The 144179-nt window shown below is 36.4% G+C and overlaps 6 protein-coding genes and 2 long non-coding RNA genes across 8 annotated transcripts in view; 1 reads left to right on the top strand and 7 right to left on the bottom strand.

The window, feature by feature from the left end:
• Positions 1-9168: 9168 nt before the first annotated feature.
• Positions 9169-11095, bottom strand: LOC149788669 (uncharacterized). The gene has a single exon (XM_089973539.1). The coding sequence runs from the start codon at positions 10967-10969 to the stop codon at positions 9488-9490; it is 1482 nt and encodes a 493-aa protein (XP_089829665.1). The 5' UTR covers positions 10970-11095; the 3' UTR covers positions 9169-9487.
• A 37603-nt stretch (positions 11096-48698) lies between these two features.
• On the top strand, positions 48699-63993 carry LOC149788668 (uncharacterized). The gene is made up of 5 exons (XR_016424191.1): positions 48699-48773; positions 51165-51279; positions 52009-52063; positions 62339-62512; positions 63864-63993. It is a non-coding gene; the product is annotated as an uncharacterized LOC149788668 (long non-coding RNA).
• A 3172-nt stretch (positions 63994-67165) lies between these two features.
• On the bottom strand, positions 67166-70704 carry LOC149788667 (uncharacterized). The gene has a single exon (XM_089974743.1). The coding sequence runs from the start codon at positions 70548-70550 to the stop codon at positions 68589-68591; it is 1962 nt and encodes a 653-aa protein (XP_089830869.1). The 5' UTR covers positions 70551-70704; the 3' UTR covers positions 67166-68588.
• Positions 70705-73742: 3038 nt separating this feature from the next.
• On the bottom strand, positions 73743-75979 carry LOC149788666 (uncharacterized). The gene has a single exon (XM_089975747.1). The coding sequence runs from the start codon at positions 75866-75868 to the stop codon at positions 73907-73909; it is 1962 nt and encodes a 653-aa protein (XP_089831873.1). The 5' UTR covers positions 75869-75979; the 3' UTR covers positions 73743-73906.
• Positions 75980-82266: 6287 nt separating this feature from the next.
• Positions 82267-108195, bottom strand: LOC149788665 (uncharacterized). The gene is made up of 4 exons (XM_089973538.1): positions 106625-108195; positions 106189-106388; positions 87148-87227; positions 82267-82428 (listed from the first exon to the last, which is right to left on the bottom strand). The coding sequence occupies exons 1-4, from the start codon at positions 107815-107817 to the stop codon at positions 82282-82284; spliced, it is 1620 nt and encodes a 539-aa protein (XP_089829664.1). The 5' UTR covers positions 107818-108195; the 3' UTR covers positions 82267-82281.
• Positions 108196-114801: 6606 nt separating this feature from the next.
• LOC149788664 (uncharacterized) lies at positions 114802-116984 on the bottom strand. Its single transcript, XM_089975745.1, has one exon. The coding sequence runs from the start codon at positions 116858-116860 to the stop codon at positions 114899-114901; it is 1962 nt and encodes a 653-aa protein (XP_089831871.1). The 5' UTR covers positions 116861-116984; the 3' UTR covers positions 114802-114898.
• A 1816-nt stretch (positions 116985-118800) lies between these two features.
• Positions 118801-119580, bottom strand: LOC149788663 (uncharacterized). Its single transcript, XM_089973537.1, has 2 exons — positions 119505-119580; positions 118801-119369 (listed from the first exon to the last, which is right to left on the bottom strand). Exons 1-2 carry the CDS (start codon positions 119578-119580, stop codon positions 118801-118803), a joined length of 645 nt encoding a protein of 214 aa, XP_089829663.1.
• A 24206-nt stretch (positions 119581-143786) lies between these two features.
• The window catches only part of LOC149788662 (uncharacterized), a 12967-nt gene continuing 12574 nt past the window's right edge, over positions 143787-144179 (bottom strand). The window contains exon 4 of the long non-coding RNA XR_016424190.1: positions 143787-144179. This exon is cut by the window's right edge and continues 4536 nt beyond it. This is a non-coding gene — a long non-coding RNA (uncharacterized LOC149788662).

The raw sequence follows: 144179 nt of genomic DNA, 5'->3' as shown, positions 1-144179 counted from the left end.
GATTTCTATTAAGTATGCCAATGCAAAAATGATAATCTTTCTGGGATGTTCTTCAGAAAGCTACCTATATCTGTCACATTTGTGAATTAATTTGAGTCAAATTTATATTGATCAAAACCTTTTTCCATGAAAAAAAATTAAAACTTTTTTCTAAGATATTGAATGGAAAGGAATTACTATTTTAATACTGCAGTAAAATAAAAATAAAGCAAAAATATTTAATTTTTTCATTTATGGAATTTATGTTATGCTAATGAAAGGTGTTTCAAAATTATTTAGCTATTTTAAAATAGTTTAAAAATTTAATTGTAAGGTATATAAACATGCCAGACCACTTCAGTGTCCTAAGTGGTTAAAACGTCTGTATGGTATGCGGATTTAAACCCCAACCAAGTGATAGCAAAGTCTTTGAAAATGGTATTAGCAGCTGCCTCACTTGGTGCTTAGCATTAAGAGATTAGTGTTAGGACTGGTAAGCCTGGTGCCAGGATAATGTGACTGGGTGGGACATCATGCCACATGTATATTATGACATGATGCCTAGGGCTAGTCATCTTGTTGAACTGTCACACTGCAGACACCAAAGTGATATGACTGAATGTTTTTTAAAGCTATGTTAAAAATCCAAATCAGACACATACATACACATACATAAACATATCAGTTCATATGTATGAGACATGTAATGTTATCATGACAATATTAATTAAAACCATATTGGATGTGTATATAATGATGAAACAATAATAAAAACAAATGCAAGTTAATTTGCATGTCATCAGTTATAAAAAATAATTTTATTTTTACAATCAACATATAACAAATGTGGAAAATTGACCCACACTAGTTTGGGCCCTCTGGATATAAAGTATTCAGTCTAAATATCAATCATTCGATCTGAATATCAGTTATTCAAACTGAATATCAATTATTCAATTTGAATATCAGTTATGCAAACTGAATATCAATTATTCAATCTGAATATCCGTTATTTAATCTGAATATCAATTATTAAGTCTGAATCTTAATTATACAATATAAATATCAGTTATTCAATCTGAATATCAATTATTCAATCTGAATCTTAATTATACAATATAAATATCAGTTATTCAATCTGAATATCAGTTATTCAATATGAATATCTATTATTCAGTCTCAATATCAGTTATTCAATCTGAATCAATTATTTAAGCTGAATATTAATTATTCAATCTGAATGTAATTTATTCAGTCTGCATTGAATTATATGGTTGCATCAGTCTGTGTGGTGTGCGCCAAGGCAGCTTTATATAATATGCCTAGTGATGCAATAGCTTATTTTGTGTGTATGTGCTATAAAACAATAAAATTCCAAGCCAATCAATGGCAAATATTTCGGTCGTTTTTGTTACAGGTGTGCCCCTCATAGATGGAGACACTGTCAGACTTTCAAAGCCGATATGACTGTCTCGTGCCCTGGACATAATCCTGAATGGCATGCCAGTTAGGGCAAAAGAACTCGAAATGAGACTAACCAACGGAGTTGTTGCTACAGGAACATGTTGACAGATATTTACAATGCAATAAAACACGTTTGTACCAAAGTTGTTGGGACAACACAATGCCCTCTCTGGCCTTGGGGATGTAGAAGGGGCTTGAGTAATTGAGTCAAGAGCCATGGAGGCTCACTGGCTATTCTACAATACTCACTATACGCTTCTGTGATTCATGACCCTGTACTGGTTTTGGGATGTACATCAATTGCCTTGGGTCTAAATAACCTATCTGTATTTCTACAACTCCTTATATCCATTTTATTTATGTTTGAGTATATACAGCTCCTTATTTTCCTATTCAATGATTTTGGCATCTCCACAAAGCCTTTGATCCCTATTGCTGTAATCATGTCGTAGTTGTTACCCATACCCAACATTCACATGTTCACAATGGCCATTCTAATTTTCAGGATGGCAAGTTTTCTACATAAATATCCTTTATTTAACAGTCATCTGCCTTGCATTTTGAGTAGCAATGTGTTTTCTAATAAAACAATGGTTTCTACCTGCCTTTAGCGGTCAGTAGAGTGTATATCCATTCACTATTTGTTCCACACAAACTGATGTTTTGCTTCATGAGAAAGGCATTGTTTAGAAAAGGAATTATCGTGTAAATTGATGTGCCAACAGTTCTTATATTGCTTATTCAACTAACTCCAGACATGTTGACACTGTAACTCAAAAGCATCAATATGTGAATTTCTAAAACAAGGTAGTTTTATCAACTGACTAATGCAGATATTGTTTTTATAATGTGAACAAACTAAGATGGGTGTATATATTTTAGTCGGTTTGATTTCATTCTAGCATGGATTAAGGTGAGCAAGGTAAAGTAATCATGTGGGGACTATAAATCTGAGAGAGAACAATATATACCTGTAATTATGATTTTTTTTACACAGATCAAATAAATACATCTTGATAATAAAATAATAATAGTAATGACTGATATCTGATAAATGGTATTTGTCCAGAAATAAGTTTTAATGGTCAAACTGCATATAGCAGTCACCTATGTGCAACAGCCAGTTCTACCATTTCCTCAGGAGTGATCGCTATTGACATGTATTCATATCGGTGTCTCCATTATCTTTATGTCCCAATAAAGATACCATATCCAGGTCTATGCAATTCTTTATATATTTATGTACTAAAAATCACACATCAAGATTTTATGCACAATTTATACATTTCTTGCACTTGTTTTCCACTAATTAGTTTACATTATGCTCAATGTATTAATCAGATATACATGCCAGATTAACCCAAATAGGGTCTGACGTATGAAAACAATTTCTACTTTGGTATACATGAAATCGAAAGTCAAATGCTATATTTCAGAGTTATATCCCTTGGCCTAACAAAATCTGTTCATATAAATTTCTGTCTTGCTTACTTTTACCTTTTCGCTATATATATATATCTTGTCTGCAAAGGTTTGTCCCTTATGACTGTAATTAAGAATTAAATTTATTTCCTTCTTTCAGCTGTCCTTACAAAATATGCAGTGATCGCAACTCTAATGACAGACTATGTCTGGTCATATCTGAGTTTCATCAAATTGTGGGGATTCTATGAATGAATTTGCATAGATATAAAAATGTTTTTATTGCTCAGCTGTAGGAGTGTATAGGTGAAGTTCCAGTTTTCAACAAAAAAAAAATACAATTGTTTCATTTCCAGAAAGTTTACTTGTTTATGTGTTCACATTAGTTGTAGCCATGATACCCATTGGTTTCCCAGATAATTATTATACTGTATGAAATATTCCATTTTTGGCTTGTGCTATTTTATTTTAGTTGTCCCTTTTTAATCACAGCTCTAGGACAGTCCCTTCAGCTGGCACAATAGAGAGTTAAATTTCCACAGCAGTGTATGAATGTAGATAGTAGATAGGAGGTCGGCCTACTATTCAGCCTTTGCTGCAGAGTCATAGGATGCAGCTCAGCAATATGAATTTAAAAATGGCATGAAAGTGATCCAAGATGAAGCTGTGCCAGGTATTGTATCAAATTTCTAAGAATCCAATGTTGTCTGCAGTTGTTTGTAAACTTTATGATATACATTTTTAAGGTATATAAATATTAATAAATAAAAGTAATTAAGATTTTTAACTTATTGCTCTGTACTAGAATTTGTAAAGTTTTAAATCCTCACTAAAATAATAATAATAACGTATGAGAATAATGATGGATACAAAAATATAAATTACAAATAGTACAGTACAGAATAATTGCTTGTATAATGTGTGCACCCAGATTAGAGTATCAATGACCCAAATCTGACAGTGCATGTTAGCCCAAATGAATGTAATGTTCAGGTCACATCAACAGAGATATATAATGGATATGAAGTGTTATAATACATATTAATAGATTTCATGTGTTACGATACACAATACATTTAAAGTGTTATAATACGTATCAATAGATTTCATGTGTTATGATACACAATACATTTTTACTGTTATTATACGTATTGATGTATTTTAAGGTTTATGATACATATTAATACATTTTATGTGTTGTGATACTTATTGATAAATGGTACATTTGTATCTTTTTCTTGTTATCTTCACTCACCACCCTGACTGACCTAGCAGCATGGCCACGTGCATTCTTCACTGTGAGCTATCACGAAATGTCCCATGTCTAGGGAATAAATGTTAATTCTAGCTGTGAAACATTCATGATATTCAGCTATCAAGTAATGTCCTATGAAAATTAGCTTGAACTCATAAATGCAACAAAATAACATTCATCCTGATCTGATGCTGTCTGATTTGTACCCCAACATAATTACACACATCTGTATTTCTAACAAGTGGTTAAGGAGATGTGGCTATTGATAGATGACTGGACTGTGAAACATTCATGCTATTCAACTATTGTGAAATATATTATGACTGTTAGTTTGAACTAAAAAATGCGAGCAATAAGATACACCCATATATGTTGGTGCCTAATCAGCTTCCAGATCTAGATCTACACCGCTAGCTTTAGCTCATAAATCAAGCAACATATAATCATAACTACTGCTGTATAGAGAACTTACAGATCCAGCTATACTCAGGTAATTTCAGCTCATATGTACAACAAATGCCATAGACCCTGATCGGTTGATGGATAATGAGCCTTCAAATCCAGATCTACATTGACATCTTGAAATCATCTGTACAACAATAAAATGGTCCGATATTTACCAGTTTACATGGGAAAATTGTTGTGCTTGAGCAAAAATAACATATTTGGTTTAGATTACTGCAGCATTCCAGCATACATACAAGTTAATGTTGGTTTCTTATTGACAGAATGCCAGAATTTGTGGCAGTAAACAATATAATATGACATTTTTAACACCATTTTTACCTTCTTTCAGGTGCAGCATCATTTGTGAAAGGCATTGGAAAACATGGCTCGGTCGACATAAAAAAAACATCAAAATTGTAGAAATTTGGTCTTGTAAATTTTTTTACTTAAAATTCAATAAAATATAACTTATTATATTATATAATATCTCTATAATGCTAACCAATTTGTTAACAAACAATTTTGACACTTCATTTCCACATAGATAACAAGTGCCTACTGAAAATAATTGTGTGCTAGCTTCCATGTGAACATGGTTTATCAGCATACCTTCACAATTAGGTAAAGATGAAAGTCAATAAGATGTAGTTTGCACGTGATCAGTGCCTTAGGACATACATCGAAATGTGTATCAAAGATGACATTATATCGTGAATGGCATCTGGTATTTTTTCGGTGAAAATTTTAAAATTTTTTCTCACATGCTGAAGGAAGGAATCAGTTTCTTGAAAATGTTTCTGTATAGTGTTGTACATTCACCAAATTCTCGTGGATTTTGTGGTTATATACTACTACAACGTTAAAGACATAGTCAATAGGAAACACAGGACCCAACCCAAAATGATCTTTCTGTGCAAAACAAGACTTGATTGTCATTAATCATTTTTTGGTGGGAAACGGGACTAAATCAACAATGATCATTCTGTGGCAAACACAGGGCTCAGTCAACAATGATATTTCTGTAGGAAACATAGAACCTAATCAACAATGATCTTTGTGTAGGAAACATATGACGTAATCAACAATGACCTTTTGTAGGAAACATTTGACTCGATCAACAAATTATTTTCGTGTAGCAAACATAGAACCTAATTAACAGTTATCTTTGTGTAGGATACACAGAACCTAATCAACAGTGATCTTCCTGTAGGAAACATAGTACCTAATCAGCAATGACCTTTTTGTAGAAGACACAGGACTCAGTCAACATTGATCTTTGTGTTGAAACATAGGACCTAATCAACAGTGACATTTTGTAGAAAACATATGACTAAATCAACAATAATATTCATGTAGGAAACATAGAACCTAATCAACAATGAGCTTTCTGTAGGAAACATAACCTAATCAACAATGATCTTTCTGTATGAATCATATGACCTAATCAACAGTGATCTTTGTGTAGGAAACACAGGACCTAATCAACAATGATCTTTGTGTAGGAAACATAGGACTCAATCAACAATGATCTTTCAATAGAAAACATAGGTAACCTGAACTATAACTGTACACATGAATTACCATTAAGTAAAAGGTTTGTAAAGTAGGTCTTATTGGAAGAGGGGTTGACATAAAATTTAGACAGGCTTCAGGCATAGATTCATCTATTTTAACAACTAGTTATCAGTGGATGAGATTAAGATAGTCATTGGGCATAGGGCCATCCAATGTTTGCAAGTAATTCTTAGAATAATGAGGGACCCATATAAAACTTAGCCAGGCCTCAGCCATTTTGTCTGGGAGGGATACTCATATAAGATGTTGACATGCCTCAGACGCAAGGCCGGCCAGTTTTGACAATAGTCTGACAATACAAACCCATTTGTTTGTACCCCCTACCGATTTAAATAATGGAAACCTTTAATGTGATAAAAAGTTCAAGGAACAAGTCAATTAATTCAGTGGGTTATAGTTTCTAACCTGACTGTGAATAGAGTGGTCCTAACACCATCATTCTATGCGCGTTTCATGCTTAACGGAAGTTTTCAGTGTAATAGACGGATCCATTTCCAGTTTCTGGACAAGTCCATTTTCAGCAAAGGGGTGTGTCACGACTAAAGATATACATATATAAGTCGTCTGCTTCCGATATTTACAATGTCGAATCAAGCAAAAGAAAATAATGACAACAAATTTGCTTTTCATGTGGATTTAACAAGCGATTGAATTTCTATGTTCATATATGCAAAGGGATATAATTCCAAACTCTCAATTTTATGTAATTTAGGGAATTATCTGGCAGTGGCCGAACATGACAAACTACATCATTATTTTGTCTGATGGAAATAAACTAGCCTACAGTGTACGCAATATGGCGCCGTGTTAGTACGGAAAGTCCGTTAAACATGAAAGCTTGCAGGGCATGCCAGCATTTGTGCCATTCTGGTCACAGTCAGGTTAGAAATTATAAATCAATGATTCAGTACTGTGCACATTTTATCACAATAAATGTTTTCGTTATTGAAATCGGTAGGGGGTACAACCAAACGGTGATATATAGTCAGACTAAAGGATTATTGATTAGAATAAAGGTCTATACAACATTTTGAGAGGATTCAGGCATAGGGCGAACTTACTTAGACAACTAGTTCTAAAAAAAGTGGGACCCTTTTAAGACTTTGAAAGGTCTCAGATACAGGGCAATCCAGATGTTCACAAGTAGTTATGAGGAAGAGGGGGCCCCATATAAAATTAGACATGTCCTAGGAAAAGAACCATTCAGTTTTTCACTAGCAGTTCTATGGGGGCATATAACGTTAGATAGGCCCCAGACATTGGCCCATCCAGCATTTATAAATAGATCTCAGCACAACAGTGTACTAATAAAAGAGTTAGACAGGCCTCATGCATATGGTCATCCTGTTTTACTAGGACGTGTAGAGAGGGTTCTTGACAAGTCTGTGTTTTGTTCACATCCCGTTTAGCAATTACAATATAAAATTTGCTAACGGAAGAATATTTCAGAGACGAATCATTACTAAATCTACTTGAAAGGATAGAGAATTAAACAAATATGAAAAGAATTTGATACAAATATGAAAATAATGATAAATTTATTAAGCAATGGGTACATATACCTTTTAATCATTTTTTTTAAAATTTGAATTGTTTTGCTTTTATTATGTTCTGCAAAGTTCAAATAGTAATAGTAGGAGTGGTAGCCTTAGTAGTACTATTAGAAGGGAAGAAATAGTAGTAATGGTAGGAGTGGTAATCCTAGTTGTACCATTAGAAGGGAAGAAATAGTAATGATAGTAGGAGTGGTCATCCTTAGTAGTAAATTGAGAAGGGAAGAAATAGTAGTAGTGGTAATCCTAGTTGTGGTATTGGAAGGGAAGGGATAGTAGTAATCGTAGGAGTGGTAATCCTAGTAATGCCATTTAAAGGGAAGATACAGCAGTAATTGTAGGAGTGGTTATCCTTAATAGCACCTTAAGAAGAGAATAAATAATAGGAGTGGTTGTTGTTGTTGTTGTTGTAGGGTTTAACGCCATTTTACAACACACGATAGGCCTCAAATGGCGGCCAGTATTAATGGTGGAGGAAGAACCCGGAAAAACCCAGAAAGAACCACCGACCCACGAGAAGCTACTGGCAGGCTTTCTCACGTACCCACATTGGCCGAATCTGAGACTCGAACCCACGCAGACAGAGGTGAGATGGCAGTGATCCGTAACGGACAGGCTTTAGACCACTCTATCACTCGGGGACCCTATAGGAGTGTTAATCCTAGAAGTACTATTTGAAGGGACAAAGTAGCAGTACTAGTAGGAGTGGTGATCTTATTAATACCATTAGAAGGAACGAAATAGTAGTATTAGTAGGAGTGGTAATCTTAGTATAAGGGAGGAAATAGTAGTAATGGTAGGAGTGGTAATCCTAGTAGTACCATTAGAAGGTAAGAAATAGTAGGAGTGGTCATCCTAGTAGTACCATTAGAAGGGAAGAAGTAGTAGAAATAGAAATAGGAGGAGTGGTAATCCTAGTAGTACCATTAGAAGGTAAGAAATAGTAGGAGTGGTCATCCTAGTAGTAACATTAGAAGGGAAGAAGTAGTAGAAATAGAAATAGGAGGAGTGGTAATCCTAGTAGTACCATGGAAAGAGAGGAAATAGCAGTAGCGGTAATCCTAGCAGTACCATTAGAAGGGAAGAAATTATATTTGCTACATCACAATTTATTATCTCCTAAATAATGTGAACCTTTTATCTGTTTTATTAGTGTTTTTGAAGTAAGAGAAAATCTTTATTTACCTTATACGTGCATGAAATTAAAGACTTTAATTTCTGGTTTCACTTTATAATATTGATTGGTAATCATTCAGTACCATGAATGAACAAACTTTATCTCTTGTTTTTCATTTTATGTCGTAATAATAATACACACGTTCATTATGAAATTTAGGATAGAATCTGAAAAATTACTTTCTCCTCATTCCTTTATGTAGTTATCTAATATTGCTGGTAAGGAAAATGATATAATAATTATTTACAAAAGTGGAAGAAGTTTCACATTGTCCATGAATAACGACAGACGTTATCCTCTTATCATTAACAAAAAGAACGTGAGGCTCATGCATAAAACTACCCAAACTATTATTGTACTATATAAGTTACATAAATCATCTCACATTATAACACAGCTGGAGATTCAGTTATTTGCACCTTTAAAGAAACGGCTATTATCTATTCCTGCAAAAGACATTTATCATATGATGTATGATGATTAGATTTCTGGTTTTTAAGTTTTATTTCAGTTGGTAAATATGTAGCTTTTGCTTTTCTGAATCGTTTGTAATGATAAAAGTATCTCTACTGTTGTCAAAACTGATTGCCCATGGGTTATGTGGCACTCCTGTAGTTATGACCTGTAGGTTGCACCCACTGGTGATAACTGATGAATGTTATGAGAATCACATCCAACAACATAGATGTTGTCATCCCTGTCCACAGCTACTCCTAAAGGATATTTGAGGTTGTCAGGACTGTAGGTACACTGCATCTTGCCTTCCATATTGGAACAGTAAAGGGAATTTTTACCAGGCACAGTAACATAGGCTCTTGTTTTAGAGTTATTCAGAGCTACGTAGTTGGAGTATCTAGGTGGTGAGTCATACTGATCAGAATAATTGACCTCTCTTCCATCTCTGATCAGACTCCAGCAATGCTTGTTACTACCACAGTCCCCAACCACAACCATCTCTCCCTTTCTAGTTGCTGTAATTCCATAGCACGTATATTTGGTTGTTATTGTTCTGACTGGGCTGATGACGTCATCTCTGACTGACAGAATCTGAATTTGTTTCTGATCAATCACAGATACAGCCACTTTCTCATCATCCAGCATACAAACGTCACAAGGAATTCCAGTGAGTTTGTAAGTTGTAACTACTTGATGTAAGTTATTAAGAATAATGCACTGACCATTTTTGATGTCAACCAGTATCACCCTGTCTCTAGGGAGAAATGTAACACCAGTATAACATGACCTATCTCCAATGATATTAACATTAAATGTTTCAACGTTCTCAACATGGCATTCCATCGTTGGTTTCCTCAACCCAGGTACAGAAAAGGTTGAGCCAGTCATGGTCACAAGTTTTCCAATATCGTATGATGGGAGCGATAAAACAGATTCTAAAAGTGGAGTGAATTTCACCTGCACTGTCAGCGTGTCTGTCCTCTCATATTTTTCTCTAATCTGAGAGTAATATAAAGGTAGTTGTCCTTTTAATGTTTCTGCAGTTAGAAATATTTGTACATCAGTTCCATATTTATCAACTGTTTCACACAAAATTTGAGAATTTCTTATGGCATGAATAAGTGACAAGCATTGATGGTTCTCTTCTTGTGTTCTAATAGCAACTTCTTCGTGGATTCTCCTTCCCTCTGTCTTCACTTTCATCTCTAATTCGTCCAAAGCTGTATTGATTTTCTTTCTCATGTCTGTGATATGATCAGACAGTCCATTAACTTGGGACTCGAGGTCATTCAAATTAGACTCTTTTACATTGATAAACGTTTTTAAGTGAGCCTCCAGTTTCTTCAACTCTTTAATGATTTCTCTTGGTTTTGTATCACGTAGCAGAGCAGGGAGTTCCTCCTTCAACTTTCTCACATCAGAACAAGTTTTATGGCTTTCTAAAAAGCAATCTCCACAACAAGCAACTTTGTGATTATTGCAGTAGAATTTTCGATCTTCACCGTTGTGATCAAAACATATAAAACTTTCAGCAAATTTCATCACATTGTGTGGGTTGTTCAAGAACTCCTCAGTTGTAATAATAGTGTGAGTTTTTGACATTTTCTGTTTCCTGTGGAATTTAATACAGTCATCGCACATTACTTCCTCGCATACTGCACAGAATCCTGTAGCTGTGACAGTGGAGCCGTCAGAGTTACAAGCGTCACATCCACGATCTACTTTCGATTTCGTGGTTAACACTGATTGTATCACAGTGTCCACTGGAAATATTGATGCCCATTCATTAGTTGATATATTCTGTTTTTAATGACCTGTTGCTTTTCTACATACTGGACACTCGATGAATCTCTTTTTCTTATTTTCTATAGCCTTGCTTGTAATATATGACTGTAGGCAACTCTGACAGAATGTGTGGGCACACGGCAGCTGTCTTGGTGCGTTGAATAATCCCAAACAAATTGGACAGGTTGGTTCGTCTTCAGTTTGTGTTATAGCAGTCGCCATTATGAAGTATCTCCCTTAATTGTCCTTTCTAATATTGAGGTATAACGTCTTCTTATGTATTCATGCAAACATTAAACTTATCACGCTCGTATTTCTTCCTGGTCGTGTGTGGGCATATTTATAGATTAACTGGTACACGTGTACAACTTGATTGGTACACGATATTGTTTGACAGAACTAATGCTCTATCTCAATCTAGGCCTAATATAAATATCTCTAAAAAAAATTTGGTCAGGCTGAGATAGTCCCAGGTTGAAAAGATATATGTGTTGCGCCGTGGATACCAAGGTGGGTCTTGAAATATGGTGAATGTAGGCTAAATACAAAATCAGATAAGTGTGTACTATAGAGAATATTGCCCCAAATGCTACAACTCATTGGAAAATTCGACACTACGAAAGCATGCTCACGGGACTCGAGTTACATCACAAAACTGCATGTAGGGAAGACAGGGCTTGGTTTCCAATATCATTTTGTGTTGTCTACTATGTTTCCATTAAAATACATTGGTCAGAATCAATTTGGGTTTCTAAACGTTTAATCGCATTTATTCAATATTCCATTTCATTCACAGATATAATTTCTTTTACTTCTGATCTCTCTCTCTCTCTCTCTCTCTCTCTTTCTCTCTCTCTCTCTCTCTCTCTATATATATATATATATATATATATATATATATATATATATATATGTTCGGGGATGGAAAGTTTATTTACCCTTGATAACTAAATACTAAAGCAGGGCAAGCCTATTTTCAAATGTGAACTCCGACTGAAAGTGTTATGAGGAACTGATCAATAAATTGCCCTTTGTGTGCATGTGTAGAATGTAGAAAGAATGAGCATATTCTTGTGTAATATGGATGTTTAATCGTAGGAATATACCCAGAGCTTGTCATAGATGAAAACGTCACAGGAATTGATATCTGCATTCAGGCCTAGATACAGCCCATATGGTTGCATCGTTGATGACAATAAACTTCTTCATTTGGAAATCATGTTCCCATTTTGTTTAGGGATTTCAATAAGTTGGCGGTATGCAATCTTCAACACATTTTATTGCGCATGGAATTTTCAGAGGTAGCATCATGTTGGAAAGTTAATGGTAGATTAGTTATTTAATGTTCAATATCACATTGTCAAACCCAGTATTGTTAAAGCTACGTAAAAATCTAAATAACACACACATACACACACACACACACACACACACACACACACCAGTATTGGGGTAAAAAATAAATGTCGTAAACCTGTTTATCTTTCGCTGCAGTAACATATATTGCTTATTTCAAAATGAAATGGTTCCAAATTTAAGACATATGAAGGTATTTTCAAACTATACATTACCATATGCACCTGTTACAATACAACGATCAGGAATAATGCTATTTTATTCTGGAAGACACTTTCCAAGCATCAAAAATGTATAATATGCCGTTCTATATTTTACACAGATGTGTCCATTAATTCCAATATGAATAAAAATAGCAGTTATGAGCATTGCAAGCCATCTCTGATATTAGACAATATGTTGCTGTCCAACTGGTGAACGTTCTATAGTCCAAGCTCATCACAGCCCAGCACTCCATATATGTCAATATAATTCACAATTTTCTTTCTTTTCCTTAGTTGTTATTTTCTAAGAATACAATAACAGGTCATTGTTGTAAATGCTTATAACCTGCTGTTGGTTATTATTACAATATTGTATGCAACATTTCTATTTTAATACTGCATTATCATTTTGTGATAGCATTCCTACATTAATCACAACAGCCATATTAAAGAAGTAAATATTATTGTTAATGATGAGAGAAATGAAAATAAGTTTATGCCCGTTGTTCACTCCTCTATTTCTTTTGTGTGATCTGATGTACTTTACACTATCAATTTTGCAAATAATTACTATTTTCTCGCTATTAATTGTGCTCTCTGGTGAAAAAGGAACATTGCATTTGTATTTGTTCCACATCATGCCCAATTGTTACTAGAAAACAACCGGTTAAATAGAACATAATGTTTACTACGCATTTGCATTAGTATTTTTGCCATGCCATGCTCATTATTATTAGAAAACAACTGAAGACGGAAATATCATTTACCTAGAATTGTAATCGTTTTATCCGTTTAGTATTTCATATTGCTAAAACCACTAGTCGATCACAAGGCAGGGTCATTGTCTATTGGTCTGTGCTCGCAATTCGTCTTCATAATCTGGTTTCTATAGCACTTTTTTAGCTGTATATGTTATGGAAGTACTGAAATTATAATTCGCATTAAATCAGCTGCTCAATAGTATTAAGTTTTACTATTATGTTCGTATTCTCAAAAATATATAATTTGATCTCCAGACTTTTAGTTAATTTTGTTTTTCACAGTATGTTTCTCAGCCAACCGATGGGTGCATAGCGCCGATAGGGTTTTATATGTCACACACTTTGAACGGAAACTAGTGATCTATTACGATTTAACTGAGAAATGTAGTGTTACAAAATTGTCTGCTAGCATTTGGCATTAGAATTTATATCTAGTACTAATGAAGCTGTCATATATTATCAGACATTCAGGTGATATTAATTACACTCACGCGTCTTACAAACACCGAGGAAGAAAGGTTTGAATAGGCATGCACATAGCCTTTATCAGTTTCCGTAGAAATGGAAATTTCACCATGTGGAAGCAAATACCCAGCTTTACCTTACTATAAACAGGAAGGTATCGCGATGGGCATGCGGGTCAAAGAATTGTGATGATGATGATGATGATGATGATGATGATGATGATAATGATGATGATGATGATACACACACACACACACACACACACACACACACACATATATATATATATATATATATATATATATATATATATATATATATATATATATATATATATATATATATAGTGTGTGTGTGTGTGTGTGTGCCGATCGAGTACCATAAAGTTCACCGTCTTAAAACGTAATTATCCGACGTTAAAATGCTGCCAATAAGATTTTTTGGTCAGCTTGTTTGCTATTCTGCGTGGAAGCACAAACACAACTAATTACGTCTATCGATATCAAAATCTATTATGATTCCTTTATACATTCGTCGTTGGCATCCGTTAGTCTCGGGAGACGATGGAACTGCGCCCATGAGAGATGTCCCGGTTGGTGGCTGTGCAGCGTCTGCTGTGGCTATGTAGTCCAATGCCAGAGTGGCAGTCCGTGCTGCACGAACTGCACTTGAAGGTTGTGTCTGGTGTTGGTTGGAGCTGCTTCTTCTTCCTCTGCGATCGTCTTTCATCAGTTAGCAAGCGTAGCTTGTCTTCTCTGCTTTCAGACCAGTGATCAGAGCATGTCGCCAGCTTGATCTGTCTAGAGCGAGCTCTTCCCAAGTGTTGACATCGATATCAAGGGCTTTCAAGTCGTGCTTGCAGACATCCTTGAAGCGGTGATGTGGCCGTCCAATCGACCATTTGCCAGAGGCGAGTTCCGAATATAGAATGTCTTTGGGGATCCGTCCGTCATCCATCCGATGTACATGGCCCAGCCATCTGATGCGACGTTGACGGAGGAGTGTGACCCTGCTGGAAATCATGGCACGCTCAAGCACCTCGTTTGTTACTCAATCGCTCCAGGTGATCCCGAGTATCCGGCGGAGGCATCGCATGTGAAAGGCGCTCAGTCTTTTTTCTTGTGAGGTGTACAGAGTAAAGGTTTCGCTGGCGTACATGAGAGTGCTGTGCACGCAGGCACGGTACAAGGTGATCTTAGTGTTTTGGGTCAGCATGCTGTTGTTCCGCACTCTCTGTTACAACCTGGAGAGATCTGTTGATGCCTTTCCGGTCCGCTTGCTGAGTTCAGCATCGAGCGAGAGGTTGTTGGTGATGGTAGAGCGGAGGTACATGAACTGACTCACCACCTCAAGTTCATAGTTGTTGATGATGATGCTTGGGGGTCCGCGTCCTGGACCATCATGTTTGTTTTCTTTAGGCTTATGGTTAACCCAAACTCATCTCATGCATTAGCAAAGATGTCCATCAGGCTCTGAAGCTCAGATTATGTGTGGGTGGCTAGAGCAGCATCGTCTGCGAAGAGCATGTCCCTGTTTTTTACTTCACGCATTTTGCTCTTTGCCTTCAGTCGTGCCAGGTTGAGCAGTCTGTCGTCTGATCGCGTGTGCAGGTAAATCCCTTCTTTGGACGTCCCAAAGGCATGCTTGAGAATGCCGAAGAGCGTGGGGGCAAGGACACAGCCCTGTTTAACTCCACTACGGATGTCAAAGGGGTCGGATGTTGAGCCATCGTACTGCACTGTGCCTTTCATGTCATCGTGGTAGGACTGGATCATGCTTAGCAGCTTTGGAGGGCAACCAATTTTCGCCAGGATTGTGAAGAGTCCATCTCTGCCGACCAGATCAAATGCCTTGGTGAGGTCTATAAAGGCCACGAAGAGGGGTCTGTGTTGTTCTCTGTATTTTTCCTGCAGTTGCCTGACAGAGAAGATCATGTCGGTTGTGGACCTCTCTGTGCGGAACCACAAAAAATAGAGAAAATGTCTCTCGCCAATTTATTCGATGGTTCATTGCTTTTGCTGTATGAGCTTGAATGATATATTATGAAAAGTATGTGAATTTGATTGATACCGTTGGATCAGCTTAACGAAGCGTGGTGTGTCATTGGGTAAGGAACCTTATTCCAGGTGCCTAGGCATAAAGAACTTAATTGTGTTTCTGTGCAATAAAACACCAAATCAATCAGTAGAAAATATATCAGTCGGGTGTTTCTTGTTATTATAGACGTGCTCCTCATGGATTAAGGCACTGTCAGATTTGGAAGTTGTACGGACAGATTCGTGCCTTGGATATAATTCTGACTGGCAGGACAGTTGGCGCAAAATGGGACTAGTCTATGGAGTTGTTGGTACAGGAGCAGTTTGGCGTATATTGCGATGCAATTAAACACTAACATAACAATATTCTTGGGACGAAAAAGTATCCCTTGCAAAGTATTGTTGATGTAACATAGGCCTGACTAATACAAGTATTACGAATATGTGGTCACAAACTTAAGTAACAGAAAAGAAGCAAAACCAAAATGTTTTGTAAAACTTAACAAACAATTTAATTATTAATGTGATATATGAAAAATGTGAGATGAACTTGCAGTATAATGAAGTAAATCTAAGGTAGTCCTTATAAAGGTTTATGAAAGTCCTAAACGAGTGAAAGGTCCATTATGCTTTTCCATACCGGAAAGAAGATACTGGTCCTCCAAGAACCTCGACGTTGTCAAGATGGCTATGTCCAGAATTCTTACGAGTTACAGAATAATATTATCATCTAAATAACGAGCCCTTTCTATAAACATTGAACAGCTGTAATAGTAGTAGTGGTAATCCAGATAGTACCGTTCGAAGGGAAGAGATAGTATTAACAATAGGAGGGGTAATCCTAGTAGTACTAAAAAAGGGACAAAATGGTAGAAATACTAGGTGTGGTAATCCTAGTAGTACCATTAGAAGGGAAGACGTATTAATAGTAGTTGGAGTGGTATTCCCAGCAGCATCATTAGAAGGGAAGAAATAATAATATGTGGAGTGGTAATCCTAGCAGCACAATTAATATGAATGATATAGTAGTAGTGTAGTAATCCCAGCAGTATCATTAAAAGGGAAGAAATATGTAATAGGAGTGGTAATCCTAGTAGTACCATTAGAAGGGAAGAATTGAAAATAACAGTAGGACTGGTTATCGTAGCAGTACCATTGGAAGGGAAGAAACAGTAGTATTAGTAGGAGTGGTAATTGTGGAACTATCATTAGAAGGGAAGAAATAGTAGTAATAGCAGGAGTGGTAATCCTTGTAGTAGTACTATTAGTAGTGAAGAAATGATAATAGTAGAAGTGGTAATCATAGTAGTACCATTAGAAGGAGAAAATAGTATCAATAGCAGGAGTGGTAATCATAGTAGTTCCATTAGATGGGAAGAAATAGTTGGACTAGTGGGAGTGGTAATCATAGTAGTTCCATTAGAAGGGAAGAAATAGTAGTAATAGTAGGAATGGTAATCCTAGTAGTACCATTAGAAGGGAAGAAACAATTGGATTAGTGGGAGTGGTAAACATAGTAGTTCCATTAGAAGGGAAGAAATAATAGTAATAGTAGGAGTGGTAATCCTAGTGGTACCATTAGAAGGGAAGAAATATTAATAGTAGGTGTGGTAATCCTACCATATAAAAATAGTCGTAGTAATAGGTGGAGGAGAGCTGACAGTGCACAGGCTGTCAAATAATTGATATCTTAAAAAAACCTGATCACATGTAAATACAATATAAATACAAAAATGTTTATTTTCTCATTGAATTCATTATTCGTTAGGTATGACAGTCCTACTGAATTACTCTCCAATAATAGATATCACACAAACCTTTTATTTACGAACACAAAAAGAAGAAAAAAAAACATTAATGAAAATCAAACCTGTGTAAATTGCTCTTTCTGTGTAAAGAGTTAGATATAACTCTTACACAGTAGGTGACTTACCGATCAATCATAATGTCCACAAGAAATAAGTTGAAAGATGATATCCATAATAAAGTTAAGAGAACTGCACAAAAAACAGGCAGGAAAGAAAAACTGATGTTCGATATAGATATTTGTTTATTTCATAAAAACATATCGTCAATTTGGTACGGTTGTGTTCAACTACGTTTCATTTGTCCATTTGTCATTAAAATTAATAATATTCTGTTTTAGATCAGGCAGTATGGATCTGTCAGAACAAATTATATGCTGTATTAGATCAGACAATATAAATCTGTCAGATCTAAGTGCGTGCTGTCTCAAATACAACACTGTTCATCCAAGCCATATGTTGTTCATAGGCACACATGGCATGCTGCTGAACTAAATATGTGATCTTTCAGGTATGACACCAAACTTAGCTGAGCTATTTTTTGCTTGTTCCCGATGTAAACAAGCAGTACAACTGCTCACTGTCTTTTTCTGGTTTCTAGACCAGTCCATGACACTAAAAGCTGTGTAAGTGTCCAATATTTGTAATGTCTAGTTCTAATATTTCTAAAACAATCTGAACAAAATAAAAATGAGAAACTCTTGTATACACATCTTCAAGGAAATGTAACTTCTGGACTGGAAGTATTTAAGTTATCAAAGACAGTGAACTAGATCACATCTGTTATTTGAGAACATATATTCTTCCCTGCAAATATGACGACCATGTTACTAAATAAACTCCCATTTGATTTGAAATGACAAAAGGTTGAAAAATTTTGGGACCTATAAATCGTTGAATAAAATGACTAAGTTTTGTGCATGTTTATATTCTTGAAAGCCTTTGTTTTTAACGTTGGTATGAGGTACAAACAACTGAAAGTGTGTGTAAATTCTATAGACCTAAATATATGCAAGGCTGAGCAGTTGTTTTATCTACCGGTCATGCTAGTCAGAAAATTCACTTGTCATACACACCTTTTCACTTGTCCTAAAATTTAAGTCATAAAGATTTGGTTAGATAAGCCATAGAAAGAACAAATTAAGCTATGTACAACATTTAAAACAGAGTCTTATTTTTTCAAAGTCATATATGTTATACATACTGTTACATCTATGGACTTAAATATTCCAATGTCCAGATGCACTACTTCTTGTTTCAATATGGTGGCATCAGACCTTTCTTCAGCAAAAATGGAAAGGTATTTAAAAGGAATTTAGACTTTCACATTCTTCTCACAAAACTGACCCACTGATTGTAGCAAGTCTCTTGAACTTAATCCGAGTGGATCAATTCATAACCCAATGTGGCTGTCAATTTCTTTGTCTCTTAGGACTCTCTCATTTGATATGTTTTGCGGACACAGTCTAGCTTATGTCTCTTTGGAGAAATAGTTGTCTCACATTGTGGCAGTCTTACATTTTACGCCTCCAGTTTCACATTAATTTCCTTTCTCTGAATCATTGTATCAACTTCCTTGCAAAAATAATTTAGTAAACTCATTTAATCCACATAGTAAATATCACTGTGCATGGTACATACTTCTATAGTAATCACAACATAATGAAAATAAATATAAATATGAAGAATGACAGATTCTTGATTAACATAATTCCCTGTTTACATCAAATGCAATATCAGAGCTGGAAGCAAATCATTTGTATAATCAATTAATATTTAATCAGTTAATAAGTGAAACCAACAGTAATGTTAATTGGATTGACTCATGAATTTAAAACCAAAGGGTTTGTCATTGAAGACGATGATCTATTTTGAGAAAACACTAGCATTACGTAGACCATTAGGGCATAAATTTCATAATAAAGTGATCATGGCAAGAAAATAAGCACTTGTATGACTTCTAATATTGGATAAAAGCATGTGCCCGGACAAGCTACATGGAAAATTGTACTGCCCAACATAAAAAATTAATAGTTCGATGTGTCGGGATATATAAATTGCTGGGCCTTATATGCTCTGTTAGAAATTACAAAATATTCAGCTGAACCAAAATACGTTCTCTAATACAACGCTGCATTCAATGGAGTTGTTTCATATCAGGTTGCAAAAACAATGAAATGTTGTGTCCAGGTACTAATTCCACTTTCCGTCCCAAATGTAGTAGTCGTGATAATGTTACCTGAACAGGTTGGAAAAGTGGTCAGATTTCCAAATATGTCAGATAATGCAGAGAGTGGGGATGGGGTGAAACAAGTCACAAATTAAATGAAATGCAGAATGAATTGTGAAATTAGATTTTTTAAAATAATTATTCTACAGCACAACTAACATAATAGAGTACAGAACTATTATTTAAAGAATAAATTTCAATCAAGTAAACTGAAAAGCGGATTTTAAATGCAACATTAAGAGGACAGGACCAAATGATACTAACATAAGTAGCATATACATTGAAAGTGCAGGACCACAGGAAACAAACAATAGGCATTGAAAGTACAGGACCACAGGAAACAAACAATAGGCATTGAAAGTACAGGACCAAAGGAAACAAACAATAGGCATTGAAAGTGCAGGACCACGTGACACTAACATAAGTAGCATAAAAATTGTCACTTAAGGACTACAAGATACTAAGACAAAGAAGTGGGATGTGCAAGCATGCATATGCAATTTGCACATGACTGTAAATAGTACATCGTATATTTGTGTCGATTAAAGTGGAATGTTGGATAACTGAAGGTCAGATAATCAGGACTCTACTGTAATAGTCAGGAAAGTGATGGAAGAACAAAACTAAAATAGTAAAATGACACAGAATACAAATACAATATGACTCTTTGTAATAATAAGACATAATTCATATCACTGTGAACATCAGCTATATGTATAGGATGTAGTATCTATTTCTGTGTGTGCATGTCTGTGTTGTAGATACTACCAAAGATTTCTGTTTCTTTTAACTTGCATGCACCTTTTCTATATGCTTCATGATTAAGTGGCCACACAGGAAGTTTTACTTCCTGACTTAATTATATAACTCTAATAAACTGCACGTCTTATTTACACAATCATAAATGTGATTATCTCTACATCCAAAACTACTGTAAGAGTCACAAAGAATTAATGCAAATTATAGTTCTAAATTAAAAGGAAAAAGAAAACTCGAGGTAAATACTTGTTGATTATTGAAAACTCGTTGTGATTATGTATTCTTTGTATTTTAACCCACTTTGTGTGTAATTCATTTTATATTAACTTTTATATCAATGTATTTTACCTTATTATGTTTTTATATCAGTTTGTTATCTTTTAAATAATAAGAATATTTTAAATGGCTGATCATTTTAGACTTGTTTTAAAGCAAGAAAAATTTGTTAAACTTATATGGGCATGAAGCTGAACATTTGCCTCTCTGGTTTCACTTCATCATCATTGTCATTCTGTGTAAATGCATGAGTGACATTAATTACAATATAGTGCACCTCAAGATTAAATTATTGAAACCTTTAAACAAACGACCATGAATTTGTTATGCACCAGACAATTATCACACGAATCTTCATTGGAGCTTCTGTTTTCTAATTTCATTTTAATTGATAAATCTGTAGCTTTTGACATTCTATAGATATGTTTGTAATGATAAAAGCATCCATACTCTTATAAAAATTAATTGCCCATGGATTCTGTGGTACTCCAGTCGTTATGACCTGTAAGATGCACTCTTCGGGTGACAACTGATGAATGTAATGAGAATCATGTCCAACAACATAGATGTTGTCATCCCTAGCAGCAGAGGGGGCGAATCGGACATTTTGTCCAATCGTCATTTGGCTTAATTAATACCTTCTGCACTCAGCGGATCCAGCGTCGTCAGCGCCTGGTAAAAAAAAAAACGACGTCGTCGTCGGGGGGATCGTCCAATCGTCATTTGGTTTAATTGATACCTTCTGCGCGCCGATCCCAGCGTCGTCAGCGTCGGGTAAAAAGGCGCGACGACCGCGTCGATGTCATCGCCCCCTCTGCTGCTAAGGGGCTATTTACAACTAACCGAATATTTGGTCAAGTCCGATACGATATCGTGTCCGGGGATCATGTAAGTTTATCGTTACAAATCCATGTGGGGTCGACTGAGCATGACTAAAAAAGTTTCGAAAAACATTAAAGTCCATGTCACCGCCGCACCATGTTTGCCAAATATTTCGTAGCGTGTGTGTATCAACGCCGTTGAACACAGCAAGGATATTACAGTTGTCTCTGATTACTTTTGGAATCTGAGTGTATCGTTGAGTGACATATATCACGTCAGTGTTTTTATGCCTGCCTCTGGAAAATATCCTAGCTGGGTTTTTTTGATTGTCTAACATAACATCATCGTACACGACTAAATTGTTAACTTCGCCATCAATATCATCGATACCTGGTGCATCATTGATATCTGTAATAAACTCAATAACATTTTTTTCAGCGATCGCTGATGCATTCTCGTTGAAATCTTTCAACACCTCGTAGCATCGTTGATCATCTACGCTAGGAGCGATTAAATACAACTTATCCCACTTCATCCATCTCATTATTAAATTAAGTAACAATTGCGTCTTGCCGGATCCAGATGGTCCGATGATAATCATCCGGATCGAGTTTGGTAACGCTGCAACATGCTTAACTGGTTCTCTTGTTTTAGTCGCCGAAAAATCAATTATATTCATATCTCTATACATAAATTATGGATCTATATTGTGTGAAGTGTAGAGTGCGTACTGGCACAAATGATATGACAACCGTTACAACAAGAAATAACAGATCGGCACTTACTGGTAAGTGTGTACAATGCGGTACAAAGAAATTTAGATTTATTTCTATTAGACCCGGGGATGTTTTTAAAAAAAAAGCGAGGAGGTGATATTGCAGCCAAGTTATCAAAACTCCCCGGAACACCGTGGGCAAAGTATCCAGAAGAAAAGCACCTCCCAGGATATAGCTACTGTGGCCCCGGAACACGATTAGATATCAGACTCGATGATCAAAATCAGCCCAAACCCGGTGAGTATCCAATAAACGCTATCGATAAGGCGTGTCATGCTCATGATGTTACCTACTACAAAAGTAGCGATCTGCAACAGCGTCATATCGCGGACGTAAAATTAATTCACGCGTTAAATACCATTCCTGATAAATCCTTCAAAGAAAAATTGGCCTCATGGTTGGTAAAATCGGCTATGAAAGGTAAATTAATGATGGGCGCTGGTAATTAATAACAACATGGAATCCATCTATTATTCTCCGAGAGGATACTGGAAGGGGAAGGCCGCAATTGGTAAGCTTGCAAGCGCTGCAAGGGTAACAAAGGCCACTGCGGCTAATTGGTTATCCAAACAGGCTATATGGCAAATCTATCTACCACCGCCTAAACAAATCAACTTTTCGCGCTTTGACGTCAGCGTACCCAATGAAGTTCATCAGGCTGATATACTATTTCTGCCGCATGACAACGGTTACAAATACGCGCTAACCGTAGTTGATGTTTCGAGTCGATACAAACAAGCGGAGCCGTTAAAAACAAAGTCAGCAACTGAAGTAGCCGATGCGTTTGAGCGGATTTATCGAAGAGGTCCTCTGCGCTGGCCAAATCTATTACAAGTTGATCCTGGTAGTGAATTTCGCGGCGCTGTTTTATCAACGCTGAAACATCATAGCGTCGCGATACGACGAGGTCATACTGCGCTACATCGTGATCAGGCAATTGTTGAACGATTCAATCGGACTCTTGCTGAACGGTTATTTGGATATCAATACGCGAAGGAATTCATCCAAGAAAAACGATCTCGTGAATGGGTCAAAAGGTTGCCGGGCGTAATTGCAGCGTTAAATAACGAGATTACCCGAGCAATCAACATGAAGCCCAGCGACGCGATTAAAAAAAAGTATATACCCGGAAGATCAAAAATAAAAAGCGTTTCCAAGCCGATTCTCGGCGATGTCACTGTTAGATATCTATATGAACCAGGAGAGCTTGAAGGCGGTAAAAAAAGAGCTACTGATCCTATCTGGAGTGTTACCACACATAACATATCAACGATAACACGATCAACTGGTAGACCACCGATCTATAGACTGGATTCAACTGCCCCACAGCGGGGGTTTACACGCGAGCAACTACAAGTGATACCTGACGATACTCAATTACCCCCGCGTGGTCTTAACTAGCGCCGTTGCGTCTATTGCACTCAAGACAGGTTAACCTCACATTGTTTTTGACATGACCGAGACTGTTATGGATCCTGTCCACGGTAAATTGGCGAGCATCTTTATCCGAATAACGCCAACGCATTATACAATTACAACTCGCGCAGTGATTATTCTGTTGTTGTCGTAACGCAATTATTAATTCGGCATCAATATCAAAACGCCGCTGTTTTTTTTTTTATCCTGTTGGCGGTAACCCGAGAGTTTTCTATCAATGACGCTTGCATCGATGATGTCGTTGTCGGTGACTTTGTCGGTGACTCCGTCACTGGCTTCGTCAATAACAATTCTTCGAAGCTGATTTATCCTCCGTACTCGGGACACTGCAAGATAGACTAGATTCGACCATTCGATGCGATTATCAACCATCCAAACAATTGTGTCCGTGATGGTTAGTCCCTGCGAGGAATGTATTGTCGTTGCGTATCCTAGCGTCCACGGGGATTTATCAGCACGTAGCGTGTCCTCGACGACGCTGATATCAACGAGCACGATATCATTCAGCACAAGAATTTGTTTTTTTTGTCCCTGACGCTGTCGGGCCTGGAATTTCAACTTCGATGTTCTGCCGCCGTGTAACCGCGGGTCTATAGCATAACGGCACTGGGCGCGTTGGAAACTTTTCCTTATGCAACGTAAACAACTTTTGCTGAAGTGTGTCTCTGACTATCTTTCTACTCGCTACAATCAAATCGTTTGGTCTCCATGTTTCCCAAAATTCATTTAACGGTGTTTCCGGAATCACCTCGCGGACTATTTCACATTGAACTCTATCCGGCTGTAATCTGATTAATTTTTTAACCTCGCGCAGTTGTTCATCAAGTGCTCGGTAATCAGTATCGGTTTCTTCATAATAGTCCACAAAACCCTTTAACCAATCATGTGGACCCTCGCCGACAAATGGTGGTGGTTGGCCATGATCCCCACACATGATCACCGCTTTATTCGCGCGCAGCAACCAATCAAGAAATGTTTGTAAAACATCTAACGAAACAGTACATATCTCATCCCAGATGATAACCTCAGGAATAAATTTTTCACCGATTCAATCAGGAGTCCACTCACCGCCGCTGTATCGAAAAAAGCTGTGATAAGTAACGGAGTCAACATTTCGTTGTTTTATCTCTCGCGCTAGTCTATGGGTCGGTGTAAGCACGATTATACTTGCCCGCGTTCGAAATAATTCAATTGCCCGAGTCGTCTTTCCTGACCCGCCACAGCCGCTTAAATAAACCGTCTTGTATCTACAGATTGGATCAGAACACGGTGGTGCATTAGACCATTCTGATAGATTATCACCGCGTAAGTAGTTGTTCTCAACGGTGACATCTGCTGACGGGGAATAATCGCGTCGTATTTCTTTTTTAATTCTCCATGTACCCCAAATCTCGTCCGGACTAGTAAACTCGGCTATGTTTCCCTTATACTTCGCGTCTATGTAAAATGAATCAACGGCTACTCTAACCGCGGTGTCGGGAAATCTATTTATCATCGAGAATAAATTGATAGCGGCGTAACCCAGCATAGATGCCCTCAAATGTGGATATGCCGGGCTGTCTCCATCGCTGTAAGTAACAACTGTACCCAACCTTGTTCCATTGGACAAGAAAGCTGTTTTGCAGTTCACGTATCTATTTTTCGCCACTGCGTCCTTGATTACGAAATCATATTCTGCGTCATCTATAATCAGCCGTGAGCAATATCGTTTGTAATCGCAGTTTTTTCCACCTTGTGTGAACTTACCAATTATTCTTCTACCGAGATCCTTTGCCTCTCTGTTTCGTTGGTTGAATATCTTTTTGGACCATTCGATGATATATTCCTCGTTGGCATCAATGTGTTTTCTGGACTCGTCAATTATGCTATCTAGACGTTCCGGTTCTGGTAACCAGACTTCAGTCTGCGCCCGGTATGATATAATCGCGTCACTGACAATCAACGAAACTAGCATTTTACAATCAATCATATACCGTAGCAGCGCTATTGGCAGCCACTTCTTTTCAGTCATGTGTCTACCGATCCAAATATAGCAACAGCGATGAAGTCCTGCCGCGAATTCAAATGATACTATGCGAGCGAATCCGGTTAAATCAAAATCAGGCAGTGGTCCATTAATAGCAACACGAGTCATTTCATGTCTGGGGTGTCCAAATCGTTTAAAGTACCCAGCGGCGGATCCATACCCGAGAAAACTCGCTGGATAACAGGCAACCATATCAACGGAAATCATAGCGTCGCGGTTGTATTCAGTGTTCCATAGTCCACCGTGATAGTATTCCAAACAACTGAATTGTACATCCGGTAGAAATTCCTTGCGCGTTGGTCTCCACGCATTTTTCCTTGCTGCAACATGAGCTGCAACCGATGGAATCGTAAAACAATTTGTTAGCAGTTGTTCATCATGCTCTTCAAATTCCATGGCGGTTTTTTTCATCTTGTTGTGAAACGCTTCAGTGCGATATAATTCACCGTTTGGTCTTACAAACTGATCAAAGGTATCCGCATCGTTTTCAGCGCTGCGAAGTAACCACACTGATACAGGGTCGTTTTTACACAAGCAGGCAATAGCATCAAATAGTTTCCTCTCCGCGAGAAAACCGCCCTCTCCCAGGAATTCCCCCGGGATATACTTTACTGTTCTATCCCGTGGAAATATTGTGACCGCGGACGTCCACGCGTGTTCGTTATGATCAATAATTTTGATTGGGGCTCCCTTTGATTTGTACTTTGATTCGTATAATACTTCACCGGTTATCGTTGTAACGGTTATTGGAAATCTCAACGACGTTTCTAATCTCGCTATGTCGCTGATGGTTGCTCCTCGCTCGCGCACTGTCTCCTCCCACTGGTTGATTTTGCTACGTCGTAAATCAGTCAATTTGTTTCCTCGACACGCATTTGTAAAATGCTCTATTATTCGTTCTGCTACACAATTTATCCCCGTTGACTGTTTCATCGGCGCTAGTTTTCCGATATCAGGTTTCTTGTTTAACGGGTATATTCCATAAACAACTGCTGTTTCAGGATACGCTCGTTCATAGTATGGTCTGTCAATTCCGGTTAACAGCCCGGGCTTGGAGTCGCGGCTAACAATGACTGTTTTCTTGTCGCTGAGAACTGGTTCAAATTTATCACGTGTGATCCAATTACCTGATTCCACCCGGACAATGAATTTTACTCTGAAGAAATACTTGGTGGAGCCAAGTTGTGATATTATCGTTGCTGCGCGGTTGTCGTTCATGGTAGCATCAACAACACCATCAATTCGAAATGTTGACCAACTATGAGATGTACCATCACGCTTGAATTCATAGATACAATCGCGTATTTTATTTAACAGGGTTCTATCGTTTATTAACGCTTTTGGTGTGCCCTTGAGGGCTCTATCGAGATTGAAATTAATATTTTTCCAGGGCTTAATTGCTGCTAATTTCTTGAACTCCTCATCCACATAATTAAAACAAGTATTTAAATAAAAGAATATAGTATAATGAATCACTGCAAATGGTTGATGATTGGGTCTATAACCCCGTGCAATAAATCATGTAGAGGTGAATTCTGCGGGTATCATTTACAAAGCGTTCGTAATGGTTCTCTTGGCCCCCTCCCGTGCTTGGTTTGCCATGTTGGGGTGCGTGGTAAATCACAATTATGTATCAATTGTGGCGGCAAACGATACAGGGAACTAAAACACTATTACGACAAGCGAATAAAAAACGCCGTCATTGACCCCACCGCTGACTCCGTCAAAGACAAAATCATCAAAACTCCTCAAGACTACATTGAAAGATTTATAATTAAACCAAATAATGAATTAGACAAGTAGTATTATTATGCAAATGGACCAAGAATTTCAGCCGCATCCTGTGCTCGTTAATTACGAGGCATCTCGCGACGGCGTTGTTAGAAATCGTAGACTAAAAAAACCAGTTGGATGGAAAAATAATCAGGGGTATTTGACGTTTAGTGCCGGAAAGAAGAAATATTTCTGTCACAGAATCATCTATGAATGTTTTTACGGATTGATCAAGGATGGTCTCGTTATTGATCACATTAATTCTAATTGTCAAGATAACAGACTGTGTAATCTGCAAGCTATCTCTCAGAGCGAAAATATTAAAAAAGGCCAAACTGGTAAGTGCTCAAAGCGAGCAAAGGGTGTCAAATCGTTTAATACAACAACTCACGAAGAAAAAACTTTTCAGTCGATGAATGAAGCCAGTAGATACTTTGACATTTGTGGAGCCTCAATACGATTTGTTGCAGAAGGAATACAGAATTCAGCGATCTCAAAAAGGACCGGACACAGAATTCGATTTTCGTATATAAATCCTCCGATTATATCAGCGAGTGACGAAGTCGCCGTGACGAAGTCGCCGTGACGAATTGTCTTTTTAACCAACTGTAATACCTCTAATACTATCAATAGTAATAAATAACACACCTCGGGATTGATACGCAGAGTTCATTTTGTAAAACATTTTTTTTTATATTAGAAATAAGATGTTTATAAGAATATGAATATCGAAGACATCAATAATATATTAACCGAGATTTCAAAATTAAAAAATCAAGGAATTGAATTATCCGATGGTCTCAACAGCGAAAGAATATTATCCGATTATGAAATTATTAACGAACAATCGAAACGGGGGCGTTTTACCCTGGCCAGCGAGTACGCTTTTATAAAACGATTACAACATACGATTAATGAAAACCTGTACCGCAATGACGTAAATGCATTTATTGGACTATTCACTGCCGTTGAAACAATACGAAAAAAACTTGGACGTGTTTATGAACGACACCGGGAGATTTCTAGTAAAATTAAAAACATTAGAAGGATTATAGACGAAACCCCCGTGGAGCCCCCAGCGTAACGGAAGTGGCGCATCGTTGTATACATTTTTTTTTCCCCCGATAGGTCGTGGTAACGATACTAAAATAGTAAGACGATTGCGTCTGACGCGACAGATTCCTGCCACAGGGAAATTAGAAATTGCGGAGCAATTTGCAATAATGGTAGGTGAGTCACTTACTACTCGGCTAGCCAGAGAGCGGCTAGCAGCGCTTAAAAAGTTCATACCGTTACGAGACAGGGTCCGAAAACAACTTCAAACGCGGCAACAACTACAAACTGATTTTGCTGTTGGAAGCGAACAACTCTTTGCCCCGGTAAAAAGCGCAACTGTGCCCGTCCTCGGTGCGCTTGAAAAGATAGCGGCTCAGACCGAGCAAACAAAAGAGTCTCTGGAAACACTTCCTGCGAAAATAGCAATCGCTACAACACACCAACGGAGGGAGAGGCCGCCACCACCACTCGCTATAACCGAACCACAAGAACCTTATGTTACAATGGCTGATGAAGAAGAACCAGGTGCTACTGCAAGAGCGCCAGAAGAAGAAATACAGGGAGAAATACCGGAAGAAATGGAAGAAATACTAGAACAAAAAGATGAATTGCTGCGTTCACCCGGTACTGTACTTAAAAAGAGCACATTAGATAAAATTAGAGGCTTCGACAGCGATGAAGAATTAGTTAATTTTACTGTTACAACATTTCCTAAGAATATACGAGATACGTATATCAGTAGCGGTCACGAAAAGTATATAAATTCGGCGGAAAGATGGGCAAGAATAGTGTATTTAGCAAGTATATACAGCAATATAATGCCACCGCGCGATCCCAATTACAAAGCATTCCTCGAGAAAGTAAAAAGTAAGAGACCAAAAAAAGGAAAAGGATACTCCGTTGGTAAAGAATCATACGGTTTCGTTACTTGTCCTGGTAATATTCTCAGTGATATATCACGGCTGGAAGTACTAATCGGAGGAAAACGAGCCGGAAATAACTCTTCGGAAATAATCAATGAGGCCGCTGATATTTGCAGGCGGTTATTTGCAGGCGGTATCATGGACATTAATGTATATCGAACGCTCATAGACGAACTCGTGGACGGTTTTGATGACCACGGTCATTACAGCGATTGACCAATCAATCACTGGTGATCAATCACTAATTGGAAAACACTGATGTTTTTATAATAAAGATGATTATACACTACAACCATGATAAACCAGTCAGCGTCTACGTGGTAAACTCACGATTGCCTGTATACCGCGCGTGGTACGGAGACGGTCTCGGTAGCACCATTGCGGGGTTATTTACAAGAATGGCTCCAAAAGTGGCGCCGTTAGCTAAACAATTATCTATGAAGGCCATTGATGTTATTCGTGATAAGGGAATCAGCGCTATTGGAGATGTTGCCGGAAAGGCGTTTTCTGCAGCAAAGGACAAACTAATGTCGTTGGTGAGAAGAAAAAAACAAACGCCGTTGCGTTCTACAACAGTGATGCCTGCAAATGTTAGCAGGGTAATAAATAACGCGGTGGAAAAAAAACTAGCGTCGATGGCTTCGCCGATGATGGCTTCGCCGCCGATGGCTTCGCCGATGATGGCGGAGCCATCCACTGATGCAACAACCAACGCGCTCATGAACGCGATAGCGGGAAGTGGTCTTAAACAAAATTCAAAGAATTTACGACGAAGACGACGTTGATGAATTGCAATTGAAAACATCAACATGATAAATAATAAAATGTTTGCGCGAACCGCTGATCCCGCGTTTGATATGGATGCCCCGGTGCGCAGGGATGATTCTGTCCGTGATTATCAATATTATTCTTATCATGCAACGCAACCGAATCTACGATCGCGAATTGAACTTCAAGTCCAAGATACCAGTAAATACTTTCTACCATGTGAGGCGTTTATCGAAATCGAAGGGAAACTTGTAACAAATTCTGCCGATAATGCACCATACGACAACAACCCGACTATCCGAGTTGGTTTCGTCAACAACGGCGTAATGGCGTTATTTGAGAGCGCAAAATATCTCATTGACGGGCGAGAAATTGAATCAATAGAACGTGATGTTGATGTTGCAACAACAATAATCGGGCTAGCAAAATATTCTGATGATTATACAAGGTCGGCTGGTCCGTCTATGATGTTTGCGAAGGATATTACTGATAACGCTGAACACAACCAGTTTTCTAGGGTAAAGGCAACAAATGCCACCGCGGTTAATCCAGCACCAGGCGGGTATGTAAGACCAGCTGGGGACTTTGATGTCATAAATGTTATTACTAATTACAATCTAGGGTTTGCAACACGAGTAGGGATGTTGCAAGGACAACGCCGACAGTTTTCATGCGCAATTCCACTGCATCATATATTCGGATTCTGTAGAAACGTCAGAAAAGTCATCTATGGGGCTAAGCATACAGTAGTACTCGTGCGAAAGGGTAATGATAATGATGCAATCTGGCATGATACTGGTGTTGCCGACGGTAAGGTCAATATAAAAAATATAGTATTGTGGATGCCAGTAATGACCCCATCAATCACCGCAGAACAGCGATTACTCTCATTCATGGAGACAGGTGGTAAATCACTGTTGAGTTGGCTTACAGTAACCACTGATGCTAAAGAGGATAATATAGATGGTATTTTTACATGGCACCTGGCATCCAAACAGGGTGTTTCAGCCCCGCGTCATATATTTGTAGCGCTACAGAATAAGGCGCGATTAGGTTCCCAAGAACGCAGCCATATGATATTTGATCAAATCGGTGTCAATGAGGTCTCGTTGAGAATAAACGGACAGCAGGAACCATCCGAGGATATACAACTCAATTACGGGGGTAACCAGATTGCACGCGTGTATCATCGATTGCTGTCGTATATGGGCCGCGATCAAAACGTCGATACCGGTTTACAAATATCGCAACTTGATTTCAAAAACCTGTATCCGATTTATTACTTTTCGCTGGAACATCTCGATTTAATGAGACAATCCGTCGTTGATATACACTTCCGAGCTCGTGTGCAACGTCCTGGTGGTATTGCCGAATATAGAGCGGTTGCTGTCATTATCAGCGATAAATCAATGCTGCTAGAAGGCGTTGGTGGACGAATGAGAATCGTTGATGCACCAGTGGAAAACATGTAATTGAAAACATAAACGCGTTTACAATAAAAATGTCGTATAGTGTTGTCAGTGTAGAGTTAACCGATGGTCAAGTCAAGAAATTACGATCAAAGTCCGCTAAACAATGTGGAACCACAATAACGTTAAAACCGTCACAGATGGCAGGCGGTAATCATAAGATATCGTTAACGGCGCGTCAAATAAAACATTTCAACGATGCAATAAAGAAACAGCGAGGTGTTCAAATAGATTTTCGGCCGCAGCAATCAAAAACATGGAAAAGACCCGTTGGATATTTCCGCTGTTAGCTGCGATTCCGGCGTTGATTGCCGCGGCGGCCCCAGCAGTGACGAAGGCGGCGGCGTTAGGAGCCGTTGGTACCGCGGCGGGAATGGCATTGAAGAAGGCAACCGGGAAAGGCTATAAAAAAAAGAAACGAGGACGACCCGTAGCCGGAAAGGGTTTAAGACTACCGGGAACCCCGTATTCATGGTACTCGGGGAAGGGTCTAAGACTACCGGGAACCGTTTATTAACGCAAGAGTCTATGGTTCCGTTATCCAATTTTGATTTAATAGATGCCGCAGACGCGTTAGCGATAAAAAACTTCAGAGGTGTTTTTATGAGGGATCAATTACCAACAAAACCAAGGAATATTGAAACCGGTATCATTAACCTCGATAAATCCTCCGGAGCGGGAACTCATTGGGTTGCATACGCGATTGATCCGCGTGCGATCGTCTATTTTGATTCATACGGGCTAGCCCCGCCGAACGAGTTCATGCGGTATATCCGGGCGTGTTCAGCCCCGGTTTTTTATTCCACGCTGCCAACACAGCAATTAAGTGACCCACCGATATGCGGCCGTGAGGTATTGAACGTACTCGTGGCGATTTCATCATCGCGGAAACCACCTCATGTGGTTGTAAACGAATACACTAGTGGGAAATTTAGAGACGATTACATTAGATAATAATGATTGATATTTGGGGACGACCTATTTCGGCGCTGAAAAAACCCACGGAAACGCCCGCCACCGATGACATAAAAAAAGTAATCGAGGATGAAATCGCCGATACGTTAAATCTAACCAGTGTTGACCCAGGTGAAATAGTTGTATTTCAAGACCGCCAGGGTAAATTGAAATCCAGTAATGTGTCGCTGGATGACGTTTTAACACGACAGCGTGATGCCGCCGAGAACGCTATCGCGCTGTATACCAGCGACGGACGACTCAAACCGGGTGAATCCATCCTGACGATAACGAATAGGGTAACATTAATCCAAGACGGTTTTATAAGGTTAGATAGATTGGTGACCGAACTCGACGCGCAGGTGAATAAATTCGCCGAGGTGGAAAAGTCTGTCACTGGTATGCAACTCACTACCGCTAGTTTTTTTGGGACCCCGACGGTAACCGAACCAAATCTTGCGGGGATAAAAAGTACTATTTCGGAGTTTACAACGCTGTCGGGCCAATTTTACGCGTTACGAAAAAATGTTAACAGGATCGATGACAACTTTGATAAATTCTTTGGTAAAAAAAATACCAAGCTGGATGAAATTACAACAACTATAAATGATATCACTGCGTATGGACAGGAAATAAGAACAATCAAAACTGATGTTGCAGCGAACAAAGGGAATATAGACGCGCATGGACGGAGAATAGAAACAATCGGCGTTAGTGTTGCATCGATCATAAATAATGTAGACGCGCATAGACGGAGAATAGAAACAATCGGCGTTAGTGTTGCATCGATCATAAATAATGTAGACGCGCATACAGGGGAAATAAGAACGATCAAAACTGATGTTGCAGCAAACAAAGGGAATATAGACGCGCATACAGGGGAAATAAGAACGATCAAAACTGATGTTGCAGTAAACAAAGTGAATACAGACGCGCATACACAGGATATAAGAATAATCAAAACTGATGTTGCAGCGATCAAGAATAGTGTAGACGTGCACGAACGGGAAATAAAAGCAGTCGACAATAATATTACAGCGATCAGGACTAATATAGACGTGCACGAACGGAAAATAAAAACAGTCGACAATGAGGTTACAGCGATCAGGACTAATATAGACGTGCACGAACGGAAAATAAGAACAGTCGACAATGATATTGCAGATATCAGAGACAGACTACCGGAGGTGACAAGGCGATTTGAAAAAATAAAAATCCCTCATGAAAACACCACCAACTCGGTATACACAATTCGGTATGGATCATTCGCTTGGACATCTTCTACACAGAATACAGTAAATATTACCGCAACTGTTAAGGGCATTTATCGATTGACACTGGTTTCAATGATGCAGTTTAATATATCATCGTCGAGTTCATCCGGGATTAACAATACAATATCAACAATTATAGACAAGGACGCAACTGAACCGTTTACAGTTAGAGCCGTTGATAGAAATTTAACCAGGGCAAACATTACATGGTATGTGGAATTTGTGGTGGATATAAGTAATTAAAAACACTAGCTCTTTTAAAATAAAAATGACCACCAAGGTAACTGAATCAGAGGTATCACCAACGTCACATCAATATCGATTCGATACCGTAAAAGAATTCTCCGCGAATTTGAAAACGCTTTCCGAACAATACCGTGTGAAAATAAAAAAATACCGTCGAAAAATAACCGCCATCGACGCGGCCGTGTACTCGGTGTCCGGTATAGCAGCTGGTACCGGTGTTATTTTATCCACGGTGACCATGATGGCCCCGATCGCTGTTCCAATCGCTATCTCCGCGGCGACAACAATTGCTGGAGTCGCCAACGCAATCACTAGAAAGATATCATCGTGTTCTCAGAAAAAACTCAACGAGTATACAGTAAAACATCAAATAGTATCCGACGCGTACTCGAAATTATCCGGGTTAATCTCGTTGTCGATCGATAATTCGTTCATATCCGATGTTGAATTCTCCACGATGGTCCAGTTGTATGACTCCGCGATGTCAAAAATCGAGGATTTTCAACTGGAAGCTGGAAACCACGTCGCTGAAACCACTTCAATGGGCTTAAAACACTCTCCTGAAAACAAGCAGGTTGTTAATATTCGGTGTTGAAATTGAACACTAGAAACAGCGAATAATAATAATGTCGCTGAACCCCGAAGGGTTTCAATTACTTCAACGGATCGCGGAGAACACCACTCCGGTACAAACAAGTATGATATCAATAACGTCAACGAAACCCGAATTCAGTGTGAACTTCCCATCATCGGTTCCAGTGAAGGAAATAGCGCTGGCAAAATTGCGAGTATATCACAGTTGGCCTAATATCCGAGCGGAAGCATTTAACGGACAACAACCTAATAACTCGCTGGTTTTTGCATGGACAAATAAGCCCGATGGGACCCCAGACTGGAAGGAGGTTACAATACCAACTGGGTCATACCAAATAGAACAAATCAATAAAGAATTTCAACGCAGGATAAAATCGATTACAGAAAAAGAATCAAAAATCGCTATTACGGTCCATGAACCGACGTTATCGTCGACGATTGAAATAAGCACACCGGGGTATATGGTTGATATTTATAACAGTTCAATAAGAACCATACTAGGTTGGCCCAAGAATCCACCTCATGGAATCCCCGCGGACTTGCACACGAGTGCGCAATCGTATCACGAGATTAATCCCGGGTATCGAGATGATTTGTCTATTATAAAAAACACGTTATTACCCAGCAGATTTATATTTCAAAACAGGAATACCATGCAATGGTATTTTCCGTATAAGGAAACTCCTGAATCGTCCGCCGTGGTCACAGTTAATTTAAATGATATCGCTAGTGCTTTTATCGAGATTAATCGTAATTACCAATTGCAACTAGAACAGCTACGGAAAACAAAAGCACGAAAACACGTTGAGGTGTTAAATCAACTTATATCAGACATGGAATATATTAATGAGCGAATCGTTAAAACAATATCTGCTAACAGCGATAATAATAAACAAAAATTCCTAACCGAGTATAATATCACAGAAGCCGATTTACCCGATTTCAAGTTTCCAGGATACAACGCGCCAGAACTAAGAAAATCTCTTAATGATTCTCTCGGTCCATCAACTATCCTCAGACACGATAACGGAGAGGGTGGTAGGCATATTGCTCCATACAACGTAAATATCGCATCGGTGATAGCAATCAATCTAGTGTGTGATGTTATCGAAGGGAGTTACCAGGTGGATACCAAGCAATCAAATCAGGCTCAACAGGGGTATATCCTTTATTCATTCTCACCAACAGCCCCTCCGGGATTTTTAATCGTTGAGAGTCCAATTAATCCGGTCTATATGCGATGCCATAATCGGTTTTTAACGAGAATTAATTTTAGACTTACCGATCAGTCAAATAACCTAATTGATCTACAAGAGGAGGAGTTAGTGATCACTCTGTTTGTAAGATCATTGTAAATAGCCCCTTAACAGCAGAGGGGGCGATGACATCGACGCGGTCGTCGCGCTTTTTTACCCGACGCTGACGACACTGGGATCGGCGCGCAGAAGGTATCAATTAAACCAAATGACGATTGGACGATCCCCCCGACGACGACGTCGTTTTTTTTTTTACCAGGCGCTGACGACGCTGGATCCGCTGAGTGCAGAAGGTATTAATTAAGCCAAATGACGATTGGACAAAATGTCCGATTCGCCCCCTCTGCTGCTTCCCTGTCCACAGCCACTCCTATGGGGCCTTTGAGGTTGTCAGAACTGTAGGTATACAGCTTCTTGCCTACATATTGAAACAGTGAAAGGAATTTGTATTATACACTGTAATGTAGACTCTTGTTCTCGAGTTATCCAGAGCTATGTAGCTGTAGTATCCAGATGTTGAGTCATACTGTTCAGAGTAAGTTACTTCTCTCCCATCTCTGATCAGACTCCAGCAATACGTGTCATTACCACAGTCCCCAACCACAACCATCTCTCCATCTCCTGCTGCTGTAATTCCAATGCATTTATGTTTAGTTGTTATTCTTCTGACTGGACTGAATACATCATCCCTGACTGACAAAATCTGAATGTGATTCTGCTCGTACATGGACACTGCCACTTCCATATTACTGACCACACATATGGCACAAGGATTTCCAATGAGTTTGTAATTTGTAACTACTTCACGGGCATTGTTTAAAAGAATGCACTGGCTATTGTTACTATCAACAATAATCGCCATGTCTCTGGGGAGAATAGTGACACCAATATAACTTGGTGTAACTCCAGCGATATTAATATTAAATGTTTCAACTCTTTCAACTTGGCATTCCTTTATTTGCTTCCGCAAACCAGGCATAGAAAGAGCTGAACCAGTTGTTGTCACAAGTTTTACAGCATCATATAAAGGGAGCGATAAAATAGATTCTATTACCGAAGTGAATTCCACCTGTAATGTGATTGTGTCATTCCTCTAATATTTTCCTCTGATCTGAGAGCAATAAGAAGGTAGTTGTGACTTTATTTTTTCTGCAATGAGAAATTGTTGTATACATCAGTTCCATATTTGTAGACTGTTTCACAAAGAACTTGAGAATTTCGTATGGCATGAATCAGTGACAAGCATTGATGGTTCTCTTCCTGTGTTCTAATAACCATTTCCTTGAGTATTCTCATTCCCTCTGCCTTCACTTTCATCTCTAATTCGTTCAGAGCTGTCTTGATTTTCTTTTTCATATCTCTGATTCGATTGGTCAGTTCTTTAACTTGGGACTCTAGCTCATTAACATTGGACTCATTTACATCTATAAACTTCTTTAAATGAGTTTCCAGTTTTTTCAACTCTTCAATGATCTCATTTGTGTTGGTTTCCTGTTGCAGAGCAGGGAGATCCTCCTTCAACTTTCTCACATTAGAACAAGCTTTATGGCTTTCAAAAAAGCAAACTCCACAACAAGCAATCTTGTGCTTATTGCAGTGGAATTTTACATCTTCATCATCATGATCAAAATATGTTAAACCTTCAGCAAATTTCATCACATTTTGTGGAATGTTCAATAACTCCTCAATTGTAAGAATAGTGTGAGTTTTTGACACTTTCTGTTTCTTGTGAAATTTTTGACAGTCATCGCACAATGCTTCCTCACTTACTGCACATAATCCTGTAGCTGTGACAGAGACGCCGTCAGAGGTACAAGCATCACATACACGATCTACTTTCGATTTCGTGGGTAACATTGACTGTATCACAGCGTCGGCTGGAAAGAGATACGCCTATTCACTAATTGTTTTATTCTGTTTAAAATGGCCAGCTGTTTATCTACATACTGGACACTTGATGTATCTTTGTTCCTCATGTTCTGTAGCCTTGCTTGTTATGTAGGACTTTATACAACTCAGAATGTGTGGGCACATGGTAGCTGCCTTGGTACGTTGAACAGTCCCAAACAAATCGGACAGGTAGGTTCATCTTCAGCCTGTGTTATTGCAGTCGTCATCACGTGCAGTCACCCTTTATGTTCTTATCCAATACTGAGTTACGACGCCTAGTGTACTCATAATCTCCGTAAACCGGTTATCCTGTCGTTTCTTGTACGGGCATTTGAATGTTTGACTGGTACACAAATTTGCTTGACATAAATTATACGATCACGTTGACTACTTTAAATAGGTTTCAATACAAATTATAGGTCAGGTGAAGATAGTCTCAGATGAAAAAGATAGATGTCTTGCACTGTATATACGAACGTGGGCTTGAAATTGGATGACTATAGACTCAGTATAAAATCAGCAACGTGTGAGTCATCTACATAATATTAAAGGATAAATATGAATTCACAGGAAACAAAGAACTTGCTTTGCTTCAAATGCAAATTTGAAAGAATATTTGTCATCATTCGACAGAGATAACACCACAATTTATTTTACGTGTCTTTATTTTAATTATCACGCGGTCCACAGTATTTGTAGAATATATACGTATACTACTGAGTAAGATATTTTATTGAATTTGATCATAAATTGGACAGGATCCATGGTGTGTATTAAGAATATAGAGGGTCTCAAATGTGTGATGATTTAATATTGAATTTATGAAACGAGTTCGAATAATGTCCAGCTGTTATGAGCCTACAAAAACATAACATTTTGCACAGACAAAATCATTTTTCTACACAGAATATCCAATGCGCGTGATGTCGCATTGTTAGGTGCACCTCGTTAGACCGCAGTAAACGATCCATGTTTACGGAACCTAACGTGTCACTTTCACAACTAAACATGGCATTGTTGCAATATTCATGGGATGGAAAACTTACTGCATGCAGGGATTCCCATATTTAATATATTCGTGACCTGATATTTGCAGTATTTGACTTGGAACAGCAGACTACAAATTTCATTTTGAGTCGGAATTGCATCACATATTGACCTCGTAAATATGCACTGGTTGGATAAATTTCTGTCAGTTTGGACACGGGTTTATGTCCATGTTCTTCTGAGAACAGAGTTGAGCTTATTTACTTTTGTAAGGTAACATTTAAGTTACTCTTGTATATAGGATTGATTCCATGCTACAGATATACCACCTTCCTCAACCCCCACCCCACACAATCAATATCCGTAGTTTTGCTTGTTGTTGTGATTGCTTTAAAATATGGGCTCGGCGCCACTCTAATGCAAGATGATAAAGACGTGGCTTATGCATCAGAATCCTTGACCACAACTGAAATGAATCTTGTTCAGAGAAAGAAATGTTTGAATGCAAACGGTTATATCAGTATGTCTACCGGAGAAAGGTACACGTTCCAATTGACCACCACCTTCTTGTCTCTATAATGAAAAATCCTCTCTATGCATGCTTTTCAAATGCAGAGTTAATGGCGTAGAGGTAAAACATTACCAAGGTAATTACATGCCGTAGCAGATACGCTCTTCTGTAAGTTCGTATCTGATAAACATCCCACCTTGTCTGAAGATATAGATATGCACGTAAATATGGTGTTATCAGCATTACCTGTATCCATCTGTTCGTAAGAAGGAAGAAATTAAATCTCTCACTGAACAAGACCCCCCCCCCCCCCCCCAGCTGGTCATACTTATACGGATCATAATTGAAGGTTGGCCTGAAAAGACGCCAAGCTGTTTATCAGAGATAATTGGCTATTGCACTTTTAGAGATACACTATCAGTTGTAGATTGGTTAAACTTGAAAGGTGAGAAGAAAAAGGTCCCTCAGACAGAAAAAGCTAGAAACTGTACATTCAGGTATTGAGAATCGTCTGAAAAGAGCCAGATGTGTTTTGTTTTGGCCAATAATCTCAGCTGACATTTCCGATTTAGTGTCGAATGTTATGTCTACTTAGAGCACAGACGTTCCAACCAAAAGGAACTTCTTATCACCCATGGCGTTCCTGAATATTCATAGCAAAAAGTCGCCACAGATCCATTTACATGGGATAATAAAGAGTCCATTGTTGTAGTAGATTATTTCAGTCGCTACGTCAAGGTTAAGACACTCGCAAGCTTAAAAAGTGACCAATCACATGAAAAGCGTATTAGCGTGCTTCGTAATGCCGGAATTCGTTGTCAGCGACAATCAAACATGCTATTCTTCTATTAGGTTACATCAAGTTCCATATACCCTCAGTCGAACGGCCTAGCGGAGAACGCAGTTCAAACTATAAAGATAATTCTCTCAAAAGCAAACACCGACGGCAGAAAACCGTTGATAGGTTTAACAGAGTATCGAGCCACTGCTCTTGATATCGGGTTCTCACGAGCACAGTTGTTGATAGGGAGACAACTCAGATCAATTCACCCAGCAACCCCCAAATAATTAATTCCCAAAACACCCATCACCGCTGAGGTCTAAAAGAAAATAAAGAACTATTATTATAAAAGGGAAAAACTCCTAAAACCACATAAGGAAGGGAAATCGGCCTTACTTCAATTGAAAGGTCAAAACTGGGAACCTGCCGATGTAATAAGAAAACACAACTAAAGGGCTTACTCAGTTTGCACCAATGATGGTAAAATTTATTGTCGCAATAGACGTCAGCTTATAAAAACTAATGAAACACCGCTCCTGAAATATATTATAAGTGCACCCTTCGACAAGGATGAAAACACCGTGTATATCTGTACCACTTTCCGCAAATGCCAGTAAATCAACTTCAGAATCAATGGAATCTCAATGTTTTAGCCAAAGTACACCTGAGATTGATGAAACATTTGCACAAGTCTGTCAGCAAAGCGGATACCATACACCAAATATAAACAGTCAATGTAATGTCAGTTCCTAAACCTTGACATATCCTGGATAACAAACAGTTGCGAAATCCTTACATAGATAATAAAACAGCTATTATTGTGGCACAATTTATGGTTTTGTTGCACAGACAGTAATTCAAGATATGAACCAGCAGTGTACATTAAATAGCAATCAAACAAGCAACAGGATCAGTTCTTTAAAAAAATGCACATGCATTCTCAGTCTGACTCAAGGGTGTATTCGTTAATTATTGTCATCAATGGTATCATAGACACGCTTGATTTGGCTATATTAGTTATAAAGGTTCATGACTAGTTTAGACAGTTTATTAACAGTTTATTAAAACATTTTTTTTATAAGAAGAGAGATGTAACATTGTACATGTGTAACTGACCAATCAGAACCCTCTGTGCATGAATCATAGTTCCACTGGTACTATCTATACGTGTGTGCCTCTTTGATACCACTATGTGTTAAGACCTCACTATATATATATATATATATATATATATATATATATATATATATATATATATATATATATATATATATATATATATATATAAGTTATTAGTTAGAACACAGCATCTCATATTTATGTTTTCACTCAATAGACACTAAACACATTGACTCATCAATATCTGACGTGCCATCTGGAACTGATACTATTTCACAAGTTGAATTAGCAAGCATTCAGAATGAAAAGTTTATCTTTTGTCACTTACCAGTTGAACAGAATAGTGACTACGCATCAAACCGAGTTAAATCTCTCAAAGTGGAAGACTAACCAGAACCTAACCGATTTAAATCTCTCAAGGTGGAAGACTATCCAGAAACCAAACCGATTTAAATCTCTCAAAGTGGAAGACTGACCAGATATCAAACCGATTTAAATCTCCAAAATAGTAATATCTCTTACGTAGCCCCTACCTCGGAGCTGGCAAAGAAGAATAATATATACGCATCTATATTAAAAATATAGATGCATGGATATAGGGATGGGGGAATCCAAGACTTATAGCAACTGAAATCATAGTCCTACTATGTAAGACACTTCTCCAGATTCTTACACGTGAGTGAGTAGATTGGGTGGATATCCAGCCCCTCTCACATAACTGGCAAGATTGATGTCTAAATTGTTATGCCTGTTCGGCCTCTATCACTTTAACCATATGCTGGTAGTATTAAATTCATTGGTAGGTAGTCTAGTCTCTTAATGAACACGAAACTCGGTTTTAAAAAATGGAAATTGGTGTGCCATTTGGATTTTTAACGTAGCTTTAACACTTTTACATTCATATTGGTACGATTTATTCATTGTGACAACTTATAGTTATGTCTAGCCTAGGACATCATGCCGCAGACATGCAACATCATGTCTCACCCAGTCACATTATCCTGACAGAAGGTTGATCAATCTTAACACTAACCTCTTAATGTGGAGCGCCAAGCAAGGCAGCCATTTTTGTGTCTTTGGCATGACTTAGCCGGGGTTCGAACCCGCGACCATTGTGCATCCGAGTCGGACTCTCTAAGCACTAGGTCACCGAAGCGATTTGAAAATTGGTTGCTCACGGACGTGGATAATAATGAAAAGGACAAATCGTGTTGGACTCGAACATCAAAGCATCAAATGCGATATCCACATTTTGTCTTACAAAATGACACATCATTTGTTTTGAATGTCAAGTTTGATTCAGAATCCATGTGCAAATTTAGATACATCAATACAATATTTTGATTAAAGCAATATAAAAAAATCAATGAATATAATTATCATGAATTGCAATTATAAAATTCAATATTGTTTTTTTTCTGCGCTTAATGTAGTATACATTATCTGTTACAAAATCGCACAGGTACATAATGCACTTCAAGTTGCTACAGCAAATAACATCTTTAGTTAAGTTGGTCATTATTTGTTACGTGATTCGGCAACTGATAGTTTATACCACGATATACGCAGAAAACCATATGGAACTCTTAATTCCATACCTCATTCTTACCATTTCTCTTTCTTTTTCACTCTAATGTCTCGTCCCAGTTTTGATCTGTTTGTCTGTCTGATTGTGTCTCTCTCTCTGCATGTCTTGTATGGCTAAATTGTCATATAGTTATTCTTAATCACATGAAAAGCTAATTAGCCCCGGGACTATTCCGAAGGCCTAAATGGTTAGAGTCCCCGCCTCAGAACCGGAGGTCGGGGATTCGAACCCGAGCGGGGTCATACCAACGACTTATAACAACGGTACTATCAGCTGCCTCGCTTGGCGCTCAGCATTAAGAGGTTAATGTTAGATATGGTCGACCTAGTGTCGGGATAATGTGGGACATAATGCTACATGTCTGCCGGACGATGCCCCAGTGCTAGACATCGCTTTAAACTGACATAGACATAAGAGCGATATGATTAAAATTGATAAATTTGTTAAAGGTACGTTAAAAATTAAGATCACACACACACACACACACACGCACGCACACACACACACACACACACACACACACACACATGTCCCGGTGTCTCCCAACGTTTGTATTAGCTCAGTTACTATTCTTTAATTCCATTAACGACAACTTTCGTGAGTTACATGCTGTTGCTGCCACACTCTTTGATGATGATTCTTTCTTGATTATTCATATCCACCTGTTACGTCGTCACACGTATCTCTTTATTATTCATCTCCATCTCTTAAATCGTCACACGTATCTCTTCATTATTCATCTCCACCTCGTAATTAGCCTGAAGTTTCTCACGAATATTCATATCTCATCGCCACTTTTTATTATTTATCTCCACCTCGTAATTAGTGATGCGTATCTCTTGAGTATTCATACCACTTTATATTATTCATCTGCACGTTTTTATTAATGATAATAATATCAATGAGGACTTTGTACAGCGCCTAATCTTTAGAAGCTCTAAGCGCTTTACAACATTAGACAACACCTATAACATAAAAACATACATAATAATGTATTTACAAAAAACAAACACCGTGATGTTAGAAAACAAAAAAACATGCTGAAAATATTAAAGGTAGGAAACATTATTAGGTCTTTAAGTTTGTTCTTGCAGTCGAAATAAGTGAGTTTTAAGAGCACTCTTGAATGGGATCACTGTGTCTTTGTGTCTAAGTTCAGTAAGCAATGCATTCCACGTTGCTGGACCCTGGTATGCAAAAGAACGTTGTCCATATAACTTCGTTTTCATAGTGGGAATAATGAGTATACGATTGTCAGAAGAGGAGCGTAAGTATCTTGCTGGTATGTACACATGGATGTGGTTGGATATGTATGTTGGACTGGAGTCGGTTAGTGAAACGTAGCACAGAGAACAAATTTTGTGTTTGATTCTGGATCGAATGGATAGCCAGTGTAGGGTACAGAGCAGCGGGGAGGTGTGCTCTGATCGTGTTACTCAAAGCATTATCCGAGCAGCTGTGTTTTGAACTTTTTGAAGTTTCTGGAGTAGATATTGAGATGAACCAGACAGAATTGAGTTACAATAGTCCAGTCTTGAAAGTACTAATGAACACACAATTGTTTTAGTGGCATCAACTGAAAGATATTTGCAAATGGAGCTGGTACGTCTCAGCTCAAGATAAGCAGCCTTGCATATTTGCATGACATGTTGGTGCAAGGTGAGAATACTGTCCAGAGTAACACCTGGGTTTCGTACTGACTGTGTGAATTTTATGTTGGTGTTACTGATATTTATTGTTTGAGGTAAAGGATATGAATGAGAAAGTATTTGTGTTGTGATCAGAATGGCCTCAGCTTTATCATCATTCATCTGTAGCTTTTTACATGTCATCCATGATTTCACATCAGAAATGTACCACTCTACACCTTGGATGGTAGCATCAACTTCAGTTGGATGGCTAGATTTGTATATTTGGGTGTCATCATTGTACAGTTGGTGAGACACTGGATGATGATGTATGACACTTGAGAGCGACTGAGTGTACAGAATGAAGAGAACAGGTCCAAGAACAGACCCCTGTGGAACACCACACCATAGATTAACTGGGCTGGAGTGTATTCCATTTGTAGACACAATTTGTGTCCTGTTGACCAGGTATGACTTGAACCACAGTAAGGCTGTATCATGAATGCCAAATACATGCTGGAAACGATGAAGTAATATATCATGGTCTATTGTGTCAAATGCTGCAGACAAATCAAGGAGTGTGAAGTCTGTAATCTTTCCGCTATCCAACGCAGAGAGAATGTCATTAACTACTTTTAGAAGATTAATTTCATTACTAATACTCTGTTTCTCTCATTTCTCTTGTTTATTCACCCAATTGTTCATCTTCATACATTAATTATTCATCGGCATCGCTTGACTATTCTTCTCCATATTTTGATTATTCATCTCCATGTCTTGATTATTCATTTCCATGCCTTGAATGTTCGTTTCCATACCTTGATTATTCATCTCATTACCTTGATTACTCATCGCTCTATCTTCATTATTCATCTCCATAGCTTGATTAATCATCTCCATACCTTGAGTATTCATCGCCTTATCTTGATTATCCATCTCCATAACTTGATTTTTCATTTCCATCGCTTGATTATTCGTCCCATTATTGTGATTATTCGTCCCCTTATCTTGATTGTTCATCATCTATACCTTGATTATTCATCTCCTTACCTTGATTACTCTTCTCACTATCAAAGGTGTGCGGTATTACCGTCATACCGGAGGTAATGCGGAATGTGTTCCCGGTGACACGTAAAACGGTACGTTGTCACAGTACCGGTACGTTGGTAGTTTCCATCAGTGAAGACAGCTCAGTAGAATCGTGTTACAGCTTTAATGATATCACTAGCCTGTTTTATTATTCATGTCAAAATGGTCTTAAATTTTGTTTATAAAAAACAAACAGTATTAATAGTAAGTATTAAGAATATAATTATATAAATGAACCCTTAATCACATGTTTGAAACGTGTCACGTATGACAATGCTGTGACCAAAATAAAAAATTGTGAAACCATATTCGGGTCAAATCCAACTTTCTGAAAAACATTCGGATTAAAATAAATTAAAAGTGACATGGTGTAATTATTTATTAGCAAATATGAATGTTTTAGCATATGTGTTCCTTGGTAGGACTACGAATCATCCTAAGATTTTCAAGAGCGTGCGTGTTTTCTCTCCGAACTTAAGATGATGTCTCATATGTACTAAATGTTTTCTCATTTGTTGTGTAAGTGCTTTATGTTAACTGGCCATTTCTGGAAACTATCTTGCCCGAGTGTTGGCATCCCACTTAAATTTTCCCTGCCTATAATGAAGTTACAAAACTGTACGTTTAAGTTTCAACACTGCCAATCTTTGTCAATAGGCTCTGTAATATCAGCATAAAATATTTCACATTATCAGCTGTAGTGAAGGTTTAAAAGTCCCACTTTACCCACTTTGGTCCCTAGTATATTTGCGGTACACCACGATACATACTGCGGTACGTTCATAAAAACGTACAATTATTTAGCAATATCCAGCACTATGTGATATGTATATAGACTTGTATCATATTTGCTAGAGATTCCTTTATAGATAGACTTGTATCATTTTGCTGGTTATTCTTATGTATACAAACTTGAATCATGCATTCTAATGATTCCTACGCAATCATACTTGTATCATACTTGTTGGGGATTCCTATGTATGCAGCCCTGCATCATACCTGTTGGGGAGTCCTGCGTATACAGATTTTCATCATTCTTGATTGAGATTCCTCAATATTGTAAAATATACTATAAACATACCAAACACGTCATCTATTGACTTAGGGAACAGTCTTCCGAAGACCTGCATCAAAAGACGAATCCTAGCTAAATATGTTATCTTCCTTTGAAATGTAATAGGAAACCTTGGGATTTATTAAACACATTGAAAACCGCAATAGTGTTGTCTTATTCTGATTTCAGAAGAGAGGCATTTGATTTCTAAATAGGCTGAAAGGTTATTTGATAGGCTGTATCTTGCAGAGTCATTTGTGTTAAAGTGCCTTGTCAGATGCACACAAGGGAGGGATCGAAGCACCACCTTTCTGGTCGCGATTCCATCATGCTTACCCATTTGCACTGCGTTTATTTTTATGTAAGTAAATTCTTACATTAGGACTTATTTGCTGCCGCTCTCATTCAATGACATTAATACCATAATTCAATATATAGCTCCTGTTTTCCTGCTTCTAAAAAAATAAATCTCGTCGACGTTGCTTTAAACCATGGTTGATTGGACAGAACAATTTATGAAAAAAGTATTAGAAATAATTGTCTGCTTTAAACAATCTTGAAACGAAAATGTATTTTATAAAATATTGCTAAAAGTTATACAGAACTATAAGGACAATTAATAAACAAAACAATTTTAAATAAAGAAATAAATAAATTAACCTATAATTTAATTGTGATGAGATTGTGAGAAATATATATATATATATATATATATATATATATATATATATATATATATATATATATATATATATATATATATATATACACAAATGTACAATTTATTTGTGAATTTAAGCGTTTGAAAATGCTGAGTCGGATCCCATAAAGCAACCGACATCATTTTATTTTCCTCTGCAGTAAAGTGGCTTGTCAGATACAACTACAATCCTTGCCAGACACACTTCAGGGATCGAACCACCATCATTCTGGTCCCAATTCCATCTCACTAAACACTTTAACACTACGTTTCTTTCATACGTAAATTATATCGCTTGGATTTATTTGCGATCGCTCTCTATCGATGCCATTAAAACCATTACCGTCTATTTAGTTGTTTTTTTCTTCTTCTGCATTTAGAAAAATGTCGTCAACGTTCTTTCAATTAATGGCTCGTTGGACGAAACAATTTCTGAAATAAATATTAGGGACTATTTTTTGCTTTACATAAATTTAAAAGGCAATTGTATTTAAAAAATATTGCTAAAAGTTACATTACACGTATAGAGCCAATTAATATACTCAACGATTTTAATAAATAAATAAATAAATAAATAAATAAATAAAAAATAAATAAAAAAATTAATTGTGAATTGAAGTGTAATAATAAAAGAGTATCTAAAAAAATACAAGTTTAATTGTGAATTAAAGTGTTTAGAAACTGCTGAGTCGAATCCCTTCAAGCAACCCGCATCATCTTATATACCGCCAATAAAACCCATTCGTACGAAGCTGTTAAGAAAATTCCAACAAGCAAACTCTGCAATGACAACGGCAAATTTAACAAAGTTGCACAAAAATGATGTAATAAATTCAAAGTCAACATTTTTTTACATATTGTAATCACAGATATTTTTCTCATACTGTATAAAAATATTTTTCTTCTTTTGCTTCAGATACCGTGTTTACTGACGTTTGTTAAGAGCAAGAGTTCGAAGCATATATTAGGTAATTCGTTAGAATGTCACCGAAGCAAACCGCATGACAAGGGAATTCGGCGTGATTTCAGAACGAAATCATCACATTAGGTAAATAATTCGATTTAGACAAAATGACACATACCAGATAACACAGGGTGATATGTGGACATTGATTAGATATCAGGTAGTTTGAATTTATTAAGCAAATATAGGTGTATGCTAATTGCCAAGCATGGTAACTGCCGACTTTGGTACTCCCAATTTTCGAGGAATGATGCTCAAGTTGCAAACACCATTTTGTCAGTGAAAATAACAAACGCTGCTATTAAGAATTTGATAGAAATTATTATGGCATCAAGATATTTCATATTGTCAAAATTATGTCATATAAAACCTTTATACGACTTGTCACACTGGACTAATCCGAGTTTGCTCTCACCCTTCCCAGTTCATTTTTTTATATATATTTAAATATTTATCTTGGAGGATGAGTCAGAGCCAGTTGCTTACGTTGGAATTCGCCGCCACATTCGTTGGCGACTTGCGTTAGCTGCTTATCGGTGGGTCTGTTGCATATTGTATACAAGTGACATTGATGCAATCAAACATGGTATCAATTACTTTTAAAAAAAGTTGAAAAAATGTTACATCTTCCTAACAACTGCTCAACAGAAGTCAAACAAATTTGAAGGAAGGTGTCTTGGCTTGAAGGTCTTTCAAATTTATTATGAAGTTTTCTTAAGTTTGTACAGATGATGCCAATCTGCCAGCAAACATGACTGCAGCTACAAAAAATAGAAAACCATTTAAAAACAAAACTTTTATTAAAAACTCAGTCATCAAATTTGACAGTGTCCTAGTTTGAAAGCCTTCGTTGGCGGCTTGAGTTAGCTGGTCGTCGGTGGGTCTAGTACACGTTAACGATGTTAAAAGAGACATACATGCATCGAATCAACTGGAAAATGATTTATTTTCTCAGAAATTGTGAGCATTATAATCATGTGTTTTCAATCCGCTGATACACAAGATGAAACTGTTGCATTTATGTAATTTGACATGGTACGTGCCATTTGCATTGCTAGTCACAGGACAACATAAATCTTGTACACTACATGTCCATGACATCAAAGGTCCAATAGCCACATAATATCAACAATAAACCCCTGTCACATGTCTTACTACCTAACATAATTTGCCCAAATTTGACAGAAACGTCCTAAAATGGTGTTTCCAATTTAATTAAATTGTACCAATCCCCCATCAAAAGATTGCCACTATTACCATAACTTGAATAACCATTAACCAGAAACCAATTGACAGAATTTGAAAATAAAGTATCCTAGTTTAGATGTCTTTCATTGGATACAAAATAAAATAGCATGCAGAGAGCTAATGTTTATATACTTTCAGCCAGACCATTGATGCTAATGTTGATATACTTTTAGCCAGACCACTGATGCAAATGTTTATATGCTTTCAGCCATACCACTGATGCTAATGTTTGCATGCTTTTAGCCAGACCACTGATTCTAATGTTTATATGCTTTCAGCCAGACCACTGATGCTATTGTTCATATAATTTCAGCCCAACCATTGATGCTAATGTTTATATACGTTCAGCCCGACCATTGATGCTAATGTTATTATACTTTCAGTCAGACCTCTGATGATCTATTTTTTTGCATCTTATATACAAATGACATTGATCTGCAATCAAATATGGTATCAGTTATTAAAAAAAGTTCAAAAAATGTTACATCTTCCTAACAACTGCTCAACATAATTCAAACAAATTTGAAGGAATGTGTCTTGGCTTGTAGGTCTTTCAAATTTATTCTGAAGGTTTTTTGTAAAGTTTGTATAGATGATGCCAATCTACCAACTAACATGACTGCAGCTACATAAAATAGAAAGCTTTTTAAAAACAAAACCTTTATTAAAAACTTAGTCATCAAATTTGACACTGTCCTAGCTTGAAAGCCTTTCACATTGATGTAAATTATGGCAATCCCTGTTCATCTCAGAAAACAAAATTAAATTGCTGTTAAGGACTCCACTGAACTTTAGGTTCTCACATTATCTATAATGTATTTTTGGATAATTTAATTGCATTGATGTTTATACAGGTGTTCATGAACTAATTTCTATTACATGGATACAATAGTGGAGGATAAAGAATCCATACATTAGGTATATCATTCAGTTATCTCCCTTACATCAGACATGACATTCCAAGAAATAGACACTCACATTTTCAGTGATTGGTTATGAAAAAAAATTGAAGATTTGTAAGTATTATATTAGCCCTCAATCTTGATGCAAATGTAAGTTAAAGTGATTTTATAATTTCTCAAAGTAAAGATTACAAGTTTTAAAAACTGATTAGAATTCTTGTTTGGTATATATCTAACTTAAACAGGTTTTTGTTAATTTTATGTGTAGAAGAAATATAAGTTATTTGCATGTATGACATCTAAATTATTCACCCTTTTATTTTAGATGGGATTGCACACCACTCCACCTGAAATTTTGGTGCTTGTATGGGATGTTATAACACAGGTGACTGAGGACTGTCCTTGAAGCCCTCGGGCACTGCCTCCACTATTTATCTCAGGTAAGGTCAGTAAACTTTCACGTCTCATTTTTCTTATTGTTACTTTTGTCACTTTTTATTCCTTTATCTTAAGCTACATCTCCCTTTTAGATACACACTTTACTCCTGTTTTTAATTCCATTTGACTCACTATACTTATTCTTTATTGTTGGCATTTTTTTCCTTGATTTTATTCCCAAATTTTCACCCCGAAAATCCAACATAACTGCTTAGATATTATGATCTACTATGCTTGGTGACTAACTGGCTTTTTTCGTGAATTTTATTCACTATGCAAAGTAGGAAAAGTTTCTACCTGTGTTACAAAGTCAATGAGTAGGTTGACCTTTGTTCAAGGACTGGGGTTTAGCGACCTCATGTATCTGCAGAGAGTGTGAAGTGTTCAAAGCTTATACTTTGTAATAAAATTGGGTCATGTCCACCTTTCTCTGATGTTAATTTTTGCATGTACCAAACAAATATCATACATGACATTTCAAGAAATAGAAACTCACATTTTCAGTGATTGGATATGAAAATAGAAGATTTGTGAAGTATCATGTTAGCCCTTAATCTTGATGCAAATGTAAGTTAAAGAGATTTGATAAATTTCTCATAGTTAAGATTACAAGGTTTCAAAACTGATGAAGCATTTTTGTTTGGTTCGGGTATTTATATGCCTAACTTAAATATATTTTTATTGTTAATTTCATGTTTAGAAGAAATATAAGTTATTTGCATATAACACAGGTGACTGAGGACTATCTTTGAAGCCCTGGGGAACTGCCTCCACTATTTATCTAAGGTAAGGTCAACAAACTTTCACTTCTCATTTTTCTGCTTTTGTCACTTCTTATTCCTCTATCTTAAGTTACATCTCTCACTCAATGATCAAGACAGCAATTTCATTATAAGAAAGCTTATCATCTAGGAATTGTCACTGCTCATTATAAGAAAGCTTCAGTTTTCACCGCTCATTATAAGAAAGCTAGGAATTTCCACTTAGAGATTTCCTACTCATAATAGTTCTGTGTTTTATTCATTAGCATGCAGTTTATCACTCTAGGGTTTGGTTTCATACCATCAGGAACAGCTAGGGCATGGCACTTTGCTCCAATTTTCTTGATGCCAGGTAGATGAGAGGCTAAGAAAGCACAGTCAGCTAGATGAATGATCAAGATAGCAATGTCTGCTAGACGAGTGATCAAGATAGCAATGTCTGCTAGACGAGTGATCAAGACAGCAATGTCTCCTAGACAAATGATCAAGACTGCAAAGTTAGATGAGTGACCAAGATAGCAATATCTGCTAAATGAGTGATCAAGACCAAAAAATTAGATGATTTATCAAGAAAAGCAATGCCAACAAGGTGAGTATCAAGACAGCAATGTCTTCTTGACATATGAGTGATCAAGACAGCATTGTCTGGTAGATGAGTGATCAAGACAGCATTGTAAGATAGATGAGTGCTCAAGACAGCAATGACAGTCTGATGAATGATCAAGACAGAAATTCTGGCTAGATGAGGGATCAAGACAGAAATTCTGGTTAGATGAGGGATCAAGACAAATGCTGGCTAGAAAAATGTTGGCTAGATGAGTGATCAAGACAGAAATGCTGGCTAGATGAGGGATCAAGACAAATGCTGGCTAGATGAGGGATCAAGACACAAATGCTGACTTGATGAAGGATCAAGACAGAAATGCTGGCTAGATGAGGGATTAAGAAAGAAATGTTGACTTGATGAGGGATTAAGACAGAAATGTTGACTTGATCAGGGATCAAGACAGAAATGTTGACTTGATGAGGGATCAAGACAAATGCTGGCTAGATGAGGGATCAAGACAGAAATGCTGACTTGATGAGCGATCAAGACAGAAATGCTGACTAGATGAAGGATCAAGACAAATGCTGGCTAGATGAGGGATCAAGACAGAAATGCTGACTTGATGAGGGATCAAGACAGAAATGCTGACTAGATGGGGGATCAAGTCAGAAATGCTGACTTGATGAGGGATCAAGTCAGAAATGCTGACTTGATGAGGGATCAAGACATATGTTGGCTGGATGAGGGATTAAGAGTGAAATGCTGGCTAGATGAGAGATTAAGACAAATGTTGGTTGGATGAGGGATCAAGACAGAAATGCTGGCTAAATCGTTGATCAAGACAGAAATGCTGACTAGATGGGGGATCAAGTCAAAAATGTTGACTTGATGAGGGGTCAAGACAGAAATGTTGGCTGGATGAGGGATTAAGACAGAAATGCTGGCTAGATGAGAGATTAAGACAAATGCTGGCTGGATGAGGGATCAAGACAGAAATGCTGGCTAAATCATTGATCAAGGCATAAATGCTGCCTAAATCATTGATCAAGACAGAAATGCTGACTAGATGAGGGATTAAGACAGAAATGCTGACTTGATGATGGATCAAGACAGAAATGCTGACTTGATGAGGGATTAAGACATAAATGTTGGCTGGATGAGGGATTAAGACAGAAATGCTGACTACATGAGGGATTAAGACAGAAATGCTGACTTGAAGAGGGATCAAGACAGAAATGCTGACTTGATGATGGATCAAGACAGAAATGCTGACTACATGAGGGATTAAGACAAATGCTGACTAAATCATTGATCAAGACAGAAATGCTGACTGGATGAGGGATCAAGACAGAAATGCTGACTTGATGATGGATCAAGACAGAAATGCTGACTACATGAGAGATCAACACAGAAATGCCAGCTAGATAAGGGATCAAGACAGAAATACTGACTAGATAAGGGATCAAAACAGCAGTGTCTTCTAGATGAGTGATCAAGACAGCAATGTTGGCTAGATGATTGATCTCAATCCAGCATAGATCTTTAGTTGCTATTCATCATAAGAAAGCTTTTCATCTTGAATTTTCAGTGAAAGATTTCCTGCTCATAATAGTTACAGTGTTATGTGCTTTGCATGCCAGACTTACAGTGAAATGCTTTGGTTCAGGTTAGAATCCATCATCTGGTTAACCTGGAAGAGTTGGAGCAAGGCACTTTACTCCCGTTTTCTTGACCCTATATAAACAAACCTAAATGAGAAGGGTGAAAAAGAGACCTGCAATATGATTACTAATGGATTTTCTACAAAATTTGTATTTGTCTGAATATCAACAAACAAGTTGCCAGTAATTCACTGTCTAATTTTGTGACTCAGGTTTTCATTTGTAATATCTTATGCACATTATGCTGACACAAACAAGTATGTTTTTCTAAAATAGAAAATATAAAAACTGGTTACTGGATTTATCAGAGAATTATCTTGAATTAGTGCCAATTCAATTGTCATTACCTAGACTTTTGAACTTTAATGGCTTGTGAATACAGCAATTACAATATGTAAATGTGTATTTTAACCAAACTTTGCACATGGCATATCTTAAAATTATTTTAGGAGGATCCATCAGTTTCTAGGTCATGATGAACATATTTGTACTGAACTTATCTTGCTCATAATTCTTCCCCTCATTTCAAACTCGGCTTTTAAAATAAATATGACAGAAGGGAAGAAACTAACTTTTTATGGATTCCCACCAATTTGAGGTGGAGTAGGGAAGCGTAGTAGAGAGTCAATCTGTGTGAGGTGTGACTCTTGTTTAGAAAATATGGGATCTTCTTCCTCAATTAATCATTTAGGAAACTGGATGTAGTAACCTTAAGCCGAATTCTTCATAATGTTTGACCACACAGTTTTTCTACATAACCTGTCTTGCAGTTCTGCCTGTATCATTTATTGTTCTGCAATCAGCAATTACTTAATGTTCTGTTCATGAATATGTGTGCATATTCATAGATTTACCAGCAGTACGAAAAATTATTGTTATAATTTCATTAAAAGGGCATGTGCCAGTGTCATAGAAAAGAATTGCATAAAACAATAGATCGTATTTTCATTTCTTTTGTGTTTATGCATGTGTGTGTGTATTTGTGTTGCAGTATATTAGAAAAGGAATTTACTCTCAATTTCTAACATCAGAGTTGCAAAGTGGTAAAGATAGCTATTCTTTGATTTTATTTAAAGGTCCCTCTTGACTTCTGTCATCTAAGTCGATTAGTATAGCTGCGTCTGGCTATGCGGTGGCTGCAAATATATAACTGGCCTTGATGTGTGACCTCATGGTCATGCTGAAGTTGGCCTTATTGTGTATTTTCTGCAGGAGGTTATCATAAATAAGCTAGTGTCCAAGTTTGTGTGTGAAGTGGCATTGACAGTATATATAGATTTTTTCATCCAAATTGCTTTATGATATAGCACGTCATTTCTTGTAAAGAAATTTTTTCCAAAAGTACGAAAAAATGTGTAAAAATATATTTCATTTTGGGGAAGAGATCATGTATGAAAAAATATAGGACTCCACATTGAGGATTTGAAAAAATTACATGATCATCAGTATTGAATATCAAATTGTGCTAAAGCAGCATGCATTAGTAATATACATTGTTTGTAATATATGTTGCCTAAATTTGACACCGGAGCATTAGAACTAAAAACCTAGAAGGTGAATAACAATGACAGAGACAGATACTGCATCACAGTTTCCTCAGGATCAAATAAAAATTAGGCCCCATGAGAGAGAGAAAGTGTGTGTGTGAGAGAGAGATGTCTTTACGATTGTACAGTAATCTTTTATTGTTCACTTACTTGATGACTGTGATCGTACTCGTGTACAAAAGTGCAGTACCATATTTCATTATCAATTATTACCACTAGATAAGCAGTTCCTTTTAGTTTTTGTCATCACTTCCATGGTTCACGAATCATGTGGCTTTGTAGTGGTATGTACATGCTAATTAATATGCTACAGCTGTAGTCAGGTTTTCCAGAGTTAACACATATTTGAGGTCAAGATTTGGCAGACCAGATCAGATTAGTAAGGCTACCAATGAGGAAATGTGGCTAACCATGGGTACTATTATGAATATGGTACCATATAATGACAGGAAATGACAGGTGTTATGCATGTAAATTTCTCAAATCGTGAATCTTTTGAACTTGCTGATAGGACTGACGGCAATTTAAAATAACGCATAGCATGAGCAAAGATAAAAAAAATAGCCACCTAAGTACAGGAAGAGTACGTGCACGAGAAAAAAATAATCTTATGTGTTGGGAATGGAGAGGTCATCATACTTGCAAAAAAGAATTAGACATCATGCGAAATGGCCACTTTTGGGATTTGACCTAACCTAAATGGGGTCTATATGGATATAACTATTGTGAATATTAAAATCCCTGAAGGAGTATGGTATGCATTTTCAAAGTTTACATGTACTATTTATTAATGTTTTCTCTCTTTGACAAAAGCTTCAGCTAAAAAGGGGCAATAAGGTGAAGAGAAAACCCCACAAAGACCTGGAATCTCTCTCTCTATCTCTCTCTCTCTCTTATATATCGGCTATATTTTATTTTGATCATGAGTGCAAGAAGAAAATTGTGATGGAATATATATGCACATCTCTCTCTCTCTCCCTCTCTGCATCTTTCTTTACACCTCCCCAAAAAAAATATGTGGGAAAAGGCATTTTTTTCAATGATGCAATTTCCAAATTGCTGGTAATCTGAAATAGAATACATTGATACCTTTAATATTGATGAAACTGGAAGTTATTTTAGTTTAATTCCACACACCATCGCAAATTTTATCTTATCTGTAACTCAATAAATGTTTAGATTAGAATCATTATATGTAGCTGAAAGTACGGAACACTTTTAAAATGCTTTGTATGAATCAAATTGGGTACTTTTAGTTACATTTATTGATCCAGACTGGAAAGGTTACTGAGTTACATATCGGATTAAATTCACGATGGTGTGAGGAACAAAGAGAAAAAGACGAAGCCGAGGTATTGATATGGCCTCATCTTATTCTCAGCATCGATTTATGTATGGATGAAATATGGAAAATTTGCTCATTTGACTTGTACTCTGCATCAACTTATAGGCCAGCAAATACGGGATTTAACATCCTATTCCTTAATAACAAGGATAATTTATTAGTGGCATTATTTGTCAAGGAATGATACCTTGTTATTGGGAAACTTGCTTGAAGAGGTACATTTGTACATGTAAGTAAAAAAGGGTACCTTTTCTGCTGAATGGGTATCATCCAGTACTGGGTAATGATCAAGGTTAATAAGTCGTACACTCCAACTCAACTCAAAATTGTGACATCTGATTGATTGGTCAGATCAGGTTATCAATTCATCATATCTCAATTTTTTGGGTTTTTGTAACAGCCATTCAAATGCAACATCTGATTGGTCAGTGATTTTGATGTTATTCAGCCATTCAAGCTGTAGCATCTGACTGGTCAATGTCCTGACCTTAGACAGTCATTCTTCTTAGGATAACAATTTAAGATGCTTTCATGAAACTTGGCATGTGGTTGAATCATAAGTCTTTCTATCCCAAACTTGGTATGTAGGTTTATCATGACAAGTCTTTCTGTCCCAGACCTGGTATGTAGTTGTATTATGACAAATGTTTGTGTCTCATGAAACGTGCTATGTTCTTGTATCTTGACGAGTCTTACTGTCTCACATAGCATCTAGTTTTGTTGGGTTTGTACTTTTGAGAACAGTGGTAATGTTTAATGACTAATCTAGTTACATTTATTGATAGATTATTTAATATTTATTGTAGAATATTTATTATGATTTATTAAGACCCTTTAATGTTTATTTTTTATTTCAAGAAAATGGAACCCTCTATATCCATCTACATATGCAAGTACTGGTAAAATTGTCTGTCTTTGCAAACTATTAAAGTTGTTATTCAGAAAAATATTTTCTTAGTATCATGATCAAAATAAGATTTTACACAATTATACATTGCTTGAATGATAGTTGTACTAATTATCATTGTTATTGTATGGATTTGACCCCAGCCTGTATTGTTATGAAGATAGTTGTCCTAATTTCAGAATCAGTGTCTGCATAAGGATTTGACCCAAGCCTATATTGTGACCAGTGAAGTCTGTCTAACACTCAACGCACATGAATTTGAAAGTTTATCACATTAACACACACGCAGACATATTTATATACTCATCCATCCACACATGCAAAACACACACACACACACCATTGTAGCATGTACTGTAAAGATGGTAGTTCCAAATTAATCCATCCATGATTGTAGCATGTACTGTAAGGATGCTAGTTCCAAAGTCATCCATTCACCATTAGCATGTACTGAAAGGATGGAAGTTCTAAAGTCATCAATCCACCATGGTAACATGTAAGGTTGCTTGTTCCAGTGGTAGTCATCCATCCACCATGATTGCATGTACTGTAAGGATGTTAGTTCTAAAGTAATTCAGAAAGAAAAATCATTGAAACAACATGAGGAAATTCATTGTGACTTTAATTCCCAGGTCAAGGACCCTTTTGTAAGCTGAAGAATAGATGCATTGTTTAAATATGAAATGTTGTACTAATAATATTAAACGGTAAAATCTTCCTTTATGTACCATCTATAAATTACTGAAAAATGAAATGGAAACTATTGTTTCATTTTCAAGTATTGTTGTGTATGAGGAAAAAGGCCAGCTTTATCCCTATTTTAGCCAGAATTTTACATTTTGGTTATTAAGATGAGAACCGAGTAGTGGAATTATTAAAATATCCTGAAGCTTGTCTAAATTCAGGCAGTCCAGAAAATTTAACACAGACTGATTACCGACTGCTACATTTATGTTGGCTGCCTTAGTGAATCCTGGTGTCTCATTTATGTGACTTCTTTGGTTGACTGCCTTAATGGGATTTTGGTGTGTCATTTATGTGTGTGTGTGATGTGGTTGACTTCCTTAGTGGGTGTTTGGTGTGTCATTTATGTGTGTGTGTGTGATGTGGTTGACTTCCTTAGTGGGTGTTTGGTGTGTCATTTATGTGCACTTCTGCTGTGGTTGACTGCCTTAGTGGGTGTTTTGGTGTGTCATTTATGTGCATAACTTCTGTGGTTGACTTCCTTAGTGGGTTCTTGTTGTGTCATTTATGTGCATTTCTGCTGTGGTTGACTTCCTTAGTGGGTTCTTGGTGTGTCATTTATGTGCATTTCTGCTGTGGTTGACTTCCTTAGTGTGTTCTTGGTGTGTCATTTATGTGCACTTCTTCTGTGGTTGACTGCCTTAGTGGGTTATTGGTGTGTCATTTATGTGTTTGACTTCTGTGGTTGACTGCCTTAGTGGGTTATTGGTGTGTCATTTATGTGTATGACTTCTGTGGTTGACTGCCTTACCTAAAATCAATTATGATGCAATTTCAATGTTTTATTTCATTCTTCACTGAGTAAATCAAGAAGATAACAACAACAAAAAAAACCCAAAGAAGGAACATATCTTTCAGTCAAATCATTTAGAGCAATTATCAGAATGCTTTCTATTAAAAGTTTAGTGTGTAATTGTTCACTTTATTTACTTCCTTACACATGGCTTACTATATGCAGTCATACTAATTAGGTCATGATCTCAGCTGTTTTTTTTATGCAAAGATGATCTGATTAAATAGGATAAATATATTGATTTATTTGTAAATGGGGCCAATGGCTGAAAATATTCTTTCTGAGTTTTCCTCAGAAAATTTACCTGTATCTGTCAGGTTTGTAAATTTATATTGATCAACATATTTTACTTTTTCAATGAAAAAAATTAAAAAAAATTTTCTAAAAGTTAGAATGGAAATTATATAATATTTTATTACTTCAATTAGATGAATATCAAGCAAAAATATGTTTTTATTTATGCAATTTATGTTATGCTAATGAAAGATGATTGAAAATAATTTAGCATTTTTTGGAGTTTAAATGCTCAATTTTAAGGTTTATAAACATCAACTATTGCAATATGAATATCAATTATTTAATCTGAATATCAATTATTTAACCTGAATATCAAGTATTCAATCTGAATATCAAGTATTCAATCAGAATATCAAGTATTCAATCTGAATATCAATTATTCAATCTTTGATACCAAGAATAAATGCTGATAGTTGTTAAAATATCTTGACAACCTTAAACATAATCTTGACCATCAAAATGGACAACAGTGCCACCAGCATGCATGTTTGCATTGTGTTTTAACGCTATACAATATTTACAGTAGAAGGTTTACATTTATCTGTATATCACCATGTTCAGAAGATTTATTCATGTTTAGATTTGTCTGATGCTTTTCTTGTAAACCACGTTGCCATTGATCAACAGTTGATGATTCAGTGAATCAGAGCCAAGTTTATATGACCAATCCAGAATATTGTGTCCTTGGACAGGACATGTTACACCAGCTGCCTTGGGTCAAAATAACCTAATTTTGTTTCTGCAACTCCTTATATCCCTATTAATTTTGTAGTAGTCTCCACAGCTCCTTATTTCCCTATTCTTGATATTGCTGTCTCCTCAACTCATTATATCCCTATTACTGTAATCCTGTCCTAATGGTCACCCGTACCCAACAGTTACATGTTCCTACATAAATTTCTTACATTTAACATTCATCTGCCTTGCATGGTGAGTAGCAAGGTGTTTAGTGGTCAATAAAGCATATCTACATACACTATTCGTTCTACACAAAAACTGAATTGTTGCTACATGAGAAAGGCATTGTTTAGATAAGGGATTATCATGTAAATCGATGTGCAAACAGTTCTTATCTTGCTTAATACTCATAACGCCAGTCATGTCGACACTGTAACTCAATGGCATCAGTATGTTAATTTTGAAGACAAGTTAGTTTTATCAACTGACTAATGCAGATAATGTTTTTATAGCATAAACAAACTAAGGTGGGTGTTCATTTTTAAGTCAGTTTGATTTTATTTCTAGCATGGATTAAAGTGAGCAAGGTAAAGTAATCATGTGTGGAACTTAAATCTGAGAGAGAACAATATATACCTGTAATTATGAATTTGTTTTACAACACAAATAAATAAATCTTGATAATAAAATAATAATAGTAATGACTGATATTTGGTGTGTGGTATTTGTTTAGAAATCAGTTTTAATGGTCAAACTGTATATAGCAGTTAACTATGTGCAACAGCCAGTTGTTCCATTTCCCCATGAGTGGGCCCTGAGTGGCCGAGTGGTCTAAAGCGCTCTCCATTACAGATCACTGCCATCTCACCTCTGTCTGCGTGGGTTCGAGTCTAGGATTCGTCTAACATGGGTATGTGAGAAAGCTTGCCAGTAGTTTCTTGTGGGTCGGTGGTTCTTCCCGGGGTTTTCCTGGGTTCTTCCTCCACCATTAATACTGGCCGCCATGCATAGCCTATCGTGTGCTGAAATATGGTGTTAAACACCACAACAACAATCCCCATGAGTGATCGCTATTGACATGTTTGCCTGTATTCATATCGGTGTCTCCATTATCTTTATGTCCCAGTAAAGATACCATATTCAGGTCTCTACAGTTCGTATTTGTTTTCACATTTAGTTTTCCATAAGGCTCAACATATTAATCAGATATACATTCCAGATTAACCAGATCAGGGTCTGATGTATGAACACAATTTATATATTGGTACACATGAAATTAAAAGTCTAATGCTATATTTCAGAGTTATCTCCCTTGGCCTAACAAAATCTATTCATATAAATTTGTCTTGTTCACTTGTTCATTTTTGATATCTGTATGTCTTGTGTGCAAAAGTTTGTCTCTTATGACTGTAATTAAGAATTAAGTTTTGTTTCCTTTCTTTCAGTTGTCTTTGACAAATATATGATGATAGCAACTCTAATGACAGACTATATCTGGTCATTTCTGAGTTTCATCAAATTGTGGAAATTCTGTGAATGAATTTGCATAAATATAAATGTATATTGTTTTGTTTCTTTTGTTCATTTTTGCAAATGTGAAGTTTTAGCTTTCAGGCCACATTTGTTTCAGTTCCCGGGAAGGTTCACTCATTTATATGTTCACATTAGTTGTTGCCATGATACCCATTGGTTACTAATTGTTCCAGATGAGTACTAGACTGTATAAAATATTCAGTTTTATCTAGTGATAATTTACTTTCTTTGTCCCTTTTTAATCACAGCTCTAGGACAGTCCCTTCATCTGGCACAATATATAGCCAAATTTCCACAGCAGTGTATAAATGTAAAGAGGAGGTCGGCCAACTCTTCAGCCTTTGATGTAGAGTCATGGATTGCAGCTCTGCAATATGAATTTAAAAGTGGCATGAAAGTGATCCAAGATGAAGCTGTGCCAGGTATTATATCAAATTTATAAGAATCCAGTATTGCCTGCAGTTGTTTGTAAACTTTATAATATGTATTTTTTAAGGTATATAAAAGTTAATATACAAAAGTATTTATGATTTTCCAATTATTCCTCTGTGTCAAAATGTGTCAAGTTTTAAATTTGCAAAATATTCCCAATAAATGAATAATATTTTTGAAATATTACAAATCTGAAGTTGCCATAATGTATGAGAAAAATTAGGGATAAAAAGCAAGTTACAAACATTACATTGCAGAATAATTGCTTCTATAATGTGTCAACCCAGATTAGAGTATCAATGACCCAAATCTGACAGTACATTTTATCCCAAATGAATGTAATGTTCAGGTCACATCAACAGAGATATATCATGGATATGAAGTGTTATAATACATATTAATAGATTTCATGTGTTATGATACACAATACATTTTAAGTGTTATGATAATTATTGATAAATGGTACAATTGTATCTTTTTCTTTTTATCTTCACTCACCACCCTGACTGACCTTGCAGCATGGTCACATGCATTCTTCCCTGTGAACTATCAAGTAATGTCCCATGTCTGACATCTAGGGAATAAATGTTAATTCCAACTGTGAAACATTCATGATATTCAACTATCATGAAATGTTCCATGAATATTAGCTTGAACTCATAAATGCAAGTAATAAGATAGGCACAGATCATGAAATGTCCCATGACTATTAGCTTGAACTCATAAATGCAAGTAATAAGATAGACACAGATCATGAAATGTCCCATGAATATTAGCTTGAACTCATAAATGCAAGTAATAAGATAGACACAGATCATGAAATGTCCCATGACTATTAGCTTGAACTCATAAATGCAAGTAATAAGATAGGCACAGATCATGAAATGTCCCATGACTATTAGCTTGAACTCATAAATGCAAGTAAAAAGATACACACAGATCTGCTGGTACCTAATCATCTTGCAGGTCTAGATATACACTGCTATCTTGAACTCGTAAATCAAGCACAGTAACTTAGATTCAGACCTACTGGTGTATAAAGAGCTGACAGATACAGATAGCTTTGACTCATAATTACAGCAAATAACATGGACCCATATCTGCTGGTACATAATGAGCCATCAGATCCAGGTCTACATTGACAGCTTGAAATCATTATTACAGCAAATAAAATGGTCCCAGTTTTACTAGGTTACATGGAGAAATTGTTATACTTGAGAAAACGTATTCCAACATGCATGCAATATAACATAAAATTGCTTTCTTATTGACAGAATGTCAGAATTTGTAGCAGTAAATGATTTAATATACCGTTTTTAACACCATTTTTTTTTCTTGTAGGTGCAGCATCATTTGTGAAAGGCATTGGAAATCATGGCTCTTTCAACATAAATAAACCGTCAAAATGTAGAATTTTGGTCTTGTAAATTTTTTGTACTTAAAATTCAATAAAATATAACTTAGTAAATTATCTAATATCTCTATAATTTTAATTATTTTGTTATCCAACAATGCCTGTTGAAAATGTTTGGGTGCATGAATGTCACCAGGTATTTTTCTGGAAATTTTTTAAAAACTTTTCCACACATGCTGATGGTAGGAATCATTTTCTTGAAAATGTTTCTGTATATTGCTGTATATTTACCATTTTCTGTGCAAATATTCATGGATTTTGTGGTTACATACAACTACAACTTTAAAGATAGAGTCAACAGGAAACACAGGACCCAACCCAAAATGATCTTGCTGTGATAAACAAGACTCAATCGCCAGGAATCTTTTTTGGTAGGAAACAGGACTAAATCAACAATGATTCTTATGTGGTAAACACAGGGCTCAATCATTAATGATATTTCTGTAGGAAACATAGGACCTAATCAACAATGATCCTTTTGTAGCAATCATAGGAACCAATCAACAGTGATCTTTGTGTAGGAAACATAGGACCTAATCAACGGTGATCTTTGTGCAGGAAACATAGGACTTAATCAACAAAGATCTTTGTGTAGGAATCATAGGACCTAATCAACAGTGATCATTGTGTAGGAAACATAGGACCCTTTACAACAAATATGTCTTGTACACTGAACGCATTGTTTGATTCTAGTCCTTTAAGTTCAGAGTTTCCAGGTCCATACAGTTTTCCTTCAGACTTTAATAGTTTCTTGTCTCTGATTTTTTGGTAAATCCCTCTCAGGAATTAGTCACATCAGCTCCAGTATCAATCTTGAAAAAAGTGAAGTGTTGTTCCATCTCACACGCGTTATCCATGGCTGACCCTTCTTTGTGCTAATAGTCCCTAGAAATCCAGGTTCCGTTCTCGATTCTATTGTGCAAATTGCTGATTTTGACAGACAGCATTTTGCAAAGTGTCCTCTTTTCTTACACTTGTAGCATTCTGCTTTTCTTGCTGGTCATTGGTCTCGAGAATGATTAACTTTCTTTCCACATCTCATGCATCCTTTTCTGCTGACATTATTCTGATGAACATTTGGGATTTTATGTTTCTGTTTCCCATATGTCAGTGAAGACAATTTTACTGCATCCATTTCAGTCATTCGTTCTCACTTGTTCGTATAGTTGTTTAATGCTTTTTCACAGCCTCATATTGTCGAGCTTGACTAATGGCAGACTCTAGAGTTAGATTCGCATCTAACTGCAATTTTCCGACAGTTTTGAGTCTCACAGTCCAACTACAAGTTGATTTCTGATAATTTCATGTAGTGGCCCGAAATTACAATTATCTGCTAACACATAGATAACTGTAACAAAACTGTCCACTGTTTCACCCTCTTTCCTGTTTTCTTTGATTAAATTTTGTCTTTTCAAAAATTACATTCCTCTTTGGAATGAAATATCACATGAATCTATCTGTCACAGGCTTCCACTTTTGATCTTCCTTTGTCAGGTTGAATGACGACAAAATGTCATCAGCCTCACTTCCCATGGAATAAATCAAGGTATTGAATTTCTTCCTCGTTTTCACCAAGTCCAGACGCTTGATGAAAGCGCTCAAAGCGCTGAAACCACTTTTCCCATGTTTCAGGTTTCGAAAAGTCACATTTGTCCAGATTTATAAATTGAGATGAAGCCATTTTCAACTCTGATAATTTCAATCCTGTGTTTTTACTGCTGCCACCATGTAACGGTATTAATTCTTGAAGCATGACTGCAGGAGGCATTCTATACTATTTATTAAATACAAGATATCAATACAGCTAGGAAGGGGAGTAAAAACTGCCTAGAGTGTATTTCCCATGGAACTTAAACCCCAGTGAATGTATAACAAACCAGCTGTTGGTGTGTATCAGTTCTAGTCCAGTGTGGAATATCTGATTACTTTTACTGTCAAGTGATATTTAAAAAAAACAAAAAATATTTAAAAACGTTTTCTCACATGCTGATGGTAGGAAACATTTTCTTGAAAATGTTTATGTACATTGCTGTACATTCACAATGTCTCTGTATATTGCTGGACAAGTTTTCGTGGATTTTGTGGTTACATCCAAATACAACTTTAAAGACAGTCGACAGAAAACACAGGACCCAACCCAAAATGATCTTTCTGTGGAAAACAAGACTCGATCGCCAGTAATCGTTTTTGGTGGGAAACGGGACTAAATCAACAATAATCTTTCTGTGGCAAACACTAGGGCTCAGTCAACAATGATATTTCTGTTGGAAACAGAACCTAATCAACAATGATCATTGTGTAGGAAACATAGAACCTAATCAACAATGCTCTTTGTGTAGGAAATATAGGACCTAATCAACAATGATCTTTGTGTAGGAAACATAGGACCTAATCAACAATGACCTTTGTGTAGGAAACATAGGACCTAATTGACAATGATCTTTGTGTAGGAATCATAGGTAACAGGCAACTATAACTGCATATATGAATTAACATTAAGTGAAAGCTTTGACAAGTAGTTCTCATTGGAAGAAGGGTCTACATAATATTAGGCTTCAGGCATAGAGTCATCCATTTTGACAACTAGTTATCAATGGAAGAGATTAAGACAGGCATTGGTCATAGGGCCATCCAATGTTTACAAGTAATTCTCAGAATAATAAGGGACCCAAATAAAGTTTAGCCAGGCCCTTGCATTTTTTCTGGGAGAGAGACCCATATACGATGTTGACATGCCTCAGACAACAGGGCCATCCAGTTTTGACTAGTAGTTTACAGTAGAAGAAAAGTCCATACAAGATTTCGACAGGCATGGGGCCAACATGCTTAGGCAATTCTTAGAAGAAATGGGACCCTTATAAGGCTATGAATGTCACATATATAGGGCCATCCAGCTGTTCAAAAGTTGTTACAACGAAGGTATAGAGCCATCCAGTTTTTTACCAGCAGTTCTATGGGGGCATATAAGGTTAGACTGACCTCAGACATTGGCCCATCCAGCATTTAGAAGTAGATCTCAGTATAATAGTGTACTAATGAAAGATTTAGGCAGGCCTCATGTATCTAGTCATCTGTTTTTATAGGACATCATGTAAAGAGGGTTCTTGACAAGTCTATTTTAGTATGCATACTGTTGTAACAATCAAAATATAAAATTTGCCAAAAGAAGAATATTTCAGAAATGAATCATTACTAAATTTACTGAAAAGAATTTGAAACAAAATATGAAAAGAATTTGATACATTTATTAAGTAGATGGGATACATACCTTTGAAACATTTTTTCAAATTTGAATTGTTTTCTTTTTTTATATTTTGCAAAGTTCAGATAGTAATAGTTGTTGTTGTTCTAGGGTTTAACGCCATTTTTCAGCACAAGATAGGCTATACGTGGCGGCCAGTATAACTGGTGGAGGAAGAACCCTGGAAAACCCAGGGAAGAACCACTGACCCACGAGAAGCTACTGGCAGGCTTTCCCACGTGCCTATGCTAGATAGTAATAGTAGGAATAGTAATCTTAGTAGTACCATTAGAAGAGAAGAAATAGCAGTAATGGTAGGAGTGGTAATCCTAGTAGTACCATGAGAAGGGAGGAAATAGCAGTAGTGATAATCCTAGCAGTTCCATTAGAAGTGAAGAAATTATAGTAGTAATAGGTCGAGAAGAAATGGAGAAGTGCTACTGGTGTACAGGCTGTCAGATAGATAGATCCAATAAATGATATGCATGTTCATCAAGGAATATTTAATATTTAAAAAGTGATATGTAAATAGTACAATAGATATAGGTATGATTGAAACATTCAAATATTTATTTTCTCATTGACTTAATTGAGCATTATTAATCTAGTAATAGATGTCATGCAAATAAGACAAAAACAAAATTTTCATTTGAAAATTCATTGTTAAAAAGGCTTATGTATTATACCTACAAATCAGATTTCAGATTCTGAGGCAAATCGAAGTAACACTTGAATTACTGGTATGAAAACTCATTGTGACTGCATATTCCCTGTATTATAATCCACTTTCTGTGCAATTCATTTTATGTTTGTTTAGCCACCAATCTATATTTGGTCACCATATGTGCTACATCACAGTTTGTCATCTAAATAATATGAATCTTTTATTTGTTTCATAAGTTTTTTGGGAGTAAGAAAAGGTTCCATATTTATAGGTGCATGAAATTAAAGATTTTAATTTCTGGTTTCATTTATAATTTTGATTTGGTAATCAATGACCACCATGAATGACCAAACTTTATTGTGCTTCATTTTATAGAGTAACATTAATACTCGTGTTAATTACGTAATTCAAGGTAAAATCTAAAAAATACCTTTCTCCTCATTCCTATATGTAGTTATCTAATCTTGCTGGTAAGGAAAATGATATAATAATTATATACAAAAGGGAGAGAAGTTTCACAGTATCCATGAATACTGACTGATGTTATCATTAGCAAAAAGAACTTGAGGCTCATGCATAAAACTACCCAAAATATTATTGTATTATATAAGTGACATAAATCATCTCACATTATAACACAGCTTGAGATTCAATTATTTGCACCTTTAAAGAAACCTCTACTATCTATTTCTGCAAAAAAACATCTATCTTATGATGTATGAAGATTAGATTTCTGGTTTTTAAGTTTTATTTCAGTTGGTAAATGTGTAGCCTTTGCTTTTCAGAATCGTTTGTAATGATAAAAGTATCTCTACTGTTGTTAAAACTGACTGACCATGGATACTGTGGAACTCCAGTAGTTATGACCTGTAGGACACACCCTTCTCGTGATAACTGATGAATGTTATGAGAATCACTTCCAACAACATAGATGTTGTCATCCCTGTCAGCTGCTACTCCTAAAGGATGTTTGAGGTTGTCAGGACTGTAGGTATACTGCTTCTTGCCTTCCATATTGAAACAATAAAGGGAATTTTTACTAGGCACAGTAACACAGACTCTTGTCTTAGAGTTATTCAGAGCTATGTAGTTGAACCATCCAGATGGTGAGACGTACTGATCAGAATAATTTACCTCTCTCCCATCTTCGATCAGACTCCAGCAATACTTGTTATTACCACAGTCGCCAGCTGCAACCATCTCTCCATTCCCAGCTGCTGTAATTCCATAGCACTTATGTTTAGTTGTTGTTGTTCTGACTGGACTGATGACATCATCCCTGACTGACAGAATCTGAATTTTATTCTGATTATACACAGATACAGCCACTTCCTCATCATCCACCACACATATGTCAAAAGGGTATCCTGTGAGTTTGTATGTTGTAACTACCTGATGTGTATTGTTAAGAAGAATGCACTGCCTATTGTTATGATCAACAAGCATCACCCTGTCTCTAGGGAGAATAGCAATACCACTATAAGATGGTGTACCTCCACTGATATTAACATTAAATGCTTCAACTTTCTCAAACTGGCATTCCTTTGTTGGTTTCCTCAACCCAGGTATAGAAAAGGTTGAGCCAGTGATGGTCACAAGTTTTCCAATATCGGATGATGAGAGCGATAAAACGGATTCTAACAGTGTAGTGAATTTCACCTGCACTGTCAGCATGTCTGTCCTCTCATATTTTTCTCTAATCTGAGAGTAATATAAAGGTAGTTGTCCCTTTATTTTTTCTGCAGTCAGAAATATTTGTATATCAGTTCCATATTCGTCAACTGTTTCACACAAAATGTGAGAATTTCTTATAGCATGAATCAATGACAAGCATTGATGGTTCTCTTCTTGTGTTCTAATAGCAACTTCCTTGTGGATTCTCCTTCCCTCCATCTTCACTTTCATCTCTAACTCGTCCAAAGCTGTATTGATTTTCTTTCTCATTTCTCTGATTTGATCAGTCAGTCCATTAACTTGGGACTCAAGATCATTCATGTTCGACTCTTTTACATCCATAAACGTTTTTAAGTGAGTTTCCAGTTTTTTTAACTCTTCAATGATTTCATTTGGTTTGGTTTCACATAGCAGAGCAGGAAGTTCTTCCTTCAAATTTCGCATATCAGAACAATCTTTATGGTTTTTAAAAAAGCAAATACCACAACAGGCAGCCTTGTGATGTATACAGTAGAAATTTAGATTTTCACCGTCATGCTCAAAACATGTAAAACCTTCAGCAAATTTCATCACATTTTGTGGGCTGTTCAATAACTCCTCAATTGTAAGAATAGTGTGAGTTTTTAACATTTTCTGTTTCCTGTGGAACTCTAGACAGTCATCGCACATTGCTTCCTCGCATACTATACAGAAGCCTGTTGCTGTGAGAGACACGCCGTCAGAGCTACATGCATCACATACACGGTCTACTTTTGATTTCGTGGGTAACATTGATTGTATCACAGTGTCGGCTGGAAAGAGAGACGCCCATTCACTAATTGGTTTATTCTGTTTAAAATGACAAGCTGTTTTTCTACATACTGGACACTCGATACATCTCTTTTTCTCATGTTCTATAGCCTTGCTTGTGATGTATGACTGCAGACAACTCTGACAGAATGTGTGGGCACACGGCAGCTGTCTTGGTGCGTTGAATAATCCCAAACAAATGGGACAAGTTGGTTCGTCTTCAGTATGTGTTATAGCAGTCGCCATTATGAAGTATCTCCCTTAATTTTCCTATCTAATATTGCGGTATATCTTCTTATATACTCCTATAAACCTTAAACTGATCACGCTGGTATTTCTTCCTGGTCATGTGTGGGCCTGTTTAAAGCTTGACTGGAACACGAAATCGTTTGACAGATTTAATACTATATCTCAGTTTATGACTAATATAAATACAGTGTAGATCAAAATTTTTAGGTCAGGCCCAGATAGTCCCAGGTATAAAAGATACATGTGTTTCACTGTGGATACCAGTGTGGGCTTTGAAATAGGGAAATTATATATATTTCTACTAGAGAATATTTCCCAAATGCTACAACTCATTGGGAGGTTCGACATTACGAAAGCACGCTCACAGGAGTCGCGTTACATCACAAAACTGCATGTAGGGAAAACCGGGCTTCATTCCCATTGTCATTGTGTGTTGTCTACTATGTTTCCATTAAAATACATTAGTCATAATCAATTAGGCTTTTTTCAACTTTTAACCGATATCGTTCCATTCATAGGTATAATGACTTTTACTTGATTTCTCTCGATATATATATATTCAATTCAGTCACATCCCATTAGGAATATATTAAAATGTATAAACACATCTATTTGAACAAAACAAAAAACAAAATGGTAACCCTCATTGTATGTACTGTTCATGCAATATTTCTAGTAGCTGTTTATTTACAATTGTTCTTAAAGAGATTGTAACTTTAATTTTGTGTTTTATGCCACCATTGATAGCCATAATAAGTACAAAGAATTATTTTCCGTTTAAAAAAAAATACTTGCTCGAGACAATAAATTTGTTCTGCTCAACGCCAACTTTGGAAAATGCAACTATCGATCCGATTTCATTGCTTTTAAACGCATTTGGTGCTGAATCCTTTTTCTCATTAAGGATGCAATGTCTTTATGAAAGATTGTAGCCAAAGGGTTACATGCTATTGAAGTCACATCAATAAACGACTTTTAAGGATGAAGACCTGTGCTCATTTGTTAAATCGACAGCAGCATTAAAGCCTGGCAGCAACATCAAATAACTGGTAGCTTGTCAACATAAAATGATAAGATAACAAAGAAGTCAGCCCTGACTGAAATTCCATAAGCCAGTATTCCCACTTTCCACATGCCCAAAATTTCTCTTTTTTAATATTGTCATACAACATTGCAATAGCTACAATTTAAATATGAATTCAATAGGGTTCAAAGGGGTTTGACAAGTGTCATTATTGTTCATCACTACACTGGCGTACTTCACAAAGTAAAACTCTGTCATCCAAGAGTTCTGACATTTATTTTTGTTGGGCTTTGCTGATAGCTATCCTAAAATGGTTTTAAAAATGATTTACACTTGAACACTATTCTGACAACTGAAATGACCATGCTTTGCAATCTTTAAAATCTGACTTTAAACAAATGTTGCTGCTGTTCACAACTTTGTCAAAATTATAATACATATGGCTTAAACATTCTAATTCAAATAAATATTATCGAATAACTTTTGTTCTTGTACACACATCTAATATCTCTTCGATTTACTTATAATGACTGTTCACTTCCTGATCCTACCTATGCAAATTAGCACAATGGGCTCACCCACTACAGCCTTCAAACACATCTCACTACCTATTGTCAGCCAGTTAAGTAATATGTGAAGTGGTGGTTTATACCTGACCTTTTCGCCTATAATTGCCAGCATTTAAACTACCCAGGGGATTCCTGATCCTACCTATGCAAATTAGCACAATGGGCGCACCCACTAAAGCCTTCAAACATCTCACTACCTATTGTGAGCCAATTAAGTAATACCTGAAATGGTGTTTTATACCTGACCTCTTTGCCTATAATTGCTAGTATTTAAATTGCCCAAGGGATAGTTTTATATCAACTCCAATCATGACTGTTTACCGTTTATACATACTATGGGCATATAGCCCGATGCCAGATGTTTTGAGCACTGAGTCTAAATTAATTGCTGATTACGTTTTAGACCCTTTGATATTTCATACATATATACATGTAACATATATGATCCAAAAAGGGATCTCTTCGAGGCTGATTTTATGTATGATACAAAATACCATGCATGAAATAAGTGTTACATCATAACAGTGTACCTCACTCCAAGGTTTTTAATTGTAACAACGTATAGCCCTCCCCCTTTATAAGGTTCTTATCAATAAGCAACACCCTGTCTTTCGGGAGAATAGTAACACCAGCATAACATGAATTATTTGGTGTACCTCCACTAATATTAACATTAAAAGTTTCAACTTTCTCAACCTGACATTCCTTTGTTGGTTTCCTCAAACCAGGTATAGAAAGAGTTGAGCTAGTCATGGTCACAAATTTTCCAAATTCATATGATGACAATGATAAAATAGATTCTACCAGTGAAGTGAATTTCACCTGCATTGTCAGTGTGTCTGTCTTCTCGTACTTTTCTCTGACCTGAGAGTAATACAAAGGTAGTTGTGACTTTATTTTTTCTGCAGTTAGAAATTTGTGTATATCTATTCCATATTTGTGGACTGTTTCACAGAGAACTTGAGAATTTCTTATGACATGAATCAGTGACAAGCATTGATGATTCTCTTCTTGTGTTCTAATAACAAATTCTTTGTGAATTCACCTTCCCTCCATCTTCACTTTCATCTCTAATTTATCCAAAGCTGTATTGATTTTCTTTCTCAGTTCTATGATTTGATCAGTCAGTCCATTAACTTGGGACTCAAGATCATTCATGTTAGACTCTTTTACATTTATAAACGTTTTTAAGTGAGTTTCCAGTTTCTTCAACTCTTCAATGATTTCACTTGATTTGGATTCACGTAACAGAGCAGGGAGTTCTTCTTTCAGATTTCGCACATCAGAACAATCTTTATGGCTTTTAAAGAAGCAAATACCACAACAGGCAAACTTGTGATTATTGCATTGCAGTAGAAATTTAGATCTTCGCCATATCTGCTACATCACAGTTTGATATCTTCTAAATAATACGAACCTTTTATTTGTTTCATTAGTTTTTTGGATAGCATCAGAAAACTACCTTCCTCCTCATTCCTTTATATAATATTGCTGGTGAGGAAAATGATATATACAAAAGGGGGAGAAGTTTCACGGTGTCAATGAATACCGACATGTAATCATCTTATCATTAACAAAATGAACATGAGGCTCATGCATAAAACTACCCAGTATATTATTTTATTATGTAAGTGACATAAATCGTCTCACAATATAACACAGCTGGAGATTTAATGATCTGCACCTTTAAAGAAAAATACTATTTTGCAAAAGATATTTATTATATGGTGAAAGATGATTCAATTTATGGTTTTTAAGTTTTATTTCAGTTGGTAAATGTATAGCTGTTGCTTTTCAGAATAGTTTGTAATAATAAAAGTATCTCTACTGTTGTCAAAACTGATTGCCCATTTATTATGTGGCACGTTTGTAGTTATGACCTGTAGTACACACCATTCTGGTGATAACTGATGAATGTTATGAGAATTATATCCGACAACATAGATGTTGTCATCCCTGTCCACAGATACTCCAAAAGGCATTTTGAGGTTGTCAGGACTGTAGGTATACTGCTTCTTGCCTTCCATGTTTAAACAGTGAAGGGAATTATTACTAGGCACAGTAACATAGACTCGAGTTTTAAAGTTATTCAGAGCTATGTAGTTGTAGTATCCAGATGGTGAGTCATACTGATCAGAATAATTGACCTCTCTCCCATCTCTGATCAGACTCCAGCAATACTTGTTATTACCACAGTCCCCAACCACAACCATCTCTCCATTCCCAGGTGCTGTAATTCCATAGCACTTATGTTTAGTTGTTGTTGTTCTGACTGGACTGATGACATCATCCCTGACTGACAGAATCTGAATTTGTTTCTGATCATACACAGATACAGCCACTTCCTCATCATCCACCACACAAATGTCATGAGGGTATCCTGTGAATTTGTATGTTGTAACTACCTGATGTGTATTGTTAAGAAGAATGCACTGCCTATTGTTATGATCAACAAGCATCACCCTGTCTCTAGGGAGAATAGTAACACCAGTATAATATGGTGTACCTCCACTGATGTTAACATTAAATGTTTCAACTTTCTCAACCTTGCATTCCTTTGTTGGTTTCTTCAACCCAGGTATAGAAATAGTTGAGCCAGTCATGGTCACAAATTTTCCAATATCAAATGATGAAAGTGATAAAATAAATTCTATCAGTGGAGTGAATTCAAACTTCAATGTCAGTGTGTCTGTCCTCTCATATTTTTCTCTGACTTGAGAGTAATATAAAGGTAGTTGTGACTTTATTTTTTCAGCAGTCAGAAATTTTTGTATATCAAATCCATATTTGTTGACTGTCTCACACAAAACTTGGGAATTTCTTATGGCATGGATGAGTGACAAGCATTGATGGTTCTCTTCTTGTGTTCTAATAGCAACTTCTTTGTGGATTCTCCTTCGCTCCATCTTCACTTTCATCTCTAATTCGTCCAAAGCCGTATTGATTTTGTTTCTCATGTCAGTGATTTCATCAATCAGTCCATTAACTTGGGACTCAAGGTCATTCATATTAGACTCCTTTACATCTTTAAACTTTTTTAAGTGAATTTCCAATTTCTTCAACTCTTCAATGATTTCACTTGGTTTGGTTTCACGTAGGAGAGCAGGGAGTTCTTCCTTCAACTGTCTCACATCCGAACAAGTTTTATGGCTTTCTAAAAAGCAAATTCCACAACAGGCAACTTTGTGATTATAGCAGTAGAATTTTAGATCTTCACCGTTGTGTTCAAAACATGTAAAACTTTTAGCAAATTTCATCTCATGTTGCGGATTATTTCTTAAGTCTTCAGTTGTAAGAATAGTGTGAGTTTTTGTCATTTTCTGTTTCCTGTGAACGCTTAGGCAGATATCACACATTGCTTCCTCGCATACTGCACAGAAGCCTGTAGCTGTGACAGAGGCTCCCTCAGAATTACATGCTTCACATACACGGTCTACTTTCGATTTCGTGGGTAACATTGATTGTATCACAGTGTCGGCTGGAAAGAGAGACGCCCATTCACTAGTTGGTTTATTCTGGTTGAAATGGCCAGCTGTTTGTCTGCATACTGGACACTCGATGCATGTCTTTTTCTCATGTTGTGTAGCGTTGCTTATTATGTAGGACTGTAGACAAGTTTGACAGAATGTATGGGCACACGGTAGCTGTCTTGGTGCTTTGAAAAGTCCCAGACAAATCGGACAAATTGGTTCCTCATCAGTCTGTGTTACAGCTGTCGCCATTATGAATGAGCTCCCTTTATGATCTTGTCTAATATTGAGGTATAACTGCTTTTCATACACGCCTTAAACTGATCGTGCTTTTGCTTTCTTCCTGGTCATGTGTGAACATGTTTAAAGCTCGACTGGTACACGAAATTCTTTGGCATAAATAATGCTATATCTGAAACTAATATAAATAGTTTTAAATAAAATCTTATAGGTCAGACCGAGGGTGTCCCACAGGGGCTCGTATCGTTGCTTACATACATGTATCATATAATAACTGCATGGCCGTGATCGCGCCCGCTTAATACGTAACTAGTTATTATATAGTACATGTACGAAAAGTCAATTGTAAGCAACGATACGAGCCCCTGTGGTTTGTCCCAGGTGGAAAATATATGTCGTACTGTGGATACCAAATTGGTTTTTGAAATAGGGAAAATTTAACAATTTAAACATTTTTCAGTCATATCGCTACGATGTCTGCAGTGTGGCAGTTTATAGTGATGTCTAGTACTGGGGCGTCATGCCGCAGACACGTAGCATCATGTCCCACCCAGTCACATTATCCTGACACCAGGCCGACCAGTCCTAACACTAACCTCTTAATGCTGAGCGCCAAGTGTGGTAGCTGTTAGTACCATTTTTGTAAGGCTTTGATATGACTCGGCCGGGGATCGAACCCACGACCTCCCACATCCAAGGCGGACGCACAAACCACTAGGCTACCGGAGCCGTTTGCGCTATTAGTCGTCATAGCCTGGTTTGTATAGTATTTTGTTTTAGCTGTATATGTTATGGAATAACTGCAATTATAATTTCTCGATGTATTCATTTAGTTATTTTGCGTTGAATCAGCCGCAAAATAACATTACTATCATATTCGTATTCCCAAAGCATATATCATTAGGCCTCCATATTCTGTGTCCATTGTGTTTTTCATAGCATTTATTTCGGACAACTGTTCAGTATATAGCACAGATAAGGCTTTATCTGTCACACAAGTTAAATGGAAACAAGTGGTCTGTTTAAGTTAAACACACATTTCCTGGGCACAATTGAGTGGAGGCATGTGACACTACACATATGGGTCTGGTACTAATATGGCTGTCACACCTTATCGGCTAGTCAGTTGGCGACCTCATTTGGTCTCACGTGGTCTACAAACCCCGAAGAAGAAATGTTTGCATGAGCATACACATTGCCCTTATCAGTTTCCCTAGAGATGGAAAAGCAAGTATCCAGCTTTACATTACTGCCAATAGGACGTAAACGCCGACGGACATGAGTGTCAAACAATTTTGATGATTATTTACTGTGCAAGTACTGGAGAAAATTAGTCGAAATGTTCCGTTCAGTTACCATAAAAGTGTTCACTGCCTAAAATGTATTTTTCCGATGTTGAAACGCTGTCAATCGGACGTTTTTATTTCCAGTTTGTTTGCTATTATGTGTGGAAAGACGACAATCTCACCGCATTTAAAAGTCATTAACGACAACGGTTGATTCTACAAGTGTTCTAGTTTTCATATTGAGGTGAACGAAAGACTACATTTGATGTTTGTGTTTTCTGATGTTGTCGAGTATAACGTTTCAAGTAACACGGGCACTGCATTGCTGAGAGTCATTTCTTTCACAGTAAATTTTGCCTGAACAGCTTCCAGTCTTTATTAATAGGCTTTGTAATGTCAGCATTAAATATTTCACAGAATCAGATTTAGTGCAAACTTAAACATCCTACTTTAGTTACATCCTTTAGATTGCACTTTACATAATAATTGTATGCATATATCAAATTCATCTACTTTAAGGTAATGACCATTTATCTTTTGGGGTGAGTGGGTGGGGCTAGGATATTCTCTCGAGCTGAAATATTTTATTTTCTTTTATCTGAAGATAATAAATATCTTTCTGAAACTAATATCGTGGGTATATGGTTTTATTGTGCTATAAATGGATTTATTTTGTTATAAATCATAGCAGGACATTTTTTCTAGTTATTGACAGACGGAAATGCAAAGAAAGCGCCAGGCCCCAGAAAGCTGAATTATTAGTCCCTGATATAATTGCTGTACACCAAGATGCATATCGCGGTACGTTCAGAAAAACGAACAAAATATTTCGAAATATGTATATGAATGCAGCCTTGTGTCATACTTGCTGGGTATTCCTATGAATGCAGAGTTGTTTCATGCATTCTGGGGATTCCTATGCATACAGACTTGTATCCATGATGCTGAGGATTCCTAAATCTTATCAACAGTGCTATAAATATGGACATATGACAAAATTAATTTTACTATATGTTCTCTACATTTGTTTCTCAGTACTGACTTTTCCACTGTGTGACAATCAATACAAATCAAATGTTAATCTAAAATACCTTCAAAGATGACTTCACTGTGAAGTTCTCGTCAAAGGTTGACCAGCTCTTTTTTTAGATGCTGGACTGTCAACATAGCAGCGTGTAAACAGAACACAGATTTCACTTCCGGATCATCACCAAGACCTTATGACTCACTGTGCACTGTCGCCGAAATACACACAGACAACAACACCCTGAGCTCATATTATCAAGAATAAACAGTTACCTTTAAATCCGTACCAAAAATGCATAAATAAAACTCTTCTATCACCACCAAAATGAGAGAGGAAAAAAATGTTCTAAAAATAGACCAGAACTACATTCGTGGGTACTGAACTGGAAGTATTAATTGTGACGTAATTCCATATACTACATACGTACGTCATACAAAGACTTGCATGGAAGACGATGTTGTCGTTGTTGTTGTTGTTGTTGTATAATTTAACGACAATGTCAGCACAAGATAGGCTTAACATGGCAGCCAGCATAAATGGTATAGGAAGAACTCAGGAAAACCCTGGAAAGAACCACCGACCCACTAAAAACGACTTGCAAGCTTTCTCACATACCCACATTGGCCCAGATTGGCCGAACCCGAGTCTCGAACCCACGCAGACAGAGGTGAGATGGCAGTGGTCCCTAACTGTGAGCGCTTTAGACCACCCGACCTCTCGGGGCCTCCATGGAAGACGAATCCTTAAATGTGTTATTCTTCTTTGAATAGTAACAGGAAATCGTGTGATTTATTAAACACATTGAAAACCACTAATGCGTGGTCTTATTATAATTTCAGGAGAGGGCCAGTTGTTTTATAATTAGTCTGATCAGTTATTTGATTGGTGATAAGCTGTATCGTGCGGAGTTATTGGTTGTAAAGTACCTTGCCACACACACATCAAGGATCGAACGACTGTCATTCTGGTCCCGATTCCATCACGCTAACCATTTTAAAACTACATTGTTTGTTTTTTTGTTGTTTTTTTTTTTAAATAATAAGTACGTTGTTTCACTAGGATTTATTTGCGGCGGCTCTCTTTCGATGAGGTTAAAACCATACCCAATATATCGTTTCTGTTTTACTGCATTAAAAAAAAATGTCAACATTCCTTTAAACCATGTCTCACTGAACAGAACAATTTCTGAAATAAATATTAGGGACAATTGTTTTTGCTTTAAATAAACTTGAAACGAAAAATGTATTAAAAAAATATTGCTAAAAGTTCTACAAAATCTATAGAGGCAATTAATAAAATATTTTTTTTAATAAATAAATATATAAATAAATAAAAACATAAATTAATTGTGAAGTAAGGTGTAAAAATAAAAAGGATATAAAACCTTACAATTTAATTGTGAGTTTAAGTGTTTGGAAACTGCTGAGTCAAAACCCGTCAAGCAACCCACTTGTAGAAAACTGCTGCAATAAATTCAAAATCTACATTTTTTCTACGTATTATAATCATACCATTATATCTCAGTATCAAAAATCTATTTTTCTCCTTTTTGCCGGAAATACCGTGTTAATGACGTTTGTTAAGAGCAAGAGTTCGTAGCATGTATTAGGTCATTGCACCTGTTATCGAAGCAGACCGCATGAGAGGAAATTCAAGATGTGTGCGAATCGAAATCAGTACATTAGGTAAATAATTCAATTTAGACAAAATCACACATGCCAGATGTACACAGGGTGGTATGATGACATTGATTAGATATCAAGCAAGTTGAAATGGTTAAGCAAAAATAAGTGTATGTTCATCCTCAAGCATGGCAACAGTCAACCTTTGTACTCCCAATTTTCGAGAAATGATGCACAAGTCACAAACACTTTTTGTCAGTGAAAATAAGAAAAGTTACTTTTAGGATTTGATAGAAAGCATTCTGGGATGAAATTCTTTAATATTTGTCAAAATTATGCCATATAAAATATGTATACGGCATGACCGAGTTTACTCTGACCCTTCCTCCCCCATTTTTTAAATATATTTAAATATTTATCTTGGGTTATGGAGTCAGAGCCAGTTACTTAACTTGGAATTGGCCGCCACTTGTGGCATAATGTAACTGCAGTGGGTCCAACAAACTCAGATGATGTTACATAATTCATACATACATGAAACTGACAGGAAAATTACTTATTTTCTCAAAATATGCGAGTATTATAATCGTTTTGTTTTAAATCTACTGATAGACGAGACAAAACCAGGGGATTTTTTTTTTAAATTTGGCAAGCTACATGTCCGTGACAGCAGAGGTTTAATAATTACTTGATATCAACAATAAAGCCCAGCCACATGCCTGCAGCTACAAATAATAAACAAACTTTTATAAAAAAGTCAGTTATTACATTTGACCAAATTTGCCAGTGTCCTGGTTTGAAGGTTTATATAAATTATGCTGCACACTGCTCAAGTGTGGTGGGTGTTATTAATCAAGGTGATGCATTTACTGAACTTTGTGAAAAATAAAATGCATAACAATATTTGATCAACTCAAAATGAAAACATCCTGACATTGAGGTCTTACATTATTTAACAAATAATGTTGATGTGCAATGAAATATTGATGAAGGTATTCAAACTGGATAAACCTTAGAATTATTTCTTTAGTGACATTTGCACTGGACTGGACTGCACTCCACATGGGCCTCTTGTTGCTCATTTGGAAGAGATTATCAGCTTGGAATTCTCACTGAAAGATTTCCTACACATAGTAGGTGCAGTGGTTCATTGGTTACCATGCAAGACATGACTTAGCAGTGTTGTGGTTCATTGGTTACCATGCAAGACATGATTTAGAAGGGTTGTGGTTCAGGTTCAAACCGTACCATCAGGTCATCCTGGATCTACAAGGTCAGCACTCTTGATTCTAATTAACATGGCCCTAAATGAAAAAACCTAATTGAAACAGATGAAAGTCAGACATTGTGCATATTTATTAATGGAGTTTGACCAGACATTGTACTTCATTGCATTTTTTTTTAAAAAGCTGATAGACAACAGTGTGACATGATTTCAAGGTCAAAGGTTGTGACTTAGCTTTTTTTAAGATTGGGTTTCAGACACAGTCATGATTCTAATCATAGAAGATTCTAAAAATTTTGATCTTTAATAACTTTTACACCTGATAACAGTAAAATCTAATTGCTGGATTTTATTACCTTGATTTTGTGTCAGTTCTAAGGTCATAATTTGAGCTTTTGAACTATTATCATATGTGCATGAAATAGTTTCAAGGTCAAAGGTCATAACTAAGATTTGTGTACTGTACATATCTTGTGGAAATGTTGACTCAAAGTTCATCTCAAGAACATTTGTTGATTTTAATCACAGAGATTATAAAATAATGGAAGGAGGGAAGAAACTGAATTCTTCTGGATTCCCACCAATTTGAGAAAGGGTGGTGGGAGAGCAGTAGAAAGTCAATTTGTGTGAGGTGGGACTCATGTTTGGAAAATAAGGGCTTTAATTTTAAATGATTGTATGTTATGAATCACATTCCTGGCTTGTTATTTTTAATTGCTGCATTCAGTATATTGTTCAGTCTTACATATACAACAAACTTGGCTTATGAGGATATCATATATATTTTAACATTTTATTACTGCCATTCTAAGTAAAATTGCAGAACTGTGGGATGGTTTTATTTTTCATATTTTTATTTTATTGTTAAAGAGACCCAGTACAAATTTATGATGACATATACATACTTTAATGTTTTTTTTTTGTTTGAAGGATTTTATGTTGTAACTGATTAGCAGTTAGCTGTGATTAACATTAAGTTATTAGGCTTCAATTTGTTATTATGATGCATACATTAATGTTTTTGTCCTTGATGAAATACACAGTACATACATGTACATACATACATGCATCCATCTATCCATACATACTTACATACATACATATTTTTGATCTTTAAAATAATTTTCAAATGTTATGTGAGAATCATTTATCATTCTTTTTTCAGAATTGGGAAATTGTAGTGCTTCCTTAAATAATAATATACTTTTTACCAGTGGTTACTTGGTTTGTTAACCATAGTACAACACTTGATGAATTCCGTTTCTTTAAATGGTCATAAAATTATTTGAAGCATGAACTTCAGGGATGGTCCTGGCTTTTAAAAAGCTGTCGCCCAAAAAATCGCCAACCTCAATATTTTGTCGCCAATTTTCAAAAAGTGTTGCCAGAACAAGTAGTGTACATTTTTCCAAGTGTTAATTTAGTCTATTAATGTAACAGGCAATGAAAATTACAAAAGATGGGTTAGTTAATACTTTAATTACAACAAGCATTAACAAAATGTTACAAAGTGTTACATGAAAATCCGTCGCGATTTTAGGGCTGCCCACTTGTTGAATGCAGTTTCAAAGTCTAATTTTTCACATCTGTACATGCTGATTCTCATGAAATTCTCGAGAGATGAGATGCAGAGTTTATTTCTGATATCAGTTTTTATGAGGTTCATCTTACTGAATCTACGTTCACAGTCCACAGTGTTGACAGGTGACACCAGTAGTCTATCAGCAGCCCCCCCCCCTTATGGCTAGCTTCACAAAGCTTGTAGTGACTTGCTTCCTAAATCCCAAGAATGATCACTGAATGCTGTATAAATTTTCTCGACAAGCAAAATATGATCTCCATTCCCACGAATGAAACTTACACGAGTCAACACCTGGCAATATTGGACCGTATATATAAGCATAAATTCACACCCAGTTTAGGGATTCTTTCACTCCTGTATTTTGAGAAATAAATAATTATTATTAATTATGCAAAAACTGGTTCTTTTTTTTGTTGCTATTTCTTGTTGCGGAGTTTAAGTCTCAGTAGCCGTAACACGGATTGATGGCAAAAGGAAAAGATCAATGAGTAAAATGCTGCACTGGCGGCAGACATAATTGTGATTGACATTTTTTCCATTTGCTTTGTATTTATACACAGTAGTCTGTACTTCAAAGGTTATCAGTTTTCTGTGAAGGTTCAGCAAAACTATTGTATTGGTATATGAAAAAAAAAAAAAAAAAAACAACAGAAGGATTAGACATTCAATTAATTGTATCTGTTCTATTCACGTCTTCAGAAGTCGGTCAGTTGTAGGTATAGTTCGGTAGCATGATTGACTGTATCACAGCATACAGTACTCAGCCCAGATGTCAGCATAAGCAGATTATGATGTAACAATGCACTGTAAAGATGGGGTTGTCAATACGAACAAAGGATTGTTTATGTAACAGATTGATTCCAATGCATTGCTTAGTCAAGCTTGTGGCTTCCTTTCGTTCTCCCTTTTAATTTATCCAGTCCAAATCCATGATTGTATGTACAAATTAAATAACCAAAAAGTCTGTCGCCAAAACAAAACGCCAGATGGGATATTTTTGTCGCCAATAAGGAAAAAAAATCGCAATTTGCAACATTGGCGAAGCCCAGGACGATCCCTGAACTTATTTAATTAAACTTACTGACGGAGGTTTCAGTATAATGTGATATACTCTATGCATCTCATTAAGAGTGTTATAGTAAAATTTTCACTATAACGTGATATATTGTATCCATCTCATGGACAGTACTATAGTAAAGTTTTCAGTATCTGGTGATATACTTTATGCATGTCACGGGCAGAATTATATTATAGTGAAGGTTTCACTATATGGTTATATACTCTATGCATGTTATTGACGCTATTATAATAAAGCACTTGCCAATTGATGACATTTGAAACGATAACAACCATTGGAGGGAGTTAAACTTTAAAAACCAATGACATATTGGGTAATGTCTGTTATTAAAAGTTGTTTCTTATAATAAGGCACTTGCTTTATTCAGCTCATTTAGCCTTTGAAAGATATACAGGATATATAAAGGGACATAATTCATTCTACTTCAGAGTAGTGATAAATGAAAGTGATTACATTTCTCTATATGTTTTCACAGCTTTTTATTCCATTTGTTGCTATTATGTTTCGTTGTTGTGGGCTTAATGTTGTTGTATCCTTATATAATTGTGTTTTAATGTTAATGTTCGGTCTCAAAATAATTGATGAAGTTTGTTTGAGTTCCCTTTTAATAAAAGATAGCGAAGATGAATGTGATGGTAGTCTGACATTTTTCATGTTCCAATACAAGAAAGCATACTTCATTTATGATGATTAGATTAAACTCAAATTTGAAGATAGATCTGAACAATATATCAAGGTTTCATTTACCAACTTTGATCACACCTAGTTAAAACTGCTAACCTATTGGAAGCTACTGGCAAGCTTTCTCACATACACATATAGGCTGATGCAGTGTCTCAAACCCACATGGATGAGATGACTAGTCGAGCCCCTTTTTGCGTATAACCTATGTTGTAAGCATGTTTTTGTTTGGGAGTGTTGTTGTAGGGTTTAACGCCATTTATCAGCACAGGATAGGCTATACATTTCGGCCAGTATAATTGGTGGAAGAAGAAGCCAGGAAGAACCAGCGACCCACGAGAAGCTACTGGCAGGCTTACTCACATAATGTTAGCTGAGCCTGAGACTCGAACTCATGCAGACAGAGGTGAGATGGCAGTGATCCGTAATCATCATTGGTGAGCACTTTAGACCACTTGGCCACTTGGGGCCACATTTTGGAATGAGTTTTTGAGGGTGTGGTTTACCAGACTTGACAATTTTAAAATCAGTCATACAGAACTCAGACTCAGACTCTGTTCTTCAAGACCATATTGGCAGAAACCTCTTAGTATGTAACTAATTGGTATGAGAACTGATGAAAAATTTTCCAGCATGTTTTGTTTGATCTATGTTTTTACATAAATTCCTGTTAGACATTCATGCATTACTAGCAATTCTCAACTTTCATTGAAAGAATATGGTTAATTTCTAGATCTATATTTTCAAGCTGGTGATTGTAAACAGCTTGCTCAGGGATCTTCTACCACACTGAATTTATTATTAAGGAAACTTGATGTATTTACCCAGCAGTTTCCTAACTCAGGTTTGATCACAATGTCTTTCCACATTCCATGTGATGCAGTTTTGCCTGATGTGTATTGGATTGCGAGTACTTCATATCCTGTTAATGCAACTGAAAGATCATGGAATGTTAGTGCATGTTCATAGGTTCATAAACAACTGAAATACCGGTAACTATGGTAATGATTGCATCAAAAGTTCAGGTTTCAAAGGAAATAACTGTATAATAGCAAGAGATCAAATTTTCAGATTGTTTGTGCATGGTAATAACAGTATTTAATAAAATAAATTGACTCGCAGTTCCTAACATTGAATATTAAAAGGAAGTAGTAAATGGTAACCAGTCTTTGATTTCATTTAAGGGCCTTCTTGACTTCTGACATCTAAGCCAATCATCATGGCTGTGTTTCAGTATGCAGTGGCTGGAGTCATGATATGTGCGCTCTGGAACATGGAGGATTTCGTCATGATGGGCATTTTCTGCAGGAAAGTTGGTATTGGCATTTATCCAAAGTTAGTTGTCATAGGCTAATGTCCAGTTTGAAAAGGTCATAAGACAATGTCTTTGTATGTGCATTTAATTTATATGCCACAAGAACAAGGGTTCTTTGTTAGTAGTGTTATTTGCCAGTGAGCAGATGTATGGAATGATACCATATTAGTAGGAAACTTGCTGGAAGGGGTACTTGTAGAGACAGAAGGGTCAATTTTCAACTTGCTGGGTATCATCTAATATACGGTAAGTAATAAAAGATGCATCCTATTGAACACACCTATAACTCTAAGTTCACTGCAGATATTTCAAAGATGTTCGTATGGTGGCATGGACAATGTTTAACAGCTTGATGATAAGATAATGGTGGTGTTCAAAGGTTTGTTACAATCATTAGGTCCCAAGATTGTAAAGAAGTCTTTTCACTCTGACTTGACTCAAAATTTTGACATCCGGTTGGTCAGTGGTCTCAAATTAGACATTAGAGAATCATATCCTGGAATCTTGTTTGTCAATGATTTGACGTTAGCCAGTCAGCTGCAAGGATACTGAGTGAGAGAGGGAGTTTCTTATAATCTGAAACTTTATATTTTCCTTATTGACTTGAGATGATGTTGATCTGCCTTTCCCATGGTTACTGTAACCAATGTAAACACAAGAAATTTGTCAGAGGTGGCTTAATTCTCAATTTCAACAGTGCATATTTTCATCTAACTAAACAGAGCTATAACACTATAAATCAAAATTTTATTTGCCTGCAAATGAAATGGGCATGGGTAGGAGTATGCTAACTTCACATGATTTCATGGCTAGACATTGTGTCCTGTGAGTCTTTTTGATCAACTTTTGAAGAATTATCCGCATTTTATTATACATTATGTTTGTCCCACCATTATATTCTTGTCATCTTATCTGGATAACAATTTGAGATATTTTTTTATGAAACCTGGTGTGCAGTTATATCATGACAAGTGTTTGGGGTATTTTGTTCTTTTTATATGAGAAAAATGTAAACAATCATGATTGCAGTTAATTGTTTTATCTCATTGTTTCAAAATGCAATATTTATATTACCTTGTATCATGCTTGATGGGGATTCCTATTTATATAGCCCCTCATCATGCTTCATGAGGATTCCTCTGTATACACACTGGTATCATGCTTCATGGGGATTTCTATTTATACAGCCCCTCATCATGCTTGATGGGGATTCCTATTTATACAGCCCCTCATCATGCTTCATGGGGATTTCTCTCTATACACACTGGCATCATTCTTTATGGCGATTCCTATGTATATCATTCGGGTCGCCATTGTAATCACAGCCTCTACCTCTCAATCTCGATTGGATATTGCTGTGAACCGATCCAATCAAACTTATCAGACAGTGTCCCTGTGGCTGTCTCTCAACATGGGGTTGGATAAGAACATGATCCCTTCGCCCAGTGTACTTTACTTTTAATTCTTGAACTAACCTTTAACATGTAGGTGTGATAACGGCAGGCCAGTTGCCTTTGCCAACTCAAGTTTCCTGTCTCTGGCTGGTCATGGTAACCTTGCATAAGAGTTTAAGAGTTCAACACTAACCCTGTTGAAATCTTTAGAGATCAAACACAAGGCTGCGTTAATATTCCCATGACAGGTAGATTATAGCTTATACATGACTTTAGCTGGGTAGTAAGCAAATCTGACACCCTTCAACACGCCGCTGTTCTATTTTTTCTTTAAATAACTAAATGTTTACACTTGGATTTATTTGCAGTCCATCTTATTCAATGCCATTAAAACCATAACTGTCCATAAAGGTTTTGTTTTTGCGCAAAGAAATCATTTATTGCAGAGAATAATTTGTGAAATAAATAATGAGGCCAGCTTTGTGCTTTAAAAGAACTAGAAACCAAACATGTATAAAATATTTCTAATAAACCAAACAATTATATAAAAAAAAATTAATGAAAATAAAAATATACAAAAAATTACAATCTTATTGTGATATGTGGTCTTTTAAAATGACTGTGACGAATCCTATTAAGCAACAAAATATCGTGTTTTACTGACATTTGATAGCGCAAGAGTTCATATATTTTTTGTCATATACTCTGGAACATCACCGAAGCAGACCGCATGACAAAGGAAATGGGCAAGACCACCAAAGGAAATGAATGCATTAAGACTAAGGTGACAGGGTAATGTTTCATAATTGGCCCCTGGCAAATTTCTTAACTTAAGGCTATGGTGTGACTTTTTCAGCTGTTATTGTTTACTATTTAAAGATATGGATATATTTGTGAACTAGGTGTTTTGGGCTTGTGTTCTTGAAATTGATGTCAGGCATGTACACCTTCCATAGTTACTCTGCATTATGTTGATAGTGAAATACCAGTAGGCAGCTAGAAAGAAGAGCTAGCCTCCTATAGCAGTAAATCAAATCGTAAAATAGCAGAACTTGTTTATTATCTACCTCATACCCTAATTATCTGCCTGCCTTCCACTAATACTTCATTGGTGTCATTGATTAATTAATTATTTATTTCCTTAACTCAATCATCCCTAATCCTACCTGTAGGCATGATGAGGCAGCACCCTAATTTCAAGCTTTGTAACCTCAATGTCATTTAAGATACACCAAAAGTGGGTGGTATTACAATAAAGCAGATAGATGTAGCTCTATAATGATACCAAATAATCAGGACTTTCTACTCACATTACAGAATGTAGAGGGGAAAACATATCTTTTCAGACCTGTTTTTTTTGTTTTACACCAAAAATTCACCCATTGTCAAAATCAGATTTTGTGTCCAGAATTTAGGCTTTTGGGCCTGTGATCTAATGCAGACCACTTGAATTGCACAGAGACCAGTGAACCTTTGCAAACAGTAGGATAAGTTGGAGATTGGGGTAAGCAGTGGCCTGGAGTCCAAAAAGCAAATGAAACAAAAATAGCTCCAACTTTTTCGCTTCTGCATATATGCATGAGTTGAAAAACGTTTCTAGCACCACTATGCATCAGGCTAAATGGCACACTCTTAGATCTTTTCAGAATTGACCTCCTAAATGTGTTTCCTACCCCCATTTCAGTCTCCGGAGCCGAATGAGTTAATGGGTGAATTTTGATGACATCACCAAATCTAATTAATACTTATTTATTTCACCATTTGTGCATCAATATTGCACATAAATTACAAAAATAGCCATTCCTTGACAATTTCTAAGAAATTTGCAGAAACCTTGTTAAACATGACTTATCATATACAGTAAAACCTATAATATGTGATTAAGCCATGATCCCAAAGTGGTCTTTATGAACCGATGATATGTATGTACTAATTGTATTGGTTTCAGTTTGGTGAATGGGACCAATGGAACTAGCATTTTCTACACTATCTTTCATGTATACAGGTTGTTAGAGTACATTTGACTGCACATATATTTGTTTTGGTATAAATATTCCTCTAGCCCAGTCTTGCTTAAAGCATTAAACATCAGACCATGACAAAAATAAAATTGACTGGTAATGTGACAACAGTCTTTTGATGAATCAAACTTTCATAATCCAAGATGTCCTTATCGGAATTCACTATAATTCCAAGTTGATGTGTCTGTCCAAGAATATTATTTATTAGTACTTTGTATTTCCAGTGAATAAATAATTTAAATAAATAATTTGACCCAAATCAAATATTGAAATAATTGTGCTTTGAGATCTTACAGCATGAATCAATAATTATATGACAAACAAGATTACAATGCACTCTACTTGACCTAGGTCACAATTAGCATTTTCTGTGGACACCATGACTTGATGGAATTTTCCATTCTAGAACATTCTATTATCAAAATTATAATAAAGAACATGGTAAATATAATTCCTTGACTCTAAGATAATGATCTTAATATTTAACCCACACTCATATAAAGATGTTAGCATTATATTATTTGTTTACCAAAATAAAAACATCATCAGTGTCTTTAGTTAGGAATGCAGTGGATTTGATTTTGGACAAGGTCAAGTCCACAATACAGTCAGACATTGCACATAATGATGGACAAAAAGAAACTAATCAAGAATGCATATTAAATATACATATCACTGATATTGGCAATTTCTGATAAGTATTCCAAAGTTGAAATGATATTCCTTCTGGTGGTTTGTCTCAAAAATGCTCCCTGTTAATGAAACAGCTTTGAAGAACATAGCATTTGTTGTACTTGAATTGTGCTTAATTTTAAGGTTTACAAACGTACTTGTTCAGTTGTAGGAGATACTTCAGATGTTATTGTGGAAATGTTTACTAATACCATGTTGGATGGATATATACTATTGAATTAATAATAATTGTCACTAATGTAAAGAAATCAATCTTTAAGTCCCAACTGAAAACTTTAATAATACTGTTAAACATATCAGTCCATCAGTCAGTGTTGAATGTAAATAATTGAGTACCTTGTAAAGCTAATACAGCATGCCACTGTGATAATTAATTTCATTCCCAACACTACTGTTAAGGCAGGAGTTTCATAGCCAAAAGGGTGTGGGTTTGAATCTTACCATTGAATCAGCTAGTTTTGTGTGCCCTTGGGTAACACACTTTATTCCATGAGGGGAGGCATCCAATAACTTATTTGTGTTGCTTTGCTATAAAACACTAAACCAATCAATGGGAAATATATTGGTGTTTGTTTCTGTTGCAGGTGTGCCACTGATAGATAGAGCACTGTCAGAATTCCCAAGCTGACAGGACTGTCTCGTGCCATGGACCTAATTCTGACTAGCAGGCCAGTTGGGGCAAAATAAGCAGCTGAAATGGGACTAGCAAATACAGATGTTGATAAGGAACAGGTTGGCATATATTTGAAATGCAATTAAACACTTTCATACCAAACTTCTTGGGACACCAAAATGTCCTCTGCTGGCTTAGTTGGTGTACCAGACTCACAATATGCTTCAGCAATTCATGACCCTCTCGTGTTTTGGGGATGTAGAATAGGCATGGCTAATGGAAGCAAGAGCCATGGTTATTGTACCAGATGCAATTGATGCTTTAGTGATTCCTGAACAGGTGCAGGTTCAGACCATTGGATTGGATGAGGTCATCATCATGTATTCTTGGGAAAGGCACTTGATACCAATTGCCATGGCACTAAACACCTTATGTTACTGTGTTGTAAGACACCAAAACACACCAAAAATTGCTTTGGTGTCTCCACAACTCCTTATATTCATATTATTTATATATTGAGCTTCATTAGGCATCTTGTACAAGATATACACTTCTTGTATCTGTATTCACGCTATAGAGATGCTGCAAGGCTGTGTGACTGGGTTCTCACAACAAAAATCGCTTGTCATGCAACTTCCCAAAACCAATGAGGCTAAGGTCATGCAAATTATTTGCAGTTCCTTGCACGCTGTTTTTTTTTTTAAACACAACAATGAAAAGAAAGGTTGGTCAAACTAAGGCTTGGTTATTCATTTTGCAGGTGATCTCAGTCAAGCTATACTAAAATAGATTTAGTGTTTAAATACAAGCATCTGTATGATAGTGATCTGCTGTGGATTTTATGCATAAACTATCCAGCGGTTTTCATTTAATTGTCTCCTAGAGAAGTAAAACAGTGTGATCCATTGATCAGTTACATTTCTGTTGTGGCTTATAAATGTGTCGGTTATAGGAAGTGAGTATATTTATACCAAAAAGGAAGATAACTCATGTCTTTATGATAAGATCATCTGCTATGGTCCATATTATAGGCAGTGAATATATTTATACCAAAAAGGAAGATAACTCCTGTCTTTATGACAAGATCATCTGCTATGGTCCATATTATAGGCAGTGAGTATATTTATGCCAAAAAGGAAGATAACTCCTGTATTTATGATAAGATCATCTGCTATGGTCCATATTATAGGCAGTGAGTATGTTTAGACCAAAATGGAAAATAACTCCTGTCTTTATGGTAAGATTATCTGCTATTGTCCATATTATAAGCAGTGAGTATATTTAGACAAAAATGGAAGATAACTCCTGTCTTTATGATAAGATCATCTGCTATGGTCCATATTATAGGCAGTGAGTATATTTATACCAAAATGGAAGATAACTCCTGTCTTTATGGTCCATATTATAGGCAGTGATCATCTGCTATGGTCCATATTATAGAGCAAGAGGAAAACTCATGTTCTGACACAAACTGAAGATGTCACACAAACTGATGACTCAGAAGTAACTGGCATCTCATCCACAGGTAATATGAAAGGGGAAACACAGGCTGAGGAAAAGGAAACAAAATTCCAAGATTGATTACCTGCATAAAGAGTTGACTTTCATCTTAGGGGAACAAGAAATAAATATGGTACATAATGAGCTAGACAACAAATAACATGGACTCAGATCTCGTGGTATATAAAGAGTTGACATTCCTATGTACACTAATAGCATCATCTTAGAGGAACAATAAATGACACAGAAGCATGGTACATAATGAGCTATCAGATCTAGACAACAAATAACATAGATCCAGATCTGGTGGTACATAAAGAGTTGACATTCCTATGTACACTAATAACATCATTTCATAGGTACAAGAAATAACATAGATGCATGGTTCATAATGAACCATCAGATCTAGACAACAAATAACATAGACCCAGATCTGGTGGTACATAAAGAGTTGATATTCATATGTACACTAATTGTGTCATCTCGTAGGTACAAGAATTAGCATAGAAGCATGGTACATAATGAGCCATCGGATCCATATCCACACTGATAACTTAAAATCATTAGTACAACCAACACAGTGGTCCAATACATACGTGTTAGCATGAGCCTATGTTGTACTTGAACAGATATGGCATATGTGATGTAGAATACTGCAGTATTCGAACACACCTGATATACTATTGTAATGTATTATCTGTATTTTGTGTGTCATCATTCATGATTAAAGTTTGTAAGGGTCATTTAGTTGATAATATTTTAAATACTAATTATATATGGATCGTAAGTTTGCACTTTAAAAATGAGTCATTATTGCATCAAGTGCATAGATTGATTCATAAGGTTCCAAGGTTGTTATGTACTGTAATTCACATAAACATCATGTGATGTGACTGAAGTTCATGGGGTCTTTGAAAGGACAGGCTGACATAATTTCTGATTCGCTAGCATAACCCACATGACCGTGTTTACCAGTTCAAAATAATTCTGGAATGAATATGCATTTTTCAGCTGTATTATGACTTAGTCATCTATATGAGAATTATTACATGGAATTGAATATTTCTGGTAATATTTCATGGTGGATGAGTTATATTGAGAGGATTCATTTATTTAATACTCATTTAGTTGAATTACAGTGCTCTAACATGGATTTAAAGACTATTTGTTTATTTAATACTTAAATAGCTACTACTGAATTAATATGACTTCATTTAATAGACATTTAGGGATTATATCATAGTGATTCTTCTATACTGTTAGTACGTCAGTAGATTGCAGAACACTGGAACTCTTTCAGATTGCTCAGTCCTTTTGGAACTGATAGAACATTTAGGACTTGATAGAACTTTTTGATGATTTAATTGATCATACTGTAAGCTGTTTTTACTATCATACTTTGCATTTTAGTTAATTATATTTTCAATTTTGTACAAACTTGATGGTTTGCACTTCTTTTTTGTTACTTATTCATGCCTATCCTTTTACATAATGACATAAAGAATTATATTTTCATCCATTTTTTTACAGTCTTTTTTAAAGTATATTGGAATGGGGTTAACGATGTTTTGTTTGAATATTTGAGGGCAGTAATTGTGGTTGTACTGTCAGATATAGTTTTGATGGCTTCTCTGATGTGTCACCAGTAAACTAATGCAAAAGTACAGCTGCCATTAACCTCATCAGATCTTCAAACAGAGCCATTAATTAGTAATTAGTTAATTGGTTCATAATTTTATATTGGCACTTTTGTTAAAGAATTTTATGAATGTTGTTTTTATCCTACATTGCTTGCAGGCAAGATGTGTTTTAACCATTATTAATGTTTTAGTAATGATTGTGTAATTAGTTACATTTTCCAATTAGTCTTCTTTTTTTCAGGTGCAGCATCATTAGTGAAATGTACTGGAAAACTTGGGTCATTCAGCATAATAAACTATCAGAATTGTAATATTTTGTTTTTTGTAAATTTTATTATGTACATAACATTGACTAAACTTTAAACTTTAACAACCTACATTATTATCAAATTTTTGTATAAATGGTAATTTTCCTTTTTTGTTATCCTAAATATTTTGCATCTTAATTATCACAAAGATCACATTAGCCAGACTAATATTAATCAAACAGGTCACATAAATCACTGTTGAACAAATGCCTGATGAAAGGGACTGGGTGTTTGATTATGTCAAAGTGGGACCCATAATTAGACATAGACTAGCCTCAGGCATAGTGCCATCCCACTTTGACAGGTTTTCTCAGTTGAATATGAAGTAATACATTATATAGACAAGATTTTGCCATATGACCATCTTGTTGTGACAAGTAAAAATGAAGAAAAGGAGGCCCATATATTACTAGACAGGCCCATTGATTGCTTGCTGGTAGTTTTACAAGGAGAGGGGCATAAAATATTAGACGGGCTTCAGATATAATCCCATCCATCACTGACATGTAGGTCTAAGCAGAAGAATGTGCTCATATCAGATTTAGACATGTCACATGCATAGGGTAGTCCTGTTTTCTGAGCAGAGTTTGTAGATGTTGAGAAGGAAAGAATATTTAAATGCTGATTCATTATTAAAATCTACTTGAAAAGAGAGATAATCAAAATAATTTGTATTTAATACATTATTGAATTGGAAGGTTGATACCTTTTTCATTTTTAAAACTACCAGCTGATTTAGTCATATTTTGCAAATTTTACTTAATTGGGTAGTCTCACAGCTACATGCTTTTCATTCCTACCATTGTAGCTGTAAATCTTGAGACATGAAAAATATAATTATTTTGTTCCATATCCTTAGACATATATGCATGTACAAAATATTGCATTTTGGTGTTGCAACAATTGTAGACACAAACTATGTCAAGACAAAGTTGGCAAGAAAAACAAGTCACACAGCAGTGACCAGTTCTTTTGATCCATGTGCTCATGAGTTACTTGTTTTCAATGATACAAGTGAGCCTACAAATTTAAGTAACATTTATGAAATGGTACAAATGTTAAATTGTAAAAGGCACATAACCATATATTGGCATAATTGTTGTTACGTATTCATGAAAGAATTGTATTCACACAATTGTTACATGTTCATTAAAGAATGACCACAATTAAGGCTACATTTCAGACTAAAATCATCATTTATCTATTTTACTTTTGTCTTGAGGCTTTACAAATTCATAATTTTCCACACATTGTAAAGCTGGTTGTTTCTGCATCTCCTTCATTTATAATTGGTGGATTTATCTCTTGTTTTCTGCACTGTAGATCCGTTTATTGTTTAAACCTGAAACTGATTTGGCTTGAGGGAATATTGACCAGTGGCTATGTCAGTACTTTGATGCATAAATTTCCTTTTGGCCCATAATATTAGCACGATTACTGTAGCTGTGTAAATGGTGTTTACAGTCGCTTACATAGCAAACTACATCTGAATTTTCACAGTATTACTTATTTTTTAAGCAATATTTCTGAAACATCTTTATTGTATCTTGTATCTTCATTCAATCTTTCAATGGGGCCATTGTGTAAATATGCTCACTAAATGCAAGCCTTGAACCAAACACTTGTTGTTTGTTGTCATAGTGGGATCTCATTTTAATGAGTTATTTATTTGCACTTACAAGGCAAAATAAAAGTTACTGGTGCTTTGATACAGAACTCTTATACAATAATGCATCAACAAACAGTAATTAGCTTGGGTCAAAAGGGATATGTTACTGGTACATTGATACAAAACTCTTATAAAATAATGCATCAACAAACACTAATTAACTTGGGTCAAAAGGGATATGTTACTGGTACAGCAACCTACAATATGCTCATTTCTTATCATCCGTCTGATAAAATTAAACACGTCTGAATAGAGTAGAAGCAATAAAGAAACAGGTGAAAATTAAATAAATTTATTGAGCTTTAAAAGATATATTAACTTCAACATTTTCTTGTAATAAATCTCTTAACAACTACAAAGTCATTTTGGGGGGGATCTCATTATAATCAATAAAATACATCAGTCATTTATTAGAAAAATTGTCAAATGTGTCTCAAGACTTGTACTAAATGAAAAAAATGCTATAAATTTTTTCACGACATTTATTGGTCATAATAAATTACTTTTGAAAATAATATAGGGTGTCCCAAGACTTGTGGTGGCCCAAGATTTACAATCATTGCAAAATATATTGTATAAATTAACTATAGTAACTGTGACTCGGTGACACTTTGAGACATTTTGCTTGGGGATATCTGATTGACCATGATATTATTTTTTTAAACAGAAACAGAAACTGACTTCATGGCTGTTAAGGGAGTCCTCGTATCAGTATATAAATTGGATTGTTGGGGTTATATCAATTGTTTCTGTATTAAATACATGCAATTTTCATCTCTTTTCTTCTTTCTGTTTAAGATATATAAGGACTTCCTTGAAGAATGAAAATCCATTCGCATGACCAAAATGTTTCATCCATATTCAAAGTTTGGCACTCAGCATTAAGAGGTTAGTGTTAGGACTGGTCGACCTGGTTTCAGGATAATGTCACTGGGTGGGACATCATGCTGCATGTATGCGGTATGATGCTCCAATGCTAGACATCACAATAAACTGTTACACCACAGACATCGTAGCGAAATGACTGAAAAATTGTTAAAGCTACGTTAAAAATCCAAATCACACTTACACACTCATAGTCAAAGTAACATCTATTTATTGATTGATTATCGTCTTCATCATCATCATCATCATTATTGTTATTATTGGGGTCTCATGTAACAAGTGTTCTAAAGCACTTGCCGTCACAGATCACTCTCATCTCACCTCTGTACATATGGGATCGAGTCTTGGGCTCAGCTAAAATGGGTATGTGAGAAAGCTGCCAGTAACTTTACATGGGTCAGTGGTTCTTATCGGGATCTTCACTGGGTTCTTCCTTCCAGTTATACTGGGCATGATGCATACCCTATCTTCCACTGAGAAATGGTGGTAAACCCAAAACAAAAACAATTATTATTATTATTATTATTATTCATGCTATATACTTTGTTAATTTCAATTTTTTGTAGCAATCTGATTTGTAATCTTAAAATTAGTATGATGAGAAGAGAAAGAAATAGTAGTGGTAATAGTTGTCTGGTGCAGTTATTTCTAAATCATCTTGCCAGATAAGATAAAAAGCTGTCACACCGCTGAACTCCTACTTCTGTATCTAGCTCGATGATAAACTACACTTACTCCACGCGAATGATATTTGCATAGGCACAACTGTGATTGCCTTCACATGCAGAACTTTTGTAAAATGTTACAAAGATTAAATGCTACTTAAAAGTTTATCAGATATTTTCACAATCGCTTTTCAGACTTGTAAACATTTAGACTTCTTGTTGTAAATATAAATTTGGTATATATAATTTCACATTTCGGAGGTAAATCCAAACAATATTTACTATCAAAACCTGTTGTGACAATGTATTCCCAGTCTTGTAATCTACTTTGTGTGGAAGTCATTTTAGTTTTACAGTATTTGGTCATTGTTTATATTAAATCACAGTTTATAGCATGTCATCTCTAAATAATACAAATCATGTTTTTAATACAAATAATACAATTCAGTTTTTTTACCCTACAGCTGTGTTAATAGATTCTTACTTTTGATTAAACTTTATAACAGTGGTTTAAAAATCATTTCCCACTGAATGATAATATTTTTTTACACAAATTGTGTTTCACTTTATGTGGCAATAATCGTATTCACAGGATAAATCAGGGCAGAATTGAAAAAAGTAAATTACTCTTCTTTCCACGTGCACAAACACACACACACTGTGCTCCTGGATGAAGACGTATAGAATTTACCCCTACATAGACTTGAGGATACTATATGCAGTGTTGCATAGATGTTTAAAGACATGTACATAGTGCTCCAGTATAAAGACATAGATACATAGTGGTAAAGTATAAAGACATAGATACATAGTGGTATAGTATAAAGACATAGATACATAGTGATATAGTATAAAGACATAGATTCATAGTGATATAGTATAAAGACATAGATACATAGTGGTATAGCATAAAGACAGATACATAGTGGTATAGTATAAAGACAGATGCATAGTGATATAGTATAAAGTCATAGATACATAGTGATATAGTATAAAGACATAGATTCATAGTGATATAGTATAAAGACATAGATACATAGTGGTATAGTATAAAGACATAGATACATAGTGGTATAGTATAAAGACATAGATACATAGTGGTATAGTATAAAGACATAGATACATAGTGATATAGTATAAAGTCATAGATTCATAGTGATATAGTATAAAGACATAGATACATAATGGTATAGCATAAAGACAGATACATAGTGGTATAGTATAAAGTCATAGATACATAGTAATATAGTATAAAGACATAGATACATAGTGATATAGTATAAAGACATAGACACATAGTGGTATAGTATTAAGCCATAGATACATAGTGATATAGTATAAAGACATAGATACATAGTGATATAGTATAAAGTCATAGATACATAGTGATATAGTATAAAGACAGATACATAGTGGTATAGTATAAAGACAGATGCATAGTGATATAGTATAAAGACATCTATACATAGTGGTTATTATAAAGTCATAGATACATGATGATATAGTATAAAGTCATAGATACATAGTGATATAGTATAAAGACAGATACATAGTGGTATAGTATAAAGACATAAATACATAGTGATATAGTATAAAGACATAGATACATAGTGATATAGTATAAAGACAGATACATAGTGATATAGTATAAAGTCATAGATACATAGTGATATAGTATAAAGACATAGATACACAGTACTACAGTCATGGACGCCTGCAATATTTTGTGCAGAGGTGGGGTTCAGTCAGCCACGGCCGGGAGAGTTAGTATAGTAAGCAGTCTGAAACTAAAGCTAATATTTACTAAGTGTTTTGAACAGAATCTTGTGACATATTTTCAGCTTCATTTGCATGATTGAAGAACTTGTCAGAATATATATATATATATATATATATATATATATATATGCAGTATGATTTCCAGGGGGGTTACATGACCCCCTCTTGACCTATACTGCAGGTGCCCATGACTACAGTATAAAGACATATATACATAGCAGTATGGTATGCAATTGAAACAACTCATGCACCATGTACATGAGGACAAATGCACACATCTTTATATCGTACTGTTCGACTCTAATTTTTGGGTTGATGATGAAACATTAACGTAATTTTTCATACATAACACACTGAAATGCATAGAATTACAGACATGCCTCCTTTATAGTTGGCATATGAACTAAATCCTTCTTTCCAACCGAATCAACACATATGAGTGCATCCGTTTTTTTATAGACAGAGGGGTTTTCATAATATAACCACTCACTTTAAATGGCTTCATTACAACAATCCATTAAAATGATTGCAAATGTATGTTTTTATTATTTGTCCATGTACTTGTAGTAATTTTAGGCATTGGTTAAATAGTATTTGCTTTGCTATTTTTTTTTTTTGTGTGTTGTATTTGCACAAATACGAGTCGAAGTCAGAACCATCTTTGACCATAACACGTTACGGAGCTTCAAGCAAATTTCACAACATAGCGTTGTCCCATTCATTTCTGACCTACATAAATTCATTTTAATGTTAAACATAACATAACGCCTAGGCCTTACTTTCAATGAATTGTATATGTTTCTGAATATATTCAGTGCATCCCCTAGGGGTGCAAGACGGCTAGTCAAAAATCTCCTTAGTGTTAAAACTGGGGTTCAGACTGAGTAAAAAACAAACTTTGGTATCAAATCTGGGGGTCAAATTTAAAATGTTGGGGTCTGGAGTGCAAATGAGGGTAAAGGCAAACACTGATATTTGTCTAATGGTTTGCAAAAACATACAATTTAATAAACTGGTACTTCCCAGACACAACAACGTCTGCCGTTGTTTTGTGTTACTGGTTCATTAAAGTACAGTTTCAAAACTAATTTTGTCATGAAATAGTGTATAAGAGGCAGTTCAAATATCTAGATCACCGATTATGTTCTTCAAATACAAATTGCTGTTTGCACATATTATTAAAGTTTTGAAGCACAAGTTTATCTGTTTTTATCATGAAAGGATATGTGGAAACCAGCCAGTGATAGTTGCTAACTTATTTGAGAAAGGGTTAATGGTGAATCAGGTATAAAAACACATGTCTGTGTGTGGCGTTCTGTCGTATTGGGGTGGGGTTCTCCCAATATAATTTAATTAAATTAAATTGAAAGTTCCACCCTGGCTCGTTAGGTTAGAAAGTTAAATTAGTGATGATGTAGATTTACAGCTCTGAGCCCCCAGTCAGCAATGCCGACGGTTAAATTATAGAGAACACGAAGATGAAATTCAATCAATAACAATTTAATAAATGTGATAATTTAAAAATGATAACTTCCAATCACTCGTCTTTCCCTCGACCAAGTGACAGCCTAATTCATCCCGTGATTTACAGTGTGAGTTCGATTTTCCCCCTGTCCTTGCATCTACTCATCTATTCCCGCTGATTCTTCCTTCTTTCCGTTCCTTTAACTCCTCCTTTGTCTCTGTTTCCCTCTCTACTATCTCCTCCTCCAACTTCGCTCCAGACTTCAACTTCTCCTTTCTTCTCCTTTCCGTCTCTATTATCTCCTCCTCCAATTCCGCTCCCAGACTTCAACTTCTCCTTTCTTCTCCTTCCCTCCTTTCCTCCGTCTCTCTATCTGAGACAACGGGACCAAACTTTAACTGGTCTGTCCCTCAAAGCTTCCTTTTGAAGCTTTCTGTACTTAGAATTTCCCGCTGTAAGATTTTCCCGCCAATAACGAATGGCTATTCGGAGTTACGCTAACCTCTTCTCTGGGTAATTTCTCTCAGCGAACTAACTTTTGCCGGAAAAACGCAGGGATATCATTCTACCCAAATCAAGGTCTCTCCCCTATCTCGATTCTGATTGGGTGGCGCTGTGCCCCTGTCCAATCGTCTTAGCGGCCAGTTCAACCTGTCTGTCTGTTTGCAGGGGAAAGAAGTTAGGACACTCCCACTTCTTCAGGCAATTTCTTTCGATCTTGGAACATTTCGACACCTAGGTGATAATTGGCTGTCTGTGACTTCGCAACTCCGATGTCCGGTCCTTCGATTCTAGCCACAACAATCTTACGTAACGGATTAGTGCTAGCCTTCGGCAATGTTCGACATCAAACAATGACCCGTCAGAATTACCTTGATTATACATGTTTCAAACTGGGCTACTCTGGGTCGGGGTAAACATGACACCCCCCCCACGCTTGAGAATAAAATCGGGATTTTATTCCCTCAAAATTACTTCAAATGCAATGGCATTAATACACGAAATAAAGAACAAAATTATCGCGACACTACACACTGAGTGCGAACATGAATGAATATATATATATATATATATATATATATATATATATATATATATATATATATATATATATATACAGCTATCTATTCCATTCCAGCGCTCCTGCTCATGAAATCGGCGCCTACGTTCTCAATTCCTTTCACGTATCTGATCTGCATCTGGTATTGTTGTAAGAACAGCGACCATCGCATCAATCGTCCATTCGACAATTTCGCCTGCGCGAGATACGCGAGTGGTTGGTGGTCGGTCTCCAATATGAACTTCCGCCCGTATAAGTACCGCTCGAACCGTGATGTACCGAACACGATTCCGAGGCATTCTCTCTCCGATACGGACTAGTTCTTCTCGGCAGCTGACAACTTCCGACTGCCGTACGCGACATATAACGATTCCCGTGCGACGACGCGGGTTTTATCGGTCCGATTAAATCCATCGCGACGCATCGAAATGGTTCATCGATAACGGGTTTACTCCCCAAGGGGACGGGTCGATGAGCCGTTTCCGGTGCCATTCTCTGGCACTTGTCACAGGAGAGATAGAACCGCTTAACGTCTCCCTGGACCCCTGGCCAGTAGAATTCTCTGACAAGACGGTCAAGCGTCTTGGCAATTCCCATGTGTCCACTCATGAGACTTTCGTGCGCGAGTTTTAACACTTCGCCTCGCTTCTCTTTCGGCACGACGACTTGTTTAAAGTGTTTGCGGCCTTTCCTGGCGTGGCGATACAAGATCCCCTTCTTGTACTCAAACTTCACCGCGCCATTCGGAGTCTCTTTCTCCGTTCCTGCTTCAGCGTATTTGTGCAACTGCGTCAGAGTTGCGTCTTCCTGTTGCAGCTTCCTCAGCTCGGCCGGAAGAACGTTACTCACCGGTGTCGATGTAACTTCCATCGGCTTCGCTTTCGTCTGTCGACTCTTGGACCTGGTTTCCACAGCACTCACCGGCATCGGTGTGCAGGTTTCGGGGTTCGGTTGTGGCAACACATAACGACATCCCAGTATGACGTCATGCGACAAACTATCCAAGCATGCAGCTTCAATTTTCCCCTTCACGTACGGTGAATCGAGGTCAATGACAGCCACTGGCAATGAGTCACGCGCGCTGTTCGCGTACTGAACTTCGATTACCTCCCCTGTGTAACCCTCGGGCTTAACATACTTCTTGTCGACAAGGGCTGGGACGCTACACCCAGTGTCATACAAGATGGTGGCACCTTCTCCGTTGACAGTAGCAGACGCGAGGTTGGCTGGGTTACAGCTTGCCTCCGGCTCGCGCTCCTTCCTAGCGACGACATTCACCTGGGTCTGCCTGCCCTTGGGACAGTCCCTGGCAATATGTCCCGGGCGCTTGCAGTTGTAACACGTCGGCGGCCCTCGCCGACCTGCAAGACCCGCTTTCGTGGTAGAGGCCTGTCCAGGTCTATGGTTGGCATCCCTACCTGTAGATCCTCCTCCGACCCTCCCGTCGCCCTGACGGTTACGGACAGCCGGCTCTACCTCAACCACACGGCGCGACTCAGTGGGTCGGGGTCGGTCCGCACCCCCGGAACCTCCACTTTTCGAGTGTGCCTGCTCGTATCGCTCCGCCATGCTAGCGATCTCTTCGAGCGTCCGGTGCTCTCTCTCTCTGCTAGAAAGACTGTCAACTCGCGACGGTAAGTACTCAGGACATGTTCCTTGAGTATAATCTCGCGTAGCCCGTCGTACGATCGTTCGACTTCGGCCATCTTCATCCACTTCTCAAATAACCCTCGAACACGGGTGTGGAATTGAGAGTGGGTCTCCGTTGCCTTTTTCGCCGAGTCCCGGAAAAGTTTACGATATGTTTCGGCGGTCAGCCGATAATGGCAGAGAAGGGCCTTTTTGAGCGCATTATAGTCGTCAGCATCGTCTGCAGCTAAGCCGTGGTAGACTTCACGAGCTGCACCTTGCAAAAAAGCTGAGACATTAATCGCCCAATGTTGTTCAGGAATTTTATGAGCGTGAGCGAGTTTCTCAAACTGCACAAGAAAATCGTCGATAGACTCCTCCTTATCGCTGAACCGCGGCATACTTATCTGGACAATTCGGTGGTCGATGAAAGGTCGTCCAGTCCCTCCAGAACTTGTGCCAGCGTCGTCCCGATCTATGTCCCTAGCGGCTAACCTGACCTTCTCCATTTCGAGAGTGTGAGCAAGCTCTCGTTCTTTTGTGGCCGCTGATATCCTGGCCAACTCTTGGTCCGCTGCTATCTTAGCCAGCTCCATCTCTTTCTGTGTTTCTCTTTCGGAGGCTATCCGGGCCAACTCCAGCTCTTTCTGGGTTTCTCTGTCCGCTGCTATCTTGGCCAACTCCAGCTCTCTGTCCGCGGCTATCTTGGCCTGCTCTTGCTCGCGGTCCGCTGCCATCTTAGCCAGCACCTTCTCCGCTGCTTTTTCTGCCTTCCATTCCTTGATTCTTTCTTCAATAAATGCTGCCAGGCGATCTCCCTCGTAGCCGAGATCTTCCAAACCCATGACACGGTACTCCTTGATCATTTGCCTTTCTGTAGCCATATTGTTTTACTAATAGGAAGTGATACCTTGTCTCGACCTTACTAACAATGGACAGATATTACAAGTTCCCAGCCAAATACTTACCTGTCGACAGCAACTAATTTCGTTCAGGTAAGATATTTGCTCGATATTTGCTTCACAATTACTGCAAGTAATTAAAGATCTACCAAACATGCAAATATCAAATATAACAAACACAAGATGAGAAAATCATAAAAATTCAAAATATATAGGATGGAAAATATCTCACACTGTTCACTAATACTTCCTAACAAATAAACTTTAGGTCGTAAAATAATATTTATGTCTAATTCAAATCCCGGACGGAGCGCCCACTGTGACGTTCTGTCGTATTGTGGTGGGGTTCTCCCAATATAATTTAATTAAATTAAATTGAAAGTTCCACCCTGGCTCGTTAGGTTAGAAATTTAAATTAGTGATGATGTAGATTTACAGCTCTGAGCCCCCAGTCAGCAATGCCGACGGTTGAATTATAGAGAACACGAAGATGAAATTCAATCAATAACAATTTAATAAATGTGATAATTTAAAAACGATAACTTCCAATCACTCGTCTTTCCCTCGACCAAGTGACAGCCTAATTCATCCCGTGATTTACAGTGTGAGTTCGATTTTCCCCCTGTCCTTGCATCTACTCATCTATTCCCGCTGATTCTTCCTTCTTTCCGTTCCTTTAACTCCTCCTTTGTCTCTGTTTCCCTCTCTACTATCTCCTCCTCCAACTTCGCTCCAGACTTCAACTTCTCCTTTCTTCTCCTTTCCGTCTCTATTATCTCCTCCTCCAATTCCGCTCCCAGACTTCAACTTCTCCTTTCTTCTCCTTCCCTCCTTTCCTCCGTCTCTCTATCTGAGACAACGGGACCAAACTTTAACTGGTCTGTCCCTCAAAGCTTCCTTTTGAAGCTTTCTGTACTTAGAATTTCCCGCTGTAAGATTTTCCCGCCAATAACGAATGGCTATTCGGAGTTACGCTAACCTCTTCTCTGGGTAATTTCTCTCAGCGAACTAACTTTTGCCGGAAAACGCAGGGATATCATTCTACCCAAATCAAGGTCTCTCCCCTATCTCGATTCTGATTGGGTGGCGCTGTGCCCCTGTCCAATCGTCTTAGCGGCCAGTTCAACCTGTCTGTCTGTTTGCAGGGGAAAGAAGTTAGGACACTCCCACTTCTTCAGGCAATTTCTTTCGATCTTGGAACATTTCGACACCTAGGTGATAATTGGCTGTCTGTGACTTCGCAACTCCGATGTCCGGTCCTTCGATTCTAGCCACAACAATCTTACGTAACGGATTAGTGCTAGCCTTCGGCAATGTTCGACATCAAACAATGACCCGTCAGAATTACCTTGATTATACATGTTTCAAACTGGGCTACTCTGGGTCGGGGTAAACATGACACCGTGCATGTGAAAGAGTTTGTCAGTATAATTGATATCAAACCTCGCTACTTCATGGCTTGATGAATACATTTCGCTACAAAACACTAGAACTGACCTGGTTAAGGCAAGAAGGCATCTAAATAACTATGGTAAGTCAATGTACATCTAAAAATTCACAGGTTGAAGTCATTTATTCTTGTCCCTAAAAGAAGGCGATGTTTACATTTTTAGGCGCCTTAGTCACCCATATCACCTGGTAGTGTGACCCATGTATCATATGCAGTTCTCTTATTTAAATAATTATAAATACACAGTGCCCTTGTATAAAGGACTCTTATATACACTGTACTCCTGTATCAGGACATATAGATACTTTGTGCCCATGTATATTCATTAATGTGGTGGCCAAGTCGTCAAAAGCTTTTACAGATCACTAATGTTTCACATATCTCTGACATCTCACCTTTGTCAATATGGGTTTGAGTTTTGGCTCAGCAATGTGGGAATGTGAGAAGCTTTCGAGTAGTTTCCTGTTGGTTGGTGGTTTTTCACTGGGTTCTTCCTCCACACAATATTGTCTTTAATGTATAGCATAAACTGTGCTAACAAAATGGAGTTAAACCAATAACAACAATAATTTCAAGGCAGTTCTCAATATTTTTAATCATGTTTTATTGTATGTAATCATGATCAGGAATGACAAAAAGAACAGCAAATTCTCATTATGTAAGAAACAGAATCATTTTAATTATAGTAAATTATTTGCACCTTTAAAGGAATTTTTACTTATTATTTCCAGCACCAGAAATTTGCCACATGATGCATGATAATAGTAATTTATTGTTATTTCAGTTGGTAAATGCGTAGCTGTTGACATTCAAAATTGTTTGTAATGATAAAATTATCTCTACTGTTGTCAAAACTGATTGCCATTGGATTAGTTGGAACTCCAGTAGTTATGACCTGTAGGACACACCCTTCTGGTGATAATTGATGAATGTTATTAGAAGTAAATCCAACAACATAGATATTGTCATCCCTGTCCAGAGCTACTCCTAAAGGACATTTGAGGTTGTCAGGACTGTAGGTATACTGCTTCTTGCCTTGCATACTGAAACAGTGAAGGGAGTTTTTACTCAGCACAGTAACATAGACTTGTGTTTTAGAGTTATTCAGAGCTATGTAGTGGTAGAATCCAGATGCTGAGTCATACTGATCAGAATAATTGACCTCTCTCCCATCTCTGATCAGACTCCAGCAATACTTGTTATTACCACAGTCCCCAACCACAACCATCTCTCCATTCCCAGCTGCTGTGATTCGATAGCACGGCTGTTTAGTTGTTATTGTTCTGACTGGACTGATGACATCATCCCTGACTGACAGAATCTGAATTTTATTCTGATCATACACAGATACAGCCATTTCCTCATCACCCACCACACAATGTCATGAGGGTATCCTGTGAATTTGTATGTTGTAACTACTTCATGTGAATTGTTTAGAAGAATGCACTGCTTATTTGTCTCATCAACAAGCATCACCCTGTCACTAGGGAGAAAAGTAACACCAGTATAACGTGGTGTATCTCCACTGATATTAACATTAAATGTTTCAACTTTCTCAACCTGGCATTCCTTTGTTGGTTTCCTCAAACCAGGTATAGAAAGAGTTGAGCCAGTCATCATCACAAATTTTCCAAATTCAGATGATGACAACGATAAAATAGATTCTACCAGTGGAGTGAATTTCACCTGTATTGTTAGTGTCTCTGTTCGCTCGTATTTTTCTCTGACCTGAGAGTAATATAAAGGTAGCTGTGACTTTATTTTTTCTGCAGTCAGGAATTTTTGCGTATCAATTCCATATTTGTCAACTGTTTCACACAGAATTTGAGAATTTCTTATGGCATGAATCAGTGATAAACATTGATGGTTCTCTTCTTGTGTTCTAATAGCAACTTCTTTGTGGATTCTTCTTCCCTCCGTCTTCACTTTCATCTCTAATTCGTCCAAAACTGTATTGATTTTGTTTCTCATTTCTGTGATTTGATCAATGAGTCCATTAACCTGGGACTCAAGGTCATTAATATTAGATTCCTTGACATCGATAAACGTTTTTAAGTGAGTTTCCAGTTTCTTCAACTCTTCAATGATTTCACTTGGTTTGGTTTCACGTAAGAGAGCAGGGAGTTCCTCTTTCAACTTTCTCACATTAGAACAAATGTTATGGCTTTCAAAATAGCAAATTCCACAACAGACAACCTTGTGATTGTTGCAGTAGAATTTTAGATCTTCACCGTCGTGTTCAAAACATGTAAAACCTTCAGCAAATCTCATCACATTTTGTGGGTTGTTCAATAACTCCTCAATTGTAAGAATAGTATGAGTTTTTGACATTTTCTGTTTCCTGTGGAACTTCAGACAGTCATCGCACATTGCTTCCTCGCATACTGCACAGAAGCCTGTAGCTGTGACAGAGGAGCCGTCAGAGATACAAGCATCACATACACGATCTACTTTCGATTTCGTGGTTAACATTGATTGTATCACAGTGTCGACAGGAAAGAGAGACGCCCATTCAATAGTTGGTTTATTCTGTTTAAAATGACCTGTTGTTTTTCTACATACTGGACACTCGATGCATCTCTTTTTCTCATGTTCTGTAGCCTTGCTTGTGATGTATGACAGTAGACAACTCTGACAGAATGTGTGGGCACACGGTAGCTGTCTTGGTCCTTTGAATAATCCCAAACAAATGGGACAAATGGTTCGTCTTCGGTATGTGTTATAGCAGTCGCCATTATGAAGTGCCTTCCTTTATTTTCCTATATAATATTAAGGTATATCTTCTTATATACTCATATAAGCCTTAAACTGATCACGCTGGTATTTCTTCCTGGTCATGTGAGGGCCGGTTCATAGCTTGACTGGTGCACGAAATCGTTTGACAGAATTAATACTATATCTCAATCTAGGCGTAATATAAATAACTCGATAAAATATACGTCAGGCCGAGATAGTCCCAGGTAGAAAAGATACATGTGTTGCACTGTGGATACCAATGTGGGCTTTGAAATAGGGAGAACATAGGCTAAACACGAAATTAGATGTATGTGTCCTATAGAGATTATTTCTCAGATGCTACAACTCATTACGAAAGCACGCTCAAGAGAGTCGCGTTACATCACAAAACTGCATGTAGGGAAGACAGGGCTTCGTTCCCAATGTCAATGTGTATTGCCTACTATATTTCCTGTCAGAATCAATTAGGCTTTTTCAACTTCTAATCGAAATCATTACATTTTCCATTCTCTCTCTCTCTCTCTCTCTCTCTCTCTCTCTCTCTCTCTCTCTCTATATATATATATATATATATATATATATATATATATATATATATATACATGTGTGTGTGTGTATCCGGGTTGCCCATTAAGATTGCCATGCACAGGGGCAGCAGAAAAATATCAAGCATTAAATTAAACCTTTTTTATATCCTTAAATATTGCTGAGTTTTCTTATGATATCATGTAGCAACGACTGTGAGCCAAGGTTACGATATTTTAATCCTTTAGATAGCGAAGATAGAAGATAACTTTTACCTAGTTACTTTTTTACCTTTACGGTGGAAGTTATTTTCAGCAATAGGACCCATGATTCATGTAAGTTATTATTCAACATTCATATCAAGGGATACATATACAACATTCATATCGAGGGAAATGTATACAAGATCCGCATCGAGGGAAATTATACAATATCCGTAATCCGTATCGAGGGGTACATATACAGCATTAATATCGAGGGATACATATGCAACATCCCTATCAAGGGATACATCTACAGCATTCCTATCGAAGGATAAATATACAACATTCAGATGAAGGGATAATATTGGTGTATCAAACTGTGATCCGCCCATGGAGCAATATTAAGAATATATAAACATTCTTTCAACTGCAGATCTTTATATCAAAGATGAATTTTCACTCATTAATCATTAATGACGGATGAAAATAACGATAAAACGTATTACTGGTCCCCGTTTTCTAACAAATTTAACATGGTACACAATTTCATTGCAAGCCCTTTTTTCCCGTTCCATTCTCCCTTATCATGAATAAGGGGCAACATATGTAGAAGTAAAGAGCGAGAATGAAAAACAATTCGCGTTGGATTGAAACCATATAACTAAACTTGCACCAAGTAACCTACAAGAATATGGTTCCTCGTAACTGTATGTTTACACTTTGCTTGGGATCTACCTAAAGTGTTCATAATATCAATGATACATAGTTGCAATAGCCTGTCGACACTATAAGTTAAATTTGACGGTTAGGAGGCGCACATACTGTAATGCATTTAACGCTTTATTGTTGTTGTTGTTTCTTAAATCTATTAATATTTTCTAAAAATCGATTATTATTAATTGAATATGAAAATGTCCAAACAGCAATCCCACCCATCCTCTCTCTCTCTCTCTCTCTCTCTCAATCCCCCCCCCCCCATCGTAGCAAAAATAAAAAGCGGGGGAAAATCCATGAAAATACGATCGTTGGCGAATTTTGCTTGTGTCACACGACGATGTCTCTTGACCTATGAATGGTGGTAAAGTTAAGTCAAACCGTCCATTGGAGAGAGAGAGAGAGAGAGAGAGATTTATGGTCAGTAGTAGTGTTAATTAAAGCAAAAATAATGACATAGATCAACTGTAAACATATTTAAATGTTTTAATTACCTCTTATTGTTTCGTCATTTCGCTTAGTTTCTATTCCACGCTAATTTCCATACGCCTGTACATGACTGCCTGAGCGTTCAGTGGGTTTGTGGTGCTCTTTTTTCTTCATAAAAGCAGTCTTTCATATTTAAATCATAAGTTTGTCTTATATTGATTTAATGAATGTGAATAAAAATAGAAACTTCTAAAGATAACTATTAACTTCTCAATTTGCATCAGAATACTAACAAATATAATTCGGTGATATTGGGGCCATATGAGAATTAGGGATAGGACAAACCAGCTTTGACAAAATATATCAGTAGAGGATGATTCCGTATAACATTAAGACAGGTCTCTGGTATAGAACAGACCAGCTTTGACAATCGTTTGAGGCAGACTAGCCCATAAAATATTGACCTGTGGCTAAGACATAGGGCCATCTATTTTTGACAAGTAGTGTTCCGTATAGCAGGGGCCCATATAAGATTTAGACAGGCCTCAGGCATGCATAGTTTTTCTACCACCGGTTTTAGATGTGTTGATAATGCACATAATCTTAATAAATGCAAATGCTGTTGCTGCAATCAAAGATACAATTTGCAGAATGTTTCAAAGATGAGTCATTACTAAATCTGCTTGAAAGAGAGAAAATTAAAACTATATGAAAATAATTCACTGACAAAGTAAATATTGTTAAAATTTGAATTACTTTTGTTATGTCTTGCATATTTTATTGAATTCAGTAATGATAGAGGTTGTATGCTTTTCATTCCTATGTAGTGTATAAATAACTGTAAATAACATGGACAAAGGTGTCCATTTAGTGTTGTTGGCTGTTAGGGAATTAGTCCCGGAATAAATTTAACTTAATTTTAATCAGTGAAGTTGTGGTATCACTTATGGTGTTGCACTTGATAATGTTGTAAATGTATTAGTATTAATTGCAAAACCAAATAAATAAACAATAGAAATAATTAAATGCTTAGAAAATTGCAATGCTTATAAAGGAAATTTTTGAGATTATTTTATTATATGAAGAGGAAGTACCTGTTTGGAATATAGTCATTTAGGTATTTGGCAGGAGCTAAATATTAATGTTTATCATTCATTCCTCTTGCACCTATTTACATGTATTACTGTTTCTTATCTTTTAATGATATGAATACTGGTGCCAAAAGATACACGAGGAGAATAAGGGATAGAGTCCTGGATGGCCGATTGGTCTAAAGTGCTTGTCTCTACCAGTCACTGTCACCTTATCTATCCATGTGGGTACTAATCTCGGGCTTGTTGGTATGTGAGAAAGCTGCCTGTAGAATTCCATGGGTTGGTAGTTCTTCCTGGGGTTTGCTTGGGTGTTTCCTTCACCATTTATACTGTCTGCCATGTATAGAATATCTTACACTGAGAAATGTTATTGTACCCAAAATCAACAACAATTGCAAAAGACTTGTAAACATTTGCATACTTTTTGGTGTAAAAACAAATTATGTACATTTAATCTTGAAATTTCTGTGGTAAATCCAAGCAATATCTGTTTTCAAAACTCATATATCACAACTTGTCATCTTCCAAGTAATAAGAACCTTCTATTTGTCCGATTGTTACAGATTTTTCTGAAGAAGAGAAATTTGTTTTACCATGTAGCAGCATGTAATTTACAGATTTTCTCTTCAGATTACACTATATAAATGTGGTCTGAAAATTACTACCAGATCAAAATTATTATTAATATTGAGGTAAGGAAAAGGATATTATAATTATAAATACAGACTGAAGTGGTAGGGAAAAGGCAATTGCATTCTCGTATATGCCAACTTAGAGATAGGGGCCCCGAGTGGCCGAGTGGTCTAAAGCGCTCTCCATTACGGATCAGTGCCATCTCATCTCTGTCTGCATAGGTTCGAGTCTGGCATTCGGCCAGTGTGGGTATGTGAGAAAGCTTACCAGTAGCTTCTCGAGGGTCGGTGATTCTTTCCGGGAATTTCCCGGGTTCTTCCTCCACCATTAATACTGGCCGCCATGTATAGCCTATCGCGTGATGCAAAATGGCGTTAAACCCGACAACAACAATAACCAACTTAGAGATACACAGATTAAAAAATTAGAGATTGGTGATATACCCAGTGTACAGGTTTCCATTTGTATATTTTTCAGTGGTACATACCATAGTACTTTTTCACTACTGGTACTTGGGAGGTTTTCATCACTAAGGAATGTACGGATATACCCAATTAATCATTTTGCAACTTCTTTTTACAAAACAGTTGTATATGTTACAAATTAATGATGAATATTACAAATATGATTATATTTATGATCTTTCAGTTGCATGTTGGACACGAGTCACAAATGCCAATGCAGGGGTCAAATAGAATGTTGTGAGAGATATTCAGGGAAAGTCCAACTTGATAAATATCCTGATTGCTGCCATCCCATTCAAAGTTTCCCTGCCTGTTATATCAATATTAATAAGCTTCCAATTTGATCAACAGTACCTATTGGGTCAGCATGATTTCATTTGAAGTATCAGCTTTGATGTTAGCTTACTCAGAGGTCTCGCTAGGATTTTAAAACTAGGAGTCCAGGACTCCAATTTTGGTAAAAATAGAAGTCCCATCATCAAAAGTTGCAGTCCCTTCTTTCGTACAGAATCAACGCAGACGTGAGTACATCTATTTTTAGATGGAGAGGTTTTCGTAATGTAATTGCTCATTATAATATAGCTTCATTACAATAGTCCATTGACAGGATCACAAATTCATGGTTTATTTATTTGTATACGTACTTGTAGTGATTTTAGGCAGATAAATAGCATCTGATTTGCTGTTTCCCCCACCCCCGTATTTTCGCAAATACGTATCAAGTCAGAAAACAGCTTAGACCTTAAGGCGGATCTCGCGAATTCCAGAACATAGCATTGTGCCATACGTTTCTGACCTACATAATTTGCATTTTAATGTTAAATCTTTAATAAAATAATATCTAGGCTTTGGTTTCAATGATTTGTATATTTTTTCTGAATATATTTGCCCGATGATTTAAGAAAACAGACAATCTAATAAACTGGTACATCCCACACTTAGCGAAGTCCGCCATTATTTCCTGTTAGGCCTACTGGTTCATTTACAGTTTCAGACTAATTTTATGACGAAATAGTCTATAAGAGGCCGTTAATAGGTATCCAGATCACCGATTGTGATCTTAAAACAAGATTATATGTTTTATCATCAAAGGATAGCATGCAGGAAATTGACAGTTCCTACCTTACTCGGAAAAGGGTTAATGATCAATCAGCTATCAAAATATAATATTTGTGAATGGGCAAGAGATTGTTTGTCAACGTAATCGATATAAAAACTAGGCCTAGCTACTGATGCCTTGATGAATACATTTGCTACAACACTAGAACTAACCGGGCTAAGGCGAGAGACATTTTAAAAAAATATGGTATGGTCAGTCAATGTACCTCTTAAATAATCACAAAGTGAAGTCGTTTTCATTTTCATAACAGAAGAAGGCGAAGTTTACATTTTTAGGCGACTTGTCACCCACTTACGAATGGCATTTTGTTTAAGTCTCAACATGTCTTCATTCTGAGGTCACGCGCACGGCTTTTTCCGCTACATTCGGAAATAAACCAACGAAAGCTAAAGTTGTTTATTTGATGTACTTTTATAAATGACCGCATATACATCTCTGGGTCTTTCTGCCTCTGAATTCAAGCACTGTAAATATCAGTACATTTTACCACCCGGCCGCCAGTCAAAGCCTTTGAACTTGCCAACCAGCTAGTGCATTATGTTCTTTTTTATGTACTCTTATAAAATGGCAACATGTATGTATCAAGGGGTCTTTCAGTCACTGAATTCAGTCATTGTAAATATCAGCACAGGGAATTGATCAACACATTTTCCCACAAAGCAGGTGGCTGAAACAGTACTCGCAAGTCTTTTAATTTTTCCGCACACCTAATACATGTGTACGGAGGACTCCTGCCGCAGTGATTTTCTGCGTCCTAGATCAAAAATTGGCGTCCAAATACGCGTAATTAAGTGTTTCGGAGATCTATGGCTTACTGATCACACTTTAGTTAAGTTTTTAGCTTACATCTTGCAGAACAATTAATATACATGTATTAAATTCATCGTCTATAGGTACTGACCATTTAATGTTTGGTGGGGGATGATTGATATTATAGATCATTGACATCTCACTTTTGTCCATGTGGGTTCAAGTTTGGCTCGACAATTTAGCATTGCGAGAAAGCTTTCCTTAGATTGTTGGATTTTCCCTAGTCTCTCTTTGGCTGTTATACCACTTACTATATATTGGCCGTAATAAATAGCATATCATGCTGAAAATGATGTTAAAAGATAACAAGAACATCAATGATTTCATCCGACTGTTATAATCATCTTTCTATTTCGTCATCGACTGTAACAAATACATCATCATGTGTGTTGATCTCGTACATAAAACTACCCAAACTATTATCATTTTATATAAATGACGTTAATCATCTTACAATAGAGTGTATTTTATTATTTTCACCTTGCAAGAAACTTGTATGGATTTTTTTCTGCTCAAGAGAAGACAGCACACAGGGCACGATGGTTAATTTCTGTTTCCTAATTCTTATTTCAGTTATAATTTGGAAGGTTTTAACTGGGTATAGTACATATAAGCCAATCACTTTTTCCTGTATAAAGATCTAGAGACAAAAACAATAAAGACATACAAGTCTCGCTCGTACAACTACTCAAACTACTATCATATTATGAAAGTAACACAAATAGTCCTACGATATAGATGAATTTATTTGTACCTCTAAAGGCGTATATAGACATTGTATACACAAAGCAGTTATCAAATGAAGCATGATTTGTTTCTTAATTGTTATTTCAGTTGGAAAATATGTAGATTTTGACTTTCAGAAGCGTTTGTGATGATAAAGATGTCTCTAATGTTATCAAAACAGATAGCCCATGGATACTGTGGCACTCCAGTAGTTATGACCTGTAGTACACAACCTTCTGGTGATAACTGATGAATGTTATGAGAATAACATCCAACAACATATATGTTGTCATCCCTGTCCACAGATACTCCAAAAGGCCATTTGAGATTGTCAGGACTGTAGGTATACAGCTTCTTGCCTTCCATATTGGAACAGTAAAGGGAATTTTCGCCAGGCACAGTAACATAGACTCGTGTTTTACAGTTATTCAGAGCTATGTAGTGGTAGGATCCAGATGTTGAGTCATACTGATCAGAAAACATTATTTCTCTCCCATCTCTGATCATACTCCAGCAATACGTTTTATTACCACAGTCCCCAAACACAACCATCTTACCATTTCCAGCTGCTGCAATTCCATAGCACCTGTGTTTTGTTGTTATTGTTCTGACAGGACTGATGACATTATCCCTGACTGATAGAATCTGAATTTTATTCTGATTACACACAGATACAGCCACTTCCTCATCACCCATCATACAAACGTCACAAATATTTCCTGTGAGTTTGTATTTTGTAACTACTTGATGTAAATTGTTTAGAAGTATGCACTGCTTCTTGTTGTTATCAACAAGCATCACCCTGTCTTTAGGGAGAATAGTAACACCAGTATAACACGTTGTACCTCCACTGATATTAACATTAAATGTTTCAACTTTCTCAACCTGACATTCATTTGTTGGTTTCCTCAAACCAGGTATAGAAAGACTTGAGCTAGTTATGGTCACAAGTTTTCCAATATCAAACGATGAGAGCGATATAATAGAGTCTAACAGTGGAGTGAATTTTACATGCACTGTCAGTGTATGTGTCATCTCGTATTTTTCTCTGACCTGAAAGTAATATAAAGGTAGTTGTGACTTTATTTTTTCTGCAGTCAGGAATTTTTGTATATCAGTTCCATATTTGTTGACTGTTTCACACATAAGTTGAGAATTTCTTATAGCATGAATCAGTGACAAACATTTATGGTTCTCTTCTTGTGTTCTCATAGCAACTTCTTTGTAGATTCTCCTTCCCTCCGTCTTCACTTTCATCTCTAATTCTTCCAAAGCTGTATTGATTTTCTTTCTCATTTCTCTGATTTGATCGCTCAGTCCATTAACCTGGGACTCAAGATCATCGATAGTTGACTCCTTTACATCCATAAACGTTTTTAAGTGAGTTTCCAGTTTCTTCAACTCTTCAATAATTTCACTTGTTTTGGATTCACGTAGCAGAGTAGGGAGTTCCTCCTTCAACTTTCGCACATCAGAACAAGTTTTATGGCTTTCTAAAAAGCAAATTCCACAACAGGCAATCCTGTGATTATTGCAGTAGAATTTTAGATCTTCATCGTCATGCTCAAAACATGTAAAACCTTCAGCAAATTTCATCACATTTTGTGGGTTGTTCAATAATTCCTCAATTGTAAGAACAGTGTGAGTTTTTGACATTTTCTGTTTCCTGTGAACGTTTAGACAGTCCTCGCACATTGCTTCCTCGCATACTGCACAGAAGCCTGCAGCCGCGACAGAGACGCCATCAGTAGTACAAGCATCACATATACGATCTACATTCGATTTCGTGGTTAACTTTGATTGTATCACAGTGTCGGCTGGAAAAAGATTCGCCCATTCACTAGTTGATTTATTCTGTTTGAAATGGCCAGCTGTTTTACTACATACCGGACACTTAATGTATCCCTTTTTCCCATGATCTGTAGCCTTGCTTGTTATGTAAGACTGCAGACAACTCTGACAGAATGTGTGGGCACACGGTAGCTGTCTTGGTAGATGGAATAATCCCAAACAGATCGGACAAGCTGGCTCCTCCTTAGTGTGTATTATCACAGTCGCCATTATGAACAATCTCCCTTCATTTTCATGTCAAACAGTGAGGTATAACTGCATTTAATGTTCTCATACACGCCTTAAACTGATCGTGTTTTTGTTTCTTCCTGGTCGAGTGTGGGCATGTTTAAGGCTCGACTGGTACGACTGGTACACAGATTGTTTGGGCATACATTATATTACACTTGAAAGGAATATAAATAGTATTAAAAATAAAATATCGATCAGGCCGAGATCGGCAGCACGATTTACCCAAATACACCCAAAATACACCCAAATATACCAAAATACCGCCCAAATATACCAAAATACTGCCCACATACTCCCAAACACTGTCCAGAATCATTTACAACTAAAATGATTTATAAATCCATTGCAAAGTTAAGTCCTGGGTCAAAATAAAATACGTTAAAATACTAAAGCATTTAGAATTTTTTTGTACGAAACGAACGAACATCTCCAATTACCATTAGCTTGGAATTTATCGACAGAGTCCGAGACGACATATATGTCCATAATTTGCATACTTAATTCGAGTTATCTATATTCTAGAAGAATGTTAATTTTTGTTTGTGGGCACACCTTCGAAATTTAGATATAATTGTCTATTAGCATCGAGTGTGTTCCCCTACCTTGGCTCTTTGTCCGAAATATTCAAAGGCTTTTATGTTTTCGTGTTCCCACCCTTTGATATTTGTGTTTTTTCTGTAAAGAGTCAAAAAGAAGTTTGAAATGAGAATGCATTTATATGATCGTTTTTGTTGTAGTGGTTTCTCTTAATTTGCTACTTTCTTGAATTAATCATTCTCTGACGCTCCTGTATATAAAGGCCCCCTATTTCCACCTCTCCCAATACTTGATAGCTTTATTCTATAAAATTAATAAGTTGTTATATGTTTTGCTTACCCATTGACATATTTGTCTGTGGATACTTACATATGATGATCCTTATTTCCAGTGATCGTGGCCAACGATCTTCTTAACGTCAATTTTGGCTATTTATATGCTATAATGTTTTGTCTGCTATATAGTTTTTGTGTATGCACTGGCTTAGTGTGGACAATTTTTTCTTTTTGGTATTCTGATGTTTATTTCTCCTAGAAAAGATATATACTGTGATGATATATTAGTTTAGTTTTGCCCATCACCCTGCCTGGGTATAGGCCACCCACAAAAGATCGCCAGAGGCTTCTGTACTGTGCCATCCCTTCTAGTTGACTCCAGGTGTGAACCATCTTAGTGATGTCCACCTCAAGGTCGTGTCGCCAGATATTTCTCTGGTTATCCCCATCTTCGCTTGCCTTGAGGGTTCCATTTCAATGCCTGTCTGGTACTGTTGTTTGGCGGCTTACGTAGGGTGTGTCCTATCCAACACCACCTTCTCTTCTTGATCTCGTACTCTACCGGAAGCTGGGAGGTTCTCTGCCAAAGGTTGGTGTTGCTGATGGTGTCTGGCCAGCGAATCTGGAGAATTCTTTTTAGGCAGCTGTTGATGAAGGTCTAAACTCTCTTTATGGTCGACTTGGTGGTTCTCTAGGTCTCTGCTCTATACAGTAGGACTGACTTCACGTTGGGGTTGAACAGTCTGATCTTGGTAGTTAAAGAAATTTCTTTGGAGCTCCAGATGTTCTTAAACTATATGAAAGCTGCTCTCGCCTTTCCGATCCTTGCCTTGACATCTGCGTCTGTGCCACCCTGCTGGTTGATAATGCTGCCCAGGTATTTGAAGGACTCCACCTCATCCAGGGGACGTCCCTGCAGTGTGACTGGGTTGTTACTGGCATAATTTATCTTGAGATCTTGGTCTTGTCTTTGTGCATGTTGAAGCCAATCTGTGCTGATGTGGCTGCCAGTGCGTAGATCTTGTCTTGCATTTGCTGCTGGCTGTGGGACAAGAGTCTATGGCGAGAAGGAAGTGAAACGGCGACAACAAGCAGCCTTGCGTCACGTCAGTCTGCACTAGGAAGCTGTCTGTGTGCTGTCCTGCCGTAGTGACAAAGAAGTTTCCAGATTGTCTCTCGGTCCATGCTGTCGAATACCTGCTCATAATCGACAAAGGTGATGTAGAGTGAAGAATTCCACTCCAACGATTGCTCGATTATGATGCGAAGAGTAACTATTTGGTCCGTACACAATCTGTTCTGCGGGACACCCGCTTGCTCATCTCGTAACTGTGTGTCAACGGCCTCCTTCACCCTCTCCAAGGGGACCCAGTTTCCCTGGTACTGATAAGAATGTGATTCCTCTGTAGTTGGAGCAGTTGCTGTGGTCGCCTTTGGGATCTTGATGAGGTGTCCCTCCTTCCAGTCAGTCTTCATTTCTTCTTCCTGCCAGATCGTCTCAAAGAGGTGGTATAGCATTTCCACTGAAGCATCTAAGTCTGCTCTGAGGGCTTCTGCTGGGATTCCATCAGGTCCAGCTGACTTGCCGTTCTTCAGCTGGGTGATGCCTTTCCTGATCTCGTCTCTGGTGGGATTGTCACAGCTTATGGGGAGATATGCGTTGGTTGTGTGGATTCCTAGGGAATTTAGTGGGTCTGGCCTGTTCAACGATTCTTCAAAATGTTCTGCTTATCTGTTAATTTGGTGTTCTGTATTTGCTATGTTCTTTCCCTGCTTGTCCTTTACGGGTCTCTCTGTTTTGTTGTACTTGCCGGACAGCTTCCTGGTGATGTCATACAGCTTCTTCATGTTTCCATTTCCGGTCGCTTCTTCTGCCTCTGCTGCCATTCCTTCTCTCATTTCTCTTGTCTATCTTGATGCTTCTTTTCACTTCTTTGTGGGCGTTCGTTTACTCTTTCTGCAATTTTACATTTTTAGTTCTTGTCTTACTGATATTTACTGCTGCTTTTTTCTGTTTACGATCCTGGATTTTGCGGAATGTTTCGGCTGAAATCCATTCTTTCTGCTGGTACTTCATGTGACCTATTACTTCTTGGTCTGTTGATTTTATTGCCTCTTTAACTTTTTGCCATCTGTTGTTTGCATTGTCTTCCTCATCTGCAAGAAGCTCTTGTAGCACTTGGTACTTGTTGTTAATCGTCAGTCTGTATTCTTCTTTTATTTTGCATCTTTCAACAGGCTGACGTTATACTTTGTTTTCTTCTCTTTGTGCCCATCCGGTTCTTCTTCAGCTTAAGTTTCAGCCTTGCGACAACTAAGTGGTAGTCAGATGCCACATCTACTTCCCTCTTCAACCTCACATCTTGCAGGGATCTTCTGAACTTCTTGGCAATGCAGTCAATCTGATTTTCTGTCACATAGTCTGGTGATATCCGTGTATTCTTGTGGATTCTCTTGTAGGGAAATATGGTACCCCCAATGACCAGGTTGTTCAGTGCGCAAAGGTCTGCGAATCTCTCCATTTTTGTTCATCTCGCCCAGACCGTGGGTCCCCATGGCTTGTTCATACCCCGTGTTGTCTGACCCAACTTTGGCATAGAACTCACCTATGAGGATGTTGATGTCTTTGCCTGGGAAGTTCTCTACTATATTCTGTAGTCTGTTGTAAAACTGGTCCTTAACTTTTTCTTCACCGTCATTTGTTGGAGCATAGCACTGTATGACGTTCATCTTTATTTTCTCCTTCTTGGTTCTAAACTTTGCTGTGAGCATTCTGGACCCATTTGGTTCCCATCATACCAGTGCATTGTATGCTTGCTTTGACAGCAAGAGCCCCACCACCCTTTGTACGAGGCGCATTATCTTCATCATGTCCTGAATACAGTAGCATCTCTCCTGTCATCAGTCTTCTTTGTCCAGATTGAGTCCATCGTGTCTCACTTATGCCCAGTAGGGATAGGTTGTAGTCCCTCATCTATGCTGCTACCTGTGCTGTTTTTCCTGCCTCATACATTGTCCTCACATTCCATGTTGCGATGTTAATTCTCCTGTTTGATATAAGGGTGGTCTGCATTTTGGCTTCCACGGACTCGCGGCTTATACCACATGGCGTCATAAATCTTCCAGAAGAAGACCCTTCCTCCTTCAAGCTTTCAGTTTCTGGTTTTTCTTCTGTTGGCGTTTTTGTAGCAAGTTGAGTTTTACAGGGACGGGTTGCTAGCCCCACGCTCAACCCTCTTCTTTTTACACCCTGGCTATCCAAATGCTCCAAAATATATTTAAATATACCCAAATATACTCGGATGATTCTATTCTATCTCACAGTTGCAGTCTTTTCTTTCTTCAAAGGCCTGATAATCATTTTCTTATTTGCGTCAATTCAAGTTGTATTTTCCGCTGCTGAGTTTGTTCCGCAGTATTTTTTTTCGTTTGATTTTATGCAATCTCCGACAATTTAAATAACTTTAATTGGCCCTAATTATTGCGTGTTAAATGTTAATGTTGGCCATCTAATACCTAAACTTAACTCGTTAACTTGATTGATCAAGGGTGGAATTATTCAATTTCTCTGTTAATCAAATCGTCATGTGAGGTCACTATCTGGTGATTGACAGTCATGGGCTGAATTAATGACACCATCCTTCATTTTTTAGAGTTCTCTGTCGTAACGGATAAGCAATTGTATTGTGAAAGGCACAACACTGTGCCGTTTTGGTAACTTTTCACGCTGTAAAGGTGAGTACATTCATATAAAGGTGTAAATGTAAAGTCAAATTAGAATTAAAATAAGGTTATGTTTTATCTTTTATCAAGGTGGCGAATACATTAAAATAGCAAATTAGGGACATATTTGTCGTCCCGGCCTCTGTCGATAATTTCCGAGCTATTGGTAATTGAAAATGTTCGTTACGATTCGTGCAAAGAAATTCTAGATGCTTTAGTAATTTAACGTGTTTCATTTTGACCCAGAACATAACTTACAATGAATTTAATTTTTTTTTAGTAATAAATGTATCACGTGCATGTTTCTTGACAGTATTTGGGTAAATTTGGGCAGATTTGGGTGATATTTGGGTAAATAGTGCCACACGTTTGAGATAGTCCCATGTAAAACAAAAAGATGTATGTGTTGCAATGTGGATACCAAGGTGGGTTCTGAAATAGGGAAAATGTAATCTAAAAACGAAATTAGATATGTGTAAACTGTGGAGAATGTTACCTGAATGTTACAGCTTAATGGAATATTATACATTCGAACGTACGCTTTTGGGATAGGAATGTATAGGAAATACGCCGTCGTTCCCAATATCGCAATTTATAGTTTATTGATATTTTCGTATTATATTTTCATTAAAATGCATCCGTCATGCACATGGGTTAAAATCTAGGCTGCAGTAACAAGATAACCATGTTGGAGTCGGATTAATAACAAGACACCAATGGTTGATACAAATACAATGTTTGTTGATGAATGACACAAATGGAATACATAATACGTGCGTGTATTAGATCCAATTATTGGATAAATTAACAAAATCCACAAGAACCTAATAATTTAAAAAATGTGAATCCGTGTAAATGACCTTACATAGTACAATGAGAAAGGTTAATGATTCATAGTTATTTCACACGACGTCACTAGAATACTAGGGTACCAGTCACACGAGTCAATCAAGCTGTCAGCTTTACAGGTAATCACCGAACACTATTCAATCACTTGGTCAATCGGGCAATCAGCGCCCACCAATCGGTCAGCAAGATCCGATCTCCTGCTACTCAACCAGCAACACGCTATTCAATACGCTCTACGACTGCTATTCACCTAGCTCTGTCAGCTCTATCGTCAGCTGTATGTCTGTTATGGTCATCTTCACAGCTGCTACCCCGTCAACTCTGATCACTATGGTCGGCTCTACAGCTGCTATCACGTCATGTACAGTACGCTATACAAATTACATTATCGGCACAACATTACAAAGCAATAAACAGGTTCACTAGTGATAAGAACCATATAGTACTAACGTTTCTTAATAAAATGCAACTTTATTGATAACATAGATCTCCTGTTAAGCCACACGCAGAATAGAAAATATTTGCATTATACTACGTAAATGTACAAAACTAACCGTGGTAGTAGAATAATTATGACCTATAATATACATAAAAAGTTAATAAATAACTCACATACCTCGACAGGTCGAGATCTGCAAGTCCTTAGGTAGAGTGCTCACTGACAATGTTTCCGTAATGTAATGTTTGTGTCGTAGATGAGGTATTTATACACAGATGATGTAGTCCTGCGTCATCTGTGCGCTTGAATGATATCGGTTTTTCCCATCGAAACCACTTCGTACGTGCTTCATAGGATGAACCGAACTCACTGTTTGGAAATATTATACAATATACATATATCACTCACAGGCATCGTTGTACACTAAACAGAAACCAAACAGAAACCAGAGTACATGTATTTATTAAACAACAAGGCAATTTATAACATTCCGTGACACTGCACTTTGTTTTTTTCTGTCTTTATATCAAATAATAAAACACTTACTTTAATCCAGAGGACTATACATATTATTTTCACAGAGTAAAGTTACTGCATTAAAAGGTATTCATGCTTTACCTTGAACAAAATGTCAGTTAACTGTAGGATCACGAGGCGTGAAGAATACGTTGAGTTTTTTCATTTAAAGGAATATCGTTTGTACGCGATGTCACATGAACATTCAGTTCTGACGTTTGCATGAAGAATGACCACAACCACTTTATTTAGTTACTTTTATTTACCTTTACAGAGGAAGTCATTTTCAGCAATAGGAGCCATGGTTCAGGTAGCCTGTTCTATAACATTCATATCGTGCGATACATTTAAATACTTACTGAGTAAAAGATAACACTTTTTGGATATGCAGATTAAAGGAATAATACGGATTACTTTTCACATTTTTTTTCTCACGAAGATTTAATCAGATTTCAGTTTTAAGTATAGAGCTTATAACGATTTTAAAACAGTACAATTTTAAATGGGCACTTTTAATTAAAATAATCTTTAGATATGTAATTATAATTATATATGCATAATCAATCTGCCTGTTAATAAATATTTACAGTATATCAACTCGTATCGCATGAAATTTCTGCGACACCCAGGGTAGATACATCGTATGCGGATAAAGTTGCGCATAATGTCACAGTACAAGAATTTGGGGGCGAAGAGAAGAGAATAAAATAGATGACAGAGACGAAACTTATTGCAGAATATGTATGAAAATATTGCTTCGATTGTTCGAAAACATAAACGCCATCACATTAATCAGTAAACACAAATCAGTAAATGGAATGGGAAAACTTCAGAAAGGCGGGAGAGGAAGTTTTCCAACTTGTTGTGGCAAATAGGACGAAAAAGATACGCAAGGGAGCCATAGCGAAAAGATTGCCAATTTTGTGAGCAAATAATCAATACTTTCTCCTCAGTGGGATGTCAGAGGAAAGCTCCTCAGACAGTGAGGAAGAGAGTAAGGGAGAGATGGAAGGTAATATAGGTGCATTTAAACCTCAGGAGAAAATTCCAATAACCTCCATGCCGGTACAAAGAAAAGATCAGCACTCCTTCAAAGAAGGAGTGCGGGAGACAGGAGTTAGTACACCGCTAACAGATAAAAAACTCAACCGTCCCAAATACCTAGGCAAGGGATTACAATCCTAGAATACAGAGCAAGGAGACGAATGAATAAAAGAGAGACTGAGACAGAGAAGGTGAAAGTGACAGAAGTACAAGGACAAAACCAGGAGACGGAGACAAATCGTGAAGGGAAAGAGACTCTAACAGAAGAACGCAACGGAAATGAGTGAGGAAAAACAAACCGGCATGAATGAAGATGGAGACGGTGTTGAGGACGGTATGAAAGGGTATGAAGATGCTGATATGTCTGATACTGAAATAACAACTGATAAAACAAATGATGGAAAATAGGGACCCACGGATGACCGCCGTAGGTCATTATATATTTAGAATTTTTCTCAGTTTGGATGTATAATGTCAAATGAGGATAATGGTTAATTAATAATGTAACAAGAACAAGGCGTTTTATTTTTCGTTTTTTAAACGTCTGTTTATTATACTCTAATTCTATTAGACCTTCTAAGTTTGTTCATGAAAGGATATATAACGGTAAATGAAGATAGAGTTGATTAAATAACGCAAACGCTTTTCTCTTTTGGAATTACAGTTTAATAGATTTATAGAATGTTGCAAAAAATAAAAGGTACACTTGAAATGTTATTTTATTTTGCATCAGGTATCAAAACCATGCTGTGCTAGAGTGCCTCATTGATTTGTTTATACTTTCTGAACGTTATGTTAGACTTTCTAATTTCGTTAAGTAAAATAACATATAATAGCAAATAAAGATATGGTTGATTTAATAAAGTTCTGAAATAGGAACAAAGCTTTTCTTCCTCTTCTTTCTTTCTGTTCTTGAAATTTCTACGTTATAGATTCAGGTCTCTGAAATAAAAAAGTACCATATTGGTTTTATGGGTGTTTAAACGAATACCATATATGCCAGAAAAAAGGGGGAGGAAGGAAACAAACCTAGCACAATAGAAATGTCATTATATTATTTTCTTCAAAAATGTGTTACAATATTGATCCGTATATTATGACAATGTTGTGCTGTCTGTAGCAAGTCTCTCTCTCTCTCTCTCTCTCTCTCTCTCTCTCTCTTTATGGCACTGGGGAAAAAAAATGAAAAAGAAAGGGAATTTAATTTTCAATGTATTCTATATTTTATTTCAATGTGTTATATTTTTTTGAAATACCAAGATTTAGAAATAATTTAATAACATACAGATGGAGCTTTTATCCTCTGTAGAAGATAAACATTTCCTTTTCTCTAACATCACGTTAAGCAAAGAGAGGAACAATATGGGGACATCACTCCATGTAGGGCGTGAAGTAAGAGGCATAGATCTAGTAGGGCTGTACTATGTGGCTCTAAGTCAGGTAGGAAAACCTACGAGGGAGTAAATGAAAATCGCATACATGGAATCATGGTCATGCAGAACATAAATATAATGGGAACCATAAAAATACCCTCATAAATAAAATCATTTTTTTTAGAAAACTAACTACTTTCTGTTTTCAGATTTGTACTTTTACTTAATGTTAGTGAACTCTTTTTCCTTGGCGACATAACTGATGAGTAATAGAGGACATTTTTAATACGGTGTAATAACTATAAACACAACATAACACTGTTATAACTATAAACACAACATAACACTGTTATAACTATAAACACAACATAACACTGTAATAACTATAAACACAACATAACACTGTCATAACTATAAACAGTACATAACACTGTTATAACTTTAAACAGTACATAACACTGTTTTAACTTTAAACACAGCATATGCTTTATTTACTAGTTAAGCTTTTAACTTTTTAGTACACACATAAACAAATGCGATTCTTTTCTAAATTCAAAAATTAAAATATGATTATAAGGTCAGTGACCGGGTATACATGTGCGTTCATTGAAGAGAAAAGCCCATGGCAACAATGTATGCGCTTGTATCTAGAAGAATATACGGTGTTTGTAGAGACAGTGGAATGTGTTTCATTATTATTTTTTAGGGAAATAAATTGCTGTTAAACAACCAGAATAATATTTATCTACACAATGGCTTATTCCAGCACACAAATCTATAATAAGCAAGACACTATATCATATACATAACATCATCGGACAGTAGGAAGATCACTAGAAGTTATCACTGGAAATAGGGACCATGCTGTGGAAAACTATCCATAGAAAAATATATAAATGGGTGGATGTAAGCAATATGTAACAACCTTCTAAGTTAACAAAATAGGAAAAAGGTATAGAGAAGGAAACAAGGGGCCTGTGAATACAGGAATTGTGTGATATGACTGTTAGATGAACACCCGAAAGATAAACAATTTAGTTAATAAATTTTCTTACAAAATTCTTTTAAGACACCTTATTGCTTAAACAAAACATAGTATCGGGAGTAGGATCAAAAATACATAAGAGCTATTGAATGTTTGGATAAAGGCCATTGGGGTTTGACACAACCGAGGCCGATAGCTTATCATAAAAACATTGCGTACTTGACGTAGTTATATATTATAATTTTAGTAACAGAATTTCTAATCATAACTTTTTTATTTTGTTAACATCAAGAAGTTTTTAGAAGGTTATTTTCCACTAAGTAATTTTTTAAGAGAGTGTTAATTGTGACCTGAGATCAAGCGGAAGCCATATTATATTGTTACTTGTAATATAATCTGTGCTTTAAAATCGGATCAGAATCAAGATGGTGTTGTGTACAATATTTGGATTTGGAATTATTCAGATTATTTCTTCTTTGGAAACACAAAAGTGGTCTGATAACATTCTTGGAAATATATACTTGACTTTATAATGAAATGTCAAAAAGAATTTCTTCTTGGATTTTATTATTGTAATCCAACTAAAGACTTAGTAAATCAACACTTTATGAACCATTACTGGCACATCAACACTTTTAGCATTAGACTTAATTAGAAACTTAGGATTTAAGATAAAGTTTATTCAGAACGTTTATTATTAGCACTTTTGTCTGTAATTCTATGATTAATTGGGATTCATTTCGCAATACCCTAAATTCATTTGTTTCATTTTCTCCTTGAAATGTAGGGAAATAAATTATTAGTTGAATTTTACAAAACTTGTTGATGCCATTCTTTTATGTTACATATATTGAAAACATCGATTCGCAAAAGAAAATTAGGCGCTCGACCTCGGGATACAAACTCCAGTAAAATATTTCAGAAAAAGGTTTGTTTATGAAATTTAAATTAATCTTGTTTTTGGAATTTTAGAAATCCATAGTGAAACCAAAACAAACTTTTGTAATGTCATCTAAACTATGAGAACTTTATTTCAAGTCCAACCGAGGATAAATCTGATTCTTTGAAATTGACGAATTGCTCCAGTATGCCAGAAAATATGATCCTTATAAAGCGGAGGCTTATTTAACGATGCAAGAAATAAAACTAATTTCGGCCAGTATTTGGCGGATATTTTTTTTGTTTTCGATAAACGTCCTTTGGTTTCGATTAGACAGTCTTCATTGAACTCTAACTCGCAACTTATGGAATTTAAATAAACGTACCAGAATGCAATTGAATTTAGAAATCTTGTGCGTCAAGAAAGACAATTTGAATTATAGAAAGAAGATAAACAAATGCAGTGAGATATTAGGTGAGAGGAAGACAAATGCAAATAAAGAAAGAACAATAAGAAATGCAATAATTCCAGAGAAAGAGAGAGATAGAGAGGGAGAGCGAGAGAGGGATACAGAGAGAAGATAGGCGCAAAGAGGGGACCGAAATACAGAAGCAGAGAGAAAGAGACAAGTAAGAAATTGAATTCCAATTTAGATTTTAAAAAATAGATCTGGCAAGTGAAAAACATATCCCCACTTTACACAAAAATGCCTGTTTCGATGTTAGTAAAAATATTAGGTTAGTACCCCGTTTTAACGAAAGAGATGAAGATAAATATTTTCCTCATTTTGAAAAAAAAATTGCAAATTTGAAATGGTCAAGAAAGCATTGGATTATGTTGTTAAAAAGTGCACGTATTGGCAAAGTTCATGTAGTTCTACACTTCCATGTCATTACAGCAAAGTCCTCATTATGAACTAGTCAAGGAATGTATATTTAAGGGTTATGAGTTGGTACCTAAGGCTTATTGAAAAACTTTTATGAACTATAAAAAGGAAAATGGGCAAACTCATGTCGAAGTCGAAGAGAAAAAGAGCAGTTATTTGATAGGTGGTAAATAGCCATGAAAGTTGGTGAAGACACTGAACATCTCAGACAACTCATATTAGTTGAAGAGTTTAAGAAGAGCGTACATAGAGACGTTAATATTTATCTTGATGAGCATAAGGAGGAAACTTTGGGAAATGATGATTGTACTCGTGACAAATATTCTTTAGCTCACAACGTTTCTTTTGTCACTAAGTCTTAAACTGAACAGACTTCTGTTAAAAACCTATTTCAAACTAATACGATCACTTTCAAATTTCAACTGGCCCAACTTTTAGAAATCAGGTGTCTGGTAAGATGGATCAGAAATCCTTATTACTTCCTCCATATACCTACTGTAACAAAATGGGGCACGTTACTTCTGATTGCTACCAATTGAAAAGTAAGAAACAGAATCAAGATAGACCTAATTCAAATGCTCTTATTTCTAAGATGTCAAGGTCAAGTATTGAAAGCAATACATTTCTTGGATCAAACAACCCTAGTCTGATTTCATTATGGTGAATTAAGCTTCTCGTTGTCTTTTATTATCAGGTATATTGCTTTTTCTGTGAAGTCTTTTCCTAATGAGATTGTTTTTTATTCGGCGAGCAGTGTGCGACCTTGTTCATATTCCTCTCCATTCTGCAAAATTTGTCATCAGACTTAGTCTCAGGACCCGTGACAATCGTAACTTTGATTCTTTACCCATCAAGGGTATTCATTTATTACCGGGCAATGACATAATTGGAGAAACTGTTGTGGTTAATCCACTTATAACTAGTGAACTTTGTTTGGATCAGAAAGTCGATCTTATTGAAAAATAGAATTCTGATTTATACACAGTTTGTGCAGTTATTAGCGCTATGGCAAAGAACGCCGTTGAGAATGATGTTGATCAGGATCCTTGAGCTCACACATGTATTGGTCAGTGTTGTCATGAGGTCACTTTTACTCCTCAATTGGATCAGTCAAAGGGTATTAATTACAGTGATCCTCTTTTTACTGTTCATTCTCTTCATTCTAATCGGGATTATAAACGACAAACACTTGTAGTCGAACAGGATTAAGATCATGAGATATCCTATTTGTTGCAAATGACTATTAACAAACTTGAAGCCACATAAAAGTACATGTTTGATATTTTCTTAAGAAAAGGGTTCTTATGAGGTACCTGCTGATGACAATTGGCTAATGAACTATCATATTATAGCTCCCAAAGTGTACAGACAGGATATTCTTAGTCTAGCCCATGAAACTCATTTGGCTGGTCATATAACATCAGTACAACATACCACAAGATCTTGAATCAGTTCTAAAGGCCAAAAATAAAAAGTGATGTTTGTAAATAATGTAGATCTAGTAAATCTTTTCATATGATATGAAAACCCAACCAGAAGATACCTAAAGCTCATCCGCAACATATCCCCGCATTTGACAAACCATTTAGCAGAATAATGATATATTGTTTCGGTTCCTTACCTAAGAACAAGCCAGGCAATTGACACTTGTTAACATAATATGTGCGTCTAAAAGATTTTCAAAGGCAATTCCTTTGAGGACTATTAAAACTAAGATAATTGAAAAGAAAGCGAAAACAAAAACCACTTTGCCATATAGACATGTAAATGGTGTATGTTGACAGAGATAGCCAGGTTAATCATGTAATCAATTTAGTGGTACGTGTCCCAGAACCTGAGGATTTAGGATATGAAATGAGATACGTCATTACTGATTTTAGATAAACCAATCTTTGGAATTCAGAAATACTGAATAATCTGGACCAGAAATTTCGCATCTGTAGCAGCAGGAAAACATGAACTAAAACATTTGTTACTTGAATAAGCGCACTTTTTTGCAGATGTTCCAACACCAACAAACACAATCTACAATGACGGTCAAATTCTAGATTCCGCACCTATGAAACAACATCCTTACAGTATGAACCCTTTCAAACTGGAATTTTTGGAAACAAAATAAATTCAATATTTGCTGAAGAATGATTTCAAAAACCTGAGTAAAATTGATTGAAATTCACCATTAATAGCTGTATCGGAACCAGATAATATTTTCGACATGTGCCCAGACTATAGACAGGTGAACAATGTGACGAATACATATTAATTTCTCTTTCAATAATCGACGACAACATTCAATGTACTGGAAATGCAAAATATGTTACCACGATTGACCTTCTAAAAGGATTCTAGCAAATTACACTGACGGATATGGTTAAGGAAATATCGGCTTTCGTGACTCTAGATGAACTTTATCAATATTAATTGACGCAGCTAAGGAGGAAAGGTTTGCCTTGTGAATTTCAACTTGTAATAAACATGGCTCAATCTGGTCTAAATAATTGTGATGCTTACATCGATGATCTCATCAGCTACAAGGACACCTGTACAGATCATTTAGAGACAATTCGGAAATTCTATTACAGACTCACTGATGCAAAATTGCCAATTTATTTATTTGACATTGAGTTTTGCTGTGCTTGTGTTATATTTCTAGGACATATTTTGGGCCCAGGGCAGGTTAACCCTATGATGATAAGGTCATGGCTTTCCCTCTGTCTATGAGTAAAAAGCAACTGATGTGATTTTTGGATATGGCTGGATACTATCGGAAGTTTTGTTCCAGTTTTTGTATATTTGCTGAACCCCTAACAAATGTTCTCAGCAAGAAAATCAAGTTTCATTGGTCAGAAAACTGTCAGAAAGATTTGGTAAATATTTAAGAATGCAGCAGTTTTTTTCAGTTCCAAATTTCACTCACTAAATTAAAGTTTATGTTAATACAGGTGATGCAGGAGATGGTGGAGTATTGATTCAAGAAGACAACAATGGTGTAGATAATCTAGTAAAATGTTTTTCTAGATAGCTGAATAGAGAGATGGATTGATTTTAATAAAGAATGCAATGCCAGTTTGCACAGCAAAAACAAATCTGTCGGCAATATCCTTTCACAAATTATACATCTATAACTCAATCTAAAAAATGAAGCGTTCAATGACAATTATTTACACTATTCACAAATTGATTTCTTAAAATGAAGAAAAACTTGGCTCAGTGAATTATCAAATTCGAATTCCATCACAAGCAATCACCACACAGTCAACACTCAGCCGGACAATTATTTATTATCAATTTTCCCGTGAATAAACCATTAAACCGCTTTGCATAGTTATGTGCCTGAAACAAGCCAGAATCAGTATGCAGGGGAACGAAACTGTTCCAGCAATTGTTGTAACCGGTGGAATGATGCCGCATAATGCCATTAAGTCTAGCGTGCATACATGACAAGCTGATAACTGATTACTATATCATTGATTTAAGCAAAATGCAAGATTGTTTGTCAGGTATTATAAGTAATAAAGGGGTCAAATGCGGTTGTGTTGGCTTTTGATTCCTCACCTTTTGAGTATAAATTTACTGACGGGTAAGCGAGGTACATACACATTTTTAAAATTTTAATTGTTCTGCTTTTGTTATATTTTGTAAATTTACTGAATTAGATAATGACACAGTTACGTGCATTTCTTTGCAATGTAGTGAATGACAACTATAGTGACACTAATAAAGTCGGGACACCTTTAAGTATTTTCGGAACTATGCTGTCATCGTCTATAAACGTTATGACATAAAATCATAGTAAACTTTTCATATGCTATAACTTTGTGTCGCCGTAAGGATCATTTTCGCAATATGCTGATATAGCAAATTTGTCAAAATTTGGAAAACTTCTTCAACAAACCTTTGATCATAACGATTGTTTAACCGGGTTTTTGATTAAAGGGAAAATGTATTAAATGAGAGTATGGACTTAATGTATTAAATGAGAGTATGGACTTAATGTATTAAATGAGAGTATGGACTTAATGTATTAAATGAGAGCATGGATTTAATGTATTAAATGAGAGCATGGACTTATTGTATTAAATGAGAACATGGACTTCTTTGTTGTAGGTTAATACATGCCCGCCTTCAAGAAAGGTATAAGCGTATATATTTCTAATATAACTGACATGCATAATCTGAGTACACAAAGAGCGATTTATCTATTACATCCAATAATTACAGAAACTATGAAAAACGTAAATTTGTTTCTGCTTATCTTGACCTGCAGTTTAAAACCTTGTCCCAAATCGGCTGCATCAATGTGGATTAGTAAATAGCATGAGAGTATAACTCCTGGTACATGGTGTTTGTAAAAAAAAATTGTAACTCTTATTCATGACTTTGAATTGTACAAAATATCTTTATTTAGATTTAACCTACGTGACATGCGTATGTTAAGAGTGTAGTATTGCATAGGATCTATAAATAGATGTTTAATCTTAATATTAAGACTTAATGGTGACTTGATATTAATTTGTCATTTGCTGATGGTGTTTCGACGTTTCTAGAAGAATCAAGTTATTTCCTGTGCGTTGGGCCAGGTCACATAAAATAAGAAATGTTGCATTAAAATGAGTAATAAGATGTGTCACATGGGGTACATTGTGAAATTTAGTCGTAATAGGTGGTGTGTATAGGGAGATAAATGAGCTGTCAGTTCAATTCCTATACTGGAGTCGTTCTCATTTCTTGTGTTCCTGTTGAACATCTTGACAATGCCACAATTCTTAGCAGAACAGTACATTTCCGGTTTTGACGTTTGTACAGTACATGTCATTCATTTAGGACCTTCAGAGAACTTTATAAGGACTAGTTTGCATTTACTTTATAATATAACTTTAATTTTATCTGCCATTTTCATTTATAACGCTGATAATTAAAATCTTTGTATTGTTTTGCAAACTTGATGGTTTTACTTGTTTCGGTTACTCAGTGTATGACCATGGGGTCATAACAATATACACCAATCGATACATTATTTGTGCATAACACTCACTTTAACTAGTCATCAAGTCCACAAATTACGAATGCTGTAGTATAGCACTGTGCATTTCTTCTTTCAGCATTTGTATAGACCTATTGATTTGTTCATTTCCCGATGCAAAATGTTTCCAAGTGTAACAAAATCCCTCTCCTCCAACATTTGTTAGTCATGTAACATTCATAATTCACATCGATAAATCCGTAAGGCTTCGTATCGTTGCTTATACAATTTACCTGTAATACATGTTCAATATTATAATACTTTTGTAAATGCATGACTGATAATTAAACTGCAAGCAACGATAAGACACGCTGTGGATAAAGCCCGTTTCTCTTAATATCTGGTGCCATTTTCTTTTAAATTTTAGACTGGTCTGCTCAGCATGTATCAAAATATAATGGACATATCGAATATGGTTTCACAGTCAAAAGATCCACACCGCTTCCGTGGACTAGTGTTTAGGGCGTCCGCCTTACTGTCGCGGATTCGAACCCCGGCCGAGTCTCAACAAAGACTTATACAAAGTGATACTAATAACAGACTGGCTAGGCGCTCAGCATTAAGATGTTTGTGATAGGACTGGTTGACCTGGTTTCAGGATAATATGACTGGGTGGGACATCATGCTTCATGCATGCGGCATGATGCCCAAGTGCTAGAAATCACTGCTAACATATCATACTATAGACATCGTAGCAATATGACTAATTTTTCTTTACGCTAGTTTCAAAGTCCAAATCACACACACACACACACACACGCACGCGCGCGCGCACACACACACACAGACACACACTAACCTGTTTTCTTGGAAAGGTTTTATGTACAGTTACTGTAAATAGAAAATTAAAAAATTAGATCTAACTCTTGCTCCTGGTTTCTTTGATCTGAACTTGGAAACCTATTTGTTTATTTTTTGTTTTGTTTTTTTTAAAATTTTAACAGGTAACCGGTTGCTTATTTTATTATACTGGTTATTTTCAACGGCCACGTAACCCAGGAAATATATACCTGCTGACAGGTTTAGATAGAGGTATTGGCTGACAATAACAAGAAAACTTTATTCGTGCTGTAAGAATAGCTCCCCTATTTGAATCAGTTTGCATAAGAAAGGTCTGAGTAGAGTTTTGGAATTGTTTGTGAAATCGCACATTACCTGTACTCAAATCCCACCAAATTCTTCAGCAAGAGTTATATTACACCTTTCAAGGGCATAAATCAACAATAGCATGTTTACTCACACGAAATGATCTCATCCAAAGTACGAATCCACTATCTTGAAGCTATGTAACGTGTTTAAAAATAACTTTTACAATCTATAATAAAAAGTAACACAATATTATGTTTATGTCTGTCTATCCATCCATCCATCCATCTATCTATCTATCTATCTCTGTCTATCTATATATCTATATATCTAATCTATCTATCTATAACATTTTGTTTGGGGCTATTTGTGGCTTCTAGGGCCAGCCATTGAATCCGTCTGAATATTATTTAATTTCGGGACATCAGGGTAACGGAAAACAGTTTCAAGATTAGCAAGATGAACATCACGTTGTTTTTAAAATGTACAATAGTAACGTTCAAGTTCCACCAATATTTTCTCTTGATTTTCCGTAACTGATCCATTATTTTGGATAAATCGAGGCATCTTACTGTTCCCAAACTATATAGATATTTGTTTACTTTCTGCTGCTCCTGTAACCTTTCGCTGTATCTCTATAGTCTTTAAAACTTCCATTTTCTTCTGTTGTTTTCTCTAAGTTCTCTCCATTTTCATATAATGTTAATAGTTTTGAGAAAGTGTTTGCATTATTTCCGTCTACTGATGACTGTGTCTTCTTAAGCGGTCGATTTCTGTGCCGATCTTAAGATTTTGTTCTTGAATGAAGAGAATTCTGTTGCATTTCTTATTTTTAACAATAGTATCTCAAGTTAATCACTAACGGTGAATTGTAATTGTAAATTTCAGTTCAGCAGATGAATTATTTCCAGTACATCGGCAGATTCCGTCAGTAAAAAATGTACGGAAATTCACGAGGAATGTCTTTTACGACGTGTTTGATATTTCTGGGGCGTGTTTTCATTACTTCTCAGGTACACTCAATATTTTCTTGCATTTTGCGTACGTGTTTTAGGTGTGTTGGCCCTCTCTGATGAAAATCTATCCCGGGGTTGCCATCCCACTCAAAGCTTTCCTTCCAGTTATATCAGTGGTGGAACTAGACAATTGTAGGCTTCAGTTTCAACACTTCCGTTTTTATCAGTAGGCTCTATAATGTCAGGACCATGTCTTTCACTGTAACAACTATAGAATAAGCTTAATCATCCCACTGTACTTGTAGATTTTATATTGTAAATTATACAACAATTCACAGTCATATAGCAAATTTATCTACTATTAAATACTGGCCATTTAGTTTTCGTGAGGAGGGGCGGTAATCTTCTGAGCTGAAATATTTTCCTTTCTTTTCTCTCAAGATAGGTAATATATATATATATATATATATATATATATATATATATATATATATATATATATATATATATATATATATATATAATGTTATCTTGCTACAAATGAGATCAAGATATATTTTAAAGCTATAGACAGATGAAAATTAAAAGAAAGAAAAGAAAAAGCGCCAGGACCCTGCCCAAGAATATTGAATTTACCTGAATATTGAATTTACCTGAATATTGAATTTGCAAGAACATTGAATTTACAAGAATATTGAATTTACAAGAACTTTGAATTTACAAGAACATTGTATTTACAAGAAGACTGAATTTACAAGAATATTGAATTTGCAAGAATATTGAATTTACAAGAATATTGAATTTACAAGAATATTGAATTGTTGCTGCTTAAAATATTTACTGTATACAGTGGTTCATGTTGCGGTACATTCAGAAATACCGCTGTATACCGCCGTACCAATCTATATGTAAGATTCATTCAGCCTTGTATCATACTTGCTCGGATTCCTATGTATTCAGATTTGTATCATACTTGCTTGTGATTCCTCGATCTTGTAAACGGTACTATACAAATACCAAGTACGTCATGTATTTGTTTAGGGAATTTTCATCCTAAGAACAGCAATGAAAGACCTATCATAACTTCACGTGTTAGTCTTTTTAAATTTTTTTAAATAAGAAATCTTGTAATTTCCTGAAGACAATGAACACCTACGGGATGTAGTCTTATTAAAATTTCACAAGATATGCAATTGTTTTCTATATAGGTTGATTGGTTGCTTGATTGGTAATAAGGATGTATTGTGCAGTCATCTAAAGTAAAGTGTCTTTTCAGATGCACAACAGAGATCGTACCATCCTACTGGTCCCGATTCCATCACGTTGATCACTTTACTTTGTTGGCTTTTTAAATTAGTAATTTTGTCACTATTATTTATTTGCGATCAAGATCAAAACCGTCTATAAAGTTTATGGTTTCCTGCAATAAAAAAAATTATCGTCCACGTTCCTTCGCGCAATTTCGCTTATTAGATGGAATAATTTCTGTGATAAATATTAGGGCCAACGTGTTGTTTTAAATAAACTTGACACAAAACAATGTACAGTATAAGTTATTGCTAAAAGTTCCACAAACACTATTGGGACAATTAATAAACTGGAACAATTTTAACAAATAATAACAATAAATAAATGTAATTGTGACGTGAAGTGTTATAAAAGTATAAAATATATATGAAGTGTTATAAAAGTATAATATATATATATATATATATATATATATATATATATATATATATATATATATATATATATATATATATATATATATATATATATATAAGAAGTAACAGTTTAATTGTGATTTTAAGTGATTAGAAACTACGGAGTCGAACCCCATCAAGCAACCCACAACTTATTTACCTCAACTAAAATCCATAACTACAAAGTGATTTAGAAACTTCCAACAAACACGTGGCAATTGAAATTTTACAAAACTGCTTTAAATAAATACAAAGTCGACATTTTTCAACGTTACAATCGTAAAATAAAAACTTAGATTGTATAAAATAATTTCTCCTTTTGCTACAAATAGCCTTATTGTTACCGACATTTGCAAAAGGCAAGACCTCGTAGCATGTTTATGTCATGTGACAAATCACAACGTGAAGCAAACTTACTCTTGTATTCATCGTAAACAGTACATGTAATAGCTTCGCATTGTATCCAATCAGGAACTGTTTAACATTTTGTTCAGTTTTTATGTCTTGTTTATAATGTTGTAAAGTTAAAGTTCCTGGTGTAAGTTTTCATAGTACTATTCTTACCTGTATAACATATATATGATATCTTGAACATCAGCGTCTTTATTTACTTTTTCGTCGATCGCCAACTGTAAGGACCGCGATACCATAGCACCCCATTGCACTACATATCAAAATGTGGATCACGCTTGCAAGGCAGTCCTACAATGTAAGACGCATCACCCGATATTTTTGTTTTCGATGGCACCAAGTCGTACCGCTTGATGAATAGTCTTATGTGGTGTGTTCCCATGTCGACTAAGAGGAAAACGAGAGGTAATATTTTCAGGACTATCTCAAATACATGTCACAAGTCCATAGCGACCCTCTTCCACAAATTTAAGTCTAATTGACAGACATACTTTTTTGTCTTTCTCCTCATGAAATCAAAATTTCATACAATCATTTTACTAGCAGACGAACTTGTCATTTTCTGAGAAATGATGGATAAGTCGCAAGCAAGTTTTGTCAGTGAAAATGACAAAAGATGTTTTTAGGGTTAGGTAGAAAGCATTCTGGCATAAATAGGCTTCACATTTATAACAATGATGTAATATATAATCCCTTAAACAACCTATCAAAACCCTCCTGATTAATTCAAGTTTTTTCTGATCCTTCGCACCCCATGTTTCATATTTGAATATTTATTTTGGTGTGCCGTCTGAGCCAATTATCTTAGGTGCAATTCGTCATTACTGTGCGATGGAGGCATGCGGTTGCCACATACCAACGGGTATAGCAAACTTAAACGATGTTTTATCGAGCCATACATGCATGGAATCGATAGAAAAATTAGTTATTTTTACAGAAATTGTTAGCACGCTCAAACGTGGTATGATCTCATAATCTGCATGATACCGGCAAACGGGATTATCCGAGGAATTTTGAACATGCGCCGTTTAATCGTTGTTTACATATGAAAAGTGCATAAATCTGTCAGGAGAAACATTTCTTCAAAAATGTCAACACTTTTATGCCTACACAGAAAAAACATGAACTTCACTTTTTCATAAAGTTCATGCAGTTCCTTTGATCATCATATACAAAACTCATATCGTGCCTATACTATCTACATTGGTCCCCATTATGAAATATACTCAGTGAGTCGTCTTTAGCTTGACGCGTATAGTCATATACCAGTGGTGATGTATATAACAAAGGCAGCACATGGAATTTCATTTTAAGGTAGCCAATTAGGACCAAAATTAACAAAACGTTGATATTGATCCTACTGATCCTACATAAATGCAAAAAAAAAAACAAAAACAAAAAAAAAATGATCTTTAAATTAGTTTTATTTTAATAATAATAATAATAATAATAATAATAATAATGATAATAATAATAATACCATTACAATGCTATTTTCTTTATGTCTTTTACAATGCTATTTTCTTTATGTCTTTTAGAAGAATATCATCATCGTACAGTAATCATCATCTTCTAAACTATAAGAGGAATCACTTTTTCTAGTAAACCAGGAGCCTCTGCATATTATGTAGATGATTTACATAAGAATAATTTTGAGAAAGTCAAGACATGTTTATCGTTAACTGAGGATGAGTCTTCAAACTGCTGTGTATGTTACAGGCATCAGCAGCAACCTGCACTTCGGGGATGTGTTAGTCTTGTGATTGTTAAATGGTTACAATGTGACAATTGCCAACACTTCACAAACCCTCCATCTTGTCGTACATCAGTCGTGAGACGACGTAACTAATTTATTTTGCCAACATTCATGTAAAATTGGCACAAAGTTAAATACATTTTTGTCTACATTTTAATTTTTAATGTTGTTGTTCGTGGATTTCAACATAATTGATATTAGTGTACACCGTTTAATCATTCGATTGTTTCTATTTATGGAAATATTCAGCTAGTGCATGCGTAGACAATCCTACTTATAGGTAAGTTAAAATTTATCTTTATTATAATACGTGCGTGCTACCATACTAACGTTAGGTACATACCGCGATAATAAAGATTTCCATCATGGCACTGTAATCTGGGTCAGTCACTATAAGCAGTTTTATTTACATTTACTCTCTTGGAATGACAGAGTGTTTTATTATTGGATTAGATAGAAGCAAAGTCATCGAAACTTTACAATTTGTATATATGCATGAATAATAGAATGGTTTTCATAAGTACCGATAACAACAATAAGTACTGCGATAATACAGTGGTACGAGCCATTATTGTCATTATGTCTTTTAATCCGATGATAAACTAGACAGAACGACAGCATTTAAGAAAATTGACCGTGTCCTCACCATTTGCATTGCTAGATACTTGACCAAACAAATCTAGCAAACTAATCCATGACATCAGCTTTCCAATAGTCAAGTGATATCAACAGTAAACTGTAGCCACTCGGATTAACATTGACACAATTTGACCACATTTGACGGTCGTTCCAATTTGAATAAATTATACCAATCCTCAACAGATATTGACACCATTACTAATGATATCACTGTACAACTTAACCCACCCACCCCCGCCTCAATTGATACTAATTCTGAATAGTTTAACATCTTGGAATTGTCATTGAAAGATTTAGGAGCTGCATTGGTTCAGACGCTATCATACCAGATTTATCACCAAATGGTCTGATTTGATATTTGAATCGTACCATCATGTCAGGTTGTATCAGCAAGGTCAAGGCACTTTACACCAATTGTCTTGGCCCTAAAAAGCCAAATCTAAACGAAACGGACACGCAGTAAGGAATAACTCACAACACGCCTCCTCCCTAGCTACAACAGTCCAGACTGGCGAAAACGCCTTTAACCTAACACTGGCTAGGGATAATCAGTCAATCCAAATGCAAAATTTACAGAGAAACCAATCAGACGATCCTACTCCAACTAACATTACCTTAACAACTTGCTCTTCTTCCTTCACCATCACATGAGAAAACGTATTCAAACAAATATTACAACCTCGAGTAAATTTAGATAATAGAAGGTGGTGCAAAGCCCACGAAGTCCAGACCATCAGGCCCCACCACAAATGGTGGCAATGCTTGGGGCACCTAAAGCAACTAGCAATAGGACCGAACCATCTGACTACCCCAATAACTAAATTGTATAAGGTGGTCATGATCCCAGACCATCAGGGCCCACCGCACAAGGATGTAACCAATTTTATTTAAAATATCACCCCACAACAAATAAAAGGAAACTTTGAACAATCCTTCACTAAACTAGGCACCATAAGGTGGTGGTTAAAATCCCAAACCATCAGGCCCAGTTGCACAAAGTGACAATGATATTAATCCTAATACAACCCTCATGTAGTTATTAACGGAACGTAGTTTGTTTTACATCAATTCAATATGTATTAAGAGCTAATCGACAAGATTTGATCTTCTGAGTCCTTCACCGCAGCGCCTTTGCAACAACCAGACGTGAAACCCATTTTTGCAGAAAAGCATCGAGTGGTGTCTCCTGTCTTCCACTGGATGAGTAAATAAGCAGTGGACGGTGCGCACTTTTAAATCCCCAAATGAGTGCTCATACAATCATATTAAGGGTCAAATCTTGTTGGATGGTGGCTACGTTCCCATTCTTCAAGTGGACGTACATACAGATGAATTTTGACCTAACTTAGTACTTAGTTGCATGTCGACAAACGGATCCATAGGCAGCAGCGCGACATTGATTTCAAAGTGAAAGGTTGTGACTTGTTTTCTTATTTGAATTTGAGATTTAGATGCATCATTGATTCTGCCCTTAGAAGATTCTAAAGGTTCATGACTTAAGCTTTGTTCTTTAATACATTTTACACATAACACAAACAGGTGTAAATGTAATCATTATCGTCTCTGCATGACGACATCTAAAGGTAAAATATTTCAGTTTCAAGGTTTGAAAAGAAAATGGAAGGTGGTAAGAAACTGGCTTCTTCTGGATTCCCACTGATCTGAGTATGGATGGCAGTTGAAAGTCAATTTGTTTGAGGTGAATTTATTGATTAAATGATTGTATATTATGAATCACTCTATTTAGATGTTGTACTTTTAAGTGTTGCATTCATCATAATTGTAAGTCTTATAAATACAATAACTCCAGCTTACAAGGATATTATATACATTATAACATTTTATAGCTGTGGTTCTAAGTAAAATTGCAGAAACGTGTGATGATTGAATGTTTCATATTGTACATAATTATATTTTATTTTTCAGTAGAACCAAGACTTTTTCAGAATACGGACATTTTAGGAGTTCCTTAAATAGCAATATAATATTTCTAAGGTTTTTTTTAACAATAATATAACACTTTTGCATACATTCCATTCATTAACTGGCAATACAAGTATATGAATCATGTATAGGTGGTCTCACTATAAGGTGGTGTACTCTACGTATTTTATGGACATAATTACAATAAAGGACCACTGTATTCTGGGATAGTCTTTTGACTGGGCTTCAGAATGTATCATTTACAATTTAAACTTTTTTTTACATTAAAATTTGTAAATCTTATATAATTTTTCCGTTCCAGTTGTTATGAAAGTGAATATTAGCATCATTGATATTCAGTAGTTATAATTATATGTAAATGTATATTGCTATGATTCTAGGCCTTTTGGGACACTGGCCCGCAAACGTTGCTGCCATCCGTCTTTGCCTCCTTCCCATGACTTACTTTACATATGGGGGAAAAGAGGGCAGATATGTTTGCCAGTGTTCTCAATGCTCCAGTGGAACCAAGCCCTCGGAAATCATACTACTTTACCTGCAATGGCGGAGTACTCAGATAGGCAAGCTTATGATATCGGTTAATACAAACACTGTGAACTAATGGGCTTTCAATCAATAACCAGTTCTCTGCATGTCATTTGTTTACTCCACTTTTATTGTCTGTTAATCTGCAACCAAACTGTTGTTTATTTGTGCTAGTAACTGTCTGTGATTTTCCATTTATGTATGTGGGGGGTGGGGTCGTGGTCAAAATCCCACAAACATACTATTTAACATAATGCCCAATGAAGATATTTGAAACCATGGCAGCCATTGTTTTGGTATGGAGTAAGTTATCTTCGACCTTGAAAGATATACAGGATATTCATACACACACACACACACACACACACACACACATATATATATATATATATATATATATATATATATATATATATATATATATATATATATATATATATATATATATATATATATATATATATATATATATATATATATAAAGGGCCATAACTAAGCCTGATTCAGAGGGAAATGATAAATGAGTGATTATATCCCTTCATGGATTTGACTGCCTTTATGTAGCATTTGTTGCTTGTGTTGTTGTGGGTTTAATGTTGTTGTTCATCAAATATTCTTCCAATATTTGATGAATATAGTTAGGATTTCCCTTTTCATAAAAGAGAAAAAAAGGATAAGACAATTATCAATATTTCTCAAGTTTTGTTGATCACTTAAATCATCTTTAATGTATTATTTCTTGAATCCCCAATGTTACTAGTGTTGTAAATATTTTTTTATTGACCTCTTTGTTTCCCTTGGGTTATAAAGTTGCATTCGTGAAGGAATAACAGCTCCTTAAAGAAAAAGGTTGCTCAAAAGGACCAATTCCTGATGTAATTGATAGTACATTACAGTGTGTAAGAGCAGGAAGTCGAGTACGACACTGCATTTAACATGCCAATATTATCCTCCGGTAAGAAAATATATCTTATTCCTGAAAAGGACTGAATACATTAAACCTTAGTAAAACTTTCTCAAACATTTCAGGACACAGCATGGTATCACTTTTTAACATGTGCGTTCTGTGACATTAATACAAAAGATGTGGCCTGACCTCTACTAACCTCATACCTTTCCTATAAACTGCAAGAGACATATCAAGGGATGTTATATGTGTTATGATAAGGTTTTTATCATAACCTTCTCATTTCATGATATGAGAAGGGATTACTCATAAGTTATTTCTTTGCCCATGGTGAGAGAGAGAGAGAGAGAGAGAGAGAGAGGGTGTCACCCATAATGGTGTAGATACGGCTGCATCTTGGGGAAAGAGGTATGGAATTGCTGTAAGGAAAAGACAGAGCTGTTCTGACTCGAGGAACAATCATTTTATTTAACTAATAGATAGACATATAATACGACTTTCTAGAGTAGTGCGATCCAACCTGCGGCCCACAGGCTGATTTTAAATGGCCCGCCAGAGCTCGAGCAATTTGTTTGCATTCATGTAAAAGAAAAAATCAATGGCCTACTTTCATAGTATATCTTCTTAAGCTGGCAAACAATTGTGAATAGTTTTTATAGTCGTTACTTTTAGGTTTTCTACTGTGCCCCTCGCGTTCAAGAAAAATTTTTTAGTGGCCCATGATGTCAAAAAAGATGGAGAGCACTGTTCTAGAGATACATCAAGAAAGCCGTTATATTTAAAATACACGAAATAGATATAGGATTTCACTTTTCCTTTGAGCTTACCAACTTCATTTATT

This window comes from Sinohyriopsis cumingii, chromosome 11, assembly GCF_028554795.1.
Source record: "Sinohyriopsis cumingii isolate HCF-2022 chromosome 11, ASM2855479v2, whole genome shotgun sequence".
Classification (NCBI taxonomy): Eukaryota; Metazoa; Mollusca; class Bivalvia; order Unionida; family Unionidae; genus Sinohyriopsis; species Sinohyriopsis cumingii.
Note: the sequence above shows the minus strand (reverse complement) of the source record. Positions and strands in the feature narration are given on the sequence as shown.

Coding starts and splice junctions, on each gene's coding strand:
- LOC149788669 (XM_089973539.1), bottom strand. CDS start 10,969: ATGTGCGATGACTGTATTAAATTCCACAGGAAACAGAAAATGTCAAAA.
- LOC149788667 (XM_089974743.1), bottom strand. CDS start 70,550: ATGGCGACTGCTATAACACATACTGAAGACGAACCAACTTGTCCCATT.
- LOC149788666 (XM_089975747.1), bottom strand. CDS start 75,868: ATGGCGACAGCTGTAACACAGACTGATGAGGAACCAATTTGTCCGATT.
- LOC149788665 (XM_089973538.1), bottom strand. CDS start 107,817: ATGTTAACCACGAAATCGAAAGTAGATCGTGTATGTGATGCTTGTATC. Junction 87,228..106,188: donor GGCAATCAGTTTTGACAACA/GTAGAGATAATT, acceptor CTCTTATGCAAG/GTTACCATGACCAGCCAGAG. Junction 82,429..87,147: donor ATCACACCTACATGTTAAAG/GTTAGTTCAAGA, acceptor CTAAATTAACAC/TTGGAAAAATGTACACTACT.
- LOC149788664 (XM_089975745.1), bottom strand. CDS start 116,860: ATGGCGACTGTGATAATACACACTAAGGAGGAGCCAGCTTGTCCGATC.
- LOC149788663 (XM_089973537.1), bottom strand. CDS start 119,580: ATGGCAGCAGAGGCAGAAGAAGCGACCGGAAATGGAAACATGAAGAAG. Junction 119,370..119,504: donor CATCACCAGGAAGCTGTCCG/GCAAGTACAACA, acceptor TAAATTCCCTAG/GAATCCACACAACCAACGCA.